We start from the raw sequence: 128,060 nt of genomic DNA, 5'->3' as shown, positions 1-128,060 counted from the left end.
GTGAGTCATATGACTTTTCAGTTCCCTATCTGTGAAGTACGTTTCCCTTTGCCCAATGCGGGGTCGCTACAGGACTGAGCTCAGTGCAGACACGTACTAATTGCTCAATAAATCACTGTTCCCTTCATACCCTATGAACATGATTGTCTCCAGAATATGGAGTAGGGTTGTCCAGTGTGTAGGGTTAAGTAGCTATTACATTTTGCAACCATGAATTAGCAAGAATTGTGCTCTCATGAACCATTGGTTTTATATACAATAAATATTGAGTTATGTGTAATGTGTGTGTCCTAACTAGTTTTGTGACTTTTAGTAGTTCCCTTGTCACAGGAGTATGCCTGATGTGGTATGGCTACAGAGAGATTTGCAATTTCTCAAAAATCAAACAAAAAGCACCAATATCCACATGAAACGCGTCATACTCTTTTGACTGTGCAATTCTATTTCTAGGAATTTATCCAAAGGAAATAACTAGAGAATGCATGTACAATGATGTTCATCTCAGCATTGTTTATTACAGTGAAAAATCAGAAACATCTGGAATGCCTGACAATAGAGATTTGGCTAAGTTAATTACATTTCAGACATTCAATTGAATACCACGCAGACATCAAAAAATTGTGTTCTCTAAAAGTATTTAATGACTTGGAAGCAAGTTCAAGGCATATTGTTAAATGAAGAAAGCAGATAACAAAACAATATGTCCGTATGTTTCCAATTTTGTAAAATAAAAATTATGAAGGAAACAATAATAATACTAAATAATACCAGAAGTAGTATCATTAATGGTTAAGAACACAGTCTGTGGAGTTAGAACTCCTGGGTTCAAATTCCAGCTCTGACGCTTTCTTGCTACGGGATTTTGGAAATCCTTTACCTCTATTTGTCTTAGTTTCCTCTTCAGTTCCCGTAAAATGGGGACAATCTCGTAGAGATTTTTCTGACAATTAAAATGTTCTGTAAAGCTGTAGAATAGTACTTGTCAAAAAGTCAGTGTTATAGAAGTGTTGGCTATTTGTTTCATTTTTTTAGTGATGTAATTCATAAGCTATTTTAAAACAAAATTAGAAATAAAAAGATGAATCATAGATATATCTATATCTCTCTATATATGAGTTAGTCTCTGAGTTGTGTCCTAATCCTTGTGACTCCATGGATTGTAGCCCACCAGGCTCCTCTGTCTCCTCTCCTCCAGTATCCAGGCAAGAATACTGGAATGGATAGCCATTACTTTCTCCAGGGTATCTTTCTGACCTAGGGATCAAACCCAGGTCTTCCACATTGTAGGCAGATTCTTTACCATCTGAGCCACCAGGGAAGCCCATATACACATATGCAAATTCATTCCGCTAATAATTGCTTGAACTGAGATTTGAACCAAAGCCTATCTGGCTACAGAATTTGATCATTTAACCATTATGCAATTCAGAAAAAGGAATGTCAGCCATAGTTTTCTCACATTCGCAGGATGAGGAGTAATTTTTACTTTCATCTTTGTGACATTTTGGATTTTCCAAAATTTTAACAATGGATATATATCAACTGGTTTTATAACTGGAAAGACACTACTATTCGTACACTACGTTTCAAATTGTTCAAAATTAAACATAATATCCCTCACGCAACTGCTGTCTTTATCAGTCCACTGGCCGATGATTCTATTTCTGCACCGTGACTAGGTGGAAGGTGAGCTCCATAGGAGATGCCTCAAATAGTACAGGAGGTCAAGTTCATGGTCACAGAAAATAGGTCACAGGCATCCTATAGCATTGGCAGAGGATTCCAGAAACAGTATGAGTTATAAAATCAGACAGAACTGAGTTCAAATCTCCAAGCTTTCAAGCACAGACTCTTGGATACATTTCTTAACTGCTCAGTCTGCTTCCTCCTCTAAAACAGGAGCATGATAGCTCCTTGTGGAGTCCCAAGTCATCAGGACTCTAAACGAAAGGTCAGTCCTGTTCCAGGCACACAGTTGGTACTTACCCCCAGGTAATAGCCCTGAATAGCCCTACACTGAATTAACATTTGGGTGAGTCCTACTTCCTAAATGCTAATCTTAAACAGTGGTAATAAATGCAAAATCACTAACTTCTAGCTGACTAACATCAGAAAGCTCTCTCTAACCTATTTCCAGTTTGGAGGAAAAATTTTGCCATTGCTGTTGCATGTAGCTCCCCCCGCCCCCCACCACCTTTAAAGACAACAAATAAAACACCAAAAGCAACAGCTTTTTGTAAGATGTTAAAAATACCTTGAGGATTAAATCCTGCCTGCCTGTTCCTGGTTTGGAAATGGGCTTGAATGCATTCCTTACACCCAGATTGGATCACTCTTACTTTCACCCTGCAACCTTGCCAGTGCCTTTTTTAAAAAAAGGACTATTATCATCACAAGGACTTGTTTTGTGCCAGAACATGGCAATAGAAATTATCTCTGGCAATTCTGCAGCTCTATCCTCTCACCAGCCCCTAAATCTCAACAAGCGTTCTAAATTTCAGCCGGAATTGATTGGAAAATTGGCCTTATAATTCACAAGGGTTCAGATTTGAGATCAGTTAACATCAGACTTCTGGAAATATTGGCTGCTTCCTTGGGCCAATGAGTGGTGAGTTTTTTCTCCTTGAAAGCAGAGCTGAAAGTCATTTCTTTCTTCCTCACACCTAGTTATTACAGATTTTGCATCCTGAGAACTGCTCTGGTTGTGGGGGTGGCCCGGGGGTGGGGAGGCTGGTACATACTGTCTCCAGCAGGCTTTACGCAGAGCAAGAAACTTGTTCCTACAGTAGGGAATCTCAGGACTCATGTTCTGAATTTACAGATGATAAAGTTGAGTCCCAGAGAGGAGGCAGGATTTGCAGAAGTTATAGCAGGAATTATGGAAGACCGCCATTCCAATTTCTTGAATCTTAGGCTACTGCTGTTTTCCTTCTCTACTCTGCCACATCTCATATTTGAAAGCCTTTGATATCACTCCAAATGGTGGGTCATCAATGTTGACTCCTCATATCATCTCCCAAATGTGGCCCAGATCCCATCTACTTAATGGGAGAACAATGTATATTCACCATCTTTCACACTCCGACTCTCTCATGAACTCTCTCGGCCTCTCACTGGGCCATTCTGCAATGTAGAGTGAATATCAATGGCTTTTAGAAGTTGCGAGATCTGCTTTGGAATGTGTGTTTCTTGTTCCAGTTGGACTGCCTTCTGAACATGGAACAATTAAAAGTCAGAATACTGCTTTCCTGGAAGTGGGAGAAACAGATGAGAAGATGCATGCTGGCATGTGCTTTCTGTAACACAGACTCCAATCCACCCTGAAGACAGCCTTTCAAAACCCGCATCCACTTTAAACACGATGACTGACATCTGAGGAGGGCCTCTGTTTGGAATTAAGGATCGGATCTGCAAGAACGAGGCAGCAGGAGCTTTACCTGAATTGGACTTCTGACACACACTGAGAGGCAGTTTAATTGCATGATCAATAACATTTCAAAGAAAGCTCAGAAGGTCACCAACATCACCATGGAATGCAGTAAAATATGACAGAAGGAAAACCTGAGCACACTGTGTCAAGAGTCCAATCAATAGTCACTGAGTTTTATTTGTGTCAGATTTAAGAACACTTTACTTCTGGGCCAGAAGAGGGTGAAGGCAGTTATGCAAACCAACCAGCTGCTTCTCAGAACCCAAAAGTTCACCGAGGATCATCGGTATGGAATACACAGAAGACAGCTACGAAGGGACTCAGCAACGCTACTCATAAAAGCATGCAAACAAACAGATTTCCACACTGTCAAGCCAAGTTCCAAATGTTGCTTACAGCTGGGTAAATTTGACCTTCCAAGTGTTTGCTCTTCCTTGTCACCCATTTTAAAAACAAGAGACCTAACTCAGGATTACGTGGAGGAAATTTTAGCATGCCAGGTTGGTTATGAGACCGGGCTGTAGAGTTAAGACTGCCTCGGTTGGGATCCCGTTCCTGCTACTTATTGACTGCCTGACCTTGGATAAGCTACTTAGCCTCTAAAAGCCTTTATTTCCTCTTCTTTAAAATGGGGAAAACTGTTTTGCCTACCTCATAAGGTGTGGTGGGGAATACATATGTTAAAATGCTCAGCACAGTGCCTGGCACATAGCAAGGGCTCCATAAATACAAGGTTATTACTGAAAGTTTCTTGCTTTTCTCATTAATATTGATAAATGTCCTACAAATACAACATGGTGAATGCACCTGGGCATATGACGGAGAAGAAATGGCCAGCAGGTGAGGAGAAGAAAAGCAAAGATATTCTGGCATAATTGTTATAATTGCTGCCTCTTACTGAGAACTTATGAAGTACCTGGCATTGTGTCATGTACTTAATGAATATAATCTCATTTAATCACCATGGGATATTATAAGGTAAGTACGACTCATTTTCTGTACCAACAATCAAAGCAAAGCAAAGTCATTTATCTAAAGTAAGATACCCTCAAGATAGACTCAAATGTAGAACTTTCTGACTCTACGACTTTTGCTATACTCTGAAAGTGAGAGTGTTAGTTGCTCAGTCATGTCTGACTCTTTGCGATCCCATAGACTGGAGCCTGCCAGGCTCTTCTGTCCATGGAATTCTCCAGGCGAGAATACCAGAGTGGGTAGTCGTTTCCTTCTCCAGGGGCTCTTCACAACCCAGGGATCAAACTTAGGTCTCCTGCATTGCAGGCAGTGTCTTTACTGTCTGAGCCACCAGGGAAGCCCAGAACTCTACTCTGATTACCTGTAAATCCCTTGGACTGCTTGGTACCGTTTTGACGTAACACACAATGAAACATCCTTGTTATTGGGAGGTAGCTATGTCACGTGACACCAGATTAGTCCTGTTATGTACACTGGAGCTGTACTCCATGGAGCTTGTGAGCTTCCACGGCAAAGGAGGGGCCATAGATGTCTACATGTTCACCAGCTTTCAGAAAGGCAGAATAAAAAAACACATGGGCAAAGCTAAGACATACAGTCTCCTGTCTCACGAAGTTCTCTATCCCTTGATGATGCAAACTGACAGGGCTAGCCTCAAAATATATTCAGGTCATGTGAGTACAGCAAACATTTATAAAAAGAGGTACGTCATAGGTATTGTCTTGCAAGGGATGGTCAGCCCAGAAAAATGAACTTATTTCCTTGCACACAAGGAAAGCTCATGGGAAAATAAATGAGCAATTATAAAAATGTCTTTTAAGGCATAGTGATGGAGAGTTTGGGCTTCTTGAAGAGAGATTCTGCGTTTGAATTCTAATGTATGCTTACTCACTATATGGGTTCAAATCCCTGTGCCTTTGCATCTGTAAAGTGGGGCTGCTATACCACCCCTACTGCACATGACTGTGAAGAATGAATGGGGTACAGCACGTGGACAGCTTACTATGTGCGCACGCTCTTGTTGCCGCTCAGTCATTAAGTCACGTTTGACTCTTTGCGACCCCCTGGACTGCAACATGCCAGGCTCCTCTGTCCTCCTTCACTGTCTCCTCGAGTTTGCTCAAATTCCTGTCCATTGAGTTGGTGATGCTATCTAACCATCTGCTGCCTCCTTCTCCTTTTGCCTTCAATCTTTCCCAGCATCAGGGTCTTTTCCAAGAGCTGTCTCTTCACATCAAGTGTTATGTGTTCTGTGCACATAACTAGCACTCAACAGTGTTCGTTTTTATACTGGAATTAGACCACTTGCCTGGGTCTAGTCTGAGTTCTACCTCCTACCAGCTTTGTGCCCCTGAGCAAAGTACTGAACCACTCTGCCTCTCAGTTGTCCCATATGTAAGCTGGGTTAAGACTGATATGTGCCTCATAGGGTCATAACAAGGATTAAGTAAGTTAATATTTATAAAGAACTTAGAAAAATGTTTGGCACACAGCAAAGACTCAATGTTGAAGTGAAAAGTGAAAGTGTTAGTCTTTCAGTCAGGTCCGACTCTTTGCGACCCCGTGGACTGTAGCCCTCTAGGCTTCTCTGTCCGTTTCTCCAGGCAAGAATACTGGAGTGGGTAGCCATTCCCTTTCTCAAGGGGATCTTCCCGACCCAGGGATTGAACTCAGGTCTCCTGCATTGCAGGCAGATTCTTTACCGCCTGAGCCACCACGGAAACCCCAAAGACTCAATGCTCACTACTATATTATCGTTGTGATAATTTCTGATGGTGGGAACTACAAGATACCGCAAGGAAACAAAAAGGCACTTATCTAGAGCTGTGGTGTGTAGGTGAGAAGGAAAACTTCCTAGAGAGCAGAGTGCAAGTGGGTATATGTCAAGTAGATGGGCAGGGGCTAGGGGACAAGGGCAAGGTCTGGATTTAGAAAGAGCATTCCTGGACGTCCTTTACCTTCCTTCTTCAATGGCGACCTTGTTGCTCACAGCTCTTGTTTTTGCCCATTACAGTTCATGGGTCCTGAAATTGGTTTGAAGGCAAATTCCAAGCTTGCAATGGGGTGGGAGAGGGTAAGAAGAGAATGCAGTACCCCTTTCTGAAAACGGGCTGTAACCATTTAGCCGATTATTTAATATTGAGGAATGCAGTAAGGTCAGAGCCTGGATCACCTTTCAATGGAGCTACAGCTCCAACGAGCAGGCTCTGAAATTGCTTGAAGTCATTTACACCAGTGAATGCATATGTATCAGGGCCTGGTTAAAGATTTAGAGGATAAGCTGGTTAATAGAATTAATTTGATATATCCGGTATAATTCAGTGGAACACGTAAGTGCCCTTCAGAGCTCAAAACTGCTGGGAGAGGAACAAATCTTTGTACCAGCCATTAAAGAAGGATTAGTTGGAATCCTGAAGGAATAAACCCATGACTTTCATTCTTCTCCAGCTGTATGCATAATAGATGTCTTGATAAATGGCTATGGTATAAGCAACTTATCAAAACAACTTGGACTGCTGATGTATGTATGTGTAAGCATGTGTGTGTACATATATATTAGTATTTTTTGCCACTTCAGGTTCATGCCACAGTTGTATCTGATCCCTTTTCCTCGTTTCTGAAGCCAAAAGGGAATGCGTGAAAGACCAGGGTTTCATACACTCACTAAGGGCATGAATGAAAGTTGCTCAGTCTTGTCCGATTCTTTGTGACCCCACGGACTATAGAGTCCATGGAATTCTCCAGGCCAGAATACTGGAGTGGGTAGCCTTTCCCTTCTCCAGGGGATCTTCCCAACCCAGGGATGGAACCCAGGTCTCCCACATTGCAGGCGGGTTCTTTACCAGCTGAGCCACAAGGGAAGGCCACTGTGGGCATCGCTCTTCACAAAGTGGGGTGGGCAGAAGATGGTCACCACCGTTGGTCTCTGGGTAGGTCGAAGAGGGCCCCTGGAGGGAACAGTGGCTAGATGCCTTGGATTACAATATGGGCTGGTCCAGTACTGAGGCTGCTGGTAGGAGCTGAGAAACAAGACAGCCGAAAGAATCTAATACTTACTGCAGTTCACCAAGATGTCAACGCCCCCATATTTGCAGTTGAAACATGACTGTGTAGGACCAAATAGCTGGCTTTTTGAAGGTGATTCAAAAACAGGAGTAGATCATATTTTCTAAGAGAAATAAAAGCTTCCTCCTACATTCCTGTTCATTTTGCGATGCCAAATTAGGGAGAACTTCTGGCTGAGAAATAGGAAAAAAAAAATTGGAGATGTTTTAAGATGATGAGATGGGTTCTTTTTATGCCATTCTCAGTATATATGGTTTTTTAAGATGTCAAATGGGAAAAATGATAACTTTTTTCCAATCTGGGAAAAGAACTTGGGAGTACACGCTGATGACTCTTCTAGGGTATGTGTGTCTACGGCCAGCATAATCATTAAAATATTCTGTGAGCTGGGAAGTACGTTAGAGGGGAATTTTAACAAAAGGGAGAAAGCAAAGGAGAAAGGAAAAAAGTGTGCATTTTCTTTTTACCTAAAAGTTTGTTTTGACTTTCAGGGATCACGCAAAGTATCCAGCTCAGTGCCTGGTAGATAGGAATCATGTAAAAACAAAGAACAGAGATGTGCTTAAAATTGATTTTTACCAAAAGGGTAGGGGTAGTGCATCTTATCTTGTGTTCTTAAATAAATTACCTTTCTTAAATAAATTATCCTTCCTCATGGAAGATAATCATTGCTTTCCTGTTTCTCTCTGTGCCCCTTATTGGGTAAGTTCAAGTGCAAACCTTGGGCCACAGAGAGAGGAAGGCCTGGACTGATGGGCCACTTCTGACTGATGGGGGGCAAGGCCCTTCACCCCAACACGCCCTAGTGTCCCGAACTATAGACTAAAATGGGTACAACGGTGCTTCCCTTACAGAGCAGTTGGAAGGATTCAATGAGAACGTTTTCACAGCCATCAGCGAGGAAAGTGGGTGTCTCACACTTTCTGTAGTTATCCATCTCTCTTCCCTGTTTTTCAACAACGATCCTAATATGTAGGATGAGATCAGTTTTACCTTGAGTTGGTTGATGGAAGTTTCTGTATCCCTTGCAGCTGCTCTGGTTTACAATGTAAATGAATGCTAAAAGAGCCAAGGGTCAGCAATACAGAGGAGCAAGTCCTGGGCTACAACAACCTTTCCATGCCATACAGAGAAAACCCATGCAGAACTCAAGTACTTCAAGGAAGAAAGAAGGACAGAAAGAGGGGCAAGGAAAGAAAATAGGGAGAACAGAGGGATAAAGGGACAGAGAGAGAGAGAGAAAATAAATGTGGTTTTGAAACACTCTTCTAATTCTTTGCGAAGAAAAGACAGCAGTGTTGAGCTAATGCCCCCAAAATAGATCTGAGCAAACATTTGCCAATGATCTGGAAAAGAAAAATCTTTTCTGACACTTCTCTTTAAGTAAGGCTGGAATGTGGGACTTGGGGAAGGGAGGGTGGTGCCGAGGCCAGGCGAGGTCCTGCCCACTCTGCATCAGGTCCTCCAGAGTGGCACTGCCAATGTTCAGACCTGGCTTGTGACAAGCAAACCTCTGAAGCCTGTGGTTTGGATTTTGCTTGTGGCTTTCTTTTCATATGTGAGGTCTTCTTATATCCACGAAACCAGGCCTTGCCCAACTGACATCAGACCAAGAGGCTACCCACACTTACAAGGATGTGTGCCATCTCACCCTTCTTTACAGTTTTCATGGATCTCACTTAAGAAGCAGCGGAGTTGGGAATGGGGGGATCACAGGTGATCAGTTCCTCTCCCTTCCTTGAATTTACAACAACATTTTATGAACTGAGTATTCCATGCATGGTAACTGATATTAACTAGAAAATTGTGGTTTGGGCAAGTGAATTTGGGAAATAGATTCCATAAAGGTAAAGAGGTCCTTAGGGGGCACATTGATATGCTAATGTGTTTTATGCGGGCTGTCAGTCACCTTATTTTATTCTTATTCTATTAGCATCATTGGACCCTGTTCCTCACTTTCTCCTTGAAATACGTGCTCCAGTTAGCATACAGGTAGAGAAGGAAACGGCAACCCACTCCAGTGTTCTTGCCTGGAGAATCCCAGGGATGGGGGAGCCTGGTGGGCTGCCGTCTACAGGGTCGCACAGGGTCGGACACAACTGAAGCGACTTAGCAGCCAGCAGCAGCAGCAGCTACTCTCTCTCAGGTTCCTTCTATTTCATTGGCCTCTCTCAGCATCCTTTACAGGTTCCTTTTCCTTTTCCACACCTGGGAAGACCAGGTCTCAGTCTGAGGCCCTCCCCTATTTGAGGAACACTCAACACCATTGGGTGGTTCTATTGACTTTATGAGTATTTAATGCTATGGATATAACAATGACACAATTTTTTTTTTTTTCTCACACTGTGATCTCACCAATTATCTGCAGATTAAAACTTTATTTATACAAATGATATCAAAACTTGAATACCTAATGGGCATTTTCCATGTCATATGTTCAAAACAAAACTCCTGCTTGCCATTGGCTCCCTCTGCCCTCCATCCCCACGGCTTCTACACAGTTTTCCATTTCCACCAAATGGTGTCCTGCTCCCATCTGTCCAGGCTCAAAAATGTAGGCGTCATTCTCGACTCCTCTCATTCTCTAACTACCCATGTCCAGTTCAGCCCACGTCTTAACTGCATTACTTTTAAAATACGTCCTGAATCCAAGGCTTGTTACCACTACTACACTATTCCAAACCATCATCGTCTTTCACATAGACTACTTAATGGCCTTCTAACCAGTCTCCCTGGGACACGCTCCCTTTCCACAGTCAATTATCAACACTTCATGATTTAAAAAACAGAAACCAGATCATGTTACTCCCCTTCAAAAACCTCCCAAGATTTCTCATCTTACTAAAAATAAATTATGAACTTTTCCCCATATCCTAAAAAGCCCCATATAATCAGACTCCTGCCTGCCTCTCGGCTCTCATCTATTACCACTGCCCCCTTTACTCAGTTCCCCAGAGACACACCAGTGTATGTGCTACTCTGAACAGGCCAAGGTTAACCACAGGGCCTTTGTACTTGCATTGGCCAGTATGGTTCTGCCTCAGATTCTCAACCGGCTTTCTGACACCAATTCACCAGCTCAGTAAGCCCTTTCCTCCTCAGAACCTCCATTTCCCCTCTGCTGTGAGAAGATTTCAAAGGGAGGTGGTGAGGACCAGGATTTGTAGACTGCAAAGTGTCAGGACACGGAACAATATTTGGTCCCACATAATAAAGCTGATTCACAGTATCGGTAACCAAACCAAACGAAGGCACAGCAGAAATTCAGTGCTACAATTCACCATGGTCGCTGTCATTTCAGTACAGAATATCTTAGTCATTTAAAAGTGGAGACACAGTTCATTATAATCTTGGCTCTACTTCCATGTTTATTGTAAAGATCTTCTATTCCTTGATTGGAGGCAGAGCTGAAATTGGACAACTGAATCATTTCTATGAGTAACAACATTTCAGAGCTTTCCCCACATCGTTTATGTGTTAATAGATTTTCTCCTCATGACAACCCTCAGGGGAGTCTCATTATCCCCATTTTACAGATGAAGGAACTGAAACTTGGCAAATGACGCTGATTTCCTCATGCACACAGAGGTAACAAGTAACATCGACGACTTTTGAACTTAGATTTTTAAACAAAGTCACCTTGCTTACTCATGAACTACTATGTTCTGCTTCGCTATGAACAAACGTTTAAGTATTTTGGCAAAGAGGATTCCGTCAGCTGTAAGGACTTTTGAGTTTGTGTGGTATTGTTGAAGGCCCTAGGCTTAATATAAAGAAGGAAAGTGTTTTGGTCTCTAAGTCTCTGAGCATTTTTATAAGAATATGTGACATTACAAAAGGACTCAAAAGACTGAACTAGGAGTAATGAGAGCTTTTCTCAAGGAAGCACATTTTTACTGACAGCTGTCTTACATTAGGCTGGTTTGCCTCATGCGACAACATGGGCAAGCTGTGACCTCCGCATCCCTGGAGGTATGTAATCAGAGACAGCACAGCCTCTCGTGAGAGACATTACAGACTGGAGGGCTTTCTTGAATCATACAAGCTGCTCTAGACATTTCTACACAAGCTGCATTGCGTAATGGTTAGGGTTCTTTCAACCTTGAGGCATGGTTGTTCAGCCAACACCAAACATGAAGTCTCAGCTTGGTTTCCTCCAAAAGCAGAGTCTGAGGTAAGGTCTGGGTGTCAGGCAGTTTATTTGAGAGGTGATCCAGGCGGTAGGATAAAGAGTGGGGAGAGAGGGACAGGGGAGAAAGGAAAGCGAATCAGTGGGGTTAATGAGCTGAGGATTGTTATGGTTCTGCTGAGACCCTTCTAGAAACCATGTGAGCTGAGCTTCTACCCATGTTCTCCCAGAGGCTGGGCATTTATTCATCAGCTTCCACCCAACCAGTGCTGGCCATGTCTACATAGGAAGATGAGCAGGCTTCTGTAGTTCCAGAACAGCCATAGGGAGAAACCTGTAGAAGTTGGTAGGATACCACTGAGATGGGTTAAAACAAAAATGCACGTAATTATCCATCACAGCTACACTAAGGTAAGAGGCCGAAGGGATATGATGTTGGGCATCAAGAACACTTCCTATACCTAGGCTGTGCTTTGGTTTTTAGGATGGGGTCTGGAGGGATGAGCAGGAGCCCCCAAGGCAAAGGCTCCTTCTACTCTGGTGTTTGTTTTTAAACCTTTTAATTTCATATTGGAATAGACTTGATTAATAATGTGGTGATAGTTTCAGGTGTCAGCAAAATGATCAGTAATACACACATGTGTATCTATTCTTTTTCACATTCTTTTCCCATTTAGGTTGTTACATGACATTAAGTGGAGTTCCCTGTACTACACGGTAGGTCCTCGTTGTTATCCATTTTAAATATTGCAGTGTATATATGTCAATCCAAAACTCCCTAACTATCCCGTCTCCCCTCACTGTTTCCCCATGGTAACTGTAAATTCATTCTCTAAGTTTGTGGGTCTGTTTCTGTTTCGTAAATAAGCTCATTTGCATATTTCTTTTTAACACTCTTTTCTTTTTAGGAGTACAGAATTAGCAATGGTTCCTGTGTCAGGCAGAATAAGGTCCCCTAAACCCTCAAAGACATTCACCTCCTAATTCATGGAACCCTTGTGGCTCAGATGGTAAAGAATTTGCCAGTAATGTGGGCAATTGGGGTTTGATCTCTGGGTTGGAAAGATCCCCTGGAGAAGGGAATGGCAACCCAACCCAAGTATTCTTGCCTGGAGAATTCCATAGACAGAGAAGCCTGGCAGGCTACGTGAGTTGGCAAAGAGTCGAACACAACTGAGTGACTAACATTTGCACTTTGTGTAGTTAGATTATGTAGCAAATAGGAAATAATGCTATAGGTGAGATTCTAATTGCTAATCAGCTGGCCTTGAGACGAGATTATCCTGAATTATTTGTATGTTCCTAAGGCTATGGTTTTTCCAGTAGTCATGTATGGATGTGAGAGTTGGACTGTGAAGAAAGCTGAGCACCGAAGAACTGATGCTTTTGAACTGTGGTGTTGGAGAAGACTCTTGAGAATCCCTTGGACTGCAAGGAGATCCAACTAGTCCATTCTAAAGGAGACCAGTCCTGTGTGTTCTTTGGAAGGAATGATGCTACAGCTGAAACTCCAGTACTTTGGCCACCTCATGTGAAGAGTTGACTCATTGGAAAGGACTCTGATGCTGGGAGGGATTGGGGGCAGGAGGAGAAGGGGACGACAGAGGATGAGATGGCTGGATAGCATCACCGATTCGATGGACGTGAGTTTGAGTGAACTCCGGGAGTTGGTGATGGACAGGGAGGCCTGGCGTGCTGCAATTCATGGGGTCACAAAGAGTCGGACACAACTGAGCGACTGAACTGAACATATCATAAAGGACCTTAGAACTTGAAAATGGAGGTAGGAAAAGAGAATCAGAGAGATGACAATGTGTCAAGGACATTGCTGTCCTTGAAGATGGAAGAAGGGAGCCACAAACCAAGAAAGGTTGCCAGCTTCTAGAGTCTAGAAAAGACAAGGAGATGGAGTCTTAGCTAGAGTTGCCCTAAGGAATGCAACCATTTCAACACCTTGATTTTAGCCTCATGAGATTTATTTCAAACTTCTGACCTCTAAAGCTGTAAGATAAGTACTGTGTTGCTTAAGCCAGTAACATTTGTTATAGCAGCGACAGGAAATTAATACAGTGCATTATTCCACAGACTGCAGAGCAATCTGTGGAATCTAATCAAAGAGGATCAGCACACTAGAAAGCTTTTGGCTGAAATAATGCTCTTGCGTGACAAATAATCCCCAAACTCTGTATGTTAAAACAAAGAAAATATATTCCAGGCTAACAGGTAGATAGGTTGATGCAAATAACTCAGCTGCAATATATGCAAAAAACTGTGTACCATCATAGGTTGGGCTTTACTGGGCTCTAAGCTTCAGGATGGGCTCAGGTCAGCTCCAAGATTTTCACCGCAATACCCAGACTGAAGAAGCAATGACTCTCTGGGGCCAAGTAGATTGCATCTCCTGGCCAAGGGAAGGAACTCTGAAAAGCTGGCATAAGTTTGCTGTGCCTCTTTAGGTCACAGGTAGATGGTGACATACTATTATTTCTGTCCACACTCCATTGCTGCCAGTAAGTCATAAAATTTGGCCTAAGACAATGGGTTCAGGGAGGATACTTCTGGAGAAGGAGAGAAAGGAAGGGAGTGAAGGAAAAAATGTAGATAAATAATGAAACCTAGTGCAATCACTGAGACATGTCAGTATCTGTGAAGGTATGTGTTCACCTGTCTCTTGCATAGACAGTTTCCATCATGATCTGGCCAAAATGGCTGATTTTCCAATGAACAGTGCAAATCTACAGAGATCCCTTAGGTTGCACACATGTCTAAATACACTCTTAGAATCCTTAATTTGAGAATCACACAAGAAGGCATAATTCAATTGCCATCTTATTAGGGGAAAGAGAGGTCTTGAGAAGGAAATGTTATTTTCTCAAGACTAGACTTTTAGTGGTAGAGTTGACGATAGACCAAAGGCCTTTAAAATCTCAGTCTGGGGCTCAACTCACATCTTTCTTAATTCTAGAATCCTGCTTCTAGGTACCCCAACAGCTTTGTTAGCATTCCAAGTCCTTTGGGGTCTATAGACTGAATTTAGAAAGGTGAGGTTGATTATTCCAGCATCTTACATACAGAGTCTTCATTTTTCTCCTGTAAAGCTTAGGTTTGAATAAGCTTTACTTTGGCTGGGCCTAGGGAAACCCACTCTGCCCCTGCCTGAGGTCCTGCTTGGGTATTGTAGGGCAGTGATTCAGAGCAAAAGCACCTTCCAAACCCATATGGGCCCCTTCACTTTTTTTCTGACAGCAGTCATTTCTAGACTCATTAGAGATGCCCAGATCGAGAGGGCTAGAGACATGGAGGTTCTCCTCTTGGCCACAGGTCAACTGGGGCATCTTCATGGGCTTTCTTAAGACTCCCTTTTCCCAGGAAGCTTCAGTCCTCCAAAGAAAGAAGGCAAGGTCTGTTTCCTATGGCTGAAAGACTCTTGTCATCCTTTTGTTCCTCCTAAGCCTGGGGAAACCCTAGGTCAGTTGCTCTAGGAATCCTCCTCAACTTTTCCTGGGCAGAATTAATCACTCACTTCTCTCTCTGCTTACTAGCACTTTAGGCAGGCTTTCTTCCATCACCGACCCTACTGTATTATCCTTTTTCCTTTACACAGCTCCCTCCCTCACTAGGTTATCTCTTCTTCTGTTCCTGGGACTCTATTTCATTTAGCATGATGACCCACGGATTTAGTACAATGTCTACTAAATAGAAAGCAGTCAGTAAACACCACTTGCTCATTTAATGATTCTAGTGATTATTATATTTGAGCTAACAGTTCATGATAATGTTCATAGTAAAACACAATAGTTATTTACTAAAGAAACCTGGGTAAATTTATGAATGGAAAAGAAGTGATGATTATTAAATGTCTTCAGGGGCCAATCTCTATCCTACACGTGGTCCTTCAACACATAGAAACGTACGCATCCGTGTGTACAAGACAGTAAAGGATAGCTTAGTGGACATAATAATCAACATTTTTGAATTATTAATGCAGACAGAAACAGATTAAAGAATACTTATTTAGAAGGCTTTTTTTTTCTTCAAATTATCTGTGTGCTCAGCAATCAACCAATGAGTTCTACTGTACCAGTCTAAAAATAAACAGGGAGTGCTACATTGCCAGAAATGATCTCAGCTCACCTCTGGGAGGTAAAGTCTCCACTGGAGGCATTTTTGTTGCTCAGCTGTAGAATAGAAGTAGGCCCTCTGCAGCAATTTCCAATTAGCTAAAGGGGTTCGGGGATGATTTTGGCAAACTTGACCTAGCTTTGAGCATGAGTTTGTTTCATTCCTCACTGTGCACATCTTGCCATTTCTGAAGCTGTGAGTCAGGCTGATGTCAGCCAAACAAGGAGCTGAACCAGCATGTCCAAGGAGATTGGAGGTGTCCTTGGCAAGGGGCTTTGATGCTACCTACCAGGGACAGATGTCCTAGAAGTGATGTCACTTTTTTTCCTATTTAGGTCATAACTCTACAGTGGCCTTTGTGCAAAGATGTTGAAGTGAAATTGTGAGCACCCTGAGAGTGCTTTCTTAAGAAATGGTTACGCATGTATGTATCTATATATTGATATCTAGTTAGTTACTAGAGACCTGAGAGTTAAGAATTCTGGTTCTTGCTCTGTCATGATCTGTTTTGAACTTTGGACAAATCATTCCTCTTTCTTGGACCTCTGGTTTTCCATCTGAATGACAACTATATTGGAAAGGTAATCTCTAAGACCTTTTCTACCATTGTGTTTCCTTTATTCCTGGAGACCAATGGCAACATTTATATTATTGCATTTAAGGAACTGATGTATCCCTCTGAGGACATTTTGCTACCAATCAATGGTCTTGTTTTGTCTTTCATTATCATTGCCTCAAGCAGATAAGAAATTCATCAGATGTAACACTCTTGACAGTCTGTAGTGGGATTTGGAAAGGAAGCTGTGTTCCCTTCTGCTGGCTGACTATAGCCAGGTTTAAGCAGCATGGGGTTGGGAATCCGCATCCAGTGGGTGTAGTGGAGTTTTAAAGATGGTGAAGTTCCATAACTGAGTGTCAGATCCTGGACTGGAATCAAATTTTTGGACACTCCAGACCTTGAATTTCTTGATAATTAAAAGAAAGTCATAGTACCACTGATCTCATTGAAATAAGCTTTCCTTCACTTTACAGCTTAATATCTGAAGGCCTCAGGAACATTATTTCCAACTTCTCAGCATGTAAAGTGGCTTTTGTTTCACCCCCTAAGATTTTCTTTAAATAATTACCATCCATGCAAAAACTGTAGTGCTCAAAGATATTCATATTAATTTGTTGCCCATTTATAACCATCACAACATCTTCAGCCTCATCTACTGCTGCTGCTGCTGCTGCTAAGTCGCTTCAGTTGTGTCTGATTCTGTGCAACCCCATAGATGGCAGCCCACCAGGCTCCCCCGTCCCTGGGATTCTCCAGGCAAGAACACTGGAGTGGGTTGCCATTGCCTTCTCCAATGCATGAAAGTGAAAAGTGAAAGTGAAGTCGCTCAGTCATGGCCAACTCTTTGTGACCCCATAGACTGCAGCCCATAAGGCTCCTTCATCCATGGGGTTCTCCAGGCAAGAGTACTGGAGTGGGTTGCCACTGCCTTCTCCACATCTACTGCTATTCTCCTTCAGGTATTACTATTGATCAGAAAGCTGAAGTGATCAGAAAAGAATAGAACAAAGTCAGAGGAACTAACTTGGGCTGAATGCTTTCTGTGAACTAGTGCACCGGCCTTCAAGCAGTTTCTCTCTTTCAACCTCACACTAGCATGACGGTTTAGGAATTTTACTGGTGAAGAAACCCAGAACTCAAATCACACTCGGGAAGCCTATAACAAATAGTTTTATCATTGGAAAAAATTATTCAAAGGCTTCTGATGGAAGGGATAACTTAGTTTCTTGGATTTGTTTTAAAATTTTATTGTGTGTTTAGTTTTAAAATGAAAACAAATGTTTTCCCCACATTTTGACTGCAAGCGTTAATTGCATTCAGTATCTAGATCTTAATTAACCTTTCTTTGGAATCTTAACTTCTAAGGAGTGTTAAATGAATCAAGTCTAACGTACAAAATAAAATATTACTCATTTTAGTTAATGCCTTAGACATTAATTGGGAAGGAAACTGAGTGTAGGAGAAGAAGTGTCATGGGGATTTTTACTTCTCCTTTGCTTATGTTTCCACCTTCCCCCTGCAACACCTTCCTAGTTGGTTTCATTCATGAAATTGTTTTAGGTGAATGATAAGTAGGTTCATCTTTGAGGCCTAAGAGACTTGGGAATGGGTTGTGCTCATTTTCCTATCAGCCACATGGCCTGGGCCTTGCATTGCTGCAACACTGAGCTTCATAAGCTTGGGATGTAAATAACCAGGAAGCTTAGTGTTGCCATTGGGATTTAATGAAAAAATGAACTGCACAGGAGTCCCCCCTCAGCCAAGGTTTTGTTTTTTGGAGTTTGAGTTATGCACAGTCAAGTGAAGTCTGAAAACAATAAGTGAAAAATCCCAGAAATAAATGATTTATAGGTTTTACATTATGCTCATTCTGAGTAGCACACTGAAATCGAGCTGTGCTTCTCAGGACCTGAATCACCCTTTGTTAAGCTTTTCCCACCTGTTTGCCACTCAGTAGCTGACTTGGTTATCAGCTTGGCCACTGCAGTATCACCGTGCGTGTGTCCAAGTCACCCTTCTGCTACTTTTTAGTGGTCCCAGTGCAAGAGTAGAGACTGGAAAAACAGTGTTTGCCGGGATCTGTATTATCTGTGGTTTCTGGCATCCACTGGAGTCTTGGAATATTTGTTCCACTGATAGTGTCTCAAAAGCAGGTAAGATTTTCATTCCCTCAAAATTGTGCCCCCAAAAAGGAGAACTGCCTTGCATTTGAGAGTTTACAGTGTTATCTCTGCTGCTCTCAGTTACTGTATTTTGAATAACAGACTTTGGGGGACGCAGCTTGTTGTTCAGTCCCAGAGTCTTCTCTGACTCTGTGACCTCATGGACTGCAGCAGGCCAGACTTCCGGGCCCTTCACTATCTCCCGGAGCTTGCTCAAACTCATGTCCACTGAGTCGGTGAAGCCATCCAACCATCTCATTCTCTGTCATTCCCTTCTCCTCCTGCCTTCAATCTTTCCCAGCATCAGGGTCTTTTCCAATGAGTCAGCTCTTCGCATCAGGTGGTCAAAGTACTGGAGCTTCAGCTTCAGCATCAGTCCCTCCAATGAATATTCAGGACTGATTTCCTTTAGGATTGACCGGCTTGATCTCCTTGCAGTCCAAGGGACTCTCAAGAGTCTTCTCCAGCACCACCGTTTGAAAGCATCAATTCCTTGGCACTTAGACTTCTTTATGGTCTAACTCTCACATCGGTACATGACTACTGGAAAAACCTTAACTTTGACTATATGGACATTTGTCAGCAAAGTGATGTCTCTGTTTTTTAATACAGTGTCTACATTTGTCATAGCTTTTCTTCCAAGGAGCAAGTGCCTTTTAATTTCATGGATGCAGCCACAGTGGTTTTGGGTCCCAAGAAAATAAAATCTGTCACCTTTTCCACTTTTCCCCTTCCACTTGCCATCAAGTACTGGGACCAGATGCCATGATCTTTTAGATTTTTGAATGCTGAGTTTTAAGTCAGCTTTTTCACTCTCATCAAGAGAGTCTTTAAGTCCTCTTGGCTTTCTGCCATTAGATTGATATCATCTGCATACCTGAGGTTGTTGATATTTCTCCCAGCAATCTTGATTCTAGCTTACGATTCGTCCAGCCTGCTATTTTGCAGGATGTACACCCCATAAGGTTCAATAAGCAAGGGGACAATACACAGCCTTGACAAACTCATTTCCCAATTTTGAACCAGACCATTGCTCCACGTCTGGTTCTAACTGTTGCTTCCTGATCTGCATACAGTTTTCTCAGGATACAGGTCAGGTGACCTAGTATTCCCATCTCTTGAAGAATTTTCCAGTTTGTTGTGATCCACACTGTCCAAGGCTTTAGCGTAGTCAATGAAGCAGAAGTTGATGTTTTCTCTGGAATTCCTTTGCTTTCTCTGTGACCCAGAGGATGTTGGCAATTTGTTCTTTGGTTCCTCTGACTTTTCTAAACCCAGCTTGTACATATGCAAGTTCTTGATTCATGTACTGTTGAACCCTAGCTTGAAGAATTTTGAGCACTACCCTGCTAGCACGTGAATAAAGCTCAACTTTATGGTAGTTTGAGCATTCTTTGGCATTACCCTCCTTTGGGATTGGAATGAAAACTGACCTTTTCCAGTCCTGTGGCCACTGCTGAGTTTTCCAAATTTGCTGGCATACTGAGTGCAGTTCTTTAACAGCATCATCTCTTAGGATTTTTAAATATCTCAGCTAGGATTCCATCACCTTCACTAGCTTTGCTTGTAATAATGTTTCCTAAGGCCCACTTGACTTCACACTTCAGGATGTCTGGTTCTAGGTGAATGACCACACCATTATTGTTATCTGGGTCATTGAGACATTTTTTGGACAGTTCTTCCATATATTCTTTCTACCTCTTATTAATCTCTTCTACTTCTGTTAGGTCCTTACCATATCTGTCCTTTATTGTGCCCATTCTTGCATGAAGTGTTCCCCTGATATCACCAATTTTCTTGAAGAGGTCTCTAATCTTTCCCATTCTATTGTTTTCTTCTATTCCTTTGCACTGTTCACTTAAGAAGGCTTTCTTATCTCTCCTTGCTATTCTCTGAAACTCTGTGTTTGGTTGGGTATATCTTTCCCTTTCTCCCTTACCTTTAGCTTCTCTTCTTTTATCAGCTATTTGTAAAATCTTCTCAGACAACCACCTTGCCTTCTTGCATTCATTTTTCTTTGAGATAGTTTTGGTCACTGCCTCATGTACAATATTATGGACCTCAGTCCATAGTTCTTCAGGCACTCTACTAGATCTAATCCCTTGAATCCATTTATCACCTCCACTGTATAGTCATAAGAGATTTGATTTAGGTCATACCTGAATGGTCTAGTGGTTTTCCATACTTTCTTCAATATAAGCCTGAATTTTGCAATAAGGAGCTCATGATCTGGGCCACAGTCAACTCCAGGTCTTATTTTTCAAAGCTTTTTTTAGAGCTTCTCCATCTTTGGCTGTAAAGAATATAATCAATCTGATTTTGGTGTTGACCATCTGGTGATGTCCATGCATACAGTCATCTTTTGTGCTGTTGTAGGAGGGTCTTTGCTACAGCCAGTGTGTTCTCTTGACAAAATCTTATTAGCCTTTGCCCTGCTTCATTTTGTACTCCAAGGCCAAGCTTGCCTGTTACTCCAGGTATCTCTTGACTTCCTACTTTTGTATTCTAGTCCCCTATGATGAAAAGGGCATCTTTTTCTTTTCTTTTTTTTGGTGTTAGTTCTAGAAGGTCTTGTAGGACTTCATAGAAGCAATCAACCTCAGCTTCTTCAGCATTAGTGGTTGGAGTATAGATTTGAATTACTGTGATATTGAATGGTTTACCTTGGAAATGAACCTAGATCATTCTGTCATTTTTGAGATTACACCCAAGTACTGCATTCTGGAACCTTTTGTTCACTATGAGGGCTACTGCATTCCTTCTAAGGGGTTCTTGCCCACAGTGGTAGATATAATGGTCATCTGAATTAAATTTGCCCATCCCCATCCATTTTACGGATTTCCCAGGTGGTAAAGAACTCACTTGCCAATTCAGGAGATGTAAGAGACTCAAGTTTGATCCCTGGGTCAGGAAGATCCCCTAGAGGAGGAAATGGCAATCCAATCCAGTATTGTGAAAAGTGAAAGTGAAGTCACTCAGTCGTGTCCAACCCTCAGCGATCCCATGGCCTGCAGCCTACCAGGCTCCTCTGCCCATGGGATTTTCCAGGCAAGATTACTGTTATTTAATCTATATCTCTAACATTTTCAAGTTGGTCAAACATGACTTAATTTTATCACTGGGAATTTGGAGAATTGCTGTCTATCCAGGGCTTCTTTATTTCTGGACACATGATAAAAATATAGGCAAAGATTTGTCTCCCAACAAAAAGTAGTCATGTTGGAAGTATCAGTGTTACTAGTGGTCTGAAAATAAACTTCTACATGAAAAAAAACAAAAAAACAAAAAACTCTAACACATGTAGCTAGTTTTTTTTTTTTTTTTTATGAGATTAGTGGTCTCTCAGTCTTATGCCCCAGTTCTGCTAATCATTTACTCATTCATTCATGTAACAGTCAAATATCTAATGCCCGCTGAAATGTTCAAGGCTCTTGGCTGGACACTGGAGATAGAGAAATAAAGACCACAAGAGCCCTGCACTTCAGGATCTCATATTTTAGTGAATTGATATCAAATCAGGGTTTCTCAGTTGTGGTACTGCTGACATTCCTGGTTGGATGACTGCTGTGGGGGGATGGTCCTGGAAGCTCTAGGATGCTGGGCAGCATCCCTGGCCTGTAGTGCTGGGTGCCAGCAATGCCCTTCTCAAGTGTGATGACCAAAATACATCTCTTGACATTGCCAAGTGTCCTGGGGGGTGGGAGCAAAATCACCACTGATCTGTATCAATATACATAGCAAAATTCTGTTTCCCTAGCCAGAGAAAGCCCTGGAAGACTTAGAACATCCTTGTATTTTTCCAGAGCCACAGAATGGCACACACATAATAGACATTTTAACACTGCATTGTGATAGATGCAAAAAAAAAAAAAAAAAAAAAAGAACGCTGTGCAATTTTTTAGAACCGCAAATACTGGGCTCTAAGTTTCAATGTACAACTTCTGTTTTTACGGTGGTTCTTGCTGCTAACGTAGTTTTTGCCCTGTATGCTCTCTCCTGAATCCAAGCATTCAGTTACAGTAAGCAGAGTCATGCATTAGAAACTGGGACAGAGGAAACAGAGACAGAGGGGAAAAAAAAGAACCTTGAGATTCTGTGGTCTTTGAACAGACTTCTAAATAGAAGTCGTTATGTAAACACTCTGAAGCTTTCCTAATTCTGACTAATACATATCTATCGGTATGAATCTGTAATGCTTTGAATTACACACAGTTTTTAAAGTAAAGGCAGATTATCTTTTAAGGAAAATATATTAATTTAAACTAGAGTCACCAAGTAGGTGTCTCTAGGGACATATCTTAGTGAATGAAGACAAGTGATTGTAATAAGCTTATCAGGGGTTGGTATGTAAAGTGCTTGAGAAAGGCTTGTTCTCTTATGGTGTTTAAACATTCCTTCCAACGATATCAAAGTTATTTATTTGCTAAGCAAATCCTTTCTCTCAAAAGAGTGTGGTGGTAAGCTTAATTCATTGACATGTATTTCTTACTCATGCAATTGTACAATTATTCAAACATTTAAGACACTAAATTCACAGAGTTCTCTTTAAGATGCTTTGGAAGAACATAAGCAAGTAAAAAAGGAAAAAAGCAAGACTGTCACTTGATTTTTTAAGTACTTGATTTCTTACCAATTTTAGATATTTCCATAGTAAGAACTTTATTGAGGCTGGAATGAGGGGGGAGATAGGAGAAAGTTACAGATGTGAAGAAAGTTTCACCAGATGTTTAACCACAGTTAAACTTTTCTCCACTAGCCATTTGGCAAGATCCTCCAAAGAAAGATATCCCACTTTTTCTTACAGCTTACACTATGTGTACTACTATTTCTACATATTAACATCCCATCATAACTCAGCTTTTACTGTCAGGAATACATCAGTGAGAAATATTTTTACACCTCGGCCAGGGAGGGAAAAGCTTTCCTGCACTCCACCACACAGGACACCCGTTCTTCTGTGAAACATTTCTCCTCTATGACTCGCTGTCTGCAAATCACACCCCGGAGCTGCATCCACAGAACGTGTCCTCTATACTCTTGCTTCATCACCTGGCTGCAAGAAAACTACCTCTACATCATCAGAAGAGGTTCTACCGTGAAGCATAAAAGAAAAAGACGATGGAGTTGGGCAGACTTGGCTTTAAATCCAAACTATATGACCACAGGCAAGGCCTTTATCTTCTCTGACCTCAGTTTTCTCAGCACTTTTGGGAGAGTTGAATGAAAAATATATAGAAAGCTTTTAGCTAAATGCCCCATATGAAGGCTCCATAGTGGTACATGATCATCACCATCATAACCATCATTATCATCTTGGTTAAGGGATATGGTCTGTGTCCTGGGGCTCCTTGGAATTGAACTTATGACTTTGATTTCTCAGGGTCATGAAACGTGAGATAAATTTTCTTTTATTCATTTTATAAGTTTTTACTGATCATGAGGGCTTCCCTGGTGGTTCAGTGGTAAGGAATCTGTCTGCAATGCAGGAGACTATCTGGGTCAGGAAGTTCCCCTGGAGAAGGAAATGGCAACTCACTCCAGTGTCCTTGTCTGGGAAATCCCATGGACAGAGGAGCATGGCAGGTTATAGCCCATGGGGTCTCGAGAGTCAGACATGATTTAGCAAATAAACCACCACCACATCAATCATGTGCTCCTCCCCAGTTTCTGGGAATAAGCAATACACATAAAATGAACTTATGTACAAGTTCTTGATTTTGCTTTTAGTTTAAAAGATATTGATAATGTCTTTGTTAATATAACAAAAGCGTGTGTGTGCATGCTAAGTAAGTCGCTTCAGTCATGTCTGATACTTTGTGACCCTATGGCCTGGAGAATTCCCTGGACTGTCCATGGGGTCGCAAAGAGTCAGACACAACTGAGCAACCTTCACTTTCACTTCATAAAGTGAACAGTGTCCTCTGCATCTTACACTCAATTAAGCAATGGCTCATATAGAAACTAGCAGTTATGATTGGAAAATGTTATCCTAGGTGGAAAATGTCTGCTAATGTTCTACTGCTAAGGTTCTGCCCAGTTATTGTGAGAAAGGCTCTCATGTGGGTATGTGTATTGATTTTGGTTGAGGGAATGGATTAAGACTTCAGGGATGCAGTAACTAGAGAGCTAAGCATGAATGAGAATTAACCAGGTGTGAGTAAGGAGGGGTGGGCATTCCAGATAGAAGAGGCAGTACTTAGGAAGACTTAGAGATGAAAAGGAGCAAGGCATGATGAAGAAAATATAGTGTGGCTGGAGAAAGTGCTCAAGGAAGACATGAGTCTTTAAGGGAAGATGGGAGAAGTGGGTGGACCTCAGATTACACAGGGTTTGGTTGGCCATTCAGTGAAGGACCTTGGTCCTTATATAGGGAGGAATGGGCAACCATTTAAGTGTTTGGGAAAGAGAGTAACAAAAACAAAATGCATTTTTAAAGATGAACTGGCTATGGAAAGTGTAGAGGGGACGGAGTATGACTGTGGGGCTTTCATTATGGCTTCTTTATTTAGATGATGTTTATGGTCTGTTGTCACTCTGCTTATTTAACTTATATGCAGAGTACATCATGAGAAACGCTGGGCTGGACGAAGCACAAGATGGAATCAAGATTGCCAGGAGAAATATCAGCAACCTCAGACATGCAGATGACACCACCCTTATGGCAGAAAGAGAAGAGGAACTAAAAACCCTCTTGATGAAAGTGAAAGAGGAGAGTGAAAAAGTTGCCTTGAAGCTCAAAATTCAGAAAATGAAGATCATGGCATCTGGTCCCATCACTTCATGGGAAATAGATGGAGAAATAGTGGAAACAGTGTCAGACTTTATTTTTCTGGGCTCCAAAATCACTGCAGATGGTGACTGCAGCCATGAAATTAAAAGACGCTTCCTCCTTGGAAGGAAAGTTATGACCAACCTAGATAGCATATTCAAAAGCAGAGACATTACTTTGCCAACAAATGTCTGTCTAGTCAAGGCTATGGCTTTTCCAGTGGTCACGTATGGGTGTGAGAGTTGGACTGTGAAGAAAGCTGAGCGCGGAAGAATTGATGCTTTTGAACTGTGGTGCTGGAGAAGACTCTTGAGAGTCCCTTGGACTGCAAGGAGATCCAACCAGTCCATTCTAAAGGAGATCAGTCCTGGGTATTCATTGGAAGGACTGATGCTGGCTGAAACTCCAATACTTTGGCCACCTGATGCGAAGAGTTGACTCACTGGAAAAGACCCTGATGCTGGGAGGGATTGGGGACAGGAGGAGAAGGGGACAATAGAGGATGAGATGGGTGGATAGCATCACCAACTTGATGCACATGAGTTTGGGTGAACTCCAGGAGTTGTTGATGGACAGGGAGGCCTGGCGTGCTGCGATTCATGGGGTCGCAAAGAATCGGACACGACTGAGCAACTGAACTGAACTCAATTGATGGTCTATTCACCTGAAATCCTGATTTTGCTTTTAGTTTCGATGGTATCAATAATGTCTTTGTTAATTTAACAAAGGCATGTGTGTACTGTTAAGTTGCTTCAATTGTGTCTGACTCTGAGACCCTATGGACTGTATATAGCTCAGCCGGCTCCTCTGTCCATGGGATTCTCCAGGCAAGAATACTGGAGTGGATTGCCAGGCCCTCCTTGGGGATCTTCCAGCCCCAGGGATTGAACCTGCATCTCTCGCGACTCCTATACAGCAGGCAGATTTCTTGCTCCTGAACCACCGGGGAAGCCCTAACAAAGGCATAGATAAATATAAAATATTTGTTCCTGATAAGAACAAAACCTCTTTTGTGATGAGCTGTGTAGAACAACTTTTTGTGTTATCCAGTTAAGCAAATGAGAGATGGGATGGGGTGGGAGGTGGGAGGGAGGGTCAGGATGGGGAACACATGTACACCCATGGCTGATTCATGTGAATGTATGACAAAACCACCACAATATTGGAAAGTAATTAGCTTCCAATTAAAATTTTTTTAAGTTAAATAAATTAATAAATGAGTAATAGAAAGTAAAAAAAAGACAACTTTTCTATCTCATGTGAATATATTATGCATAAATTAAAATTGTGTTGGAAACTTAAAAAGTATGAATGTGGGGAAACGTTATAAGATTACTGCAGTAAAAGAGAGTGACAGCCACTTGGATGAAGATGGGAACAGAGAAAAGTGGGCTTGCCAGTTCACCCTTGATAAGGGCCCAGGTGAGATGGCCGAATCCTTAACATATGGAGCCACCGCCTGCCAGTCTATTTTGGGGACTGGGAAAGCACTGAAGCTGAGATGAAAGAGGTGGTAACATGTGCTTCACAATTAAATCATCCCAGTGATGCTTACAAACCTATACATTCATCAATTCATTCATTTATTTTCTTATCAAGCATTTATATTTAGGAGGATCTGTGAAAATTGCTAGACTATAGATGATGTAAGACTTTGGGACCAGATTTGCCTCTATAACTGAGCTTTGTCCCATTCTAACAGCATAGATGAAATGAAAAATACTTTAAAACAAGTCACTGTAATTTAGATCATACGTGAAATGGGAAAGGAAAGGAAAGTTAATGTATACATGGCTAAGGATGGCAGACTCTAGACCAAATCCAGGGACAAGTCAACAGGAAGAGACCCTCAAAGTAACACCACAAAAGATAGCATGGTCTTACATGGTTGAGGAAAATCTTCTCTGAGATCATGTTAAGTGAGTGACTGATTTCTATTAAAAAAACAAACAAACAAACAAACCATAAACTAAGTGTTCATCCATTTCTCCTCTTTCAGAGTAGAAGGCTGTGCCCAGAAGACTCCCAACAGAGCAGGGCCCGCTGGCCACTCTGCCCGTTCTGATGGGCTGGGGACATCCAGACTCACAGAGCCAGAGCTCACAGTGGTTTCTGCTCTGCTCTCTGGATAATCTAATTATGCAGTAAAGACAAAATTGTAGGCCAGCCAGATTTTAAAGATTCCTCCCTTTAAATTCTGCTGCCACCAGCTCCTTTGACTTATATCAAAATGGTGTCCCATCTCTTTCAGCCACGTTGTCACAAATTTATTATCTAGACTGATGATGACATCATTTGGAGAGGGACCAGGGCTGCGGTCATCTAGCTCCTCTTTCCGCATTACATAGGCAGCTTCTTCTCTCCCCTTTCAGGTCATTAATTTTTTAAGAGAGGGATTGCTTTAAATATCCAGAGTGCTGCTTTCAGCTGTGACACAGAGAAGGTTTCCCCTTTCAGTGCCTACAGCACGTGCCTGCTTCTGATTGAAGGCGGCTTGCCCAAGTGGGCATTTGAGATCCCTCAAAGTGTCTCCTGAGAAGTCCTTGGTCAAAGTCATGCTAAAGGCACTTGTTAACTTTATTTCCCATTTGGAAAGAGCAGGAGAGCCAGTCTGGGGTTGCAGATAATGGAATACAACTCAGAAGATGAGAACAGCTTCTTCACAGATTCATCACTGGGCATTAATCATTCCTTTATGGGTTAGCACCCTTCTCTGTGAAATAGCAATGTTTCCATCACCCGTCTCCAACTTCCAGATTGTAGGCAGACTTGGAAGTAGTGGCAAGCTTTGTAACAGCACTTTGAAGCTCATACTTTTCACAGGTAGATGTTGAGTGTCGACTATAAGGCGAATACTATGCTAAGCACCAGATATACAGTTGTGAAGACAATAGGCTTACGTGCCATTAGGAGCCTTATAATATAGTTGGAAAGACAGATGATAAACAGTTCAGTTCAGTTCGTCACTCAGTCACGTCCACTCTTTGTGACTCCATGAATCACAGACAAACAGGGAGGCATACAAATAAGTATATAGTTACAAACTGAAAAATGCTCTGAACGGAGGGGTTGGGGGTATCATGGTATGACAACGTACACTGAGGAAAGGGGAGTAGACAGAGTCCTTCCTTGTTATCTATAGGGATTGGTTCCAGGGCCCACACAGATAGCAAAATCCAAGGATGCTCAAGTCTCTTATTTGAAATGGTGCAATATTTGAATACAATCTACGCACATCCTCCCTTATACTTTATATCATCTCCGAAAAGTGAAAGTGTTGGTTGCTTAGTTGAGGGACCTATGGACTGTAGCCCTCCAGGCTCCTCTGTCCATGGGATTCTCCAGGCAAGAATACTGGAGTGGATAGCCATTCCCTTTTCCAGGGGATATTGCCAACCCAGGAACAGAACGGGGGTCTCTTCCTTGCAGGCAGATTCTTTACTGTCTGAGTCACCAGGGAAGACCTGCTTACCTATAATACCTGCTGCTGCTGCTAGGTCGCTTCAGTCACGTCCGACTCTGTGTGACCCCATAGATGGCAGCCCACCAGGCCCCGCCGTCCCTGGGATTCTCCAGGCAAGAACACTGGAGTGGGTTGCCATTTCCTCCTCCAATGTATGAAAGTAAAAAGTGAAAGTGAAGTCGCTCAGTCATGTCCGACTCTTAGCAACCCCATGGACTGCAGCCTACCAGGCTCCTCCGTCCATGGGATTTTCCAGGCAAGAGTACTGGAGTGGGTTGCCATTGCCTTCTCCGCTATAATACCTAATACAATGTAAATGCTATGTAAATAGTTGTAAACGAACTGCAAATACTATAAAATAGTTACCTCTGTGTGACAAAGTCAAGTTTTCCTTTTGGGGCCTTTCTGGGTTTTTTTTTTTCTTTGGATATTTTGATCTGAGGTTGGTTGAATCTGCAGATGAGGAACTTGGATGCGTTAAGCACTAACTGCACAGTGGTCTGGGAAATTCTCACTGAGCAGTTCACACTTAGATACAGGCGTGAAGGCTTCCCAGGTGGTGCTAGTGGTAAAGAGTCTGTCTGCCAATGTAGATGAAAAAGATATGGCTTCAATCCGATCCCTGGGTCTGGAAGATCCCCTGGAGGAGAAAATGGCAACCCATTCCAGTATCCTTGCCTGGAGAATCCCATGGACAGAGGAGCCTGGTGGGCTACAGTCCACAGGATCATAAAGAGTCAGACGTGACTGAGTGACTTAGCATGCATACAATGAAGGCTGAGAAAGACTTGGCCATGCAGAAGGTATATGTGTGAGGTGTGTGTGTGTCCATATAATGCCTTGGTCAAAAAATTCATTTAGGTTTTTCCGTAAACTCTTGGAAAAAACCTGAATGAACTTTTTGGCCAAGCCAGTACATGTACAAGGGGGGAAAGACTGGTGTTTCAGGCAGTAGAACCAACTTGCATGAAGGACGTTAAGTGGAAAATAATTTGGTGTGCTTAAGGAACCAAACTGGTGTGACTGCAGGCCAATGAAGAAGGGGCTGGAGAGTATCATCCACATAGAAGACATAATAGTTCAATGATTGGGAAACAACTGAGGGACTATGGTTAAGCTAAAATGCATCCAAATAATAGATAAGATTTTCCAATCAAATTGCCAAGCATGAAGGACATGTTGGCAGTGGCTGCAGAAATGAATGTGTCTGGTGCCTTGTCCTCAGATAGCTCACAATTTTCTAAAATATGTAGGGACACAAGGAGCCACAAATCACCATAAACACAAGATAAAGTAAATAAATGCTAAAAACGGTGGATGTAAAGTGTTATGGAGGACAAAAGAGGGAGAGTTCACACCTCTTGGAGTGGGTTTGCATATGAATGAAAACTTCCTGGAGAAGGTGGCATTTAAGCTTTTCCTTGAAGACAATCATATTTCTCCCATGATTCTGCCATTTGTAACCATGTCATTGTCTGTTTTATTTATTTATTTTTACTTTCTATTGAGGTATCTGGTGTGGTCAGCTGGAAAGTAGGAATAATTAAATGATAGGAGGTCAAGATTACCTTCCAACTCTTGTTTTTCTCTTTTTCTTCTGCAATAAACCAAAGAGGAGGAGAGAAAGGGGGAGAAATCTCCATGTGACTTTTTTCTACCTAGACTGCTATATCTCAGCCCCACCCTAGTTCCCACCCATACTTAAAATTGATAAAGGTGACTTATCCATTCATTGATCTACTTGTTAAAACCTTATTGATATCTAAAAACATACTGATGCCCAGCAGAGTCTGAAGTATCATAATCACTCAGTAAATCCTTGCTAAATGAATCAAAGATAAGGGCTAAAGGAAATTTAAGGCAGAGGCAACAATGCATGCAGGGTCACATGTCTTGAAACATGTTCCAAGAAATGAAAATTATTGTACTTGGGCTGGAAGAAAGAACATAAAGTAGAAGCTTGAGGGGGATAACCCTAGAGTGATAGACAGCAACTAGATGATATAGTTGAATTTAAAATGCTGACCTCAAGACTATGGAGCATCCACTGTGGGGTTTTAAACAGCTTAAAATAATAGTACCACCTCCAAATGAAACAATAAACAAACTAAAAGACACTGGAAGGAATCACGTGATCTGTTTTTCAGCTCCTGAAATGTACACATGCAATGAAAGGGAAGTCATCATTTCCTTCCAGATTTCATAAAGGTAGAATGTACATACAAGATGGTTTAATTTAGGTTTGAATTGCAAATATTTCGTAGTTTTTGATATCTATACTAATTAAAATTTTTCTCTTACCTATTCAAGGCCAATCAAAAAGACTATTTTCAACTAGGATTTTAAGTCAAATACCATTTTTTAAAAATATGGCTCGTACAGAAACACCTTTCAGCAAGGTGACCAGGGAACTTAATTTACCTGAGAAAAAACATTCCTAGAGATTACCAACTGCCCATTGTTTGCAAAGTGTTATTATTAATGTGAAAGTGTTAGTTCCTCAGTTGTGTTTGAGTCTGCGATGCCAGGGACTGTAGCTCACCAGGCTTCTCTGTCTGTGGAATTCTCCAGGCAAGAATACTGGAGTGGGTAGCCATTCCCTTCTCCAGGGTATCTTCCCAACGCAGGGATCGAACTGGGATGTCCCACATTGCAGGCAGATTCTTGACCATCTGAGTCACCTAAGAGCTGCATTTAAATTGCTTGGGATGGTATGGAAGATATCCATATTTTTTCTCCATCTCATCGTGGCCTCATCTAATACAGTATAAGACACACTGCCCAGGGAGGTCTTCCTGTAACTTAGAGTTAAGGCTAAATGACAATCATCCGTGGCTCACTTTTCTTTTCAGACTTTTTCTACACTTAAATATAAAACCAACACTTCCCTTTGAGGACTCACTAGGAAAAGCTGTATCTTTCCTATGTCCGGAGGTGCTGGAAAAATGATTCAACAGCGTTGGCCCTTTGGTGAACCATGCAGTAAGGCCGTGAGCCCTGTTGCAGATTATGAGGTGAAGGAAATGGTCAGGCAGGTCAGTGAGAAATTAGATAGGTGAGGTATGCATGAGACATTTGAGGAAAGTGAAGACTGAGTCCTCTGATAGAAAGTAGTCCGAATTGTACTTGCCACAGGTTTTGTTTTTTTGTTTTTTGTTTAGTATAATTGCTTTACCATGTTGCGTTAGTTTCTGCTGTACAACAAAACGAATCAGCTTTATGTATACATATATCCCCTCCCTCTTGCGGCTCTGCCCCCCACCCCGCTCCCCTATCCCACCTGCTAGGTCACTGCAGAGCACCAAGCTGAATTTCCTGTGCTATACAGCAGCTTTCTACTAGCTATCTATGTTATACATGACAGACAGACAGACAGACAGACACACACACACATACACACACACACACGTATGTCAATGCTACCCTCTCAATTTGTCCCACCCTCCCCTTCCCCCGCTTTGTCCACCTGTTGGTTCTCCATGTCTGAGTCTTTACTTTATTCCTAACCTGCATATAGGTTCATTGGTACATTTTTCTGGAGAAGGCAATGGCACCCAACTCCAGTACTCTTGCCTGGAAAATCCCACGGATGGAGGAGCCTGGTGGGCTGCAGTCCATGGGGTCTCTAAGAGTTGGACACGACTGAGAGACTTCACTTTCACTTTTCACTTTCCTGCATTGGAGAAGGAAATGGCAACCCACTCCAGTGTTCTTGCCTGGAGAATCCGCTGCCATCTATGGGGTCGCAGAGTTGGACATGACTGAAGCGACTTAGCAGCAGCAGCAGCAGCAGCAGTACATTTTTCTAGATTCCATATATATGTATTAATAATATACAATATTTGTTTTTCTTTCTCTGACTTACTTCACTCTGTATGACAGACTCTAAGTTCATCCAGCTGCTGCTGCTGGTGCTGCTAAGTCGCTTCAGTCGGGTCTGACTCTCAGCAACCCATGGACTGCAGCCTACCAGGCTCCTCTGCCCATGGGATTTTCCAGGCAAGAGTACTGGAGTAGGCTGCCATTGCCTTCTCCCAGAAGTTCATCCAGCTACAGGGGTTTTTATAATTTATTGTATGGTGTAAACCTACAACTATATATTGATCTAATTTTCTGTTAATACTTTAAAAATTTCCAATAACCCTTTCATTATCAATAAAATTTAAAAAAAAGAAAGTATATATTTAAAAAAGAAATTTAATTCTTTGGTCCATTTTTTGATTGGGTCATTTATTTTTCTGGAGTTGAGCTGTAGGAGTTGCTTGTATATTTTTGAGATTAGTTTTTGTCAGTTGCTTCATTTGCTATTATTTTCTCCCATTCTGAAGGCTGTCTTTTCACCTTGCTAATAGTTTCCTTTGATGTGCAGAAGCTTTTAAGGTTAATTAGGTTCCATTTGTTTATTTTTGCTTTTATTTCCAATATTCTGGGAGGTGGGTCATAGAGGATCCTGTTGTGATGTATGTCGGAGAGTGTTTTGCCTATGTTCTCCTCTAGGAGTTTTATAGTTTCTGGTCTTACGTTGAGATCTTTAATCCATTTTGAGTTTATTTTTGTGTATGGTGTTAGAAAGTGTTCTAGTTTCATTCTTTTACAAGTGGTTGACGAGTTTTCCCAGCACCACTTGTTAAAGAGATTGTCTTTAATCCATTGTATATTCTTGCCTCCTTTGTCAAAGATAAGGTGTCCATATGTGCATGGATTTATCTCTGGGCTTTCTATTTTGTTCCATTGATCTATATTTCTGTCTTTGTGCCAGTACCATACTGTCTTGATAACTGTGGCTTTGTAGTAGAGCCTGAAGTCAGGTAGGTTGATTCCTCCAGTTCCATTCTTCTTTCTCAAGATCACTTTGGCTATTCGAGGTTTTTTGTATTTCCATACAAATTATGAAATTATTTGTTCTAGCTCTGTGAAGAATACTGTTGGTAGCTTGATAGGGATTGCATTGAATCTATAAATTGCCTTGGGTAGTATACTCATTTTCACTATATTGATTCTTCCAATCCATGAACATGGTATATTTCTCCATCTGTTAGTGTCCTCTTTGATTTCTTTCACCAGTGTTTTATAGTTTTCTATATATAGGTCTTTAGTTTCTTTAGGTAGATATATTCCTAAGTATTTTATTCTTTCCATTGCAATGGTAAATGGAATTGTTTCCTTAATTTCTCTTTCTGTTTTCTCATTATTAGTGTACAGGAATGCAAGGGATTTCTGTGTGTTGATTTTATATCCTGCAACTTTACTATAGTCATTGATTAGCTCTAGTAATTTTCTGGTGGCGTCTTTAGGGTTTTCTATGTAGAGGATCATGTCATCTGCAAATAGTGAGTTTTACTTCTTCTTTTCCAAATGGGCCAAAGAACTAAATAGACATTTCTCCAAAGAAGACATACAGATGGCTACCAAACACATGAAAAGATGCTCAACATCACTCATTATCAGAGAAATGCAAATCAAAACCACTATGAGGTACCATTTCACACCAGTCAGAATGGCTGCGATCCAAAAGTCTACAAATAATAAATGCTGGAGAGGGTGTGGAGAAAAGGAAACCCTCTTACACTGTTGGTGGGAATGCAAACTAGTACAGCCACTATGGAGAACAGTGTGGAGATTCCTTAAAAAACTGGAAATAGAACTGCCTTATGATCCAGCAATCCCACTGCTGGGCATACACACTGAGGAAACCAGAAGGGAAAGAGACACGTGTACCCCAATGTTCATCGCAGCACTGTTTATAATAGCCAGGACATGGAAGCAACCTAGATGTCCATCAGCAGATGAATGGATAAGAAAGCAGTGGTACATATACACAATGGAGTATTACTCAGCCATTAAAAAGAATACATTTGAATCAGTTCTAATGAGGTGGATGAAACTGGAGCCTATTATACAGAGTGAAGTAAGCCAGTAGGAAAAACACCAATACAGTATACTAACGCATATATATGGAATTTAGAAAGATGGTAACAATAACCCTGTGTACGAGACAGCAAAAGAGACACCGATGTATAGAACAGTCTTATGGACTCTGTGGGAGAGGGAGAGGGTGGGAAGATTTGGGAGAATGGCATTGAAACATGTAAAATATCATGTATGAAACGAGATGCCAGTCCAGGTTTGATGCACGATACTGGATGCTTGGGGCTAGAGCACTGGGACGACCCAGAGGGATGGTATGGGGAGGGAGGAGGGAGGAGGGTTCAGGATGGGGAACACATGTATACCTGTGGCAGATTCATTTTGATATCTGGCAAAACTAATACAATTATGTAAAGTTTAAAAATAAAATAAAAAAAATAAAAAATAAAAAATAAATTAAGTACTGAGTTTCTGAATCCATTTCAAAATATTTTTAAAGATTGTTTTGAGATGGTTGCTAGACAGTGATGATTCGGTATGAACAGGGACAGAAGGAATGGTTCAATGTCATTTGGAAATATCTAGATTTTTAGTGGCTTTCCTTCAAAGGAGCTCCTTTTGTTAATTGGATAGTTTTCTATTCTGTGCCATAGTAGAATGAGATGGAGAAAGTATACAATTTTGCAGCATCTAAATTTAGTATCATACATAGATAAACACATTTGATAAGTTTTTGTCTTGTAAAAAAATTTTGTTGAAAAAGCCATTTGGCTAAGTTGAAGGAAAAGATACTCCCTGTTAGAAATATTTGAGTTGAAGTATTTATGTATTTAATGTGAAAGACAGAGGTGATAATTTCCTCTGAGCTTCCTGGGTACCTCTGTATCTGCTGAGAATTTTCTCAATATTATAGTCTATAAACAGAGTCAATTGAAGGTGTCAACAATTAAAATAAAACCCATAATATTGAAAAGATTATAAGCAATTTGTAGAAAATATTAAAATAATATCACACTAAGAACAAAAAAATGTGCTTCAAATGTATTAGTGATACCATATTAGATATAGATGTTACAAAGGTCATTATATTATCTAAATACTTACTGATAAAAATTGTTTACTTTTTCCCAGATAATCAATACATGGAATTTTTAAAAAGAACATTCCTGAAAGTGTATGTGAACCTATGTTAGTTTTTTTTTTAAACTTAATTTTTAAAAGTATTTTTTTGCCCATTTTAAGGTCTATCAATATATTAAAATGAATATGTTAGGAAAAAAACTCACAGAATTCCAAAAAAATTTATAGTTGTACGTTTATTAGCAAACTGACCCCAGCAATACATTAATAGGACATCTGTCATGATCAAGTGGGATTTATTTCAGAGATGAAAGAATTTTTCAATATCCACAAATCAATCAAATGTGATACAACACATTAATAGATTGAAGAATAAAAACCATATGATTATCTCATGTATGTAGAAAAAATTTTTGACAAAATTCAACACAGATTTGTCATGAAAGCTCTCCAGAAAGTGGGCACAGAGGGAACCTATTTCAACATAATAAAGGCCATAGATGATAAACCCACAGCAAACATTCTCAGCAGTGAAAAACTGAAAGCATTTCCTTTAAGAAAGGGAACAAGACAAGGGTGCCCAATCTTGCCACTATCATTCAATACAGTTTTGTAATTCCTAGCCACAGCAATCAGAAAAGAAAAAGAAAGGAATCCAAATTGGAAAAAATAAAAAAATAAAACTGTCACTCTTTGCAGATGACATGATACTTTACACAGATGCCACCAGGGAACTACAAGAGCTAATCTATTACTCTGGTAAAGTTGAAGGCTACAAAATTAATACACAGAAATCTCTTGCATTTTTATACACTAACAATGAAGGATAAGAAAGAGAAATTAAGGAAATAAACCCATTTACTATTACAACAAAAAGAATAAAGTACCTAGGAATAAACTTAACTAAGGAGGCAAAAGACCTGTATGCATAAAACTATGATACACTGATGAAAAAAAATCGAAGCTCACACAAACAGATGGAGAGATATACCATGTTCTTGAACTTGAAGAAGCAATATTATGAAAATGACTATACTATCCAAAGCAATATGCAGATTCAATGCAATCCCTGTCAAATTACCAAAGGTATTCTGTTGAGGTCCTTTAATGGACCGGAACCTGGTGGTCCAGAGTCGACGATAAGAAAGTAAGGAGAGAGGCTGATATTCCTTGGTTTACACAGAAAGCCAATAAAGCCCTTGGCACAGGGCTTGCTCTGTTCACGGAGGCCTCAGGCGCCCTGTCGATGGGGTGAAGGTGCAGAGCGCCTTCTTGAGAGGGTCTTAGAAGCCCGGGCAGGAAAGTGAACTCAGAGAGCCGCTGCGCTCCAGGGGATCGGCCCGAAAAAGAGAGGAAGAGAGATGGAGAGAAAGAAAGAAAGACACGGGGACCAGAGCTCTGATGGAGCAAAGGTGTTTTAATCAACATGGTGTGGGCATATATACTGTAGTTATTCTCAGCAAAGATAAAGATTAAAATTCCAGACTTGTAAAACACAGGCGATCCATATTAAAGAGAGAGAGAGAGTTGTAAACAATCACTTTTACCGTATGGTTCACAAGAAGGAAGAGGGTACTTATCACCATATAGAAACACTAATGAAGGAAATGCCTGGATTCCTCAGTCCCAGGAAAGGCTGAGTATTCAGGAATTAATAAGGAACAGAGAATTCCTGACAGATCCAAAACAGCACACAGGAAGCTTCCTGTTAAATGCTTCCTAACAGTATTCTTTCATAGAATTAGAAGAAAAAAATTTACAATATGTATAGAAACCAAAAGACCCAGAATAGCCAAAGCAATACTCAGAAAGAAAAACAGAGCTGGAGGAATCAGGCTCCCTGACTTCAGACTATGCTACAAAGCCACATCAATCAAGACAGAATGGTGCAATAGAACAGAACAGACAGCCCAGAGACAAAGCCACTCACCTCTGGTCACCTAATTCATAACAGAGGAGGTGACAATATACAATGGAGAAAAGAAAGTTTCTTCAATAAGTTGTGCTGGGAAAACTGGATAGCTATGTGTAAAAGAAGTTATTAACAGAATGCTCCTAACACCATACATGAAAATAAACTCAAAACGGGTGAGAGACCTAAATGTAAGACTGGACACGATAAAACACTTAGAGGAAAACATAGGAAGAACGCTCTTTGACATAAATCACAGCAAGATCTTTTATGACCCACCTCCTAGAATAATGAAAATAAAAACAAAAATAAACTAGTGGGACTTTAAACTTAAAAACTTCAGCAAAGCAAAGAAAACCATAACTGAGACAAAAAGACAACTCTCAGAATGGGAGAAAATATTTGCAAATGAAGCAAATGACAACAAGCAAATGACAATGTTTGTATATTTTAATCTTCAAAATATACAAACAATATCAAAAAAACAAACAACCTAATCAAAAAATGGGCAGAAGATCTAAGTAGCCCTTTCTTCAAAGAATATATACAGATGGCCAAGAGGCACATGGAAAGGTCTCAGCATCATTAATGATTAGAGAAACGCAGATCGAAACTGCAATTAGGTATCACCTCACACCGGTAAGAATGGTCATCAAAAAATCTGCATACAATAAATGCTGGACAGGATATGTTGAAAGGGACCCCCCCTTACACTCAATACAGCTACTATGGAGAAGAGTGTGGAAGTTCCTTAAAAAACTAAAAATAGAACTACCATATGACCCAGCTATCCCACTCCTTGGCATATACCCAGTGGAAACCGTAGTTCAAAAAGACACATGTTCCCCGAAGTTCACTGCAACACTATTTACAAGAGCCAGGGCATGGAAGCAACCTAAATATTCATCAACAGGTGAATGGATAAAGAAGATGCTGTGCTATATAATGTAATATTACTCAGCCATAAAGAGGAACAAAACTGTGTTGTTTGCAAAGTTGTGGATGAACCAAGAGACTGTCATACAGAGTGGAGTAAGTTAGAAAGAGAAAATCAGATATCATGTATTAATGCATATGGGTAGAATCTAGAAAAATGATATAGGTGATCTTGTTTGTAAAGCAGAAATAGAGACACATACACAGAGAACAATTTATGGATACCAAGGGAGAAAGGGGGACGAGATGAATTGGGAGATTGGGATTGACATTTACACACTACTGTGTATAAATGGTACCCCACTCCAGTACTCTTGCCTGGAAAATCCCATGGATGGAGGAGCCTGGTAGGCTGCAGTCCATGGGGTCGCTGAGAGTCGGACACGACTGAGTGACTTCACTTTCACTTTTCACTTCCATGCATTGGAGAACGAAATGGCAACCCACTCCAGTGTTCTTGCCTGGAGAATCCCAGGGATGGGGGAGCCTGGTGGGTTGCCGTCTATGGGGTCGCACAGAGTCGGACACGACTGAAGCGACTTAGCAGCAGCATGTATAAGACAGATCACTAATGAGAACCTACTGCATAGCGCAGGGAGCTCTGCTCAGCTTTCTGTGGTGACCTAACTAGGAAAGAGATCCAGAAAAAGAGGGGATGTTTGTATACATGTGGCTGATTCACTTTGCAGTACGGCAGAAACTGACACAACAGCGTAAAGCAACTACATTTTTTAAAATACCTTAAAAAAATCCAGACCAAATAATCAGAGAAAGATAAATATGATATCACTTACATGTGAAATCTAAAATGAGATACAAATGAACTTATTTACAAAACAAAAACTGTCTCACAGACATAGACAATGATTTTATGGTTACCATAAGGGGAAAGGAGATGGGAGAGGGATGAATTAGGAGTTTGGGCTTAGCAGGTATAAACTACTATATACAAAGTAGATCAATGAGTTCCTACTGGAGAGCACAGAGAACTATATTCAATATCCTATAATAAACTATAGTGAAGAAGAATGCATATACATGTATATGCATGCTAAATCACTCCAGTTGTGTCTGACTCTGACGACCCTATGGACTGTAGACTGCCCAGTTCCTCTGTCCATGGAATTCTTCCAGCAAGAATACTGGAGTGGGTTTCCATGTCCTCCTCCAGGGGATCTCCCCAACCCAGGGATTGAAACCAAGTTTCTTAAGTCTCCTGCACTGGCAGGCAGGTTCTTTACCACTAGCACCATCTGGGAAGCCTATAAATATATACACTGAACCAATTTGTTGTACACCAGAAATTAAGAGCATTATAAATCAACTATAGATAAATAAAATATTAAAATAAAAAAATTTAGGAGCTTCAAGGCAGTGTTAAATTCTGTCACTGGAAGTATGCAAGCAATGATTAGGTGACCAACACTCATTACCTGGTGGGTTCTAGTACACGCTCTGCCGAAATAGGTAGCTGTTTGAGTTTGAACCAATCCCTTCCCGCTCTGGTCCCCAGTTTTCTCGACTATAATCTGAAGAAAAGGGAGTCATCTAAGGGAGGCAGCATCCCCTCAGACACTGAAGTGTCCCAGGGGCCTGCATTAGCCCTCCAGGGGATGGATGAGGGCACCAAATCTTCCATGGCTTAGCTGATGTCATGCCTTCCAAATCACCATTGATGAAATTGACCAGGAGAAAGCTATGTCAACTCTCCTCCTAATACAGCTTCCAGTAATAAATTTGGAGATATCTCCAGTAATGGGCGTGAGCTCAGCTTACTGGACCTGTTTTTCTCAGAATAGCTTTATGGAGCACTGCTCCTCACAAGCAGATGCCTGCTTTTATCACGCCATATATCAGTCAGTGAATGACTGTGAAATCCCCGCCTTACTGTGCCAGCCAAATGGATAAACAGAAAAATATAATCGTCTCTCAGCCAAATCACCACTGGCATTTATATTGCTTAAGGCGGAGAGGGACCACATGCTTGCATATTGTTTCAGGGCCCATTCATTCATCCATCAGTCATCTTGTATGCTCCCTCCCTCCAGATGGTGTACCTGCGAGGCTGGGATGGAATGTTCCTGGGGGTGTGAAGAAAAAAAGGATGCATGGATGAATTAGCCCTGAACCAAATCCTCAACGGGTTTATAACAGCAGAAAGGGTAAGAAGTGCATGAGAGAGTGTTTATTTTGTCCTTTGGCCAAGTCATTTTCATAGTGTTTGATATGTACTTATTTATCTATTTATTCATCTGGAAATCTATAACTCTTTTAGGGCAAGGATAATGACTTATTTTCCTCGGCTGTCCTCGTCCGAGTTGGCTGTCTCTAACTTCCCTACCAGAACACTGCTCAGCTGGGTGTTGCATCGAGCCTATTCTTCTGGTGGTCCATGAGACTCAAAGAGGGCAAGATCTCAGCCTGTCCTGTCCAACTTTGTATTTATTCATTTATTCAACAAACAGTGATAGAAGTCCTAGCATGTATAAGGTACTTGCCTACATATGAGATGTTCATCAATAATTCCAAAACCTAATATTCCAGTGGCAGAATCAAAAGATACATGAATAGAAAAAAACCATACAGTGAGTCTGAGGGCAATAGGCATTATGGAGGAAAGTAGAGCAAGCAAAGGATGAGAAGAGTCAACGTGGGAGGTAATTGCAATTTTATATTATAGTGGGATGCGTCCTGACTCAGGAAGGCATGTTTAAGCGAAAACTTGAAGCAGGAAGAAGAAAAGCCAGGTTTGTTTAGGAGAAAGATCATCCTGGGCAGAAGGAGGAGCAAAGACAAAACACAGGTGTGAGGACATGTTCAAGAAGAGGAAAGGGGTTAGTAGATGCAAGTGAGGGAGGGTTAGAACGAAGATGAAGGCTCATATTATGAGGGGCTTTAAAGGCCATTCAAAGCCATGGGCTTTTACTTTTTTTCCCCCACACTGTGCAGTATGTGGAACTTCCCCTACAAGGGATCGAAGCCGTGCCCTCTGCAGTGGAAGCACAGAGTCTCAACCACTGGACTGCAAGGGAAACCCCATGGGCTTTTACCTTGAATGAGATCCCTTCATCACAACACTATTATTGGAGCTCAAAATTGTGTTGAATAAATGTTGAATCATATTCTTGTTGCAGGAATAGGAATCAAAGTACCTGGGTTCTATATCCAGTTCCCAACATTCAGTGTGATCTTTCTTTGTGCTGGGCAGGTAAGGCTGTTGCAGTTAGATGGAATGTTCAGACACTCAAAGACCCAAACTTTGCATTCTTAGAGCCATAACATTGCAACCAGCCAAGAGGACTGGGATTCAGAGGACTGAGTGATGAAATCATCATGGAATCAGTGCAAGGGTCCATCTGAGAGGTAACACTGAGTTTAGGTTTTGGAGGAACTGTGAGAATTAGGCATAGAGGATTAAGACAGAGACATCCCAGGCAGAAGGGATGGCAGTCAGAAATGCATAAAGGATGGAGAACACATTCAATGAACATGGAGCAGTCAGTATTGCTGGAGCAAAGGACAGGTAAGGGAGGGAAATAGGTGGACATCTTGGGGTCAGATAACAAAGCTCTTGAGTACTCAGTTAAACATCAGTAGGGAAAGAAGAACCATGGCTGACTCTGGAATGAATAAGTGGCAAGAATCAAGAAATTAATAGCAATGACTTTGATCTAAGAAGCAAGGCAGAAACCAGTCAGCGGGTTGTTGATGAGGCCAGATCTAGGCTTCTGGCAGCAACAGCAGGGAAACTGAGTGAAGAGACACAGGAAATACAGAGGAAGGCAAATCCCTACAGTTACAAACATCAATACATTGTTTGGGGGCAAAGGAATTTTCCCAGCCCACATTCTCTGTAGGTTTTCCCAATAATTGTTTGTGTTCAAATATTCATCAGCATGACTCGTTCATTTCCTCTTTTTTCTTAGGGAAGTGATTTAGAATATTTTGAAAACTCCTACACTTTCAGAAGTGCACATTAAATGTGTGCTGTGGCTCAAGCTGATCCTTCTTAAATGCAAACTCCAGGCAAGGATTATTCAAAAGTGGCTGGAATGTGAACATTTATCGAAAAGGCCTGGGGAAGTGCAAATATCAAGGCAACTGAAAGGTGTTTTCGGATGTTAAATTACCATTGATTCGTGCCACACAGGAAAGAAGAGGTGCTTCCTAAGACATGTCATTCAGGAGGAGCTGTGTCATACAGAAGTAAAGAGCAAGAGGTTTGGAAATAACCTGGGATCAAGTCTCAGTGGCTGCATTGACTAGCTGTAAGCCTTTGGACAAGTTCATTAACCTTTCCATTAGCTGATAAGTGACAACTATCCCTAAAGAGGTGTGGCACACTCCCCTGGGTCCACATGGCACCTCCATGACCAGCCACAATCTGGGTGGGCCAGGTATACAAAGACATAGGTTAATTACTGCGACTAACAAGTGCAGTGTGCTGGGTGGGATACGATCTCATTCATGGTGGCGTGAAGGGCACTGCCGTGAGCACCGACACGTGTGCAGTGAACCAGGCTACCCTCCTGGCTTACCTTGCAAGGCAGGAGGGCCGACTCTAGGACACACGGCTGGTAGGTGGCACAGCTGGGAGACGAAACCCCATCAAGATGTGGCCACTACACTAAGTCCTACCTTGATAATCACCTGGTTCAAACTCTTGGCTGCACAGAGGAAAGAGACATTCTAAGCGATTCCATGATTTGTTCTAAATCCCAGAGCTAGCTAGTGACAGACCTGGAACCTGAATCTGGGGTGTCTGATTGATAGATGAGGATTCTTTCCATCCCAAACCGTCTCCGTGTTCCCTCCAAAACAATCCGTCATCTCTCTGCATTTACTAAAAGTCAGGGCATAACCGAAGAATCCACTTCTCTCTCTGCATACTCATTTTCCCCAAAACAGCTCCTGGGTGCTCATCCATGACTTCAGTGTGAACTTCAAGTGCCGCTGGTGACAAGAACAGGGAGGTGCCTCAGCAGCTCCCCAAAGCTGCCACCGGACATGACTCACCAACAATAACATCCTTCCTGCCACGCTGAATGCCACCTCTTACTTTCCACCTGAGGCCTGGACTTTTCCTGGGTAGGGTTTCCTGGTTAGACCAACTGTGTGCAATGTGTGGGATGGGGGAGGCAGTTAAAATAACCATGCCCCAAAAGGTGACTGCTGAGCTTGGTCTTCTGACGTAAGGCATCTCCTCATTCTTTTGTATTGAAAACCATGCTCTGTCCGGAAAAAAACCTCCAGAGAGCGGGGTTGCTAAGTTGTGGGAGTAATTAACCTTTCCAGAATTAACCTAGGGCCAGAAAACGCCTCGTTGGGGGCCTGGCATATGATACATCTCTCTTAAATTAGAAGTCCAGCCTCCGAAACGCCAGCCAGTGATGTTCCTCTTCAACCTGCTCTGGTCAGACCACATCGAAAGTGTGGCATTTCATTTCAAACACTGCATTTATTTTTCAAAATGAAAGTATATGTATTGATTACTTCGTAATATAAGAAGTAATTTGTGCTTATTTTAAAACCTTCAAGGAGTACTAAATACATAAAGTAGAAGCTAAAAGTCCATCACCCATAACTCTATTCCAGAAACAACCACAATTAATGGATGGGACTTACAGACTTTTTTTCCTATGTGTATGTTCGAGTGTATTTTCCCCCCCTTAGGAAAATAAGATTACACTACTGTATGTAATGAATTATAAACTATTTTTGGCTTTCAAAGAGGTTGTGTTCTTCCTTCTATGTCAAAGTTTATAAATTTACTTTCTCATCTATTTAATAGAATCATTGGTTTATTGTCTTTTACCCATTTACTCTTTATTCATTTTTCAATAATGTTTATTGAGAACCTATTATGTGCCACACACTCTAGTAGGCTACTGATTGATGCTGTTGCTTTTTTTTGTATATATAAATTCAAACTTTATTATTTGCTCAATGTGGGAAATATTTATATCACAAAACTGAGGAAAATCAACTTTGTTTTATGTAAACTATAAAAGACCAACCAAAATCAAATCATGTTTGATAAAATGAACAATTTTAAATTTGAAGGCAATATATATTGTCTGTCTCCCAGAGAAGCACTGGATATATAGTAACTTTTACTTACTTTGTCTTTTATTAACAATGTTTGGGCATATTAATTTTATATTTTTAATGTTATTTTTAAAGCAACAATGGAGGTGAGGTAAGAATACATCCTTTACCCTTGAAAATATTTTTAACATGGTCTTGTTTAGTCACTGCGTCATGTCTGAGTCTTTTGCGACCCCATGGACGTAGCCTGCCAGGCTCCTGTATCCATGGGATTTCCCAGGCAGGAATACTGCAGTGAGTTGCCATTGCCTTCTCCATGTTGCTTTTTATTGTAGTGAAACATATATAACATCAAATTTCTACTGTAATCATTTGTACGTGTACAGTTCAGTGGCGTGATGCACACAGGCATTGTTGTGTAACCATCATTACCATTCATCTCCAGAACCTTTTCATCTTCCTCAACCGAAACTCTGTATCTGTTGAACTCGTCCCTCTCCCTTTCCCTGGCCTCTGGCAACCATTGTTCTGTTTTCTGTCTCTATGAATTTGACTATTCTTGTGAGTGAAATCATATAATATTTGTCCTTTTGAGTCTGGCTTATTTTACTTAGCATAAGGTTTCAGGGTTCATTCATGTTGTAGCATGCATCAGAATTTCTTTCCTTTTTAAGGATGAACGATAGTTCACTGTATGTATATACTACCTTTTGTTTATCCATTCATTTGCTGATGGACATGTGGGTTGCTTCCCCCTTTTGGCTATGGTGAATAATGCTGCAATGTACACGAATGTACAAATATCTATTTGAGTCTGCTTTCAGTTCTTTGGGGCATAAGCGGAAGTGGAGCCGCTGGGTCATAATTCTATGTCTAATTTTTTGAAGAACGACCGCACAGTTTTCTACAGTAGCTGTGCCAGCATGTGCCAGAATTCCAACATAGAAGAGCTATTGGAATGGGTATGCTGTAGTATCTCATTGTGGTTTTGATTTTCATTTCCTTGATGATTAGAAATTGAGCTTCTTTTCATGTGCTCACTGGCCCTTTGTATACCATACTTGGACAAATGTCTACTCAAGACCTTTGCCTGTTTTTAAATTAAGTTGTTTGTTTTTTGGTTCAGTTGTGAGAACTCCACTTGTAAGATATATGATTTGCAAATATTTTCTCCGACTCTGTGGATAGTCTTTCACTCTGTCATAGTGTCTTTTGAAGCACACTTAAAAAAAAAAATCTGATGAGGTACAATATATCTTTTTTCAGATTGAGTTTTAAATAAAACATAGGTCTATGCTTTTATAAAATTTGTATTCTAGTGGAGGAGACATAAATTCAAAAATTAATTACACGAATCCATAGGTACTGTGTGGTCATTAAAGGTAGTTCTATGAGTACATAGGCCAAGCTTATCAAACCAACCTATTTGGTGAGAAAAGACTTCCTGAAGACCTGAATAAACAGGAGTTAGGTAGGCAAGGATAAACAGGAGTTGTTGTTGGGGGAGAGCCTTCTGGAATAAACACACAGATGTGCGAAAGTCCTCAGGGAGGCAAAAGAAATTGGAAAGGCTGCCAAAGTTGGATGAGGTAAAGTAGAATAGGCTGGGAACAGATCAGACAGGGTGTTGAAGGCCATGCATTTATAATCAGGGCCAATCTGTTGCAAGCGTTTGAAAAAAATGCCATAATTCTCATTTGAATAAGAAAATGTGCTTGGGACAGGAGTGAGGGGTGGGGCTTGGGGCTATCAAGGGATGTTTTTTGTTCCTATTAAAAAAGAAAAATAGAAGTAACACTAGCTTTGGTGATAATTAGATGCAGAGTCCAAAGTCATGAGGCACAAACTCTCCTTCAACTCCCAGGTCTGTTTTCCTCTCTATTTAATCTATTTTATCCACATTATCTCACCCTGCAGACAGACTCTTTCCAGGTGTTAGGGATTGAGAGGTTTGGCCATTCGGAGAGAGATATCAGACATCTCTGCAGCAATAGATTCTAAAGAAAAGGGAGAGCTTTACGGAGGGCACAAAAGCTTCTGTGGCTTTTCTCTGGCTGGTACTTGACCTTCCACCTCCGTGTTGGCAACAGTATCACCTTAGAATCTATTATGAACCCAAATTCTCAGGCCTCACCCCAAGCCAACTGAATTGGAAACTCAGATGATCCCAGCAATTTGTTTTTATAAGCCTTGCAGGTAATTCTGATCCACACTCAGTTTTGAAAACCACTGCCTCAGACAAGTCATTGTGGCTAAGGAGATGGGATACGATGACGGATGGCTTCTTAGTCATATGCTCACCCCGGTGGCCTGGAGGGCAAGGTCCTGAATTTTGATAGAGCCACCATAACCTCTTGAAGTGTTTGGTGTGGAGGTGTTTTTCAAAGGCAAAGGTAGGGAGTGCAGACTGCTATTATTGGAGCTGAGGAAGGACACTGCACAGAGAGAAATCTCAGGGACATACTGAAATCTCAGATGTCCAGAGCACCATAGCAAATATCTGGGAATTTATGTGAAAGCAAGAGAACTCCACTGAAAAGTTTTCAGCAGGAAAGATATTCAATCAAATATGCATTCAGATGATCATAATGGCTGCCCTGTGTCCTTCTGACAGGGCACTCAGTTGCCGACACACCGAGAGAAGCCAGGAGGCCATTGCCGTTGGGCAGAAGTGATTGTGGAAAAGCAGAGAGGTGAGAAATGCTTAGGAAATGGATTCAACAGCACTCAGTGACCAACTGAACCTGGGACGTGAAGGTGGGGGACCCCAGGGTCTGGGCTGATTCCATCACAAGGCCTTATGTACTCTGTCTCTTGTGCCACGAAATTCTCTTCTCTGCTCTTTACCTGGCAAAATGCTACTCCCCCGTCAGATTACAGTCTAAGTGTCTCTTCTCCAGGGAAATGTGATCCTCCAGCCTCTCTCCTAATGCTGTTTAATTTTCCTCCATAACACTTATCACAGCTCATAATGCTATATTCATTCACACAATTATCTCTTTAATATTTTAGCTCCTCTAAAATTCTCTATCATCCCTGAAAGCAGGAGCTGTTTCCTCCCAAGAGACAGGAAAGCCAAGTCATTAAGTACACAGACTCTGGAGCCAGACTGCTTGGGTTCAAGTCCTAGCCCTCTAGTGGCAAGCTGTGTGATTCTGTGCAAGTTACTCAACTTCTCTGTGCCTCAGCTCCCTCACCTGTTAAAATGTGTGGACTACTGGTCCTACTTCCTGGGATGGCCATGCGGAATCTATTGGGTTATGTGTGCAAAGCCTTGAGAAGAGCTTGACATAGGCACCAGCTCAGCTGCAGCGACCTGGACTGTTCTCTTTATTGCCCTTGCCACCTCTCCCAGTGTCTGGTATTAAGTAGGTACCCAATAGGTATCTTAAAGGGGATGAAAAGCCAATGAGGACCTTTTAGGGAGTGACCGTGTGAAGGTAGGCACTGAGAATCGAGCAGAGAGAGCACTGTAAGGTGAGCACAGTGAAGACAGCAGGCAAGATGCTGCATTTATGATCAATATTCCCAATGCTACCTGCCTCAGAGAGCATCAGAGAAGGATGTCGAGGAGCAGATGAAATGCGTCTAAGGCATAGCCTAGAGGTGTTGTATTTAGTATCCTAGCACTGCCATAACAAAGTACAAAAACCTGGGTAGCTTAAAACAACCGAAATTTCCTGTCTCCCCCAGTTTTAGGGGCTGGGATCCTGAAAGCAAGGAGTTGGCATGGTTGAGTTCCATCAGAAGGCTCTAGGAGGGAATCCATCTTGCCATTTCCAGCTTCTGGTGGCCCCAGGCATTCCATGGTATGTGCCAACATCACTCCAGTCTCAGCTTCTTTCTTTTCATAGGCATCTTCTAGTTATGTCCAAAATTTCCTCTTCTCTTAATAACACCAGTCATATTTGATTAAGGGTCCGCTCCGTTCCAGTATGACCTCATCTTAACTAATTACATCTGCAAAATCCTATTTCCAAATGAATTCACATTCTGAGAATGTGAAGCTTGAGCTAAGGCTTCAACATATCTTTCTTGGGGATGCAGTTCAACCCAAAGAGGGAAGAAGTCCATTTGGGGAAGAAGCATTGGATGCTTTTGGGGACATGATACCAGAGATAAGATTAGCCTAGTAGTTAAGAGCACAAGTTATGGAGTTAGTGTTCAGTAAGTGGTATCTGTTAGCTAAGCTTTTCTATGGAGAGGATCTAGCATGAGAAAGAAGAGCAAGGAATACATCCTTAACCAAGAGGAATTACCCTGGTTTAGGTTAGAAATGACACAAGAGAGCAACTGGAATGACAAAAATAGTAGAAATTATTCCCTGGTGTTTAGGGTGCATATTTATCCATATAATTTAGCCCTGTCCTTAGCCTAGGGCAGGTGACTCAATATGGCTTTGTTGACTAAGCTGAATGAGTATGAAGGACACTTTTAGCCATCAGAAGAGAAGTATTAAGGGTAGGTAGGTCAAGAAAGAAGGCTAAAAGCTACCTATAAATCTCTGAAAGGCTCTCCTTCAGTGAAGAAATTATACCAACCCTCCTGTGAATATAGAGCTACAACTGGAGGATGGAAATTGTAGGGAGAACCATTTTTTGCTTAATACTAGAAAACGTAAGCTGAAAGCTCAAGCATATGAAAGGTCCAGCATCAAGTTCCACTCCTTGATGTCTGCAAGCAGAGATGAACAGCACAAGCCACATCATTTATAGAAGGTGTTTTTGTATGGGGCAGATGGTTAGATCAGAGGTTCATTGAGTTTCTTTCCACCTATGATTTCAATTTGACAAAGAGGCCAATAAATAAGAGACATTTATTAGGCGTGAGGAATGTAATAGAAACTATTTAAGAAAAGACATCCATATGAAAATTCCTTCCTCTCTCATTTAGTTTTAAACCTAACTCTATTTCCGAAGGTCAAAGGTATCAGCTATTGATTTCATGTTACCCTTAATCTCTTTTATGTTAGACTTTTAAAGGGAGGGGACAAGAAGTCTTTGAGAAGCTCCTCTGGATCAAAACAATAATCCTCAATTCTTCAAGTAAATGCCAATGTCATGTCAATGTCTTTTAATGGAAGGAACTTTAGACAAGGCATAAGGTACGGACCAACTGGTGTTCAGTCATGAGGTAATGTTTGTGATTTTCAAAACTGTAAAGGACAATTTGGGAGAGGCAATGAAGAGATTAAAGAAAGATAGCGGGGGGTTCCATACTTTAAAAGCCCTTTCGAAGTGAATTCTAGAATGTGCCATTCAGATCCCTCTTGGGGAATGAGAGACTTGTTCTCTCAGCCATTGGGAATTATTTTGACCAAGAGCGGTCAGTTTTCATTCCCCTCTAGGAACTGTCTCAGTAGAGCAAGGCCACCTTGACCAAGAGTGTCCCTCCTTCCTAGGGCAGTCTTCATCCAATGACTAACCAATGAAGGTATAAATAAGCCTGAGCCTCTACTTTTGGCATCTCTGAAGGCCCGTCTCAGCTTCAAAGCTCTCCCCGGACTTGATTGACACTTCTGGTGGACTTCATCTCAGCCAACTTCACCTTCTGTTCAATTTTGCATTCCTTCTCAAAGACGTTGATTCTGAAAGTATGACCTAGTAAACCTTCTGCATGCCAATCTATCTCCAAGTTTACTTCCTCACAAACCAACATACTCCACTTTCTTTGACCCTTTGCCTGCTTTCAGTATCACCTCATTTTTTTGGCTAATCTTCACAGCAAAACTCAAAATACCACTCATATTCTTTATTCACCCATGTATCAACAGCCATTCAGATTGTTTCCATATCCTCTCAATTGTGAACAGCGCTGCAATGGAGAGGGAGTGTAAATGTATTTGAGATCCTGGTTGCAGTCATTTTGTATAAAAACCTGGGAATAGGGTTGCTATTTCCATTATATTACAATATATAATATTTTAATCTTTAATTCTTGGAGGGCTCCCATATAGTTTTCTGCTGCATCTGCACCATTTTACATCAACCTCGAGCCTATAAGTGAACACCACTTTATTATACACTCAGCATTCTGCAAAGAGGGTAGGTCTCATCTTAAGCGTTCTTACTACCCACATTCACTGGCGTCACTTCTTCACCTTCCCTTCTCCCTTGGACACATTCCCATTAGACTTGGTTGTTAATACTCCACACAAAGGATTCTTGTCAAGCACACTCCAGTTCATCTTGCCAAATCCAGTGGTCAGGTTTCAGTCCTCATCTTAGTTCACCCCGCAGCAACATGTCATAGTTAAACACTCCCTTCTTATGACAATGTCTTTGCTTGGTTTCTAGGACCTAAGGTTTACCTGGTTTTCCTCTCTTCATGTTATTTTCAGTGTCTTTTGCTGGATTACCCTTATCCTCCCAACTTTTAAATGTTGGGAAATGCCAGAGCTCATCCTTGACCTTCTTTTTCTTTTTACCTATATTTATTCCCTAGGTGAGGGGTCAACAAGGTTTTTCTATAAAGGGACACACTGTAAATATTTTAGGTGTGGGGGCCGTGTATCCTCTGCTTACTGCTTAACTCTGCCATTGTAGCATGAAAATAGCCACAGATATTACATGAAAAAGTGAGAAAGGTTGTGTCTCCAAATAATCTTTTTATAAAAAATATGCAGTGGTTAGGTTTGTCCCACAGGTTATAGTTTGCTAACCCCTATTCTAGATAATCTCTTCTGGTCCCCTAGCTTTCAATATCATGTCTAAACTAAGTTTCAGATTCAGATATCTAAATTGTCACTTGACATCTCCTCTCAAAACTAATGTGTACCCAAAGAAATCTCTTTATATTTTATCCATTTATCCCCCCCACAACCTATTTTTTCATCCAGTCTTTTTTATATGATCAAATGGCATCACTCTTCACAACACACTCATGCCATCTCATTAGCCTCTTCTTTTATTGCCAACCAAGTTTAAGACACAAATTTCTTCCACCTAGATAATTTCAGTTTCAACAGACGTTTATGCTTTACTTCTGACCCCCTTATAGTCTTTCTTTATATGATGGCAAAAGAACACTTTCAAAATTAAAATTACATCTTGACATTTTGCTCCTTGATACTGTCCAGTGGCTTTCCATCTCATTCAGAATAAGTTTCAAACTTTCTACTAAGACTCAGAAGGTCCTAAATGAGCTGGTCTTTCCTCATCATTGTGGCCTTGTGGTCTATTATGCTTTTTCTTGCAACCTAAATTTCTGTATGAAAATTATCCATACATGCTATTTGTTGTGAAAAAAATTTTAGACATACATGGTCTTCTCCTATTCATTTTTTTTTTCAAGAATTAGAGGATGTGCTCTCAAAAAACCTGAGGGAGTAAAGCAAGGAAGAGGAAGGCAAAAATTCAAGAAGACTTGGACAGAAAATAGGAGAAGAGAGGGAAAGGGAAGCAATAGAATAATGAAGATGAAAAGTCTCAGGAGGACAGATAAAAGGCCTGGGAAACAACCATTCCACATAGGAGCTGAGGGGCAGAGAACACGAGAAGTGTCATACTCAAAAACAAAACCCCCAAAACAGAAACTAGAACTGATCGCACCAAGTATTGTTGTTCACATTGAAAGGGGCTTTGCAGTTCTGTTGAAAATATAGACTAACATAACGGCAGGGACTTTAGAAACTCACACATATTAGAACTTAAGCAAGCTAAAAAAGGAGGAAATAATCAACTCCAATGAAAACAAAAAACTATCCAAAAGCAGAAATGTAATCACAATGTAAAAACTGGTGGCTCAGCTGGGACAATAATTCGGTAACTATGACTCTAGAGAGTCCCTTGAACTGCAGGGAGGTCCATCCAGTCCATCCTAAAGGAAATCAGTTCCGAATATTCATTGGAGGGACTGATGCTGAAGCTGAAGCTCCAATCCTTTGGCCATCTGATGCGAAGAGCTGACTCATTTGATAAGACCCTGATGCTGGGAAAGATTGAGGGCAGGAAGAAAAGGGGATGACAGAGGATGAGATGGTTGGGTGGCATCACAGACTCAATGGACATGGGTTTGGGTAAACTCCGGGAGTTGGTGATGGACATGGAGGCCTGGTGTGCTGCAGTTCATGGGGTCACAAAGAGTCGGACATGACTGAGCAAATGAACTGACTGACTGACTGATACAGCTATATAGCTATGAATGCAATTTTAACCTATACAGTGAAGTTTGATGCAGTGGCAAGATCTTTAAAATGTAAGTACACCAGGGACCCAGTAGAGTATTTTAGGTATTATTGTGATATAATCATACTTGGAAGGTCATGATTAGAGTATATGTGTGAATGTGTTTGAATATGAATTATAGAAAATATAAATTCTTATCTTTGATAAGAAAGATAAGATTTTAAAAAATGTTTGTAACCATAAAATAATCCAAATTAAAAAAAAATGTTTAAATTTAAATGTTTGTAACCATAAAATAATCCAAATTAAAAAAAAAATGTTTAAATGTGTCTGCCCTTTCAACAATGATACTCTAGGGCATAAAAGGGAATCATTGCCTATGTATCTCCTTTTAAAATGTTTTGGTCTTTGTAAAATATGTAATATATACTTTCAGTAATTTCTAAATTAATTAAAGAAGAATAGAATAAATCAATAAAATAATTCTGACTTCTTGTGGACCAGGCTAAATTTTCCTCTCCCCTCAACCTTTTTAAATAAAAGTTAAATTGAAGAACCTGAGAAGTACCTAGTACCTAGTTAGCCTTCACAAATACACAGCTATCCCCTCATCATAGCAAACAAGGAGTAAAATTCCAAGTTGGAATTTTAGTTTGGTTCATAGTATTTAGTTTGGCTATAAAAACAAATTAGTTTACAAAAATGCTTGTTTTCATAAAAGCATTGCTAGACGTTAGGAAGGGCAATAGTTCTTCTGCCAGCTTCAATAAAATGGTGACTAAACTAGCGGTAGACGCTCCCCTCCCCATCCTCAGCCATCAGCTCTGTAGCCATCCATCATTTAGTGCGCTGCTGAGAACCCTGCAGGAGTTCAGAAAACAATTGCCAACTGACTGTCTGGCTCGGATGAGCTATGGCACCGCTAGAGAGAAGGAAGTGAAATTGATTTGTATGAGGCCAACTTTTACAAAGCACAATTCCATTGGGTTAGTTACAACTATTCAATTTCCCAAATAAAAATAAAGGCCTTACTAAGTAACAAATTACACTTTCAAAGGAGAAAAAAATCTAGCTTTTAGATGGTAATATAAGTTTGCTTTATTTTATATGTTTACAGAGAGAGACTGTGTTTTCCTAAGATGCTGTATTCTGCTTCAGAAATATGTAACTTCTCTGATGGAATGCAGTCTTTCATGAACTAAAGCCATTTTCTCTTTTTCTTCTGGAACTGGTTGACACTAAAGCCATTTATGACTCATCAAAACGTGATAGCTTGTGACTCTTGCTCATTGAAGCCCATATGTCTGAGAAACATAGTCTTCCTAATATGGCACATTTGGGTTGTTTCTGTTACAGCTGATCCTCTCTGTTAAACCCAAGGATCAAAGGCTGTGGGTGGCCTCGCTTTAATCCTTGTGTTTCTAAGAAAGGAAGTAGGGAGGACTATTTGCATCCTCAGTCATGATAGGAATGACCTGCCCTTAGGAACCGACTATTTTATTAAGAATGCACTGACGATCCTTTATATTCAGGTGCCAGTAGATATGAGGAGAAAACGTCACCATCCCTGGTCTCGTAGGGGTACGAGCACACAAACAGATACCTGCAAAACTCTGTGGAAAGGACTGCAATAAAGAGTGGCAGTACTGGCAAGATTAAGAAGAGAAGTAAATCAAGCCTGAGACCCCTTTTCAGAAAGGAGAGAGAAAGCGTAAGTGGGGGCTCCTGTAGGAACTTGCCTAGAACAAATCAGGCCTGTGAGAGGCACGTTGAACATTTACTCACTCATCCCAAGCAGAACCCATCAAGATTATAGTAGCATTATTATTATTATTCCCATTTAAAAATGTGGAAACAGATATTTAGAGATAAATTATTTGATCAGTTACTTGCAAAGCATTAAAGGCTCAAACAAAAGCTATATAATCTCAGAGACACCCCCCAGAAGAATGTCTAACACACATTTCCTTTGCTGTGATCTCTGCGGTCTCTAAGGAGAAATGTAAAATGTTTAATTCAGGACAATATTTTAATTAATTGGAATTAAAATATGCATTCTTGGCAGGCTGTACTAAGTACTTGTTGTTATTTACCTGGTGTCTGGTTTGGGTCCTTGGGAGTGTATAGATGAATAAGCATATCTCCAGCCTTTGAAATGATCACAGGCAATTGAGGGCAGAGCCTGGAACAGTCATGAAGTCTTATTACCATTTCACCTTCATTCTGTTCAGTCTATCATCACCACCACCAACCATCACATACTTTACGAGATACATTTTATAATCGTCTCCTTATAGCTCCTTCACCTCATTCTGTGCCTCCCTTCAATCTGTTCAGTGCAGCTAGACTGATCTTTGAGAACACATAGCTTCACTTTGCTTTTTAAGGAAAATTAAATCCACCTCTAGGGCTTCCCTGGTGGCTCAGCAGTAAATAATCTGCCTGCAGTGCAGGAGATGCAGGATACTTGGGTTCAATCCCTGGGATGGAAAGATCCCCTGGAGGAGGAAATGGCAATCCACTCCAGTATTCTTGCCTGGAAAATCACATGGACAGAAGAGTCTGGAGGGCTATACAGTCCATGGGGTCACAGAGTTGGACATGACTGAGCATGCAGGCATATGTACCTCTAATCTTATTCTTTTCTCTAAAACCAACAAAATTCAATAAAAACAAAACAAACAAACAAAAAGAAATAAAGTTTATACTTCTTTCTCATTTTTCCATCCCTACACACACACACACACACACACACACACACACAGTATATATTGCAAGGAGTTACACTGTGAGTTGGTGAGTCTTACCCATGGCTCTTCTCTTCCATCACTACTAATTTTCCACAAAAACACAATAAAGGGAAAGCAAACCTTATTCAATGATTATGTTAATACAAAAAAAAGTCAGCATAGGATCTAAAATAATGCCAGCAAGAAGAAAGGGGAAAAGGAAATTTACAAAGGAATAATGACCGACAAATACCTCAAAAATCTTACCACAGATAAATATTTGCTACCAAATATTTTGCTGTATTTATAAGATATAAACACACATGTTCATGAAATAAAAGCTCAAAAAATATTAGGAACTCAAGGAATAGCAGCAACAGTGATAAAATAAATGAACTAGGCAAAAAGGTCAGGAATGAAATAAAGTGGAAAAAAAATATGACTATCACTTAAACCTGCATTAAAAGCACCATCTCTATGGGAGAAGTAACGCTAGAGCTATAGAAGCCTGTAGACTTGAGAAAAATGATCTTAAAAACAAAAGTAAAAGCAATTGAAAAAATAATTGGAAAAAATATTTCCTGAAGACATACAAAAGAGATAAAACATGCATATAATTGGTGTCACTGAGAATGCCATCAGGACAAATGAAAGAAAAAAATAAAGTCAAATATCTAAATGTGTCACTCCTTCTCCTCACTTCAAAATGCTTCCCACACCTTCCAGAAGGATCCGAAGTCTGACTTTGCTGACACGTTTCTTGCTGTCACACCTCTGTAGATAGTTCTGGAGAGGTGAAGTAAAGCTCCAATGATGTAAGCCCTCAGATTTAAATAGGGATTTACTACACTGGGTATGATGGTAAGCCATTGAATGTTCTGCAAAGAGTATGGCAAGATCATCTTAGTTTTCCACAACAGAAAGTCTGTCTGCTGGGGTACAGAGGGAGAAGGGAGTTTAGATAACATCTCACTGATTCTGTCCACCTTAGAATGAAACACACAGTAGCTATTCAAGATACGATTTCTGATCTAAAAACAGCTCACTTCTCCTGAAATGTCTTCACAAAGGACTTCCATTAGTAAAAAAAAAAAAACAAAACAAAAAAAGGAGGGAAATTTCCTTATATGCCCTGTAGAGTGTTGCACCCAAGAAAATCTCTTTCATTTTCAGAATTACAAACTGGCCAAGGGTTCATTTGCTTATTTTGCTTTGAGTTTGAATGACAATATGATAAGTAGCCATCATAGTCAACAAGAGTCTGAAACGCAGTACTTGGATGCAATCTCAAAAATGACAGAATGATCTCTGTTCATTTCCAAGGAAAACCATGCAATATCACAGTAATCCAAGTCTATGCCCCGACCAGTAATGCTGAAGAAGCTGAAGTTGAACGGTTCTATGAAGACCTACAAGACCTTTTAGAACTAACACCCAAAAAAGGTGTCCTTTTCATTATAGGGGACTGGAATGCGAAAGCAGGAAGTCAAGAAATACCTGGAGTAATGGGAAAATTTGGCCTTGGAGTACAGAATGAAGCAGGGAAAAGGCTAACAGAGTTTTGCCAAGAGAACACACTGGTCGTAGCAAACACCTTCTTCCAACAACACAAGAAAAGACTCTACACATGGACATCACCAGATGGTCAACACTGAAATCAGATTGATTATATTCTTTGCAAGCAAAGATGGAGAAGCTCTATACAGTCAACAAAAACAAGACTGGGAGCTGACTGTGGCTCAGATCATGAACTCCTTATTGCCAAATTTAGACTTAAATTGAAGAAAGTAGGAAAACCACTAGACCATTTAGGTATGACCTAAATCAATACCTTACGACTATACAGTGAAAGTGAGAAATAGATTCAAGGAATTAGATCTGATAGACAGAGTGCCTGAAGAACTATGGATGGAGGTTTGAGACATTGTACAGGAGGCAGTGATTAAGACCATCCCCAAGAAAAAGGCTAAATGGTTGTCTGAGGAGGCCTTACAAACAGCTATGAAAAGAAGAGAAGCTAAAGGCAAAGGAGAAAAGGAAAGATATACCCATTTGAATGCAGAATTCCAAAGAATAGCAAGGAGAGATAAGAAAGCCTTCCTTAGCGATCAATGCAAAGAAATAGAGGGAAACAATAGAATGGGAAAGACTAGAGATCTTTTCAAGAAAATAAGAGATATCAAGGGAACATTTCATGCAAAGATGGGCACAATAAAAGACAGAAATGGTATGGACCTAACAGAAGCAGAAGATATTAAGAAGCAGTGACAAGAATACACAAAAGAGCTGTACAAAAAAGATCATCATGACCCAGATAATCATGATTGTGTGACCACTCACCTAGAGCCAGACTTCCTGGAAGTCAAGTGGGCCTTAGAAAGCATCACTACGAACAAAGCTAGTGGAAGTGACGGAATTCCAGTTGAGCTATTTCAAACCCTGAAAGATGATGCTTTGAAAGTGCTGTACTCAATATGCCAGAAAATTTGGAAGTCTCAGCAGTGGCCACAGGACTGGTGGCCAGAAAAGGTCAGTTTTCATTCCAGTCCCAAAGAAAGGCAATGGCAAAGAATGCTCAAACTACCGCACAATTTCACTCATCTCACATGCTAGCAAAGTAGTGCTCAAAATTCTCCAAGTCAGGCTTCAGCAATACGTGAACCGTGAACTTCCAGATGTTCAAGCTGGTTTTAGAAAAGGCAGAGGAACTAGAGATCAAATTGCCAACATCTGTTGGATCATCAAAAGATCAAGAGAGTTCCAGAAAATCATCTACTTTTGCTTTATTGACTATGCCAAAGCCTTTGACTGTGTGGATCGCAATAAACTGTGGAAAATTCTGAAAGAGACGGGAATACCAGACCACCTGATCTGCTTCTTTAGAAATCTGTATGCAGGTCAGGAAGCAACAGTTAGAACTGGACGTGGAGCAACAGACTGGTTCCAAATAGGAAAAGGAGTATGTCAAGGCTGTATATTGTCACCCTGCTTATTTAACTTATATGCAGAGTACATCATGAGAAATGATGGACTGGATGAAGCACAAGCTGGAATCAGGATTGCTGGGAGAAATATCAATAACCTCGGATATGCAGATGACACCACCTTTATGGCAAGAAGAGAAGAATAACCAAAGAGCCTCTTGATGAAAGTGAAAGAGGAGAGTGAAAAGTTGGCTTAAAACTCAACATTCAGAAAACTAAGATTATGGCATCTGGTCCCATCACTTTATAGCAAATAGATGGGGAAACAGTGACAAACTTTATTTTGGGGGGCTCCAAAATCACTGCAGATGGTGACTGCAGCCATGAAATTAAAAGACACTTGCTCCTTGGAAGAAAAGCTATGACCGACCTAGAGAGCTTATTAAAAAGCAGAGACATTACTTTGCCAACAAAGGTCCATCTAGTCAAACCTATGGTTTTTCTAGTAGTCATGTATGGATGTGAAAGTTGCACTGTAAAGAAAGCTGAGTGCCAAAGAATTGATGTTTTTGAACTGTGGTGTTGGAGAAGACTCTTGAGAGTCCCTTGGACTGCAAGGAGATCCAACCAGTCCATCCTAAAGATCAGTCCTGAATATTCATTGGAAGGACTGATGCTGAAGCTGAAACTCCAATACTTTGGCCACCTGATGCGAAGAACTGACTCATTTGAAAAGACCCTGATGCTGGGAAAGATTGAAGGTGGGAGGAGAAGGGGACAACAGAGGATGAGATGGTTGCATGACATCACCAACTCGGTGGACATGAGTTTGAGTAAACTCCAGGAGTTGGTGATGGACAGGGAGGCCTGATGTAAAGTAGTCCATCAGGTCTCAAAGAGCTGAACACAACTGAGTGTCTGAACTGAACTGAACTTGAATGACAAACATCTTCTCAGATGCATGTTAGGATGTTTGCTGCAACTGTGCACACCCATGGCTCATTACTACACCCCACGCCCAATCTCAAATTTTAGAAATCTGAACCCACTTGGTTTAGAGCTTGCATATTCTCAGACATTCAATGAATTCTCTTGAGTGCTATCTGAGAATGTTTATCTATGGAGCCAGTGACAGTCTGGGTTACATCCCACTTTTACAAATTATTTCCTAAATGAATACTGGGAGACCCTCTAATGTTCTGTTTAGCTTGAGCAGGAAATTCACTCTGATCTTAGATGGAATAAAAAGTACTAGCTCTGCAGAAGCAACAAAAATTAGACCAACTGTGCATAAACTCTTTATTTCTGTGATCTAGAAGACTAGTTTGTTGAAGGTTAAGAGCACCAATTATGCAATCAGAGAGACTATACACTTACTAAGTGTATAACTTTGGGTAATTAAACTTTCTGGTTTTCAGTTTCTCCACCTGTAAAATGGAGATAATAATATTATAGTCTTTACAGGACTATTTGGAGTATTAAGTGAGAAAATAGATGTAAAAGTACCCAATATAGTTTTTGATCCATACTTAAGGGCTCACTGTGATAAAGCGATTACTATATGCAGGATTACCATTATTACTGTAGCCTGTATAACCTAACATCTTGCACTTATAAAGCATTATATAAATTTTTGTGCAAATTTTTAGTTCCCAATATAAAACAGAAACTATATTTTATCCGAAACAGTGAAGACAATACAAAATATCACAGACATTTATAATAATAGATGGCTGTTTAGCATGTAACTTTGATAAATCAATAGTCAAATTTTGTATCTATTTCATAAACAAAATAGTGCGTAAAGACATTTGAGTACATATAGTCACAATCCTTAGGTGAGGTAGTAGACTTTCCCTCAAGTTTTTTTTCCCCCTAGTAGATTATTAACTTAATATTTCTTAATAACAGAAGTTCTATTGTTTAATAACCATGGAATATCTCATTGTTTTCTTCAAAAGGACTCAAAGTCCTAAATATCCTGATGTACACAATGTGATTACCTATGCAAGGGCTAGAACATGTATAATTTTCCAAACTTTTTGGCCTGGAACCACTTTTCCCTCAGCCTCTATGAACATTTCTCAGAACAGATGTTCCGTGGAAGTCACTTTGGGAATTTCTATATTAGAAAATAGAAAGGGTTATGCCCATTATTTTTATGAGGAACTATTGTTCAGTTTTGCTATGTTAAGGGGCCATGAGGGGAGCCTAAGAATAGAAGTGCTGGGGGATTTCTGCCAGTTGTACTTTTCTTCCTGATGTAAAACTCATGAAACAGCAAAGAAGCAAGTGAGAGAGAGCCTAGGTCATGGTGCTCATTTGAGCTTGGAAGTCCATTGTCATCACTCTGTCAAATGGCTATAAATTCCTGCACGAGTCTTCAGCTCTATAACCATCTCCATGTGAACATGGCATGGAGTGTTCTGCCATCCCTTTGGCTAAAACTGATGATCTGGCCAGGAACCAACTTTGAGGTTCTCTATGACCTTCAGAGTCTGTCTGGGCCCCATAAAGCATAGCATACTGCCCAGAGTGGAAAGGCATTTGTGAAATTTATGTCTGAGACATTCCTTTCTTCCAGTTATCCTTCTTATTGCCTTGTGTCAACTACAAATAAGCTTTCCTCTAGCCAGATTTTCTCTCCTTTTGACCGTTCCTTGGTTCTTACGCTTGCTGAATCATTTTCAAGGTTCAAGTAAGCACTCTCCCTCCTGGAAAAACACAGAAGGGCAGCTGTCTCCCTCTTCGCAGTCTCATGACCTCCCAAATATGCCTACATTCTTCTCTACCAACATTCCTAGGTCCAAGCACTTAGCTGTGTATCATGCATGCGAAAGACTCCAATCATGTTGATTAGTTGTTCACATGTATCTCTCTGAGAAACTGTATAGACAGGACACACAGCAGGCCTTCACTTGCTCTTGCCATACTTCACGTCAACATTTTAAAATATTACCCAAACTCAGTGTTTAGGGAAAATTTACAACTCTGTTTTCTACCAGCAGTCCTTCCTAGCCTCTTATAAATTATTGGTGAAAAGCTGGACCAATCCCTCCAGTTCTATATATTTTTCAAGACAAGCATTTAACAGGTATTTAATCCTCAAAAAATGATAAGGATCATTACTGGTTTAACAGGATGCCTTCTGGGGCCTAATTTATTAATTTAACCACTATTTGTTGAGTGCAAAAAAATATGCCTGACACTGAACTAGGATTATAATGATAAACAAAACACTAACCTGTTTTTTAGTTTCATAGTTTACAGTGAACAAGGAAGGTAGATTGAGCAGGCAGTTATAATACAACATGTTAAGTTTTAAAATAGATGTCAAGACAGGTGTTCCCATTTTGCCAATGAGTCTGGAAGGAATATTTGGGGAAGGCTTTTCCGAGAAGTCTTCCTTGAATTTTCTAATTGGAAATTTGAATAACGAGCAAAACCTAGCCCAGTAAGGACAAGAGGGATTTGGGATGGAAAGGAAGGTTGCCCACTGACCGGGGAGAAGCCGCAAATGCTACTGCACTTAAGGGGAAGGGTGTGGATGAGTATGTGAAGAATATGATTGAGTTTGGGAACTACAGGGTGCGGGCATACGGAAGAAGAGTAGAGGAAGCCGGAGAACTCTGTGGGATTGCTGCTGTTGTTTAGTCGCTCAGTCCTGTCCAACTCTTGGAGACAGCACGGACTGCAGCATGCCAGGCTCCCTGTCCTTCACTATGTCCCGGAGTTTGCTCAAATTCATGTCCATTGTCAGCAATGCTATCTAACCTTCTCATCCTCTGCCATGTCATTTTCCTTTTGCCTTTGATCTTTCCCAGCATCAGGGTCTTTTTCCAACACTCTGCATCAGGTGGCCAAAGTACGGGAGTTCCAGCATCAGTCTTTCCAATGAATATTCAGGGTTGATTTCCTTTAGGATTGACTGGTTTGATCTCCTTTGCTGTTCAAGGGACTCGCAAGAGTCTTCTCCAGTACCACAATTGAAAAGTCTCAATTCTTAGATGCTCAGACTTCTTCTCAGTCCAGCTCTCAGATCCATAAAAGACTATTGGAAAAGCCATAGCTTTGACTATGCAAATCTTTATTGGCAAAGCAATGTCTCTGCTTTTTAATACACAGTCTAGGTTTCTCACGGAGAAGGCGATGGCACCCCACTCCAGTACCCTTGCCTGGAAAATCCCGTGGATGGAGGAGCCTGGTAGGCTGCAGTCCATGGGGTCGCTAGGAGTCGGACCGACTGAGCGACTTCACTTTCACCTTTCACTTTCAGGCATTGGAGAAGGAAATGGCAACCCACTCCAGTGTTCTTGCCTGGCAGATCCCAGGGATGGGGAGCCTGGTGGGCTGCAGTCCGTGGGGTCGCACAGAGTCGGACACGACTGAGGCGACTTAGCAGCAGCAGCAGCAGCAGGTTTGTCACAGCTTTCCTTCCACAGGGCAAGCGTCTTTTAATTTCATGGCTGCAATCACTGTCCACAGTGATTTTGGAGCCCAGGAAAATAAGATTTGTCACTGCTTCCACTATATGGCCACCCCGACATAGAGAAAGTTTGACGCAGTTCCAAGACTTTAACAAGCAGGGACCCACTGGGGTGTTTTAAGGCAGAAACTTGATGTTATTTGATTTGCATTTTAGAAAAAAATCCTCAGGTTCTCTGAAAACCAGAGGTGAACATCCAGTTCTGAAAGGAGGATGAAAGAACCATGGAAGACTTGCAGGAGGTGCCTTCTGGGTCCTCCTTCGAGTCTCGGTTTTTCTGAGAGCTCTTTGATTTCCATCCTCTGGGTGACTTTTGGCCAGCCTCTCCTGAGTGACCAAGTCCACCCACAAACCCAGCTGCACTGCCCTGGCTTTCTCCAGCCTGGAAGAGACATTGTCCGCAGCCAACAATTTATCTCTGTACCGTCCTCCAGTGAGAAGTCAGAAAGCTGTAAATCACTGGTCACACCCCAGGAGGGAAGGTTGGGACCACATTATTTCATGACCAGGAGGAACATGAACTTTTCCCCTGGGGAAGGGCACAAGCCTCCCGCTGGGACCCAAAGGGATGCCATGGACCAAGGCAGGTGGACACCTGTCTGGGTTGAGTGACTGATCCACACAGGGCTCCTGTGGCTGAAAAGCAAATGGACTGGATATTAGCTGGCTCTGATCCAAGAGCTCCCAAACTGTGTCCTGTCTGAAGGAGGCCACCTTCCCCCAGGGTGTAGCAATTTCCAATTACTCCATCAAGAAGAAGGAATAGGGGAAATTCCACAACACGACAGCCAGGCCCCTCTGGGAGGCTTGTTCTGAAGGTTCCTCACCTCTGAGCTCCTTACATGCTGCCCACCCACAGGCTTCTTTATGAAGTTCAGCCAACAGAGCCCCCAGCCCCAGGGGGAAATGGCCTAATTAAAATCACACTTCTTGCCGCCAAATTGGAAATGCTAGTCTCCGCTCCAAGAATGTCTTGGAAAAGGATCTGGAGTTGAGTGAGTCTTTCCCAGAAGGGATTTTTCCTATTAAAAAAAATGTCAAATACCACAGATAGTGGAGGCGAGGGGCGGGTGTCTCAGTTTTAAATTTTCTGCTGGTCCAAGGCTCCCCTTTCTTTCCCTCTGTGCCCTGGTTTCTTGTTATGTATTATGGAACTTCCACCTCCTCTCTGCCCACGAATCTTGTAAGACTCATAAGAGGAAAAATTCCTCAAGCCCCACAGTTTGTGCAATGCAGTGATAGAAGGTAAGAACACTGGGAACAGCAGGACTTGTGTTTGGTTTCTGACTTTTACCGTTTAATAACTGGACAGGGCATTTTATTGTTTGAAACCATGGTTCTCTTATGTATTTAATAGGGATAAAAAGCATCTCAGGGAGACAATAAGAGCTTGACATATTCTGAGTTCTAGAAAAAATAAGATGGCTCTCCTTATTATAATTACCAGATTCCTTTGCACTGCAGGAGTGTGATCAGTAAAGAGTTATTGGAGTAAGGCATGAAGGAATTACAAATTGAATGCCTGCCCAGTAGCCATTAGACCTTAGAAAAGTAATTTGCCCTCATGAATCTCAATATTGTATTCTATAAAAGAAGAATTTGGAATGGGCCAATCTCTATGATCCTTCCTCGGTCTAGTATCTCAGAATTCTAGACCTAAAAAATTGATTTCATTGTTCACTTATCCATTCATTCAACAAATATTTCAAATAAAATTCAGTCTTTATTCAGCCCTTGCTGTCTGCCCTGAACAGCATGTGCGCATGTAGCTCATGGACGCAACGACCTCATGTAGTCTTCATATACGCTTGGTTGCTCATCACGTCTGATTCTCTGTGGCCCCATGCCCTGTAGCCCACCAGGCTTCTCTGTCCATGGGATTTTCCCAGCAAGAACACTGGAGTGGGTTGCCATTTCCTACTCCAGGGGATCTTCCTGATGCAGGGATCCAACCCATGTCCTTATGTCTCCTGCATTGGCAAGTGGGTTCCTTACCACTAGCCGCCACCTGGGAAGCCCATGGCCCTCATAACAATATAATTTATAATCCTCAAATATTTTTCTTCTGTTTTGAAGTTTGCTGAGAGTCTGAGTCTCTCCTATTTAATCGATCTTCTTTGGCATAGAGATGCTAATTTTAAATAAACTTTTTACCTTCATAATGGAGGAGAAAAGAAAAGCTAACATTTATGAAGTGTTTGCTATGTGCCAGACCCTGAAATCAATTCTTTGCTTACTGTATCAGACTCTTCTGCACCACCTTGGGCTTTCTTAGTGTTGCCTTCTCCTGCCTCTAAACTGCGGGTATCATCTCAGTTTTTATATCTCCTTTTCAAAGGGCAGTTCAGAAGCTTGCCTCTGTGGCCAACTACCTCTGCTCAAGTCTGGGTGGATCCTACCTCTTGGATCTAGCCAGCAGCTTCCCCAGGAAGGTCAGCCTCCCACCCCTTGTTTGCCTCTGCAGAGCAAGGCTGATCAACTAGATGTACTCAGACACTCAGTCATGTCTGACTCTTTGTGACTCCACGGACTGTAGCCCACCGGGCTTCTCTGTCTATGAGATTTTCCCAGCAAGAATACTGCAGTGGCTTGCCATTTCATACTCCAGGGGATATTCCTGACCCAGGGATTGACCCCACATCTCTTACGTCTCCCGTATTAGCAGGCAGGTTCTTTACCACTAGCGCCACCGGGGAAGAACAGCTAGCTACATGTCCTGAATTTCAAGTTTCCTTTGCTACTTCCGGACTTGGATGAAATTCACAGTGCAGGGTGGGAGATCAGATTTTATGAGCAGTTGTCAAAAGAGCCAGATGCAGTAGTGCAGAAACACTGGGTATTAACTGTGAGAGACAACGTGCCAAAGGGGAGGGTAAAGCCCGTCTTCTTCCTCCAGGGAAAGGATTCTCTCTACTAACTGCCTAGGGATGGCCCCTGTGACAAAGTGGACCCACCTCTTATAATACAGTCGTGTCTCTTCAGGATGTATCATGAAACAGCAGACAGCATGGTAGTGTATCACCTTGCATTTATGTCCATCCCACCATGCCTCAGTTTACTTTTCTCACATCCTCCCTACCCTGGGACATTATCTGCTGAAATTAAGCATTTGCACTTAGTCCTTGCATCAAACTCTGTTTTCTGGGGAACCTGGGCTAAGACCATACAATAGCGTATTTACTTCTCACAGCAACTGTATGGCATAGGATATGTTTTTATTCCCAGTTTATAGAGAAGTACCTAAAGATGTAAAACGAATTGGCCAATATCACAAAGCAAAAAAGAAAAAAACACATTAACACTTAAACAAAAGACCGTCTTACTTCCAATACAACAGTCTTAACCAATATCCCATATCTATTACAAAAATCATTTGTAATGAGACATGTAATCAGTAAATATCTACTGAATATCTTCTATGAGCCAGGCACTCTATCAGGCAGTAGAAAATTAATGGTAAATAAAACACACACAATCCTAATTCAAAAGATGCTCAGTATATTTTGAACACATATATTAGAGTAAGTAACTTTAGTTACTATGATAAATACTAACCTCAGTAGATTAATACAATAAACCATTTTTACTCACATCACAGTGTAATGAGAATATTCCCAGTCATCAACTTTACAACAATAATAATAGAATTAAGAATAAGTTCAGTGTGACATGAAATCATAGAAAGGAGCTCAACTATGAGAGGAACAGAGAAAAATACTTGATGCTTAAACAGATATTCTGGGAAGCAAGAATTGGTCATGCCAAAGGGCTGAATAAATTCTTTAAAAGGGTTTTTAAATTCTTTTTCTTAAAATTGATAATTTCTATAAAGAGCAGTTTTAGGTTTACATAAAACTTGAACAGAAAGTACAGAACACTTCCACATACCTCCTCTCCTTCTCCACCCCCGACTCCTGCCTTTCCCCTGTTATCAACGTCGTGAATTCCTGTGGTATGTTTGTTGCTGTGGGTACACCAATATTTGTAAATTATTGTTAATTAAGGCCCCTAGTTTACATTAGGGTTCACTATGTGTGTTAAAATGTTCTGTTCTAACAACCCCATGACAGGTAACAGCCTGTCAAGCAGAATTATGATGTAGTTTACTTGAGTCTCTTCTAGCTTTTCCTGCTTCAGTCTATGCCTTATGCATCAGCAGACTCACTCTTCCACTGCTCTCATTATGAATTTTTTGCTCTTCAGAATCCATTCATGGCTGCCCTTTGTTCTGAAGACCAATCTCAAATCCTTATCTGCCTAGATTTGAAGGTCTGCCTACTTCCCCATGTTCATCTCCTATAGTTTTCCTATTTTTTTGTTTCCCTATTTTTAATGTGCTACTCTAGCAAAACTTCACCATTTGCCAGTCATGAGCACAATTTATGTGAAACTACTTTTTTCTCCCTACTGTACTTAAACGATTCCCTCTATTTGGAATACCCACTGACATATGCTTATAGTTGGCCTCCCCTTTGGAGCCAGCTCCAAAGTCAGTTCTTAGATTTCCAGCTGATGATCTCTCTTTCCTCTGGGTTCTTCTGTACTTAAACTCCCTGCTTCTTAGGAAACACTGAGTACATCATGCCCGGTATTTTATTAAGCCCTCTTCATTCATTACCTTCCCTGAGGTGAAATCCACATTTACACATCCTTGTTGCCTCCATAATACTAAGCACAGGACTGCTCACTTATCACAGGTCCACAGATATGCTTAAGTGCCGTCTTGTCATCAGGACTTTACGTGTCCTTCCTTCTCCTTTTATTAAATCCTAAGGCATAATTCCTACCCCGATTGTACTAGGATGCAAGTCCTGGTAACCAGCTGTATTACTAGCAGAATGGATGGATGCTTACTCACTGTAGAATGAAGGCATCGGTTCCTCTGTCTGAATTCACAACATCCTATGATTCTAACTTGTCCCTCTCTGGATTTCAACCCCAATGTAACTGTCGCTGTCTATGACCACACAGCTCCTTTCTATCCCTCAGCAGTTATGAGTCACAAACAGATCATTGTACTCACAGCTAGACAACTTCCCTTGGCCAAGGGTAAGTTACCCTACTCAGACACCCTAGGAGGTAGTCCTTATCTTCAACCCCTTTGGATCCCTGTGGACACAAGAATTAACTGATACGCGATCATAAGGCTGGATCCCCTGCCCCCAGATGGGACAACTCTGGCACCAATGATGCTTCCGTGTTGCCCATTAGACAAGGCTGACGTTTTGCCTAGCTTCTTCCTTTATTCTATTATCAGAGGTCCTGTCGCCTTTTCTACGAGGAGATCATCTACTATTGAGGAATTTCAGAAAACAAGAGAAATTGCTGAGAGAATGCACATATATTTACACACAGAGACACCATTTCGGTGTACTCAAACATGAACAAAAATGTCTACAACTCAATCTTTGTGTGATATCAACCTGTCAGCCCAGCAATAGCCTCCCATTGATGTACACTTTTGGCTCTTGGCATCTCCAAAGAACAAAAGTAATCTTTGACTTGTGCCAGCCATAATTTCTCATTCCTCTTAAAATCAAAAATTTGGTCTTTGTCCACTCATTTGCAACCCAAGGCCATAACACTATGCATTTTGCATTTTTCCAAGATTTACTTCTTTGTATTACAGCTTTCATATTTCTTTCCTTTATATTTCTTTCTCCCCCTGAGATCACAGCTGAATCTCTACTGGCTCTCAGGGACCATGGAGCAATAATTCGAAGTGGCTTGGTAGAGAGTTCCATGGCAGAGGGCCAGTCCTCCCTTCCAACAACTCAACCCTAAGAGAATGGAGAAGAAAAATAGAGCACCCTGGAGGAAAGGATCCTTGAAAAGTCCCTTCTCACTTAGTGAGAATGAAAAAGTTCTATTCATGACTTTTACCACCAGGTTTAGGCCTCTGCTGAAAAACAACAAGGAATTTGGAATATCTGTTTAAAATGAGTGTAAATATTTACCCACATATGCTGAAATATTCTAGTGACATTTAGTCTGATGCGCACTGCCAGGAGAGAAGCAAGTTTCTGAGCCAAACACAGGAATACTTTTTTTTTTAATCTTCCCTGGGAGTAGAGCAAACATTTGCAATGATATAAAATGTATTAAATTCACTGACCCTGGAATTCATAACTGGTTATGCATCAAGTATTATCATCTTGTTCAGAACCCCAGTGTTTGCAAACTTCATATTCTTGGCTCTTCTCATTAATCTTCAATAGCAGGAACAGGGTTATCCATATTATTATCATTATTATAATTAAACAAACAGCAATGCATGCACATATTTGTCTTAATGTTATAATAATCTCATTATGATTATTAAATATATACCTTGTTTTACAGAGTGCTTAATAGTTGGCAAAGAATTTTTGTACATCTGATCTAGGATATGGGAGGCACATCAAATGTTTATTAATCACTCCCACTTACTTTATGCCAGAATCTTTGCTAAGCACCGTAGGTATGTGTTCTCATTTAATAGGAGGCTGGATGAACTAAGTTGGTATTATTTTTCACTTCTACAGGTGAAAAATCTGAGGCTCAGCGTGGACAAATTATTAGAAAAGACATTTGATTAAAAGTTGTGCATTAAATATCCATTATGTATCAGATGTTGCATTAGATGCTGGGAAAACACACACACACACACAATCTCCCCATGCCAGGGAATTTACACAGACTAGTGAGAGGGTTGAATGGCATCATCGACTCAGTGGACATGAGCTTGAGCAACTCTGGGAGATAGTGAAGGACAGGGAAGCCTGGCGTGCTGCAGTCCGTAGGGTTGCAAAGAGGTGGACACGACTGAGTGACTGAACAACAACAAACAAGAAAAGTGAGAGAGGAAGGCACATAAATAATTAGAAAATACCACAGCTGCTACCAGTAGCTTAAGTACAACAATGGGAACACAGAGAATAAAACTAATACAAGATAAAGAAAAATGACAGAGATTGAGATCCATATTAAGACTTAGCAGGAGTGTGTGTGGGAGAGGCTGGAGACAGAGGCCGTGCTTACGGAGAGCATCTCAGGGGGCATATGCTCATATTCTGCATAAAATAGTGGATGCACAACACCCATCAGGGCCTGGAGATGCTTGCTCTGGTTGTAACTGAGGGTACATGCAGGGAAGAATGCTGGGAGATGCTCAGATTCTGGTACCACAAGGAGCTTTGAATGCTGTGCTATGGGGGCTGGGATCATACACCAGCAAATGGCAGAGCAGGGCCCCAAACCCTTAGGTCTACTTAGTATAGACCTCTCTTTCACCCTGTAATACTTCCCTTCTCTGTGTGTGCATGCGTGTATGTGTGTGTGCTTAGGAGTCCACAAGTTCTCGTGTGCTCAGGAGTCCACATGCCCATTTTTATTTCACTTTTTGAAGTTATTATTTTTCACATACAAAAATCTGTACGTAATTGATGTATACAACTTGCCAAGCTTGGAGCTAAGTACACGCCCATGAAACCACTACAACCATCTAAGCCATAAATCTATATCGCCTTCAAAAGTTTCCTCCTCACTTCTTATTTATTTATAATTATTATTAGTTTATGATAAGAACATCTAATATGAGATCATATTTTGCATTTTTAGGGGTGTTGGGAGAACTGTTGAAGATTGGCTATTCAGCCAACAGCAGTACAGATCACAAAAGTATTTTTCTTTTTTAAATTAATTTTTATGGGAGTATATTTGATTGTCAATGTTGTGTTAGTTTCTACTATGCAGCAAAGTGAATCAGCTATATAGCTGATTCACTTTGCTGCATAGTATGTGTGTGTGTGTATATATATATATATATATATATATATATATATATATATCTTTTTCCCGCTCTTTTGTTTTTCCTTCTCACTTAGGCTTCGAACATTTTCAGTGACCGGAATCAATCTGAGAAAAGTCATGCACAGACAGAAGACTTTTTCAAGATTTCAAAGATGAGGAAAGGAAGTTTGTAAGTGAATAAAAACATTTTTAAGTTCCTCAGAGCTGCTAAAGTGTTTAGATGTTGTGTGTTCTTTGTAAATTGCTAATGTTCCCTGTGGATATATTTACCAGGATGTTTTTATTTATTTGTGTTTTTTAAGCTGGTGCTGCTTTGGAACATTCCATGAGGTCCGCTGTCCAAGCTGACTGATCCCCAGGACTGGGTTGGGGAGATCCGAAAGAAGAGGCTCATGTCCTTTCCCTGTGTCTAACATCTTCCCCCTGTTTACTCATTTGGCCAATTTCCATTCATTCCATAGGCTGTTTGACCTACAGCCTAGGCCAGACCTTTAGGTATGTACTTTTTAGGACTCTGTACTTCTCTGTCATGTAACGTATTACAATTAAAATGTAAACAACCATTTATGTAAGTGTTTGCATTGTGTTCCTGTCCTTTTTCTCCACCCTTCCTTGTAATACGTGGGTAAAGGGAAAGTGTAGTTCACTGCTGGCACTCAATAGTCATTCAACAAATACGAGATGAAAGAATTAATGAAACTCAGACTAAAATCAGGACAGATCATCAAGGTAGCCAATAGTCATTCAATAGTCATTCAACACTCAGTAGTCATTCAACAAATATGAGTTGAAATAATTAATGAAAATCAGACTAAAATCAGGACAGATCATCAAGGTAGCCAATCTGGTGTTTAAATAAGTCATTAGTATCCAAAGGATCCCACTAGTATTTACAAACAAGGAAATTAACCTTGTGATATTAAGAATGATGGCTTCAGTTAACATTTATTGATTAAGTACTTTGTACCAGGCTTTGCACTAAGAATTTGATGTGTACTTTCTCATTCAATCTTCACAGCAACTGCATGACTTACTAATGGTGGCTGAGACAGAGATTTGTACTCTTCTTTCATAATGTAATGGGCTTCCCTGATCACTCAGAAGGTAAAGAATCTGCCTGCAATGAGGGAGACCTGGGTTCGACTCCTGGGTCAGGAAGATACCCTGGAGAAGGGAATGGCTATCTACTCCAGTATTCTTGTCTGGAGAATTCCATGGACAGATGAGGCTGGCAGACTACAGTCCATGGGGTTGCAAAGAGTCGGACACAACTGAATAGCTAACACACACACTTTGGGATTCTCCGGTGGCTCAGAGAAGAAAGACTTTGCCTGCAATACAGGAAACCTGGGGTCGATCCCTGGGTTGGGAAGGTCCCCTACAGAAGGGAATGGCAACCCACTCCAGTATTCTTGCCTGGAAATCCCATGGACAGTGGAGCCAGGTGGGCTAAAGTCCATGGAGTGACAAAGAGTGGGACATGACTGAGTGACTTTCACTTTCATAATGTAAAGTTGACGATGGGAAGTAGCTGCCTGCCAGGGACTTTATTTAAGCCACCCTTGCATCTGCATGGGTCTGAGTGAGTAGTTCTGGTCAATGAAGCATGAGCAGAGGAGATGTGTCACTTCTGCTTTGAGGCTCTTGAGCATCTGGCATTCTGTCTCCATGGGATCCCTTCTTTTTCTGCAGTGACTTTGGTAACAATGTGTTAAAGATGGGAACCACAAAGTGGAAGGAGACTGGATTCCTGAAAATCTGGATGGATAAAAATCTTCCAAATCTGGCTAATTCTTATTGGATTTAGATGAAATAATCTTTCACTTTAATAAGGATGAACTGGAATTTCAAGGTTTATCTATTAGAACATTTAGCATCACTGATTCTAACTAATCATCGACTTTCCCAATAACTCAGTTGGTAAAGAATCTGCCTGCAATGCAGGAGACCCAGGTTCGATTCCTGGGTGGGGAAGATCTGCTGGAGAAGGGATAGGCCACCCACTCCAGTATACTTGGACTTCCTTTGTGGCTCAACTGGTAAAGAATCTGCCTGCAATGTGGGAGGCCTGAGTTCATTCCCTGGGTTGGGAAGATCCCCTGGAGAAGGGAAAGGCTACCCACTTTCCCTTCTCCCTACTATTCTGGCCTGGAGAATTCATGGGGTCTCAAAGTGTCAGACACGACTGAGCAACTTTCACTTTCACTTTCATTCTAACTAATCATTGACTTTTCCAGTGGCTCAGCAGGTAAAGAATCTGCCTGCAATGCAAGAGATACAGGAGCCTTGGGTTCAATCCCTGGATCAGGAAGATCCCCTGCAGAAGGAAATAGCAGCCCACTCCTATATTCTTTCCCAGAGAATTCCATGGAGAGAGGAGCCTGGCAGTCTACAGTCCAATGGAGTAGCAAAAAAGTCAGACATGCCTGAGCGACAGAGCACACATTCTGATTAATAAGGTGCAGTTAGGATGACAACTACGTAGAGGAGGAAAGTGATGCTTAGGTAGGTTAAGCAACCTCCTCCAAGTTACAGATATGATAAGTGGATAAATATTTATGGAGTGAGGACTCCATAGTTTCTCTGGGGTGGGGGCATTTATGTAACTATCTGTTTAGAAAGGGGTAACTTAGGAAACTGAGGCTTGCATAACACATTATACATGATAGAGAATACTGGGGAATTATGGGGGTATGACTAAGGAAGGTCATGAGAGGCTTTAACAGTTTTACCTCAAGCCAGCTATGGGTATGATTATTGATCTCACATGTTAGTATTCATAAGTTCCAAATGCATCACAAAAATATCTCTAATACAGTAATTATGAGAGGCAGATGGTTTGTGCCCATTTTACAGATAACAGGTGAGAGGTTGAGAGAGGCTAAGTGACTTGTCTGCGCCTCTGTAGCTAAAAGGCAGTGGGGCTGAGAGGTTCTCTCAGGAACTTGTCAAAAACACTAGTCTTTAGGCTCAAATTCAGAGATTCTGATTTAATATGGTTAAAATCACAGCTAGGAATCCAGATTTTTACCAGCTTTCCGGCTTAATGTGCTACAGATAGACTTCCATTTTAGACCTTACTGGCTCTCTGGCAGGGCCTCCAGTCTGGCCTCTAGTGAGGCTCAGCTTTGTAAACCCTTTATTGCTGTTCCCAGCACTGAGGGAGAAAATGACACTTCTCCTTCTGGAAGGGGGCGGAGGCCTGGAGCTTCCAGTTTTGAGCATTCTGCTCTTGGCTTCTGTTCTCTGTGTCGATTAGGCCTTTCAAACCAATTACCATTATATATTGCTGAGATTTATAGCTCTCGGTATTTGAGGTTACAGGACTTCCGTTCTCAGGAAGAAGCTCCATGCCATCACTTCTAATCAGCTCAGCACAATGACTGACTTCCCCTCTGTAAGAGGGCACACTGTTCCATTAGAGTATTAATAGCCAGGCAGAGCAGCCTCAATTTCAGTGCTTGGGGAAACATAAAAATTGGCTTTGGGGGGATCCAAAGTTTTAAAGAATTGTCCTCCTTATTAAAATCAACTCAATGATTCAACAGAAATGACTAAGAAAAAAACCTAAAAAACCTGACTTCCCTTAGGTAGAGTGTCCTACATAGAAAGTTATACTCTTTCCACAGGGTAGGCAAGGTGTTCGTCCCTGGGCTCATGGCAAGAGGATGGTTGCTGTCAAGTTTAAGGCACAAACAGTAAGCAGCAAAATTTCTGAAATATCAATTTATTTAATACCTACTAAATACTGAATGAATGAATGAACGAACAAGCAGATGAGTATAAGGCAGATGGGTATTCATTTTCCAAAGTTGTTACTTAATTCATCTGTTCATCCAATCACTCACTATTTACTAAAACAATAACCCAGTGTTATTTGTCAGTCATATTAAGATCATGAGAAATTCAAACACAAAGCTAAATATTTTATCCACAGAGAATTTACAGTCCTCTCAAGAAAGGCACGGAGAAGGCAATGGCATCCCACTCTAGTACTCTTGCCTGGAAAATCCCATGGATGGAGGAGCCTGGTAGGCTGCAGTCCATGGGGTTGCTAAGAGTCGGATACGACTGAGCGACTTCGCTTTCACTTTTCGTTTTCATGCATTGGAGAAGGAAATGGCAACCCACTCCAGTGTTCTTGCCTGGAGAATCCCAGGGACAGGGGAGCCTGGTGGGCTGCCATCTATGGGGTCACACAGAGTCGGACATGACTGAAGTGACTTAGCAGCAGCAGCAGCAAGAAAGGCATGTAGGGGAATCTCCTGGGGGTCTAGTTCGGAGGCCTGGGCTTGATCCCTGCTCGGGGAACTCACACATGCTGCAGTGAAGAGTCTGCATGCCACAACTCAAGATTCTGCACGCGACAACATAAAAGGTCCCCTGTGCCACAACTAAGACCCATCGTGGCCAGATACACAATTTTTTTTTTTTTTTAAAGGAAAGGCATGTGATGCTTCCCCTATAAGGCTAAGCGCTTCTGAAGACCTTTAACCATGTGCCCCAGCCTACATTTTCAGCCTCACTTCTCAGTCCTCCTGTCACAGAGAGTCTATGCATCCCTGTTCTTCCTTCATCTTCACATTAAAAGATCCATCCTCTTTCACTCACATCTGTGTGTTCAAACCCCATGTTTTCTTTCAGGGTTGTTGAAAAACTCCCTCTCCTGCAGGCTGTTCCAATTCCCTCCTTAGGTAAAATAATCCCCTCGTTTGAAGGGCCGAAAGAGTTTTCAACATAAACATGTGTTATTACTCTTAGCCCTGTCTCACTGGCAGTTTTGTTCATTGTCTTCTTATCTTATGAACGTTGAGCTTCTGAAACTGAAAAAACAAGAAAGTCTCAATAATAACGCTTTATTATCCTTATAAAGCTCCAATACTTTGGCCACCTGATGCAAAGAACTAAATCATTGGAAAAGTCCCTGATGCTGGGAAAGATTGAAGGCAGGAGGAGAAGGGGATGACAGAGGATGAGATGGTTGGATGCCATCACCAACTCGATGGACATGAGTTTGAGCAAGCTCCAGGAGTTGGTGATGGACAAGGAAGCCTTGTGTTTTGCAGTCCTCCAAAACTTCGTGTTTTGGGGTCACAAACAGCTGGACTCAACTGAGTGATTGAATTGAACTGAATGCCTTGTCAGTACTGAGAGCTCATAAATGTTCATGAATCGAATGGAGGCATCCTCCAGTAGGGTGGGATTATCCCTGAGGTCCTCCTGTCAAATTTCTATCCTAAGTAAGTCTGTTGGCAGTAGCCATACTAATAATAATATGTATTGATGTTAACAACTTCTCAATCACTTACTCTCACTAGGTCCTGGTCTAATTATTTTGTGTGTTTTCTTTCACATAGCCTTAATGCTTCCTTGCTGAGATAGGTATGGCCACTTTTATTTTAGAGAGTATCTGATGCTTGACACACGGTTGACCTGAGTCTAGGTGTGTATGTTCAGGACTGGGTTCTTCACCGTTAGGAGATTAGCTCCCAGACCCCCAAACCCCAAACCTTTGGCTGGATTTAAGAACCACCTAGAAAGGCATTATCTCTTATGAGAAACAATTCCTGAGGTCATCCTGGTTCTGGAAGAGCAGATGAGGAAGAGGAAACTTCTTTTTCATTCCCTGCTGGAGAAATATACACTGTACTCTGCCATGGGGAAAACCTATACAACTGTAAATTAAAGGTATACATATACCATTAATATATACATACACACACACACACACACACACACACACACACACACACACACACATATATATATTTCTTGATATGGACGAATACCACCTATGAATGGAAAAATGTTCTGGGATCCATATTTCCAAAAAGAATATACTACTTTCCTAGGAAGGGAATCATCCTTTAGCCCCACTGTGATGTAACATGAGTGACTGAGTAACATGAGTTTGAGCAAGCTCTGGAGTCGGTGATGGACTGGGAAGTCTGGCGTGCTGCAGTCCATGGGGTCGCAAAGAAGTGGACATGACTGAGCGACTGAACTGAACTGATCCACAATTCTTTCCTCACGCTAATAGGCAAACAGCTGGTCTGGCCAAGATATGAAATTTTATGTTAGGCTTCTATACCTGGAGAAGTATACATACTCTGTGTCAGTGAACTTAAACCGCCTAGTGCAGCAATCCTGTTTATGTATATGCTTCTTTGTCTCTATTCTTTAGAATCTTCAGAGTGGAAAAACAATTATGCTAAATCTGGCTTCCAATATGGCAAAGCTTATCAGAAAACAGTATCAGTCTCTTCTGCCATTTCCCCCTGTACTCTCTTCCCTTCCACAATAATTTTTGGCTTCTTCAAGGGTTGTCTTCAGTTCAGTTGCTCAGTCATGTCTAACTCTTTGCAACCCCATGGGCTGCAGCATGCCAGACTTCCCTGTCCATCACCAATTCCCAGAGCTTGCTCAAATTCACATCAAGTTGGTGACTCCATCCAACCATATCATCCTCTGTCATCCCCTTCTCCTCCTGCCGTCAATCCTTCCCAGCATCAGGGTCTTTCCAATGAGTCAGTTCTTTGCATCAGGTGGCCAAAATATTGGAGCTTTAGCTTCAGCATCAGTCCTTCCAATGAATATTCAGGACTGATTTTCTTTAGGATTGACTGGTTTGATCTTATATGTCTATTAATCAGCATTGGCTACCTACCTTGAACCTCTAGTATCCACCATAAAGAAACGTGACAAACCACTGCCTCTAGCCTCTGCACTGTGGAGTGTGCACAAAGTTGTCTACACTGGCATCTTCTTTGGCACATGGCTCCACTTAGTTATCTGGTATACCGCGTTCTCAATCCTATGTGGTAAGTGGCAGCACCCTCCTGCAAAGGGAGTAGATTATTTCTTCCCCTGCTTGAGGAAGTCCCACAGCAGGGATGCTTAGTTTCCATTCTGCCCAACTTTTGCTCCCAGAGTCCTCTTGTTATTCCAGCCTCTACCTTTTATGGTGCATTCTTTCTCAGCAAACTCACTGCCCAACTGGATTATATAATCCAGTTTTTGGGTCTCTCCTCTGCTCATCCTTCCTCACACAGTATTATCAGATATGTCTGTATCCACTTTTCCTAAGTAGTTTCCTCCTTTTCCAATTTATTAGATTATACATATAGGGACTTGAGACAAGCAGTGAAATTTGGCATCCTAGAGCAGACCCAAGGTGAGTCATCAGCACCCTTACTGTATTTATTTATTTTTCTTACTGTATTTAAAAGTAGTATACTCTCATAATCAACATTTCAACTGATGCTCACAGAAGCGTTAAACAAAGTATGACATTATGCTCATTTTAAAGATTAATAAAATCTGGCCAGTAAACAGTACTTGAGTGGTTATGTTATGCTAATGTCAATACTAGGGATTAAGGGAAGAGATAGGAGTATGCCACAGATGCCCCTTAGGGATGAAAGGTTGAAGAGTGCATATTGACACCACTTCCTTTTCCCCTCCCACTTCTTCCTCCCTATCCAGCTTCCTTCCTTCCTTCCTATTTTTCTCTTTTCCCTCTTCTCCTCTTCTCTTTCTCTCTCCATCCTTCTTTCCCACCCTCCCTTCCTTCCTTTTATCTTTTCCTCCCTCTTGCTTCTTTCACTCTTTCATTTTTTCTTTCCAACAGGAATTTTTGGAATACTTACCAAAAGTTAGGCTTATGCTAGATATTAAGGAAACTTAAGGGAAACTAAAATTTACTATATCTTAAGACCATACATAACTAGGCATTTTTATATTGCTCTAACTTTTAAACATTGAAGTATAGTTAATTTATTACAATATTGTATTATTTTCAGCTGTAGAACAAAGTGATTCTGTTATATATATATATACATATATATATACACACAAATTTTTTCAAGTTGTTTTCAATTATAGGTTATTACAAGACATTGCATGTGCTCTAATTTTTAGCCTTCAAAGAAACTTAGTGAGTAGATGTCATCACCATGTTTTGCATGGCAGATGACTTGCTCAAGGTCATACACTTGAAGGGGTGGAATCCGGACTTTAATCCAAATCTGGCTTTAAAACTCAGATTCTCTAACCCCACATTAGCAGACCAAACATAAAATCATAGTCTCATGCAGCAGAAATAATGAGGCAATTGAACCGAGTGCAAAGTTCTGTAGGAGAAACTGCTATTTTGGGACAAGGAGTCTGGAGATCAGAAAACATTTACAGAGGAGGAACTCAGACCCAGAGAAGACAATTTTCCTAAGGACATGCAACATGTGTCTGTGTGTATAAGGGAGAAAGACAGAGACATACGGAAACAGACAGATACAGGGACAGCAGACAGCTGGATAGTGTTAGTGTTCAGATCTTCTAAAGTCAAGTCCAACCTGTCTGGCGCATCCCTGGGCTGCTCACTCCTGGCTGTTTGAATTTTGTGTTCTAAACTTTTAGGATAGGCTTCTATTCAGGTCCAGTGACACAAGGCTTCCCTCCTTAGAAAACACAATGGATCCTAGAAGTTGGAGTCGAAATCCCAGCTATTCAGTATCTGTGCTTTTTGTATTAGATGTTTATTTCTGTCCACACATGTTTGGGGAGATGTGTGTTTCCCCAGAAACCTAAAATATGCTATGAATTAGTGGGAGAAAGCTCACAGCCACTTGGTCCAGAGTCTGCTAAGGAAAAAATAGGGAGTGAGAGACTGAATGGGGAGCTGTCTGTCTGTCTGTGGCTCTGACATACTAAGGAGGGTTTGTTTGGGTGGGATCAGCTGGAAGCACTAGAAAATGGAGGAGACAGTGCTGTTTCTGAACCACCCCTCCTCAACACATCTGTCCAACACTGCTCACGTCTACTCCAGCCTTTTCCCACATGCTGCAAGCATGTCTCATTCTTCCCTGCACTAAGGCGGGTTCTTCTAAAGTCCTCCTTTATGTAATATAGAACCTGGCAGGCTCAAGGAAAAAATCAGCTACCCACATCCCCACAGATGAACAAAAATCTGGATCTTGTTTACTCTCTTTGCAGACAAGGCTGGGCTTTTCCTTCTAACTCGAGAACATCAATGAGGAAAAAAGTTCTCCCAGTGGAGTGGCTAGTGTTGAGATGCCGTGACAAGCCCACATGGAGGTCTAGGAGCCCCATCTGAGAATTTTTTTTTAAATAGGAAGAAACCTTATTTCACTAATAGTTCTGTTTTAGCTTCGAATTAAAAAAATAATAAAACAAACCCAGGGATAAATTGATGGACAGAGCTTCTTCTCTATCAGACTAGAAGATAGCAGGTCTGAAGTCATCCTAGCATGATAAAAAGTTATGAAAGAGAAGCCAAGAAATCTAGGCTTGGCACCTGGATGACACCTGCCTAGTCACCACTACTTTCTGACACCAGAGTGTGATTACATTAGATCAGACTGTCAATGGTGTATGTGTGACGTGTGCTGCTACCAGCATCTTCCATGCTCCTGCAGACATGACCAATCCATGCGACCTTCTCTCACGATATGTAAGAATTTAGCATCAGAAGCTTCACTCATTCCTCAACACATTCCACTAGAGAGCAGCTGTCTACTCTGCCTATTTATTATTCATCTCCAGAATAGAGCATCTATATCCTTCTCAGACATTTAAAAAAACTATATGTGTGTGCGTGTGTGTGTGTGTGTGTGTATTTCCAGTCATTGTTTCTCTTCATTCTACTTAATTTTTTTCTTACACATTTTGGAAGGCAAGTCCCAGCCCGACTCAACAAGTGAAACCTACTTCATCTGTGACTTTTCCAGCCATGTATGCATTTATCCACAATAAACTTTCAGCAACTGTAGAGAATTTGGAATTAGCATAGATAAGAAACCAAATGTTTGGATACTGAGCTGAAGGACATTTGAAGTGTTGCGTGCGATTCATCTGAATTCAAACACTCAGTTGGCAACCTCACAACAGATTCTATAGACACTCTTTCTGTGGTATTTCAGAGCTAGTCCTATGCAAGAGCAAGAAGCCTACTCTAAACATGATGCAGACCTCTTCAGCCTCATTGATCATCACAAAATTTGCCACTCCTATGGATCAAGATTCAAGAGGTGGAAGATCAAAGTATGCTTTTCTTAAACAAGCTTCCCTTTCACACACTCAGATGGGATAAGATAGACTGCAGTGACCTGAAGATGGAGAGGACCCGGTGGACAGACAAAGCAGGAGTCCCAGGGTGGACTGAGAGTCAGAGAACTCTAATCTTTGTCCCTATTCTACTTCTGTCTTCATCTGAGATTTTGAGCCTCTCTCTTCTCTTCTTCAGATGTACTGCCCGAGTTCACGCTGAGAACCCAATCCAGCTCCTCTGCTCTCTGAATCTGTGTCTTGGCTTCTGAAGAATGAATGGATGATTGTGAGGTTCCTACAGATACTTCTGCTTATGGTTTATACATCATCAACTGTTTAAATTTTGAGGAGGGGGAGGAATGCTTCAAGTATTACCCTTGTTTTTCCCTCTAATATTCTAAGAAATTAACTCTTCATTCTATGTTTAATGACTCTCAGTTATATAAACAGGAACTTTTTGAATTTCAGAAATTTTACTCTGGTGCTTTTGTTAATAAATTTACTGTGAGGTCAGCCTCCTTTGGTTTTTTTTTTTCCCCAAGTCACTCTTTTCCACTAAAGTTTCACCCACCTAGAGAATCCTCTTTGTAGACTTCATGTGTGTAAATCCTCTGCATCATTTAAACTCCAGCATTTTATTTCCTCTATGAAGTCATCCAAGATCAAGTTCTTCTCATCTGTTATAAATGTGATCATGGGCAATCTTGTTATTCCCCATTTCATCATCCATCATGCATTTATTCTTCATTTTCCAGTAGGGTTTTGGGAGAAACAAACATAACTGAAAAAGACTCTTGAATCTCAAGGACTGCAGTAAGTATGCATGTGTGTGTGTGTGTGTGTGTGTGTGTGTATAATATTTATAACCATACTTAGATAGCATGATTTTGGTTTTCAAGTTTAGATGACTAAGAATAGAGGAAATTAAAGGTATACATCTAATAACCAACAGAACCAACCTTGAAACTCAGTACCATATGACTTTAAAATGCATGCATCTTTTACTACCATACAGCTCTCTTTGCCATAAATTCTTCTAGTAGGTGGTAAAAGTCGCATTTTAAAAAGCTGGACAAGAGGCAGAGGGGGTAGTAATGAAAATAAAAAATAAAAGTATATTCTAAAAAATCTTGGTTAAGTCGCAGCAGTTGAGTGTCACAATGAGCACTGAGTTTCCTGGAAGCCTAAGCAAAGAAAGAAATAGGATGAGTATCAATCTCTTGGCATCTAACAGAAGAAAACATAGATACATATGGTGGCCTGGATTCTACTTCTGAGATGAGCTTGTCACCAAAGACACTGAGCAATACATTGGAAGATGTTCTCAGTAGCACTTTGATCAAGAGTCCAAAAGATGTTCTGCAAACATCTGTTTTTTTATAATAGCAACAGCATGTATGAATGCTGGCAGAATCGTGCTAAATCATAATTCCAAATGGCAATTCTTTAAGGGGCCCAAAGAATACAGTCCAGGGATCTGTCTTAACATAGGAGTGAAATGTGGAACATTTAAAGGTTTGAATAGTTAGCATGCTTTTAGTCCAACATTTCCTTGAGATGGTGAAAATGTTGTTTTGTTTTTGTATGAAAAAAGAAATACATGATAATTTTTCTTAATTTGTAGCAAGACAAAAGCTATTGTTTTTAGTTTTATAATTATGTGTTTGTTTCACAAAATCTGGCCATAAGATGCAATGAACTATATTTGTAAACAGCCAGGAAGTCACGCTGCTGCTAAGTTGCTTCAGTTGTGTCCAATTCTGTGTGACCCTATGGCCAGCAGCCCACCAGGCTCCTCTGTCCATGGGATTCTCTAGGCAAGAATACTGGAATGGGTTGCCATTTCCTTCTCCAAGGTAGTCATAGGAGAAATAATTTAGTGCAGAAATTCATGGCCTTGGGATTCTTTGCGGGTAGAGAGTGGTCAAGAAAGCCTTCTCTGTGAAGGTGACATCTGATAGGAAAACTGATGAGTAACTAAGAGAAAAAAGAGCAGTAGTCTTGGGGTGCAAAGATAGTTTTGAAGAGGAAGCAATTAGCTCTCTGAGATTAGGTCACAGTAGAGGTGACATTTGAAATAAATATTGAAGAGTGAGTTTTCCCAGTAGGCAAGGGGAAGGGCCTTCTGAAAAGAGCAAACTGCGTACCCAAAGGTTTGGAAGCACCAAAATGTGAAATAGCAAATGCATATTAGGGTCATTTTAAGTTGCTTCTTGGGTCAGAGCCTGCCCGTGTAGGAAAGTGGCCAAAAAGTCAGGCTAGAGGTCAACACAGAGTCAAATGGTGAAAGACCTCATATGAGATGTCAAGGAGTCTGACTTTTGTTCTGAGCAGGCTGAGATTTGTTTGTGAGTGACATATCTGAGCCTGACTGTGGGGAGGAGCTGGCAGGAGGGAGAGGCTGGAATGGAGCAAATAGTGAAGCTGCTGCTTTGGTAATACAGGCAAGAGATGCTGAAACTGGAACTAAAGACTTGGAGTGAGATAGAGAGAGGAACAGGTGGCACTAAGAGGGACTTAAGCAGGATCAATTGAATTTAGCCGCTTGTTGGCTGGAAGAGGGGTTTCAGAGAGGGAGAACTCCAAGATGATTCTGCACATTGTAAGAACCATGGGAGGAAGAGACACACCCAAAACAATCTGCACAGGGCCCGACTCCTGAGAGGACTCTGACAATCCCTTGTCCACGAATAAACATCTCTGGCTTGGGTGACGGGGAAAACAGCAATGTTGCAGCAAGGATTCAACTAATGATGTAGAATTGAGGATGGAGGAGCCTGGTGGGCTGCAGTCCATGGGGTCGCTAAGAGTTGGACACTTACTGACCAACTTCACTTTCACGCAAATCCAGTGTTCTTGCCTGGAGAATCCCAGGGACAGGGGAGCCTGGTGGGCTGCCATCTATGGGGTCGCACAGAGTCGGAGATGACTGAAGCAACTTAGCAGCAGCAGCAGCTTATTTACAGAAGAGCTCTCTTGGTCTAGGACATATTTATCTAATTATTATAATAATGGAACATTTACTGAGCTCTTGTAATGTGGTCATCAACACTTAGTTAAGCATTATATATATAATGGCATCGCAATTAATGGTCATGATGCCTTTATGAAGAATAAACACTTACTGCAAAAAAGTCATTTTAGGGATGAAAGAAATTCAGACTCTAAAAGCTTAAGAAAATCATTCGAGGTCACAATACTAGTGCATGGTAGAGACAGGATTTGGACCCAGGTCAGTGGAATTCAAAGTCTGCACTCTTGCTAAGTCACTTCAGTCGTGTCCGACTCTGTGCGACCCCATAGACGGCAGCCCACCAGGCTCCCCCGTCCCTGGGATTCTCTAGGCAAGAACACTGGAGTGGGTTGCCATTTCCTTCTCCAATGTGTGAAAGTGAAAAGTGAAAGGGAAGTCACTCAGTCGTGTCCAACTCTTAGTGACCCCATGGACTGCAGCCTACCAGGCTTCTCCATCCGTGGGATTTTCCAGGCAAGAGTACTGGAGTGGGGTGCCATTGCCTTCTCCACTGCACTCTTTTTTTTTAATTTATTTATTTTTTTAATTTTATTTTATTTTTAAACTTTACAATATTGTATTAGTTTTGCCAAATATCGAAATGAATCCGCCACAGGTATACCTGTGTTCCCCATCCTGAACCCTCCTCCCTCCTCCCTCCCCATACCCTCCCTCTGGGTCATCCCAGTGCACCAGCTCCAAGCATCCAGTATCATGCATCGAACCTGGACTGGTGACTCATTTCATACATGATATTATTCATGTTTCAATGCCATTCTCCCAAATCTCCCCACCCTCTCCCTCTCCCACAGAGTCCATAAGACTGATCTATACATGAGTGTCTCTTTTGCTGTCTCGTACACAGGGTTATTGTTACCATCTTTCTAAATTCCATATGTATGCGTTAGTATACTGTATTGGTGTTTTTCTTTCTGGCTTACTTCACTCTGTATAATAAGTTCCAGTTTCATCTATCTCATTAGAACTGATTCAAATGTATTCTTTTTAATGGCTGAGTAATACTCCATTGTGTATATGTACAACTGCTTTCTTATCCATTCATCTGCTGATGGACATCTAGGTTGCTTCCATGTCCTGGCTATTATAAACAGTGCTGCGATGAACATTGGGGTACACGTGTCTCTTTCCCTTCTGGTTTCCTCAGTGTGTATGCCCAGCAGTGGGATTGCTGGATCATAAGGCAGTTCTATTTCCAATTTTTTAAGGAATCTCCACACTGTTCTCCATAGTGGCTGTACTAGTTTGCATTCCCACCAACAGTGTAAGAGGGTTCCCTTTTCTCCACACCCTCTCCAGCATTTATTGCTTGTAGACTTTTGGATCGCAGCCATCTGACTGGCATGAAATGGTACCTCATAGTGGTTTTGATTTGCATTTCTCTGATAATGAGTGATGTTGAGCATCTTTTCATGTGTTTGTTAACCATCTGTATGTCTTCTTTGGAGAAATGTCTATTTAGTTCTTTGGCCCATTTTTTGATTGGGTCATTTATTTTTCTGGAGTTGAGCTGTAGGAGTTGCTTGTATATTTTTGAGATTAGTTTTTGTCAGTTGCTTCATTTGCTATTATTTTCTCCCATTCTGAAGGCTGCCTTTTCACCTTGCTAATAGTTTCCTTTGTTGTGCAGAAGCTTTTAAGTTTAATTAGGTCCCATTTGTTTATTTTTGCTTTTATTTCCAATATTCTGGGAGGTGGGTCATAGAGGATCCTGCTGTGATGTATGTTGGAGAGTGTTTTGCCTATGTTCTCCTCTAGGAGTTTTATAGTTTCTGGTCTTACGTTGAGATCTTTAATCCACTTTGAGTTTATTTTTGTGTATGGTGGTAGAAAGTGGTCTAGTTTCATTCTTTTACAAGTGGTTGACGAGTTTTCCCAGCACCACTTGTTAAAGAGATTGTCTTTAATCCATTGTATATTCTTGCCTCCTTTGTCAAAGATAAGGTGTCCATATGTGCATGGATTTATCTCTGGGCTTTCTATTTTGTTCCATTGATCAATATTTCTGTCTTTGTGCCAGTACCATACTGTCTTGATAACTGTGGCTTTGTAACAGAGCCTGAAGTCAGGTAGGTTGATTCCTCCAGTTCCATTCTTCTTTCTCAAGATAGCTTTGGCTATTCGAGGTTTTTTGTATTTCCATACCAATTGTGAAATTATTTGTTCTAGCTCTGTGAAGAATACTGTTGGTAGCTTGATAGGGATTGCATTGAATCTATAAATTGCTTTGGGTAGTATACTCATTTTCACTATATTGATTTTTCCAATCCATGAACATCCCACTGCACTCTTAGAGAAAGACAAATATCATGTGATGTCACTCGTATGTAGAATCTAATTTAAAAAATGTTTAAAGATACAAGTGAACTTATTTACAAAACAGAAATAGACTCACAGGTATTGAAAACAGACTTATGGTTATCAAAAGGAAACCATGTGAGAGGGAGTTGGGATAAATTAGGAGCTCGGAGGAACACACACATGCTACTATATATACGATAGATAACCAACAAGGATCTACTGTATAGCACGGCAAACTCTACTTAATATTCTGTGATAACCTACATGAGAAAATAATCTAAAAAAGAATAAACCTATGTATATGTATAAATGAATCATTTGCTCTACACCTGAGACTGACATATCATTGTAAATGAGCTCTACCCAATCCAGTATTTTTCAAAAGCATCCAAAAAAAGCCTAAACTCTTAATCATGATTCTTGGAGATCGAGAGAGTCAACTTACTCAGTAAGCAAGAGTTTTATAGGGGCTGGAGCTATATAGCACATGTTTTGGTTGAGAAGGCTAGGTAAACTCTGGTGATGTTTTAATATAGCGCTAATGTGTAGGTATACGTTAAGCCATTCTGGAGAAAACCCAAAACTACAATTCAATGGGAAGATACCAGTAAGTCCTCTATTTCTGTTAAGTGTTCAACCATGAACTGTCTAGCTCTCTGACTTCAGTACTACACAAGGGAAGGTGTTAAAGAAGAAGAAAGAGTGGACAATGGGTTGGATCTCCTTAGTAAGTATCATAATAAAAGAAGTTATTTAATTCTTATTGTAATTTGCTGACAGCCATAGACTTTGGAGCTGCAAATTAGTAAACAAGAGTTTTCTATAGAAAACTGGCAAGTTCACACTCCTTGTCAACGAAGATACAAAGAATGTTGGGGTACATTTTCTCTCATAATTGCCCGTGAGTGCCCAACACCAAGTTTCTGTATCAGTGTTGAAGGAAACAGAGAGGCATGGTCTTAGAAGCCTTAGGAAAATTCTTCCTTTAAATGCCTATGGCATTGACAAGCAAAACAGAGAGATGCATTGACAAAGGAACTTCAAGCATTGAGGACAGATCAGAGGTGACATTATCCAGTGTCAAAGTTTCCCCATGAGTGTCATCCGAGCCTTTTCTTGAGGACTGCAGGGGTGCGCTGCTTCATGACACGTCTCATTATCTGCTGGACAGATCTAGTTCCTGTGGTGCCCAGGGTCTGTTAAACTGCAACTTTAGTTCTTTCCTAAAGGCATATCCTTCCTTCACAAAAATGACTCTTTGCATACTGGAGGACAGTTCTTGTACTTCACGGTGTCCTTTTCCCTCAAGGTTTCATAATGAACAGCTGAAGTCACCAATATTACAAGGATGTAGATTAAAAATAACTTTCATTTATGGAGTGCAGGAGACCCTGTTCCAGATGTGCTCAATAAAATAACTCTGCCTGGTGTTCTATTCAATTCTAATTGCAACTCAGAAAGGGAAGTTATGATTATCTCCATACTATAGGATGAGTACGTTGTGTTTCAACGAGATATTAAGAAATTTTTCTGGTTGTTCAGTGAGTAAATGATGGTACTAGAATTTGAATTCAGATAGGTCTGATTCTGTTCATACTGCTCATGGGGTTTTCAAGGCAAGAATACTGAAGTGGTCTGCCATTCCCTTCTCCAGTGGACCACATTCTGTCAGATCTCTCCACCATGACCCGCCCATCTTAGATTGCCCCACGGGCATGGCTTAGTTTCATTGAGTTAGACAAGGCTGTGGTCCTAGTGTGATTAAATTGACTAGTTTTTATGAACAGTATGAAAAGGCAAAATGATAGGATACTGAAAGAGAAACTCCCCAGGTCAGTAGGGGCCCAATATGCTACTGGAGATCAGTGGAGAAATAACTCCTAAAAGAATGAAGGGATGGAGCCAAAGCAAAAACAATACCCAGCTGTGGATGTGACTGGTGATAGAAGCAAGGTCTGATGCTGTAAAGAGCAATATTGCATAGGAACCTGGAATGTCAGGTCCATGAATCAAGGCAAATTGGAAGTGGTCAAACAAGAGAAGGCAAGAGTGAATATCGACATTCTAGGAATCAGCGAACTGAAATGGACTGGAATGGGTGAATTTAACTCAGATGACCATTATATCTACTACTGAGGGTAGGAATCCCTCAGAAGAAATGGAGTAGCCATCATGGTCAACAAAAGAGTCAGAAATGCAGTACTTGGATGCAATCTCAAAAACGACAGAATGATCTCTGTTGGTTTCCAAGGCAAACAATTCAATATCACAGTAATCCAAGTCTATGCCCCAATCAGTAACGCTGAAGAAGCTGAAGTTGAGCGGTTCTATGAAGACCTACAAGGCCTTTTAGAACTAACACCCAAAAAGATGTCCTTTTCATTATAGGGGACTGGAATGCAAAAGTAGGAAGTCAAGAAACACCTGGAGTAACAGGCAAATTTGGCCTTGGAATACGGAGCGAAGCAGGGCAAAGACTAATAGAGTTTTGCCAAGAAAATGCACTGGTCATAACAAACACCCTCTTCCAACAACACAAGAGAAGACTCTATACATGGACATCACCAGATGGTCAACACCGAAATCAGATTGATTATATTCTTTGCGGTCAAAGATGGAGAAGCTCTATACAGGGAGCAAAAACAAGACCAGGGGCTGACTGTGGCTCAGACCATGAACTCCTTATTGCCAAATTCAGACTTAAATTGAAGAAAGTAGGGAAAACCACTAGACCATTCAGGTATGACCTAAATCAAATCCCTTATGATTATACAGTGGAAGTGAGAAATAGATTTAAGGGCCTAGATCTGATAGATAGAGTGCCTGATAAACTATGGAATGAGGTTCGTGACATTGTACAGGAGATAGGGATCAAGACCACCCCCTTGGAAAAGAAATGCAAAAAGCAAAATGGCTGTCTGGGAAGGCCTTACAAATAGCTGTGAAAAGAAGAGAAGTCAAAAGCAAAGGAGAAGAGGAAAGATATAAACATCTGAATGCAGAGTTCCAAAGAATAGCAAGAAGAGATAAGAAAGTCTTCCTCAGTGACCAATGCAAAGAAATAGAGGAAAACAACAGAATGGGAAAGACTAGAGATCTCTTCAAGAACATTAGAGATGCCAAGGGAACATTTGATGCAAAGATGGGCTCGATAAAGGACAGAAATTGTATGGACCTAATAGAAGCAGAAGATATTAAGAAGAGGTGGCAAGACTACACAGAAGAACTGTACAAAAAAGATCTTCACAACCAAGATTATCATGATGGTGTGATCACTCACCTAGAGCCAGACATCCTGGAATGTGAAGTCAAGTGGGCCTTAGAAAGCATCACTACGAACATAGCTAGTGGAGGTGATGGAATTCCAGTTGAGCTATTTCAAATCCTGAAAGATGATGCTGTGAAAGTGTTGCCCTCAATACGTCAGCAAATCTGGAAAACTCAGCAGTGGCCACAGGACTGGAAAAGGTCAGTTTTCATTCCAATTCCAAAGAAAGGCAATGCCAAAGAATGCTCAAACTACCACACAATTGCACTCATTTCACATGCTAGTAAAGTAATACTCAAAATTCTCCAAGCCAGGCTTCAGCAATATGTGAACTGTGAACTTCCTGATGTTCAAACTGGTTTTAGAAAAGGCAGAGGAACCAGAGATCAAATTGCCAACATCCGCTGGATCATCGAAAAAGCAAGAGAGTTCCAGAAAAACATCTGTTTCTGCTTTATTGACTATGCCAAAGCCTTTGACTGCGTGGATCACAATAAACTGTGGAAAATTCTGAAAGAGATGGGAATACCAGACCACCTGACCTGCCTTTTGAGAAATCTGTATGCAGGCCAGGAAGCAACAATTAGAACTGGACATGGAACAATAGACTGGTTCCAAATAGGAAAAGGAGTATGTCAAGGCTGTATATCGTCACCCTGCTTATTTAACTTATATGCAGAGTACATCATGAGAAATGCTGGGCTGGAAGAAGCACAAGCTGGAATCAAGATTGCCAGGAGAAATAGCAATAACCTCAGATATGCAGATGACACCACCCTTATGGCAGAAAGTGAAGAGGAACTAAAAAGCCTCTTGATGAAGGTGAAAGTGGAGAGTGAAAAAGTTGGCTTAAAGCTCAACATTCAGAAAATGAAGATCATGGCATCCGGTCCCATCACTTCACGGGAAATAGATGGGGAAACAGTGGAAACAGTGTCAGACTTTATTTTGGGGGGCTTCAAAATCACTGCAGATGGTGACTGCAGCCATGAAAATAAAAGAGGCTTACTCCTTGGAAGGAAAGTTATGATCAACCTAGATAGCATATTCAAAAGCAGAGACATTCCTTTGCCAACAAAGGTCCGTCTAGTCAAGGCTATGGTTTTTCCTGTGGTCATGCATGGATGTGAGAGTTGGACTGTGAAGAAAGCTGAATGCTGAAGAATTGATGCTTTTGAACTGTATTGGAGAAGACTCTTGAGAGTCCCTTGGGGTGCTACAATATCCAACCAGTCCATTCTGAAGGAGATCAGCCCTGGGATTTCTTTGGAAGGAATGATGCTAAAGCTGAAATTCCAGTACTTTGGCCACCTCATGTGAAGAGTTGACTCATTGGAAAAGACTCTGATGCTGGGAGGGATTGGGGGCAGGAGGAGAAGGGGACAACAGAGGATGAGATGGCTGGATGGCATCACTGACTCGATGGACGTGAGTCTGAGTGAACTCCAGGAGTTGGTGATGGATAGGGAGGCCTGGCGTGCTGCAATTCATGGGGTTGCAAAGAGTCAGACACGACTGAGCGACTGAACTGAACTGAGGTCTGATTCTAGAGAGCAAGAGTTTTCTTATATAACAGACTCTCTTAAGCTTTACCCACTTCGACCCTTTTCACTTTTCATTTGCCCCCTTTATGCACAAATACTTTACAAGCATAAAGAAGGAAGTTTAATTATGGGGGAAAATCTGCTTATTCTTCAGAGAGTTTTATATTACACTTATTTTGAGTCATTTTCTAGGGAAAGTTATAGTGAGATGTAATATCTGACATACTTCTTTCGTAACCAATAACACTTTTAAGAACATTATTTCATGGAGATGTTAAGAAAATAAATATGAAAGTAATCTGGGTACATCAAGCTAAAACTATCCCCTTCAATTTTCAGCTAGTGAGAGCAGAGGTAAGATATACTGTTTTTTTGAAGGCCATTCTGGCAACAGGCATCCAAAGCTTTAACTTGCTACATACACTTGAATAGAAGAATACATTCATTCTTTCATCTATACAGTCAATTCATGTTTATTATTGAACATCTAGGAAGGCAGGTATTTCTAGTTTTTTGGAGCATGGTGATGAAGGATTTATGAAACTAAAAATTCTAGTGTAGGATGATAGGAAAGTACATTTATACTATGATAAGAGGACTTATGCTGTGGTGAAAATAAAGCAGGGCGTTGACAGGGTGAGTCTGGAAGTGTGGGAGGAAAGAGAGTGATGGGTGGTAAACTATTTTGGAGTGAATTAATGGAGAGGCTCCTAGAAAGATCTGTATGAAGAGTTTCTGAAAGAGAAAAGAGTCTTGAGGCAGGAATGTTGCATTCAGGGAACGGTGGGAGGGCCAGTTAAGCTGGAGAGGACTGTGTCTGTGGGGACAGGGTAGCAAGGAGCAGCTGGACACACAGGTAGGACCCTGTAGAAACAGGTAAGACAGAGACCTTGAGAACTTTGAAGCTTTGAAAGCCATGATAGGGACTTGATCCCAAGTGCTCTAGGTGTAGGAGATTAACATGATCTGCCTTTACATTTATAAGATGTCTTATTCTGTGGGGAAAAATCTAAATTGCTCAAAGTAGAAACTGGGAAACCAAGTATCAAACTATAGCAGTAAAGAGGAAAAAAGATAGACTAGGGTGATGGACAAGAAGGGATGTTCTGGGGAGACGGACTAGGGAGAGACAGATGAGGGTGCTGGATTGTGGGGGGCATGGACTCGGGGAAGATGGACTAGGATGATGGATTAGGGGGCAGGGGGACTGGGGGGATGAATTAGGGGGAGATCCTCTGGAATGATGGACCAAGGAGGAGATAGACCAGGTTGATGGAACGGAGGGGAATAAAATTGAGGGGGATGGACTAGGGGAGATGTTCTAGGGTAATGGACCAAGGAGGGACAGACTAGGGTGATGGATCTGGGGGCAGGTCAGCTAGAGCGATGCACTAGGGGGAGCTGTTCTAGGGAGATGGACCAGGGGCAGACAGACTAGGCTGGTGGATTAGGGGCAGGTGAACCACAGTGGTTCACTAAGGGGTCTGTTCTAGGGTCATGGATTAGGGGGAAGGGGACAAGCTGTACGGGGGCATGGAGTGAAATAGTAGAGGTGGAATTGATGAACAGTTCTGGGATTTGGGATACATTTGATGTCAGAGCTGGCATAACTTGCCAGATGACCTACCGCAGAGGTCTGTGGCACTAATTTCACTTCTGGAAATTTATTCTAAGGTAATAATCATGGATCTCCACAAAGATACCATTATAAGAGCGTTCATGATTGGCAATGGCAAAATGTTAGAAATAACTTGTACGTCTCAAACTTCTGACCTAGTTAAAAAAAAATTATGGAAAGTCCTGGAATGATACAAATCAATAATTAGCAGATATCTTGTCTTGGATAGTGGGACTTTTCAGTCATTATTTTTCTTTCATGTTTGTTTGTATTTTTAAATGTTTAAAATGAGACTGCTTTATTTTGTACAACAACCAAAAAAAAAACCCTCAAAGTTATGTTTCAAAAGTAAACTTGTCCTTATTTGACTGCATTTCCACACAGCAGGGTCCAATGATTTGCCATCTAAAATGTATCCCAAGAACTCAGTTCAGTTGGACATCCTCTGAGGATTTCACAAATACTCATGATAGATTTACTATGTAGCAGTATGAGCCCAAGCTGAGACTGACACTGGGATTCATACATGTCTGGAGAGCTGGCTGGCTGCATGTTTATTTATATGTGTAGTTTGCACTCGTTAGAGGGGGTGGAATGGGGAAGGCTGCAGGGAAAGAGGAATGGTGAGAACAACTCGGTGCCTATGATGTGTCTGGCATGGTCCAGGGACTAAAATTGAAGGAGCTATTTATTCAAGGATTTTGGGAGGCACAAAAGTACAAAGAGGGCATCCGCAGTGCCCAGGAGATGAAACATGGCACAGAATAGGTGCAAATATGCTCTTCATCACTCTGGGGGAGATCATAGTTAAATCTGGGCATTTTAAAGATGCCTGAAAATGCAGAGCATCTGGACGTTCCAGCCCCAGGACCATGCTCGTACAACAGAACCCTTGGAAGTGCTGAGTCCCTTTCCAAGTGGACTTATCAATTTCCAACATAAAAGAGGGGGTGCTGGGAAATTACAGGAAGGCATGGTGACACTTTACTGACAAAGGTCTGTCTAGTCAAAGCTAGTAGTCATGTATAGATGTGAGAGTTGGGCCAAAAGAATGCTGAATGCCAAAGAATTGATGCTTTTGAACTGTGGTGTTGGAGAAGTCTCTTGAGAGTCTCTTGGACTGCAAGGAGATCCAAGCAGCCCATCCTAAAGGAAATCAGTCCTGAATATTCACTGGAAGGACTGATGCTGAAGCTGAAGCGCCAATACTTTGGCCACTTGAGGCAAAGACCCAGCTCATTGGAAAAGACCCTGATGCTGGGAAAGATGGAAGGCAGAAGGAAAAGGGGATGACAGAGGATGAGATATTTGGATGGCATCTCTGACTCGATGGACATGAATTTCAGCAAGCTCTGGGAGTTGGTGATTGACAGGGAAGCCTGGTGTGCTGCAGCCCATAGGGTCGCAAAGAATCTGACATGACTGAGTGACTGAACTGAACGGAGGGATTAATGTGACCCTGTTTATTTACAAAGGATAGTGTAATGTGGGGGGAACTGAGGTCACCATAGAGTACAGTCTCAGCCCCCAAATGCTGGAGATGGAGAGGGCACTGGAGGTTTTCCAATATCTTCATCTCGCTCCACCACCACCCAGAGAGACATTTGCACTCCCTGAATACCCCTGATGGGACCCACTGACTCTTTTCGGTGGTGATATTGTTTTGTTTCTGTGTAGTTGCTCAGTCATGTCCGACTCTTCACAACCCCATGGACTGTAGCCCACCAGGCTCCTCTGCCCATGGGATTTCCTGGGCAAGAATTCTGGAGTGGGTTGCCATTTCTTTCTCCAGGGGATCTTCCTGACCCAGGAATTGAACCCTCATCTCCCACTTGGCAGGTGGATTCTTTACCACTGAGCCACCAGGGAAGCCCACTTTTCTGGTGTATCAAGATAAATTTCTCTCTCTTCTCTCCTAGTCATGTTGTTTGGAAATATGGACAGGGCTATCATGGCTGAGAAGGTGAGTGTTAGTGGGAGCCAAAATCTAAGTGGGTTTCCCTGGTGGCTCAGTGGGAAAGAATCCGTCTGCAATGTGGGAGACCCGGGTTTGATCCCCAGGTTAGGAAGATCCCCTGGAGAAGGGAAGGGCAACACACTCCAGTATTCTTGCCAGGAGAATTCATGGACTCTATAGTCCATGGGGTAGTAAAGAGTTGGACATGACTGAGCAACTTTAATACACACACAAAATCCAGTCTGCACTCTGCTCTCCAAGTTGTGTGTCTGGGATTGGTGAAATGAGGTAGGTTTTTAACTTGCTGAAAGAAAGCACACATAAATTCAAAAAATTAATTTGCCCTAAAGAATGCTTTATTCTTTCTTTTAAAAATTATTACTCAAAGCAATCATGCGTGCTAAAGGCAGTGCCAATCAAGGGCCAGGTTCAACAACAGCCCTCAGCTTTGTCTTTAGCATTTCTAGAATGTTGCCAAACAATTTCAGCCCTGACAGTTCTTGAAGCAGTCTCGGTGCTGCCACATGGCCATCTTTTAATATCATAGAATCTATCCTTGTGGCAAGTCCTTCCAGCTCTAAGTATTTGACGTTATCATTCAACTCCTCTACACATTCTAAGATATGTTAACAATTGCCCAACACAATTCTTATCCCTATTCAAAAAAGCCTTCTTTTGTCCCTCCAATAGTGCATGGCCCAGGGTGTACCCAGTATGTATTTACAGTCTCATTTCTCTCCAGAAATCCCAAATCCTTATTCTACCTCTCTTGGGCAGATATTCACACTCAAAGACATACATGACTGCTTACACCTTTTGCTTGCTTCTCCATCTATGGCTGGTCTCCAATTATTTCTTGAGCTTTTGTTTTTTCTTCCTTCAACTTGATGATAAACTCCTTGATGGTGATTCTGGGTACACAGAAGTCATGCAATAACTGTGTGCTGATTGATTTAATTCCTTTGTTCCTCTGTGCCCACGGTCCACTCTCTGCCTCTCCCTCTCCTGGTCACCTGGTTAAATCGGCTTTTGATAAATACTTACTGAATGAAATAATGAACCAGCACTAACTAAATATAAGGTGTTATTGTAATAATTGGCTGGGTCAGACAGATACTTGGATTCCATGCGGAATGCTGTGGCAGCACTGGAATGCCACTGGATATATGGAGGTCTGGCAGAGAGCAAACTGTGGTTGGATTTGGGCACAAGAGGGTGAGGGTGGGAGTGGGAAAAACTGAGCAGGAGTCATTATGTCTGGGATGAAGTGGAAGTTCTGAGCAGGGAAGAAAGCAGCCCCAGAGCAGACTGGCCCTTAGTGTCACAAATGCACGTGTGCAGATCAACGAGAGCTGTCACAACAACAGCAACGACGCAATCATATTGTGAAAAGGAAACTATCCCACGGTTTGATGTTAGTTTAATGATTTTCTCAGGTTCCCGAATAGCCATCCCAGATATGGAACCTAAAACACATTTTGGAAAAGAAAAGCCATAAAGCGTATTAAGTTTTGAATAATGCTATGCGTACTGGAGAAGTTGAGTAAGGTTGCGGTGATGACTACAAATTGTTTGAAAATGTATCAGGAGCCAGATGGACTGACAGAGGGGGAGGTCTGCAGACGGCTAGATACGTACGTGATAAGGCAAGTATAGTAAAACGCTTGTTGCAGAATCTAGATGGTAGCTCTGTGTGTATATGTTGACTGTAAACTATTTCAGTGTTTCTATGTGTAAACATGTTGGTGAAAATACACTGTAGAGCAATTGTCTCAGTTTCTTTGAAAAGAAGCATGTTGGATCCTGCAATGACAGAAGCAAAATGTAGTTCACTAGGTAGACTTTTCCAGAGTGGTAATAATAAATCTCCAAATTTATAAAGGGTTTTAGAGTCTACCTAATACAAAATATGATGACTGAAAGAAAAGACTGTGGAGCCAGACCGGCTGCTTTCTGATTGCTAGCTGTGGACAAGCCATTTAAATCCTGTGTCCCTTGGTCCTTCCGTTTGTAAAAGCTGTATAATAAGTCTTCCCAGAGATACTGTAATGTTCAAATAAAGCAGTGAATTAAAATTGCTTAGGAAGGAAACTAATAAGCTCTGTATTAACACTAGTTATAATAATAATGTTGTTGTTGTTGTTATTACATTGTTCCATTGGCTTTCTGAATAGGAATAATCAATTTGCTTTACAGCAGAGGAAACTGAGGTTTACAGAGAGGTCTTTCGTCTAAGACCATGGAGATTAGTCAGAGGTGATACCGGCATGAAACTCAAGTCTTCTTTTTCTCTTTTGAAATATGTTTCCCCTTGTTTCCCAACTGTCATTCAGATTTTCAGTCATCTCTAAGGTGGAAGAAGAAAGCTTTGGGCCCAGCAGAGTGCTTGGTACATGGTAGGTACTTAAAAAAGCAAGTGAATGATAAACGCATTAATAGCACTCGCTGTGTCTGCTCCCCGGTAAAGCGCTACACATTATCTCAAAGCATCATCATAAAAGCTCTGAGTTTAGCTTCACTGCCTTTACTTTCCAGATGAGAGAAGAGAATTTAGGAAGCGTATCTTGCCCAAGATCCCACAACTAGCACGTCTGAGCCACAGATCCATCTGGTTCCAAAGTCCCATGCCTTTTAAACAACACTGCAACACTTTCTTGAATGAAGGGAAGGCTGCTTCAAAGCTGCGCCGAATGGTAGAAATTAAGAGACATGAGCCATTCTACCCTGAATCCACAGAGCTCCCCCTGGGTCCTTCTCATCATAGATGCATTGTATTACTAGCAAATGTGAATGTTTTGATGAATTAGGCAAACACTCCAAGTGCCTGTACATTGCAACATCTTCCCTTCAAAGGCCAGGGAATGTAGACTGTACGTTCTTTGCCCAGCTTGTCTGAATGCGTCAACGCTGTCTGGGAGGCACAGAGGTGGACGCTTTCCTAGCAGGGCTGAGGCCCCCTCCTGCATATCCAGCTCCTGTATTTGTAACATTGCCATGTGCTGTACCACTGGGCCAAGGAATGAAGGGGCCCAGGGTCCCAGCCACCTCTGATTATGCAAGCCAAGAAAAATTTGCAAATCGCATGAGAAAAGGAGGCAGTCCCCAAACATCTTTATTTGTTCATTTCTGTGCCCTGACACTTTGATTGCAGTCTTGCACTTAGAAATTTCAAGATAAGTATCAGCAGCTGGACACTGGGTAAATCAGAGACACAGACTCTGTGTAAATATTGGAGTTTCGAAAGCACAACATGATGTCCAATGGCTTGGAGCACCGAACCCAGTGGGAAGGGAGGGGGAGTGATGCTCTGGCTTTGGCAAAGTCAACCTTCTGAGAAACTTGTGGACATGTCTGTACATGCCTGAACTTGCCTGACAAAGCCAAGCAGAGATTTCAGAGTCTGCCAGATCCAGATACGAGTGGCCTGTTTGCTCGGAACCAAAAAGGAACAGTCAGAGGAAATGAAGGATTAGGATGAAGAAACAAAAGATTAGAGGGCTGAAATCTGTTAACAGAACAGAGGGTGCAGGCTGGGTAGTCATGTTAATGCTAGTAAGCTGAACAGCCATCTATTGAGTGGCTACCATTGACAAGATCCAGGGCTGGACTTTTCACATCCATTCACACAATTAGCTCTACCAATCATTTGGAATTTGGACTGAATTGCCCCCATTTTATATATATTAAAAAAAAAAATAAAGAAGAAGAAGAAACTGAGATTAAGTGGTTGGAGAACTGTATCAAGGTCAGAAATCAGCAAGTAAAAGGAAAAGAAGGTTACAGCCCATGCTGGTCAGACCCAGACTCACAGTGTGTTACATCTTGAGATGCCCCCATGACCGCTTCACATGGATTTAAACAAAGAAGGAACCCAGGATCTAAACTCCCCCAGAGGTAGAATAAAGAATAACCATTCTACTTGATTCTAAAATTTTCAAAGCGGTTATATAATCTATTAGATGCAGAAGAGATCAAAGTACCCAAAAGGGTTTTGCCTCAAGGACAATATATTTCATATACTAGATATACATTTTAGCTAGTAAATATTCATATTTTCCCCCTCTCCTGAGATAAGCAATGAGAAGGGGAATACTATTTGAGAGGAGAGAAGAAAAAAAGAGAAACAGAGAGAAACTGTCTCTTCAGGGGTTGAAATAATGGGTGGTACTAATCTCTCAGCATTCTATAAGCAGAGATTAAAGAGTTTTGCTGGTAAAATCTGTCAGGAAGATGGACCGGAAAAGCATGACCAACACTGGGTATCAGAGCAATCTGATCAGCTGAGTAAGAGGGTAGATACATTGATGAGTGAAGTTCGAAGAACAAGGAAAGCTAGGTGACATGCCGTAGCTACACTGAGAAGCTTAGCAGATTATTTAAGATACTCTGATTGCAAGTAACAGAATTCAACTCAAGGTAGCATAAGCAAAAAAAAAAAAAAAAGTGAGAATTAGTGAAAACACACAGGATTTCTCTTGCAATAGCCCGTGTAAAATACAATGGGAGAAAAATGTAAGCTGCCTGGGAGAATAGGGAGAAATTATACTAGAGAGGATGACAGAATTCCAAATCCTGAAGTTCTCTGTAGACCCCAGGAAGGCACTCGGATTCAATTCTAAAGGCAACAAGGAGCCAGAAAGGAGGTAACATGACCAAGAAGCATGTAAATGGGATGGCCAGATAAAAAGGTCATTTGATTTAAATAAAGGAACGTGTCAAGGGTGACTGTTGGTTTTCTTGGCTGTGTCTGTAGTAGTAACAGAGATGAGGTGGGAGAAAATGGTTAACGATACATTTAGTTGGGATAGATTGGGTTTGAGATGTCTATAGGCCTTCCAAAACATATTGATAGAAAGTTAGAGGCATGGGGGTGCTATAATACTCAGTACAAGTATTGGAGTTGGGGTTAAGAATGTGAAGCTGCCAGCATGGTGATGCTAGTGAAACCATAGCAATGGCTCAGGACATCTGAGGAAGTGATGGAAGATGTGAGAGCAGGAAGGAGAATCCAATACAGAACTCTAAAAAAGAAACAAATAGTAATGGGTCAGGTATATTAAGAAGAATGCCTTCAAAGTTCCTTAGAGAAGCCAGAGAGATACGAGGAAATTATAAAAAGGAGTACTTCCAGAATAGCAAGGCAGAGACCTCTGAAAATCCACTCCTACATCCAAGCAAGGAGAACGCTGAAACAATTGTCAAAACCAACCTTTGCAGAATGCTAGATATTAACCAAAAGCTTGCAATAATCTGAAGAGTTTTTGTTGAAGGAAAGCAGCTGAACCTCAGTAACAATAGTAAGCAGCTTTGTGGCATTTTAACGTGCCATATAGCTATCTTTTTCCTTCCCAAACCATAGCCATGAAAACCAACAGACTCATAATCAAGGTGGCTGTGAAATGCACAATCTAGAAAAGTCAGAGTTTAGGAATCTCCCAAAAGCCCCATTCTCAGAGAATTAATACTATTTGATTTGTTTGGAAGCTCCCTGGAATACCCATTCACAGGGCTTGTCTTTATGTGACCTGACCTAAAGACAGCCGACTCATTGGAAAAGACCCTGATGCTGGGAAAGGCTGAAAGCAAAAAGGAGAAGAGGGTGGCAGAGGATGAGCAACTCAATGGACATGAATCTGAGCAAACTCTGGGGGACAGTGAAGGAGAGGGAAGCCTGGGGTGCTGCAGTCCACGGGGTCACAAGAGACACGACTTAGTGACTGAACAACAAAAGGCTCCAGAAATATAGGTTGTTTTAATTTCTAAAAAACCAATCAAGATAACATACCATACTAATAAAGGACAAAAACCATGTTATCATTTCAGTACAAACTTTAAAATGACTGGACAAAATTCGATACTCTTTCATCATAAAACAACTCAAAAACTATAGATAGAAAGAAACTTTTGAACATTAAAATGCATTTCAGAAAAATCCATGGCTAATACCATGCTTAATAGTGAAATACTGAAATCTTAGGATCAGAAACAAGGACGCTCCTTCTCACTATTTCTATCTGTTGCTCTAGGTCCTAATTAGGTCAGTTGGTCAAAAAAGGAAAAAAAAGTCATCCAAACTAGAAAGAATAAAATGAAACTATCTCTATTTGTGGATGACATGATTATTTATATAGAAAATTCTAAGGAATCGTGGAGAAGGAAATGGCGACCCACGCCAGTGTTCTTGCCTGGAGAATCACGTGGACAGAGGAGCCTGGTGGGCTACAGTCCATGGGGTTGCAAAGAGTCAGACCCGACTGAGTGACTAACACACACACACACAAGGAATCCACAAACAAGTATTAAAACTAATAAGTAAGTTCAGCAAAGCTACAGGATACAGGATCAATATGCAAAAAAATCAATTGTATTCTATACACTAACAATCAACATTTCAAAAAGAAAATTAAGAAAATAATTTCATTTATTATAGTAATTGAATGCCTAGAAATAAATCCTTATATTTGCAGTTAATTAATTGTTGGTAAGATTGCTCAGACAAACCACAAGAAAAGAATAGTCTTTTCAACAAATAGTGCTGTGACAACTGTTTGTTGTCACAAGGAGAAGAAAGAAGTTGGACTCCTCACAATATGAAAAAATTAACTCAACTGGATCATAGACTTGAATATCAGAAAGTAAACTAGAGAATTCTTAAAAGTAAACATAGTATTAAATATTTATACCTTAGAATTAAACAAACCTTTCTTAGATATGACACCAAAAGTATAAATGAAAAGAGAATAAGTAGATAAACTGGACTTTATCTAGTTTAAAACCTTTTTGCTTCAAGGGAATCATCAAGAAAACGAAAAGACAATCCACATAATAGGAGAAAATATTTTAAAATTATTTTTATGATAAAGGACTTACATCCAAAATAAATAAAAATTTATTACAACTCAATAGTAAAAAGACAGATAACATAACTTACAGGCAAAATATCTGCATGCACATTTATCTCTTAGGAATATACCCAAGAAAAATGAAAATATATTCCCACATAAAAACTTGTACACAAATATTCACAGCATAATTATACATAGCAGCCAAAAAAGTAGCCAAAACAAATATCCATCAACAGATAAATGAATAAGCAAAATGTGGTATATCCATATAACAGAACATTATTTAGCCACAAAAGAATGATATACTGAAATGCTACAGCATGAATTAGCCTTGAAAGTATTATTTTATGTAGAAGGAGCCAGTAACCAAATATCACATTGAATAGTTACACTTACTTAAAATATCCAGAATAGACCAAAAAAAAAAGTAAAATAAAGTAGCTTAGTGGTTGACTGGGACTGGGTAGGGGAAGGGAATTAGAAATGACTGCTACAGGATATGAAATTTCTTTGAAGTGATGTAAATGTTCAGTAATTAGATAGTAGCTGCTGCTGCTGCTGCTGCTAAGTCGCTTCAGTCGTGTCCGACTCTGTGTGTCCCCATAAATGTCAGCCCACCAGGCTCCCCCATCCCTGGAATTCTCCAGGCAAGAACACTGGAGTGGGTTGCCATTTCCTTCTCCAATGTATGAAAGTGAAAAGTGAAAGTGAAGTCTCTCAGTTGTGTTTGACTCTTTGCGACCCCATGGACTGCAGCCCACCAGGCTCCTCGTCTATGGGATTTTCCAGGCAAGAGTATTGGAGTGGGGTGCCATTGCCTTCTCCGAGATAGTGGCTACTGTTACATCACTCTGCAAATATATTTAAAAAACACTGAATTGTACTTTTAAAAGGTAAATTTTATGATGCAGGAATTGTATCAGAATAGAGCTATTACAGAAAGAGAAGAGGATGTCAGGAGACACGGTGACAGCAATATCATAAGCTGTGAATGACCATATATATGAGGAATGAGAAACGTTTACGGGATTCATCAGCAGTGAAGTTGTTGATGAACTGGATAATTAGATAGTGGAGAGGTGGGGCAAAGCAAGTTTGATTCATCAGCCAGTATTCGTGAATTGCAAATTACACATTGGCATGTCATTCAGATGAGAAATGAATGACGGGAAGGAAGGTAGATGGTATAATGTGTAGAACTGAAAATGGAGGAAGAGAAAGGGAGAGATTAGAAGTATAGACAACTTTTATAGAAGTTTGGTTGCAAAGAAAAGAAAAAAATATGTTAGTATTTGAAAAGAGACCTAGATTTAGTCTTCTTTGTAACTTGTTCATCTGAGAGAAATTTAAATATCTTAACATGAGTGAACTGAACTCTACTGCTGATGGGAGCAGTTCATGGGAGCAAGAGGGCTGAGGTTGCTGACACATAATAGGGAGGTGATTGCTCAAAGTTCTGGAGTTCACCAGAACTCTGATGAAGGAATTATCTTTAGATAGTAAGGGAGAGACATAAATGAATGTTTTGTGTGATAGGAGGAACAGAGGATGAATAGGCAGCTTATCTTGAAGACTTGTGTGAGAATGTGGAAGGAATTCCCCAGTGCTGGCTCCTATTATAAAGGGGGGTTTATCTGTGGAGAGCAAAGAAAGAATTGATGGAACTCCCAGACCCAAAAGGAGGTGGTGAGACAGTTGCAAAGGAGAGAGCCTGAGAGGAGCAGTGCGAATTGGAAACATGAAAGAATGCTTTCAGTGTCGAGGGCTCAAGGGGAGTTTGGGACTATAAATTTATTGTAGGTTCAACCCTCAGCACTGGGCAGTCATTCCTTCTTCCGGGGTTTAGCAGTCGTATTCAGAGGCAACGCTAATAAGGAAGATCTCTGGATGTGTGCAGGAGAGTTTTCCCAGAGAGGCCAGTGAATGTTCCACGGTGAAGGAAATGAAAATAGTTTATGGACAAAGGAATCCTTTAAAGTGGGCATCAAGAACCAAAGCTATAGGGAGGAAGTAAAGCCTGGGCATGACTGATAGGGAGAAAGGAGAGGGGTCAAAGAACTGGAGGGGTTTCCTCTCCCTTTCCTGGTCTGTTTTTATCTCCCCTTACCCCTCTTCCCACCAGCCTTCTCCTTCTACATCTCCTTCTTAAAGAGATGCTTGTTTAAAATTGCTTTTCAGCTCAGTTGGTTATGCTCTTGATGGATGAGTTCATCAGTTCTTGGAGAACTCAATGTACTGGCAATTGGATGAGACGTAGGTCAATTTAGGATACTACATGGTCAGCTCAATGGCTAAGCGTGAACAGAGGAGTTCTTATTAGATTTTCACAACAACTCTGTCCTATAAGTGAGGCAAAGAGAAGAATCTACTCTGGTGTCCCAGGAGAAATGTGAGGGAAGTTCCAAGTACAGGGTTGGAATCCAAGCCTGTCTTGTCTGGCTCTTCTCCATTCTATGTTGACAGATAATTTAATTTGTAAATGAGAATACATACATTCAATGCAGTAAAGAGCATCCTACTTATTTGGAAGAGTGACATTTAATCTTAGAAAATCCTTAAAATCATAATCCATCACACACTTTAAATATAATTATTACTTTATTCATGTAGTTCTTCCTTGGCTTTCTAAGTTATCTTTTCAATATGTTCAGCCATTGCCCACCCCTCTCCCTGCAAGCATTTTCTTTAAATTATAGCCCAAACATAAGTTAGGCAACATATGATATGAGAAGGGTCACTACTTTCATGGGCCTTGAAATCCAACTAAGAATACAAAATATGTCTGTATATATGCATATTTCAGTGTATAACATATGCTATGTTGGAAAGAGTTAATTATTTATGTTAACTTTTAATTATTTTTCATGTGATGACACAGTTTTCCAGGCAAACTCATTTGAACATCTGTTCCTTCTAGTAAGTTAGAAATCAACACAGTTTCATTTAACATTATCATATCCAGACAACATTTAAATAAAATTTTTTACTCGTCTCTGAAAATTTGATGGCAGGAATTGTGTCATCTGGGTCTCTCCGAACTTAGTGTTGGTACTTAACAAACATTTGCTGGTTTTAACTGAAATGCTGAGCCAAAACAAATAATCAGTCTTAGCACAAATGCATATCTATATTGGCTTCATATAAATACCTGCAAATTTTCTAGTGTTGAGACACAGAAATCTTCACCAACTAATAACTTTGTGATTCTAAGAAAGTCATGGAATCCCTGGATACCAGTTTGTTTACTCGTTAAATGGGGATACTATTTTATTATCATCTAATATCAGGTCTCCCACATGCAGGCAGACGCTTTACCGTCTGAGCCACTGGGGAAGTCAAGGATAAGTTAAAATTATCAAAGATAAGTGAAAATTCTATGAGTTCTGATAAATGTGCAAGAGTTGTAAGAGGTTATGGACAGTGTCATTTCCCCAGCATAAAGCATTATTCTATAGCCGTAGGCCTGTTATGATCTTTTACAAGTTGTTATTTTATAGTGAAACCCAGAAAATACTCAAAGAGAATGAACACACACGCATAGGCATATACACATATTGCTGTTGTTTAGTCATGAAGTCGTGTCCGACTCTGTTGTGACCTTGTGGACTGCAGCCCACCAGGCTTCTCTGTCCACGGGATTTCCCAGGCAAGTGGGGGCTTTCCTGTGGCTCAGACGGTAAAGGATCTGCTTGCAATGAGGAAGACCTGGGATCGATCCCTGAGTCCAGAAGATTCCCTGGAGAAGGAAATGACAACTCCTTCTGGCATTCTTACTGGAAAATCCCGTGGACAGGGGAGCCTGGTGAGCCACAGTCCATGGGGTTGCAAAGAGTTGGACATGACTAAGCAATCAACTGGAGAAGGCAATGGCAACCCACTCCAGTACTCTTGCCTGGAAAATCCCATGGATGGAGGAGCCCGGTAGGCTGCGTTCTATGGGGTCGCTAAGAGTTGGACAGGACTGAGACTTCACTTTCACTTTTCACTTTCATGAACTGGAGAAGGAAATGGCAACCCACTCCAGTGTTCTTGCCTAGAGAATCCCAGGGACGGCGGAGCCTGGTGGGCTGCGGTCTATGGGGTCACACAGAGTCGGACACGACTGAAGCGACTTAGCAGCAGCAGCAGCAGCAGCAAGCGACCAACGCTAGCACCAGCAGGCTCCTCTGTCCATGATTTTCCAGGCAAGAATACTGGAGTTGGTGTCATTTCCTTCTCCAGGGGATCTTCCTGACCCAAAGATCAAACCCAAGTGTCCTACCCTAGCAGGTGGATCCTTTACCACTGAGTCACCAAGGAAGCTCACATACATATGCACATGAACAAATGTTTTCTTTTGAAAAGCCATTAGATCGAAGAATCAAATATATTCACCCCGATATGGATGACATTAAAGAGAATAAGAGATGGATCTAATTGCTGATGGCTGTTACTGGGTGGTCATGTAGGAAGAAAAATATCCTTAAATGTTTTTATTTGGTACCACCTTTAAACTTTGGGCCTTAGAGCTCAGTATCTCAGACGGTAAAGTGTCTGCCTACAATGCGGGAGACCCAGGTTTGATCCCTGGGTCGGGAAGATCCCCTGGAGAAGGAATGGCAACCCACTGCAGTATTCCTGCCTGGAAAGTCCCATAGACGGAGGAGCCTGGTAGGCTACAGTCCATGGGGTCGCAAAGAGTCGGACACGACTGAGTGACTTCACTTTCACTTTAAACTTTGAAGCAGAAGATAATTGGTACAGATTGACATTTAAATGAGGGCATCTCCACTCTGCAACTTGAGTCTGGACAGTTATCTGGGAGGTGAGAAAAGGTGGCCTTGTGTATTGCAGGAAGCTGAGTAGCATCCCTGCCCTCTGGCTCCTGGATGCCAACAGCGCACTGACATGCCTTCCTGCAGGCGTGACAACCCAAAATGCCTCCAGATGTTGCTGAAAGTCCAGTGGGAAGAAAGTGAAATTACCCCTAGGTGAGAACTACTGCTTTAAATAGTATGAACCAACATGTTCATGCAGTACTTTGCAAACCTCCTTTAAATAGATTATATATTAAATTCCTTACAACATCTAAGACTTTGAAAAGTAAACGACTTGTCCAAAATCACACAGCTGGGGATCATGGGAAGCCAGAATTCAAGCTCAGTCTCCTAATGTCTCCAATTCATGCTTACACCACAACTCATCTTACGCAGGAACTTGGAAGAATCATAAATGACCTAACCAAGAATTCTACTTTCTAGCTCCTTACAGATGGGTGAAGGGATATCTCAAAAAGAGAATAATGCCAGGCCCTCTTTCATTCTTTAACTCGTTTTCCCCTTTAACTTTAACTCGTTTTCCCCGTTTTCTTTAACTTTTAATCCCTTTTCCCCTGATTAAAAAGACAATGAGAGTCTGGCTTTGGTGAGCCCTGTTATTCTATTGGACAACTAGAGTTCAACATTAGCAACTAAATGTTGCTGTTTCCATCTTGTCTGGAAGTTCCCTTTCTTTTGGATTCACTTAATCTTAGGATATGCTTGCTTTTCTCAGCTCTTGCTACCATGTGATGAGCTCTAAAGTGAGTTTTGTTCCTATGGGACCCTTGAATCTATTTTTCAGTTGAGCCAAAGCTAAGAAGTAGCATGACCAACTTATCCTGGTTTATCTGGGACTTTCCTGATTTTATCACTAAAAGTCCCAAATCTCAGGAATCCTGCAGTCCAGAGGTAGAATGATATCCCTCATGTAACTGACTGATGATCTCAGAAACCTGGAGAATTTAGAAGGTAAAAACAGTCTTTGAATTGGTATAGAACCACTGGTTCCCTGACGTTAGTCCAGAAAGAGAATCTTAGAACAGTCACTGACTTTGAATAAGGTACTTAAATGCAGAAAGAGAGAGAGATGAGGATGTCTGAATATGTTGATGTGTTGACACGGCAGTATGTTGACATGACTTTGCATGGATAGATGAACGATTTCTTTAATATAGATTCTAAGTTAGAGCTTAACATATTCATTTGTTTTATTCTCAGAATACATCATAATATCTAAAAATAAGTATCAATATCTCCAGTTTATAGACAAGCAAGTCAAGACTCATTTGAATAAGTCCTTTGAGGACACGTAGACATTTCAAGGCACAACTGGGATTTGAACCCAAATCTAATCAATTCTAATCTCTCATCTCAAGTCTTTCCCTCCTTCTCTATATCTGACATCTAGAAATTTTCATTATCAAAAGGCAATAGGCAACTATTACTGCTCACCAAATTCCTCTGACGGAAAAAAGGACAAGAGTCATAAATAGGATTTCTACTTAATTCAATTCACATTCAATTAATATTTAGTGAGGGTCTTTAGAGGACTGGAAACTGCACAGTATTTTTAATGAAATGAAGTCTGAAAATTCTAATCTTTCCTGGTATAAGAAACTTTGAAGTTTTTTTTTTTTTCCCCCTCACTTGCTTTTGAGAGACTCTCCTTCTCTCAGTACACATCAAAGTGCATTCAAGGGTAAAAGGGCTTATTTTCTGTTATCTAAAATACTTATGGTATTTTAAAGTGGATTATTAATGAATTATTAATTAACGCATTAATAACCCACCTAGCCGTGTGACATGCTCAGGGCACACCTGCTGAGCCAATTGCATCCAGGCATATGACTTCGGTTTTCAGGAGGCGAGAGTCCAAGGAGTGGGGCGGGAGGAATGGTGACTTTAATATGAGCTGCAATTCCCTCTTTGTTAGCCATTTTTGTATTTCAAATTTTCAAGAACCTTTGGAGCACAAGGGTAACCACGGGACTTGATTCTGATTTCTACGATAACCCTGAATCTCTCTAGTCTGTTTCTTTCTTTATTACTTCATTCACTCAACAAATATAATGGAAGTAGGAACAGAGGATATTATGGGAAGCACAGTACTCGCTGTAACGGAATTAGCAGAATTATTGGAATTATCAAGGTGGACTGCGTCAGGGATGGAGCACGATCAGAATGAAGGATCAGCACATGCTTAGTTACAAGGTCCAGGGAAAATTTTGCCATTTAATAGAAGCAGAAGAAACTTATTCTGAGAAGTAAATAAAGTATATTTAAAAAGTGGCAAGGGGGTGAGGCTGGAGGGGAAAACAGGACTGAAATGTAAAACATTTGTTTTACATTTCAAGGGGCTACGCCACTGAGGAGTTCAAGTACGGGTTAGATGAGTACCGTTTTCGCTTTTAAGAAATATCCCACATGCTTCATTGTGGAAGATGAACTTCAGATGAGAGAGGAAAGTGCCTTGGACACGGGCACTGTTGTCAAGATAGAGAGAAGAAAGCAGATGTTTATAACATTTCTACTGAGGGAAAGAGCCATTGTTTTGATAAGGAAAACTGAGGCCAGTGGAGGAAAGTTGTCTTGTCTCACATAGACCTCATAAGAAGGATGTCATGTGAAACCTCAGTGCAGAGCAGAGGGTTTGGAGACAGATAAGAATTCAATCTCAGCTCAGCCATTTGCTAGATGTGTGACCTCGAATGAGTTACTGCAACTCTGTGTGCCCCCAATTCCCTCAGGTGTAAAATTAAGATAATAATGTAGCAATTGATGTTTCATAGTGCTTCAAGAATTCAAAAGAACAAAGCATTTAAACCAGTAACTGGTGCATAGTAGGCACTCAGTAAATCATCACTATGATCATCACCCTATCTCTTCCTTCTCTCAACCTACCTTGGCCTCAGAAGCAAGGGAGTCCATTGCTGACCTAAGTGGATGGGCTATTTTGAATACACTGTGTGATCCTTCTAGCCCACTGCTCCTGCCTCTTCCAGTGAGAAGCCTGGAGGTGCCAAGTTCTGCACACAGGTAGGGCTCTCCTTGGGGTTTCCGGTGACTCTTTGCTTGCGTACAGATGGGGACAAAATCTGGTGTTGCCTCCTTATGGTTTGCCTGGGCAAGATGACAGACACATCCGTTTCTCTTCGAAGCTGGTTTTAGCTTTGCCTTTAGACAGAGTGAAGACAGTACCCAGGATGGGGGTGGCGTCACCATCACCAAGGTGAAACATGTATCACTCTTCTAGGGAGTGACCTTGGATGAAATGGAACCGTGCTGAGGCAAGGCAGGCGCATGGAAGCGGGGCTCTTCCGCCCCGTGCCAGGGAATGACCTTGGATGAAATGGAACCGTGCTGAGGCAAGGCGGGCACATGGAAGCGGGGCTCTTCCGCCCCGTGCCTTGTAGCCTAGCCCCCATGGCACCGTGAGGTTTATTTAAGGATCACCCCTGACTTTCTGCCCTTGCAGTGCCTTGTGATAGAGGAAAAGAATGGATTGGAGCATTTTAAGCCTGAGAAGACTCTAAAGCAGGGGTCCCCAACCTCAGGAATCTAATGCCTGATGATCTGAGGTGGAGCTGATGTAATAATAATAGAAATAAAGTGCACATTAAATGTAATGCGTTTGAATCATCCTGAAATCATCCCCTACCATCCAGGGCCATGGAAAAACTTTTCTTCTGTGAAAATGGTCCCTGGTGCCAAAAAGGTGGGGAACTGCTGCTCTAAGGGACGTGTCATTCAATGAGCCTCTTCTATTTTTAGAGGTGGGACCCAGCGCCAACAAAAGGAGCTCACTCAAACCCTTACATCAATTTCATGATAATAAAAAGGAAATGAAGTGCCTTCTTGTTGAATAAATACAGTTAACAGTACCTGCTATACAGCAGCTTCTCAGAGCAATTCACCTGACTTTCCATTGTAGTGTGTTTCTTTCCTGCCTGGGTGTATATATATGCACACATTTTTCACACCAGTAGCCTGGTGAGAAGGGCACAGCAACCCACTCCAGTATTCCTGCCTGGAGAATCCCATGGACAGAGGAGCCTGGCCAGCTATGGTCCACAGGGTCACAGAGCCGCACACAACTGAAGCAACTTAGCACACACACAGCCTGATGACTCTGCGGGAGGTGAGATTCACCCTTTCTCACAACTGGACTATACACAGTGCTAAACACAATTTGGCAAATTCTCAATAATCAGTTATGGATTGTTAATAACGGAAAATAGTTGCATCAATTAGAATGCTAGCTCTTGGATCACACAAAGTCCACCTTAGATGAACGTGTACTTGAGACTACGCCTCTCAAACAGAACCAAGAGCATCATATTCATCACTTGATCCACATTATTTTGTTTAAACTCCTTTGGGAGTTTAGAGCGTCTCCCAAGTTCTTAAGTTGTGTAACCAAGTTACACAAACGATTAGGCAAATAGAGAGGAAAATGTAGCCTTTATTACTGAAAGAGCTGTTTAAGAAGGGGCAGTGGCATTCTTTCAGAATTAGACAGAGGTGTTTACCTGGTCAGAGAGGCCCTGGACATCCCCAGGCCTCTTGGGCATGAGCAGGGCCATAATAGCCTGGTTTATTGCATGACAGAAGGCAAATCAGATCATTGGTTCTCAGAAGACAGGAAGATTCCAAAGAGGAAAAGGACATTGCTGAGCTATGACTTCCTAGTTCTTCATCCCAGTTAGACAAGTGAGCGGTGGTGAGAACCCACAAGTGTTTGCTTGTGGACCTTCTTCCATATGGAAACACACACCCTTCCTCCTAACAACATTCCCATCTATCAGAGGTAATTGCTATTGTTGTTTTGGTCACTAAGTTGCATCTGACTCTTTGTGACCCTTTGGACTGTAACCTGTCAGGTTCCTCTGTCCACAGGATTCTCCAGACAAGAATACTAGAGTGGATTTCCATGACCTCCTCCAGGGATCTTCTCAACCCAGGGATTGAACCCGTATCTTCTGCATTGACAGGCAGATTCTTTACCATCTGAGCCACCAGGGAAGCCTGAGGAAATAGGTGTGATTAATTTTCCCGTTTTACAAATGAGAAATCTGAGAGTCAGGGAGTAAGAGACTTACTCTGGGTCACACAGCAAGTAAACAAGCGGGCCAGGTTTGAAAACAGGACTGTCAGCATGTCCCAAAGGTGTAGACGATACGCTATATTACATCACTGCCTATTTCTCAAAGGCAGTCATTCCAATTCCCTGTGTCAATTAAAAGAAGAAGCATCCTAAAGGATGCTGACTTATTAACTTACTGCCTTGATCCATGAGGCTGTTTGGCTGGCATCTGAATGGAGACTGATGAGGGCAGGGTATTAGCAGGGCTCTGTTGCTTGAGGTACTGAGGGGTTTATCTTTGTAGCTGAGGAGAGGATGTATGCATGTGTGCTAAGTTGCTTCAGTCATGTCTGACTGTGGAGGGCTCTGTGGACTGTAGCCCGCCAGGCTCCTCTGTCCATGGGATTCTCCAGGCAAGAATACTGGAGTCAGTTGCCATGCCCTTCTCCATCGTATCTTCCTGACACAGGGATCAAACCTGCTTCCCGTGTGTCTTCTGCATTGTCAGGTGGGTCCTTTACCACTAGGGTCACCTGAGAAGCCTAGAGAACATGAATTGTGAGAGCAAAGAGCATGGCTGACAACACTCTGCTGGAGACGGTGTGCCCTTACTGGGCTTTGCTGAACCAGACGGTCCAGGTGAAGACTCCTCCACTTGGCTTCTCCCACTGGCCACTGACTCATGTGAAGAGTAAGATCTGTGCTTTGTGCAGAAGAAATAAATAGAAAGCAATACCTTTTTTGATTGCTTAAGAGTCAGGAGTTGCAACTAAACCAATCTGCCTGACTTTTTCAATACTTTTCTGAAAATATTCTCTGCCCAGCTGAAGGCAGGAACATAAGAATCTTTGTTCTCAGCTCATGTCGACCACTGTTATATCTGATAGAGCACGACAGGATAGAGTTTTAGCCAGAAGGGGCACCTTCTGAATGTATGGCACCTCATATCAAGAGACTCGTGGGGCCCTAAGGGACAGCATTTCACTTTTCAGAGCCTCTTTTCCCTCTTGATTCTTACCTTAACCACTCACATCACAAACCATGTTTCCGAAAGAGAAGGTTGAACTCTGGAGCTGAGTAGCACTACAAGCACAAATCTTGGAGGTTAGTAGACTTCCTGGCCATACCATTTATTGCTGGTTTGACCTTGGGTGGCCACCCAGCCTCTTGGAACCTCAGATTCACAATATGGAAAACGTGGGTGATAATACTTGCCTTCTGCCTTCTTCTGGGGATAGATAAAAATAGTAAAAATAAAAACACTTCGCACACTGATTGACACATAAGAAATGCTTGCTCAGTGATGGCTGATTTCATTATTATGGTAACATTAGACACTATTATCACCATCTGATCCCAAGTAAATATGCGTTTATGGAGTAGTGTAAACAGATTTTACAAGGAGGAGGCCCATAAAACTAATTTTTAAAGGTACTTTAGAGATATTGAAGATGACACCTCCCATTATATTATACATGATTTCTTCAGCGACAACCCAGAAAGGAACTGATTTCAGCCTTAAAACCAGCAAATAACTGTTTTCTCTTGAGAAGCGGTATTGAGTCTTACGACAGATTGCACTTCTGTTTTCAGTGGTAGGAAGCTCATATTTAAAGTAGGGCAATAAATTACCATTTATGTAAATATCCTTTCATTCAAGGGCTCATTATACCAAGGAGAACACTGTGGCCCCAAATGATTTATTTTATGTACTTGACACAATTGATCTTTTCCTCAAATGTGGGACTCCTTTGTTTCTTGAAAAACTACTCTTTTGAAAATCTGTTCCCTTTCTTCTCTTCTGGCTTAGTGTACTTTGATGCCTCCCATATCCCACATTTTCAATGTGCTTTGTCCGTATCATCATATTTAAATCTCCAAGAAATGTTCTGAAGCCTGATTTACTCTTATCTTCACTTTATAGAGAAGGAAACAAGTTTAGAGTGGTTTGCCTTTACCTGATACACTAGTCACCCTCCCATTCCTCCACATATGATGTACTTATATGACCATATTCATGACCTTCTGCAGTCCATGGGGTCCCAAAGAGTTGGACATGAATTAGTGACTGGGCAAAAATAATATACACTTATATGTCAACAATAATTAATATCAACTGTCAACATTAACAAATTTGTTCCTATAGCTCTGAACTCTCTTTTGAAAACCAAAATATTACTTCCAAATGACTGTTCGATAACTCTACAAACCCTCTAAGTTCAATTAGTTGAGATACAAACTTAGTACTCCTCATCGGGAAACCATTCCTTTTCCCAGAGACTCATGTTTGCCTATAAGAATTAAATAAATAAATAAACAAAATAAAAAATTTGAGCATCCACCACATCCCTGGCCCCATGCTGTGTGTTTTATCTTTTTTTGTTTTTTTTAAGGCTTTTTTTGATGAGGACTGTTTTTAAAGTCTTTACAGAACATGTTATAATATTGCTCCTGTTTTATGTTTTGGTTTCTTGGATCTGAGGCATGTGGGATCTTAGTTCCCCAGCCAGGGATCAAACCTGAACCCCCTCCATTGAAAAGCAAAATCTTAACTATTGGACAGCCAGGGAAGACCCCATACTATGCATTTTAAAAGCATCATCTCATTTAATCTCCACAATAGTTTCATAAAGTAAGTTCACCATTCTCTATAGCTGAGGAGTGCGTCATTTGCTCAAGGCCACTCATCAAACATCAGTTGTAGCCAGTCTGATTCTTAGACAAGACATTGAAACAACAGCCTTTCTTTAAGTCATGTGGGCTGGAAAACCTTATCTTTCAGTTTTCCTTCTTATTTCCTGACCGTACCCAATTAGTCATACATTCCTGTAATTTGTAAACCAATGGTTCTCCAACTTGGGTGCACACTGAAATCATCCAGGGAGCTTTATAACCTATTGTAAATCCCCAAAATGCTGATTCAATTGATTTGAGCTGTGTCTGGGTGTTTAATCGCCCCAGGTGATATAGTGAACTGTTGATTTTAACACTCTAAGTATGTATACCCAAATCATCATCATCTATCATTCCCACTGGAGAAAGAAATGACAACCCACTCCAGTATTCTTACCTAGAGAATCCTGTGGACAGAGGAGCCTGGAGGGCTGCTGTCCATAGGGTCGCACAGAGTCAGACATGACTGAAGCGACTTAGCATGCATGCATGCATTGGAGAAGGAAATGACAACCCACTCCAGTATTCTTGGAGAACCCCAGGGATGGAGGAGCCTGGTGGGCTGCTGTCTATGGGGTTGCACAGAGTCGGACACGACTGAAGCGACTTAGCAGCAGCCGCAGCATCATTCCCACTTCTGCTCCAGCGTTGGTTTCATTGTGGCTTCCCATATTTTGCTAGGCCCCATAGACTAGCATCCTGTCCCTGTTTTTTTTTTTTTTTCTCGTTCCAGACATTCTTCATGAGGAGTGTCAGAGGGATCTCAACAAAGAACAGATCTGACAAGACCACTTTCCAGATTAAATCTGCCCATAGTTTCCTATTGCCCTAGGGAAGAGTCCCAGATCCACCTTCTCTTTGTTGTACCTGCTAAGCTCTTTCCCAAATGGTTTGCCAGGTGGCTCAGTGGTAAATAACCGGCCTGCCAGTGCAGGAGACATGGGCTAGATCCTCAGGTCAGGAAGATCCCCTGGAGGAGGAAATGTCAACCCACTTCAGTATTCCTGCCTGGGAAATCCCATGGACAGAGGAGCCTGGTGGGGTACAGTCCATGTGGTCATGAGAGAGTTGGACACAACTTAGGGACTCAAGAAAATGACAACAACAACAAGCTCTTTCCCACACTGACATTACTTTGCACCTGATGCAGCCCTGCTTGGAATACAAAGTCCTCCGTATCCTGTAGGATTAAGTTTAGATGTCCTCTTTCTCTGAGGTCTTCCTTGTTTGACTCCATCCTCATCAAATCAATCGCTCCCTCCCCTGTGCTTCTAAAGCACAAAGCACTTTTATTTTTGTGTTAGTGTCGGCTCTCCTAGATTATAATCTCACCGAGGGCAGAAAATACTCTGTTCATCCTTCTCCCCTAAAGACACAGCGTAATATAATAGAGTTGTTATAAGAATTAAATCATGGTAGCTATTGAAAAATAAACAAACACATTAATACAAGAACTTTTTTCTTTTTTAAAATTTTCTTTCATTTCTTTTCCCCTTCCTTTAAATAGGATAGCCTCATCCCCAAGACAGATTTCTAAAATTGTATCTCATGGTCAGGAACCAGAGAGAAGAACAACTGACTTCAGGGTGTCTACAAAAATCGTTATAGTGACCTTGAGAAAGTGAATTAGCCTTTTGACACTACAGTGTTCTATTCTGTAAAATGGAAACAAGAATATAACAATTCTCAGGGTTGTAGGATAATTTAATGATAATGGATATAAGATATCAACTTAGTACTTGGCACATAGTAAGAACTCAGAGAAGTTTTTTCCTTCTCCATGAAGCCTTTCTTGCCCATGCTAAATCTCACTGATGCCTTCCTTTTCCTTACTCACTTGAATTTATTTACTTAATAAATATTAATTGAAGGTCCAGTATATTATACACACTTCTCTAAAGTGCTTCTTATATAACAGTGGAAAACAAGCAGAAAGCCCTACCATCAAGGGACTTAGTTTCTAGAGTGGAGAGAGAGAAAGAGAAGAAAACAACAAAGCGAAATATATGGAATAAAAGATTATGGTAAGCACCAACAAGGGAGGGGACAGAAAATGCTGCTGGGGCAGGGTTATAATTTTCAGAGTGGTCAACTACATCCCTTTTGAAAAAGCTACCTTGAGGTGAAGATCTGAAGAAGGTGGGGAAATCAGCCACACAGATGTCTGGGGGACAGAATTCCAGGAAAGCCAATGAGATCACAGGAGAGTAAGTGGGGGTGGGGGGGTGAGTAGGTGCTGAGTTCAGGGCGGGAACATGAGACCAGATGGAGGCGGAGCCTGTCAATTATTTCAAGAACTTTGGATTTTCCTCTGAGTGAGATTAGAAGACTTTGGAGAGTCACAGAGGGACAACTGATACATTTTTCGGGATCAACTTGGACATCAAATGGAGACCAACCTTTCAGGGTAAAGGGAATGGGGAAGGAGACCACATAACCTCAGCAAGAGTTAATGGAGGCTTGTATCAGACTGGTGACCATGGAGATGGTGAGGAGTAGCTGGATCCAGGATGTATTTTGAAGGTAACTAGGTATCCTGTAAGATTGGGCTCATGATATGAGTGAAATAGAAGGGTGTTTTGTTCTGAGCAATGGGAAAGATGGAGTTGCCAGAGCTGAGACTGGGGAGTCCATCCCAGGACTGGGTTTGTTGGGGAAAGGAAAGGAGTTTAATTTTCAAAATAAGTATGAGACATGCAAGGAGATAAATCAAATACTCATTGTAGTACAAATATGAAGAAACAATCCAGAATGAAAGGAAAAAAGAGCTGTCAGTATGCAGATTATATTGGAAGCAATGAGAGATAATGAGATCACCCAAGGAGTGAATGGAGACAGAGTAAGGTGGTAGTCCGAGGAGTGAGTTTTGAGAAACTCTAACATCAAGACATCAATCTAATGAGAAGATGTCAGCTGACAGTAAGAGATCTGTCAGTGAGGAGCCAGGAAAACCAGGACAGTGTGTGTGATGGCTTGTAAGTCAAGTGAAGGAAGCGTTTCTAGGAGGTTGTTGCTGCTGCTGCTAAGTCGCTTTAGTCATGTCTGACTCTGTGTGACCCCCACAGATGGCAGCCTACCAGCCTCCACCGTCCCTGGGATTCTCCAGGCAAGAACACTGGAGTGCACTGCCATTTCCTTCTCCAGTTTGTAGGAGGAGGGGATGATAAAATATATGTTGCTAATAGGTGATGAAGCTCAAAATGAGGGCTGATAACTGACTCTTTGGTATAGCCCTGTGGATGTCCATGATAACCTTGAGAAGAGCAATTTTGATGGAGAGGTAGAGATGACAGCTTGATTAGAGGTGATGGGGGAAAATGGGTGGTGAGCCTACTCACCAGCGGTCAGGAGTTGTACAAATTACAGAGCTTCAAATTCTTCATCCCTCCCTGTCTTCTTCCCTTACTCCCCTCTTTGCTTCTTCCCTCTCCCTCCATTTCTTTCTCCTTCCCTGCCTTCCTTCTTTCTTTCCTTGATCTATAAAGTCTACAAAGGGATCTGTATCTATAAAGGGATAATAATATCTATTTCATGAACATTTTATGATGTCTGGTATGTAAAGCGTGGTAAGGTGTGGCATGTCTTCCTAAAAATAGTCCCTTCCTGGCCTTGTAGGATCCCATGTCTCGTTCCCTCAGTGTCTGGAACAAGAGCTGCACAAGTAGGTGCCCATTAAATGCACACTGATGGAGATGAGTTAGGTCTACAGGCCTCCTTCTGGACCAAGAGCCTGGCTATTTCTTTGGATCAAACAGGAAAGCTTTCTTGTTAAAGGTGAGGATGGAATGCTGGAGTCCATCATTGGCTTTTCAGGAAAGGAGGCTTTTGGCTCGGAAGCCTATGGAGCTTCTGACTGTAAATAAGAATTGCAATTCTGCTTGGAAATGGGGATAGAAGGTCTGAGAATAAGTGCACTCCGTCCAGGGCAGCCTCCTGCGGAAATGATTTCCGGAGCAGAGTGCCAAAGTGCTTTCGTAAATGACTCTGGCTCACCCCTTTCCCTATCTCCTGCCCTTGTGTATGCAACATTTATAAAAATAAACATTTGCAGGAGGCATTTGGGAGGACGCCAAGGTGGAGCACCCAGCAAAAGAAACAGATACACTAGAGAACTTAGAACTCCCAAGAAGAATGTTGGTTTTCAGAGGAAGGAACAGAAGGACCAAGGAGGGTGGGGGTAGGGGGGAGAATGTGTCCAACTCTTCTCTCAGCTTCTCCTCTCTTTTACTACCTCCTACCTTGCCTCTTTTCCACTAGAATGCATGATTCTTGATGGAAATAGCCACATTTTACTCATTTTTGGTCTTGGCTTAGTAATCCAGAAAGGCACGTTTATCAAGCAACCACTGGATTCCAGGAACCCTGTTCCTACAATCATGTCTGCATTAGATGTCCCGTAATTAAATAAGTATGCTTTCATCCTTATACGTTAGTACTGCATTTTTTTTCCACTCAAGTTACCCAAAATGTCACCTCCTTATAGAAGTCCCTGCCTCTTCCTACATGTAGTATTTCTCTTCAGATACCCGTCACATAGCACTCTGTAATAGAAGCTCCCTGAAGGCAGGATCTCACTGCCGAGAACAGGGTCTGGTGTATAATAAACATTCAGTTAATATGAACATCTGATCAACACTCATTTCATGTCTGTCTCCATTGCTAGGCTGAATTTCCTCATGGAAGAGATGGTGCCATTTTCTACTTAATTTCTCCACTTTCTGGTACTTAGAAAATACTTAGTAAATGCTAGGACTCCCCTGGTGGTGCAGTGGATAAAAGTCTACCTGCCAATGCAGCAGACACTGGTTCGATTCCTGGTCCAGGAAGATTCTACATGCTGTGAAGCAACTAAGCCTGTGTATCACAACGACGGAGCCTGCATGATGCAACTATTTAAGCCCGAGTGCCTGGAGTCTGAGCTCCACAACCAAAAAAAACAGCCGTGACAATGAGAAGCCCACACACCACAGTGAAGAGCAGCCCCCACTCACTTCAACTAGAGAAAGTCTGTGCAAAAGCATCAAAGACCCAGTGCAACCAAAAATAAATTTTAAAGAAACTGTAATAAAATAATAGGAACTTGAAAAGCTTTTTAAAAAGATTATACTCAGTAAATGTTAATGGAATAAACATATGACCAAAACTCTCATTTTTTCTTTTATATTATTTTCTACTTTATTAAATAAAATATGTAATTTTATTAAATAAGTGTGTGTTATATAAAATATGGGATAATGCGGAAAACAAATGATAAGTGTTTTCATTTTAAAATAATGGAGGTATGACCATCTTGCTCATTATTAGCAAAAATGCTTGCTGGTATATTCACTCATTCCAAGTGTTTATTAAGCACCTGCTGTGTGTTGGCGTCACGCAAATCGCTGTACAAAAAATGGAGATCAAGCATATAGTCTTTATACTCAAATAAATCAAAGGCTAGTGCCAAGATAAGGGTACTAATGGGACTCATGGAAGAACATAGTCGAAGCCAGACTGGTGTCATCAGAGAAAAACCCCCAGAGGAAGGACCAGTAAAGCCAAAGAATAAGTTGCAATGCATCATGTATTTAAGGGATGAGTGGCCTGGGTTTGGGCAAAGGAGAGAGAATGAGGTGAGGAAGGTAGGGATAAGCTTGCCCAGGCAGAAGGAACAGTATCACAGCATATAAGGAATAGAGCGAAAGGACTCAGAAAAGTGATGGAAGATCAAAATAGTAAAAAAAAAGTAGATGGCCAGTGGGCAGGGGCAGCTGGAGGAGAGAGAGAGCACACGGCTGAGGCAGGCATGATGAGGAGGGTCTTGTATTTAGGAATAGTTCAGACTTCCTTTTGTGAGTGCTAAATCCTAAATTTTCTCACTATTGGCTGTCATAAACACAAGAGGCATGCAGAAGAGAAGTAATCCACTGGAAAGCCCAGTTGACTGAGGTCTAGAGAGCCTACCCGAAGATCTGGACCTAAATCCCAAATCTGCACAAATCACTCAAATCCAAATCACTGCTCTAGGAAGGGATATGAGATAACCTCTCTCACACTGATTATAATGAGCTGGTAATGGAGGTCTGGGGTCAGTGTTTTAGAAGGATCCTGTGTTTCCATCTGCCTGTATAGGAAAGGGAGCTGGGCTAGATTCAAGCTCTCTCCTTGGGGCAGGGGGTAGTGGGGGTGAGAGGAGAACTCAATCCCACCTGTCATGTATCTGGCATTTCCTGTAACCACAGTGTGCAACTCCTCACTTACACCACGAGACCTCTATTGGTGAATTCTTTCTAAATGATTATGATTCTTCATTTACCCTTTTCCTTGTTTGAACATTTCCTTACCATGACACATACCAGAGATTTTCCTAGAAATCCAGAAAACTGCTAGCAAGAGTCGGTCTGACTGATGATTGTGAAATTCTCCAAATTCAAAAATGGTTCACGTGAGTCAGGCAAACCAGGAGGAACTCTTACTACTGCTATCTTCTAATCCCCAGGTTTGTGCACTGAAGGGAATCAGGAGGGTCCAAACACAGTATTTTAACAGTGATTACTACGTCCACAGGATTGCTTGTTCATTGCCATGGGAAATATTTTCATTAACAAAGCTTTAAATATGACGAAATAAATGGGATCCGTCAACCCTCCCATAGTAGGCTATTGGGTCTTCCATGTAATGTACTTTTTGTATATTTCCTTATTTGTCATTTTGACAGCACATTTCATTTCGTAGGTATTCAGTAACTATGTTTTGAGATGTGAAGGGATGAACTCATTGATGAAATAAATAGGTAATAAATGAAGGCATAAATAAATGACTCTTATCTAGTTCTAATTAAGCCTTTTGAGAAAAGGACTCAAGCATTTTTTGTCTTCAAGCTTCTGTGGAGCTTATCATAGCATCTGACACATAATGGTTTCTCAGGAAATGTATGTATTATGGACTGTATTTCATAAGTACAGAATACACATATGTATGTATACACACACAAACACACACATGCCTTATAGAGGCACTGCAGCACCTGTCACTCAGTAAGAATAGACAGATCAATGCATGTCCAATGCATGTTTTATGTCATCATTTTCAGGACAAGTTTCTCCACAAGGGGCTCATGAACCATTTACATCAGAATATATAAATTAAGTAGGAATAATTTTGGTCCCCAATCCAAGGTCAATCTTGGGCATTTTTCACAAGTTCTTAAGTGGTTCTGATGTACCCACATTAGAAACTTACCTTCTAAACCGAGGGATACTTGAGAGCAGGAACTAGGTTTATGCATCTTTGATTCTCTCAAATGCAATGCAACTTAAGGCCCAGGACAGACTAGGCTTTACTTTGGAAGGATATTTCAGGGGCAAGTTTTAACTGGATGTCTTGACTGTCAAACTGGTGATGTTTTGCACCAAGCCAATAAAAAAACAGATGATCTTACAATGGTCAAGTTGTATACCATAATTGCTTTCTCCAGCATGCTTCTGGAAGTTAAGAGGACTGTCTCAGGCTTGTAGAACCATGGGTTCCATTATGCCCTACTATATGAGACTGGGTTTAAGGAGTATGCTAATGGTGCTGTGTGACTCAGTGGTAAAGAATCAAGCCACTGATGCAAGACAGATGCAGGACAAGTGGGTTTCATCCCTGGGTCGGGAAGACCCCCTGTAGTAGGGCATGTCAACCCACTCCCATGGAAATCCCATGGACAGAGGATCCTGGTGGGCTACAGTCCATGGGGTCCCTAAGAGTTGGACATGACTGAATGACTGGGCATGCAATACAACAGCTGTTGTTATTGCAAATCTCTGAACTGAACAGCACCAACTAATGAACTGACTCTAATCCAATTCCTCAGACCCAGACTCTGGCAGAGGTTTCTATGTCCAGAAGTTTATTAGAAAGTGCTTTTGGAGATAAATCTATGGAGAGTGAAGGTGTTAGAACTGAACAGAAGGAGGGACTGTGCTGTGATGTAGTTAAAACAAAGGCCTCAGTTGACCCCACCAGGGAACTCTGGTGCTAGGATGACCTTTCAGAGTCGCTCCACTTGAGGCAAGTGGGCCAGGCCTTTGAACTCCACATGAAAGAATCACTGGATGTGGGCTCACCCTGCAACCTTGGAGGCTCCCTTCCATGGAGGACCGCTGGTAGCCGGACAGCTGACAATGACCAACAACCTCAACACCTGGGCACGTGAGTCCTTTAGTTTTAATGGAAAATATCTGTCTGGCACACTACCACTTGCAACACACTAATTGTCTGTGACTAATGGCACCCACTCCAGTGCTCTTGCCTGGAGAATCCCATGGACGGAGGAGCCTGGTGGGCTGCAGTCCATGGGGTCGCGAAGAGTCGGGCACAACTGAGCGACTTCACTTTCACTTTTCACTTTCATGCATTGGAGAAGGAAATGGCAACCCACTCCAGTGTTCTTGCCTGGAGAATCCCATGGACCGAGGAGCCTGGTGGGCTGCAGTCCATGGAGTCGCGAAGAGTTGGGCACAACTGAGCGACTTCACTTTCACTTTTCACTTTCCTGCATTGGAGAAGGAAATGGCAACCCACTCCAGTGTTCTTGCCTGGAGAATCCCAGGGATGGGAGAGCCTGGTGGGCTGCCGTCTATGGGGTCTCACAGAGTCGGACACGACTGAAGCGACTTAGCAGCAGCACCACCTCTAGAGAATTCGTAGTTTGAAGATGGTGCAGTGTGTTGCTAGTTAGCCATAGGCTTTGGGGTCGGGGATAACAAATCCGATATCTCCTCTTTTTACTAGCTGTATGACCTATGTAACAAGCTTAATTTTTCCAAACTTCAGGTTTTTCCTTGCAAAATGGTACATGACAATGCCTGGCTCCCAGGAAGTTATATGTACAAAGAAGCCCCTCTGCTTCCACTCTTTCTCCTTAAAAATTATTTAACATCAGTTTAACATTTATTTACTCCTCAAACGTGTTGTGCGATTTGACTCAGTATGTGTCTGTAAAATGCAAATGACTTGGGGGAAGGCACAATCGCATCCCCTGAGCCTGTTCTGAAAATCAATGACTTAAAAAAAAAAAAGTACATTTTAAAAGCATAATAAAAACTGCCTTATAGATATAATAAAAACATAATGGTTTCACATAATAATGGAAAGTAATTGAAGGAAACAATATAAAGTAAATTATTTCTTTGACAAATATCTGAGTGCCTACAGCCTGTGCCAAGCCTATCTTGTATGTATGGGATTCATTGATGAACAAAGTAGATGAAACTCTTCTCTTTCAGAGTACATCTTCTAAAAGGCAATTATGTATGTATACATATATACTCAAATAAACAGATACACAAATGCCTTTATTTATTTACATACAGACAGGTAGTAGGTAGGTAGATTATTGTTGTTGAGTTGTTAGGTTGTGTCTGACTCTTGCGACCCCATGAGCTGTTCGTGGATTTTCCAGGCAAGAATATTGGAGTGGGTTGCCCTTTCCTTCTAAGCCGTAGTCTCTGGACTCCTGAACACTCTCTATCTCCACAAGATGAAACAGAAAGAACACAGGGAATTTGGGAATATTTCCTATGTTCTGAGTGCAGCATTTTACTCTGGCTTGAGAACTGGGGAAAAATCATTCTTTCAGTCAAAGGGCTCATGAAATAGCTAGACAGATAGATACACGACAGATATGTTAGAAGGTTGTAAGTACTATGAGGAAAACCAAGAAAATTTTGAGGAAGAATCAAAGATTCATTTTAAAAAAAGATGGTCCGTGTGAGCTTCATTCCGTCAACGAAAATGACCTTTCCATGAGAGTTGAAGGAGGTGTGGGAGCCACCCTAGGGGAAAGTTGTTTTAAATACAGACAGTAGCCAGTGCAAAGTCCTGAGGTAGACACATGCCTGTTGTATGAGGCACCGCAAGGAGTCAGATTGTGTGACAACTAGAGAAAATAATCACGGGGTGGCGCCTTGACTGTCCTAGCCTAGCCTGACCCACAATGCAAGGCCTCCCCTACCAGCCTGCCTCTGACTGCCTCTGCTCAGATGGAGGACCCCCACGCTATTGCACATCCCTCTTCACTTTCCTGCCCTCCACAAAGATCAGCAAATGACATACTTGCTGTGCCTAGTTGCTCAGTCAGGTCTGACCCTTTGTGACCACATGAACTGTAGTCTGCCAGGCTGCTGTGTCTGGGGGATTCTCCAGGTAAGAATACTGGAGTGGGTTGCCATGCCCTCCTCCAACGGATCTTCCCAACCCAGGGATTGAACCAGGTCTCCATATTGCAGGTGGATTCTTTACTGTCTGAGCCACTAGGGAAGCCCAATAATACTGAAGTGGGTGGCCTATCCCTTCTCCAGGGGATCTTCCTGACCCAGGAATTGAACCAGGGCCTCCTGCATTGCAGGTGGATTCTTTACCAGCTGAGCTGCCACGGAGGCTGGCATTTTATTCTCTTTCTCTATAGAAATCACAATTAGTGGAATCAGCCTGGAAAAAATCACCAAGATAAAATAAAACACACACACACACACACACACACACACACAGCACAGACAAGCCTGGGACTGACATCCCAAATGAGCTTCTGGAAAAAATCACCAAGATAGAATAAACTCTCTCTCTCTCTCTGTCTGTCTAGGGTACAAACAAGCCTGGAATTGACACCCCAAATGAGTTCCACAAGAAAGCTCAGGACTAGACTAGGTCTTCAGCCTAGGTCCTGCCTCAGCCTAGCGATAGTAGTCATTGATAAGAGAAACTGATCTCTTATATTTCCATAACTTGAATGTTTCATCCTGGAATGGAATTTATAAAATAGAGAGACAAATACTACTTTATGGTACAGATATCACTGCCCCTCAGACTTCTTCCCCTGTGATCTGTACTCTACTTGGGTTGAAAATGTTAGTAGATGGACTCAAACACAGTAGTTTCTGCTCTGTGAATTCATACTCAAAATCCAACTTTAACACCATGAAAAGCTTTAGTGATGGATCTCAGAATCTTGTGGAGAAAACTGCTCAAGATTACATACAATCTTAACTCTCATATCTTCTGGGATCTCATTTCTGAGTATTTATGACAAGAGGAAATTCTTCATCCTTTCCCTACATCTAGGAGGAGCTACAAAATATCAGCCTTTGCACCAGAGTATCATCATCTAGACCTTTGATGATGTTTGGTGCCTATAACCGCATTCAGTTCTCTTGAAAAGTCAGGATGGTGTAAACATATTCCTGATGAACTACTCAAGGCAATGCTTTGCTCTCTCTGATTTTACCCAGTGTCTCTAATGGCTTTGTCTCTGACACCAAATGACTGAAGAAATATTGGTCAAGACACACTTAAAATCTCTAAAACTCTTTTCTTACTTGCAAAACAAGAGTCTTGTACCCATGACATGAAGACAAAGATTTAGTTCCTGGCTTTGCCTATTGTTTTTAACTTTAAAACATTTTTCCATTTTTATTGAGACATAATTGACATAGAGCACTGTATAAGGTGAAATATACAGTGTAAGGATTTGACTTTTAACTGGACTTTGACACTTTTGAGAATGCTGTTTTCTAAAATTTATTTTTAATTGGAAGATAATTGATTTACTACATTGTGTTGATTTCTGCTGTACAAAAATATGAATCAGCTATCAGATCAGATCAGTCACTCAGTCGTGTCCGACTCTGTGACCCCATGAATCACAGCATGCCAGGCCTCCCTGTTCATCACCAACTCCCGGAGTTCACTCAGACTCACGTCCATCGAGTCAGTGATGCCATCCAGCCATCTCATCCTCTGTCGTCCCCTTCTCCTCCTGCCCCCAATCCCTCCCAGCATCAGAGTCTTTTCCAATGAGTCAACTCTTCACATGAGGTGGCCAAAGTACTGGAGTTTCAGCTTTAGCATCATTCCTTCCAAAGAAATCCCAGGGCTGATCTCCTTCAGAATGGACTGGTTGGATCTCCTTGCAGTCCAAGGGACTCTCAAGAGTCTTCTCCAACACCACAGTTCAAAAGCATCAAAAGAGTCAAAAGACTCTCAAGAGTCTTCTCCAACACCACAGTTCAAAAGCATCAATGCTTTGGTGCTCAGCCTTCTTCACAGTCCAACTCTCACATCCATACATGACCACTGGAAAAACCATAGCCTTGACTAGATGAACCTTTGTTGGCAGAGTAATGTCTCTGCTTTTGAATATGCTATCTAGGTTGATCATAACTTTCCTTCCAAGGAGTAAGCATCTTTTAATTTCATGGCTGCAGTCACCATCTGTAGTGATTTTGGAGCCTAGAAAAATAAAGTCTGACACTGTTTCCCCATGTATTTCCCATGAAGTGGTGGGACCGGATGCCATGATCTTCGTTTTCTGAATGTTGAGCTTTAAGCCAACTTTTTCACTCTCCACTTTCACTTTCATCAACAGGCTTTTGAGTTCCTCTTCACTTTCTGCCATAAGGGTGGTGTCATCTGCATATCTGAGGTTATTGATATTTCTCCCGGCAATCTTGATTCCAGCCTGTGTTTCTTCCAGTCCAGCGTTTCTCATAATGTACTCTGCATATAAGTTAAATAAGCAGGGTGACAATATACAGCCTTGACGTACTCCTTTTCCTATTTGGAACCAGTCTGTTGTTCCATGTCCAGTTCTAATTGTTGCTTCCTGACCTGCATACAGATTTCTCAAGAGGCAGGTCAGGTGGTCTGGTATTCCCATCTCTTGAAGAATTTTCCACAGTTTATTGTGATCCACACAGTCAAAGGCTTTGGCATAGTCAATAAAGCAGAAATAGATGTTTTTCTGGAACTCTCTTGCTTTTTCTATGATCCAGCAGATGTTGGCAATTTGATCTTTGGTTCCTCTGCCTTTTCTAAAACCAGCTTGAACATCAGGAAGTTCACGGTTCACATATTGCTGAAGCCTGGCTTGGAGAATTTTGAGCATTACTTTACTAGCGTGTGAGATGACTGCAATTGTGCGGTAGTTTGAGCATTCTTTGGCATTGCCTTTCTTTGGGATTGGAATGAAAACTGCCCTTTTCCAGTCCTGTGGCCACTGCTGAATTTTCCAAATTTGCTGGCATATTGGAATCATATTGGAATCAGCTATAAGTACACATATATCTCCTCCCTCTTGAGCCTCCCTCTCAGCCCTACTCCCGTCCCACTCCTCTAAAGCACAGAGCACTGAGCTGGGCACCCTGTGCTATACAGCAGGTCCCCACTAGCGATCTATTTTACACGTGGGAGCGTGCATATGTCAATTTGTTGTGTAGTCGCTGAATTATGTCCGACACTTTTGTAACCCCATAAACTGCAGCCTGCCAGGATCCTCTATCTATGAGATTTGCCAGGCAAGAATACTGGAGTAAGTTGCCATTTCCTTCTCCAGGGGATCTTTCTGATCCAGGGATTGAACCTGCATCTCCTGCATTGGCAGGCAGATTCTTTACCACTGAGCAATCAGGGAAGCCTGTGTATGTCCACGCTACTTATTAATTCCATGACTTGAAGCAAGGCATTTGAACTTTCTATGCAGAAAGCTCCCCGTCTGAGTGAGCTACCTCACAAAATACCATGGCATTAGAGGAGCTTTGCAGAATAACTATGGAGTGATACTGAAATTAAAGAGGCATTAATGTCTGTTGCCAGGGATCACTGAGGTATACTGTCTGCTGTGGAGTTCTAGGACATCTGGAGAGGTCACCTGCATCTTCCTAACTCAAAAAAGAATTCAAAGGCACTCACACACACATTTTCTTATTCTACTAATAGGATGGACATTTTCTTTCATAGGATTAGCTCCTCTGAGGCCCAACTTTATGATCTTATGGCTATGAATGATCATCCCCTTTTTCACTAAGACAATCAGTTTATGTTAATAATTGAGAACTCGGCCTCTGGGCCAAAAGGTTTCCAGACTTGTTCGCTCACTAGCTGCAAACCTGGGCAAATTACTTCGCTTTTCTAAACCTAGATACTGTAGATTTATATAACAGCAGGACTAATAAAGTACTTTTTAATAGAATGTTGATTACATTTAATAAAATAATGCATATACTTGTTTTAGCATGGTATCTGGCACATAGAAAGTGGTCAAGACTGATCATTACTAGTGTTGTTAATATTGGTTTGTAACTATATACATCTGTGTTTCCCAGGTGGCACAGTGGTAAAGAATCCACCTGCAAATGTAGGAGACAAAAGAGATTCAGGTTCAGTCCCTGGGTGGGGAAGATCCCCTGGAGAAGGGAATGGCAACACACTGCAGTATTCTTGGCTGGGAGACCCCATGGACAGAGAAGCCTGGAGGGCTACAGTGCATGGGCTTGCAGAGAG

The 128,060-nt window shown here is 41.4% G+C and overlaps 1 long non-coding RNA gene across 1 annotated transcript; it reads right to left on the bottom strand.

Annotated features, from left to right (window-relative positions):
• Positions 1–6,502: 6,502 nt before the first annotated feature.
• LOC133253466 (uncharacterized) lies at positions 6,503–67,897 on the bottom strand. The gene is made up of 5 exons (XR_009738306.1): positions 67,643–67,897; positions 66,673–66,748; positions 54,739–54,827; positions 7,463–7,644; positions 6,503–6,662 (listed from the first exon to the last, which is right to left on the bottom strand). It is a non-coding gene; the product is annotated as an uncharacterized LOC133253466 (long non-coding RNA).
• Between the last annotated feature and the right edge of the window lie 60,163 nt (positions 67,898–128,060).

Source organism: Bos javanicus, chromosome 8, assembly GCF_032452875.1.
Source record: "Bos javanicus breed banteng chromosome 8, ARS-OSU_banteng_1.0, whole genome shotgun sequence".
NCBI classification, from domain to species: domain Eukaryota; kingdom Metazoa; phylum Chordata; class Mammalia; order Artiodactyla; family Bovidae; genus Bos; species Bos javanicus.
The sequence above is the reverse complement of the archived record's forward strand: the minus strand, read 5'-3'. Positions and strand labels throughout refer to the sequence as shown.